The sequence below is a fragment of the Seriola aureovittata genome, chromosome 3, assembly GCF_021018895.1.
Source record: "Seriola aureovittata isolate HTS-2021-v1 ecotype China chromosome 3, ASM2101889v1, whole genome shotgun sequence".
NCBI classification, from domain to species: domain Eukaryota; kingdom Metazoa; phylum Chordata; class Actinopteri; order Carangiformes; family Carangidae; genus Seriola; species Seriola aureovittata.
The window spans coordinates 21,152,619-21,274,540 of record NC_079366.1 but is presented as its reverse complement, the minus strand read 5'-3'; the positions used below and the strand labels follow the sequence as shown (position 1 = coordinate 21,274,540).

The window sequence follows — 121,922 nt, the reverse complement described above, 5'->3', positions numbered from 1 at the left end:
CAGCAAAATGTAACGAATGTTCATGCAGAAAAAAGATGAAGTAACAATGATGTTATGCAATGCATCTGCAGTCTGGACAATGTCTAACAGTGCCAAAAAATTGTTTGCACCCTGCAGCTTCAGCAGGTTTTGTTGAACTACAAATCATTTAGAAAAGGACGCGATTTTGTCAGTGATATGTGCAGATGCACATGTGCCTGCAGACGTGTATCCTTCGCACTGGTTTTCATTTTATAACTCAGCTCCAAAGAAAAAACATGATTCAAAACAGAATCCAGTATCATCCCCTAGACACACGTTTATATATATATCTAAAAAAAAAATGGGTCAAGAACAAACTTTCAATCTCAATCATTATAACACTACACCACAACCTGAAAACTTCCTCTACTAAAGAATATCATGTGACACGATCAAAAGCTTGAACTTGTTTCTCTCAACTTCTGTTTTCATAGATAATAATTAACTTTCAGTCTCAATTTACTGTATAAAGCACCTTTCAACCCGTTTTGCCCAATAACTCAATGATTAAACATGCAGGAAATGTTTTGACACTGTATTGTTTTATTTAAAAAGTTGGCTGGAACAGAGAGCTTTGTGTATTCTGGACAAATATGCAAAAATTACATTTTTTGTAGCACATTAAAAGGTGCAAAAAAGTCAAGGGCTGCACAAACAGTTGCATAGGATTAAACTCTGTAGGATAAATCAGCTTTAATTAGACAAATACTGACTGAACATGTAGAACAGGTGTGTACATGCAGTACAGAACTAAGCAATAAGAGGAACTGTTCTAAGAAACATCTCAGAAGAGTCCAGAGTTTAAGACCTTTAGAGGAAAGACCCAGAGTCATCACTACATTACTGGGCTGTTTCAGGTTGTTATTGCTAAATGGATGTCAGTGTGACCTGTTAGTCAGGACACATCAAGTCATTTTACTGTCTGAAGTCACTATGACACCACTGTCATGTATGAAATATATAAAAAATATTTATGCAAGACCATTTCACACACTTGCACGACCTAATTAAACATCATTTTGGATTAAGAGGTTTGACTGTAGGAGTAAATACAGTATTAGGGCGCAATGACAGATACAGTTTGTCAGCTGACTATATATCTAATATATTTAATAGCTTATCTGCCCACACTGTTAACTATGCACTTATTGTGTCATCCTGCCACAAATGTCTGCAACTTTGAAACAGCTAATTACAATTACTAATTTAAAAGATTTATATATTTAGTTTTGATGGACGTTTTGGGAAATGCATTTATTTGCCTTCTGCTGGAGAATTAGATTTGAAGAATCACACCCCTGTTACGAAGTAGCCGGTTAGCTTACTGTTAGAAAGTAGCTGGTTAGCTTAGCCTAACAGAAAGACTGGAAACAGGCAGCACGGCTCCGTCCAAAGGAAACCAAATCCACCTGACAGCACCTGTATAGCTCACTGATTAACATGTTATACGTCATTTGTTTAATTCAGAGAAATAACAAGGTATAAAAGTGACATTTCGTCATTTTACCGGGAGAATTTTGTAACTGGCAGTTCAGTTGCCAGGCAACCAACGGACACGTCAGAAGGTTAGAGGTTGGTTTCTGTCACCTGTCAGATTCTGTTCCGTTTCCTGTCGTTGTGCTAAGTTAAATCTGCCCTCATGCTGCATTCATGTCTTATCATTTAAACTGCAGAAAAGTGGGAAAACCGTTCACATCACGGGCGACAGCCCCCACTCAGTGAGAAGAACTACAAACATGACAAACTGCTTGCAAGAATGGTAGTTAAAATAAAATCCAATATTGACGTTAATATAAACAATTCAGCTAATTTAATCGAAGCAATGCACTGTTGGTATGTAGTTTCACTTGGTAATGAACTACGACAAATACGCGGCTAACCACCGTGGAAGACCACATGAAAAGCTCCTGAGTCGGACCACCCCCGGATGCAGCATTGGGACAGATGGTGGGCGTGGCATTAATCTTCACCCATCTAACTCTCCACCACAAAGCTAATAAGCACATCTCCCAAAATGTCCAAACTTTTCAATGACATTCAGGTTTTTGCTTTCACTCAACAACATGCACACAGACAACATCCACTGAAAATAAACTTTAAAAAGTCAGCGTTTCTCATGTCCATATAGTAGGTTTCGTTGTAGAAGGCAACACTGTTGAATGCAAGTTCAAGACAAAGTCAGCTGCTCCGTGATCACAGCTAAAAAGGAACAAGGGATTGCAAATAATATTCACCATGTTTCATCCTGCACCCCTCTGCCTGCAAGACTCTCTTCATTTTGTCCCTTTTTTTTTTTTTTTTTTTAAATCAGGCAGAAAGGACATGCTGGTGTCCAGATTTAAAAGGATCAGCTTGTTAAGCACTCCTCCCAAAGTCAGGGCTAAATATTATATTCAAAGTGCTATTTACACACATATATACACATATTTAATTTTATTTTGTCAAAAAAATAACCACTCTATTTAATAAATTAAAAGAAACAAAAAGCAGATATACTATATTGTCTCAAGGTAATAACATAATTCTTTAAAGCTGAAAAATAGAATTTAACGTGTAGAATATAAAATACACAGCTTTGCAAAAAAAAAAAAAAAAGACAAAAATGAAACAATGCAAACCGTTTCTCAACCTTCTCTGGCCTTTAGGTCTTCACATTTTTATGATCCACAGCTGTTGTATGAATTTCAATATGGCGTACATCAGTGTTTTTTTAAGACTATGATAAATTTTAAGCAAATGGTCCTGAAAGGTTGAGAAACTTTGCCCAGAGCAAAAAAAAAAAAAGAAGAAAAAGATAATACTTTGCATTTACGTACAGTAGATAGACCTTTCAGATTCAAGATGCTTGTAAGCACATGTAAAGAGAGTGACCTTCCTGTGTCACAGAGTCCCCCCTTACACTGTTTTGAGATCGCCATCTGTGACGTGTATTGCTGTTAAAGTGCGTTAAAACTGCCGCAGATCTCCTCCCCCTCCTCAGACCAGGCTGAAGCCCTCGTACTGCTCCACGGCCTGAGTAAGGCGGCGGCGCAGGATCTCTTTGGTCTGGTAGCGGGGCATGTCCAGCAGGTTGTAGCAGGTGTGAGCCACAGGCAGGTAGTGCTCCTCGGCCGTGGTGGACTGGATGATGATGCGCAGGCTCTCCATGCCGTGGATGGGGATGCGGTCGCTGCCGGTCAGGAACACTGCAGACAGCCGACACAGAGGATAGAGTTAAAACCAACTACTAAAGCACAGTGAATATGTTTCTAAACTCCATCCCTCTAAATTTCCACTGAGCTCTGAAATTATGAACAGTCACTGCTGCTCAAAAACAGTAGATACAACCTGAACATGATCAACATTCATGAAGTCTGATCTCAAAACTTACGGCATGTACAAACGTTTTAACGACTCTGTGGACTTTGGCCTAATAACAGCAGATCTCATTGAAATGATTTCGTTCGTCCATTCCTTCATGGAAACTATGAAGTGAAAATGTAGGAATGCTGCTGGTTCAGAGGGACTGGTTTGGTAAATCTTTCCTGGATCACCCCCCCTTTCCTCCTGCAGCAGCTGTCTTGTATTCTTCCCTCAGACCTGACACATTTACTGCATCTTGCAAAAGTGAATTATGCTTTTTTACACTTTTCACCTTGACTGACTCCACAGTCGCAGCGATGCATTTAACAAAGCTCCTGAAACATGTTCAGGTTTTAGTCAACGCACGACATGTGCAGATTTACACTGCTGCCTTTACAGCATATTCTCATGCAAGAACAACCTGCACATTATTACAGTATTTATAAGATGTCTGGGGCTGAGAGCGTGAAAATTAAACTGTCGAGCAGTTCAAGCAGCGAGGCAATTAAATGCTTACATAAGAACTGCTTCTTCTTTTCCAGAGGGAACTCGTGGAAAACCTCCCAGAACAATCGGACTGTTGGATGAGTGGCAGTGTATTCCCCTTTGTAAACGGCATTCTGCAAAAAAAAACAACAAAAACACAAAGACAGATGTGGTGATTAAAAGCGTTTCCCTGTTCATGATCAGTAAACCATTTCCACTCGGGCAGTAACATTCACACATTCATCAGTGAAACAAAGACATGCATGTATCTGTTTGTTTTCTCCACCGAATGCATAAAAAAAGTTCAGACAGATTCCTTGAGTTTGCCTTTCTGTGACATGTTACACAACAATCCATCTTTGCTTTTCCCACTGATGTTGCAATCTGCTCCACAGAGAACTCTGAACACTAGAGCTAATATCAACATTAAAATATGTGAAGACAAGTACCAACAACCCTGTTCAAATCCTGAGCTACAAAATAAGCAAACTGTCAGTATCATTCATTGAAACTGTGGTTCCTGACTGTTATGTTGGACGTGTCATTTTAGGGTGCTTCTTCAACATCTGGCAAGGAACAGCAGGTTTGGTTGTTATGGTCTCACATTATCCTTCTCAGTGTATATTTTCTGATCCTTCATTATTCCCATCATATTCTTGCTCATGAAATGTTGTACAGTCGTTCATGATCCCAAGATGATGAACCTTACTGACTTTGGTGACCCTCTAACTTTTCCTCTGGCATTACCAACAGGTCAAAGTTTTCACTCACTCAGTGAAATCACAACACATCAGCCTTGTGGACTTGCTCCAAAAATACATGGGTGCCGAGCGATGTGTTCTACTGACTTTGGTCATCATCAAATTTTTCCTCTGGCACCATAAGGTTGACATTTTTAGTTGTTTTTTTTATATTTTGACAACTTTTTGATGGTTTGGTGACATTTGATTCATACATTCACTTCACATCTGGTGTCATCATCACATCTGCATTTTAGTTTGTCCAATGCTTTGGTTTCTAACCAAATAAATGCAAAACTGATTCACTCCCATCAGCCTCACAAACATTATAACCACTAACATTAGCATTTAGCTCAAAGCACCACTGTGTGAGCGGTGTGTTGAGTCATGTGGTTTATGTTCACCGCTGTGTTGTAATGTTATCTATTCCCCCTTTCTCTGTTGTGCTGTGACTAACTTTCCAGAGACTGATGAAGTAAAAGTCAAATTTCCAGCTGTGTCCAATGAAATGTGATCATCATCAGCACCTCCACAACTATCAATTTGCAGACACTTGCGTCACTGGGAAATGAGGATTCATACTCACAGTTGTTTCAATCCAGCTATGGGATTTACATGTGTTCACAAAATTGAAAAAAATGCATGTCTGACCAAGAGCAGGAAATGGTTAGTCTGCTGAATGTGTCCAGAAAATCAGAGACACAACATATGCAGATTTATAAACCTGACCTTCTCCATCTCCTCCCAGTTGTAGTTGTTGTTGCCGACGACCATGGCCATCAGCTCAGACGGCTGGAACAGCGACAGGATCTCCCCTCCACACACCTTCAGGAAACCAGCGGAGAAGGCAGAGTACTGCTCGCTCACTGAGTCTGAGAACACGTACCGTAGGTAGGCCTCCACAAACTCCTTCCTGAAACACACAAACACAACAGAGTCAAGTAAACATTCTGATCATTAATTTGTTCTGCGCGGCAGCTGCATCCTTGCAAATCAGTTTATAAGGAAAGAATTTATTCAGACTTCAAGGTGTGACTGTAAGCACTCACTTCCTCCCTCATTGTGTCTATATTTATATGTGTGTGTGTGTGTGTGTGTGTGTGTGTGTGTGCGTGCTATGACTAACTTGATATCAACTGTGGTTTAGAACTATTAAATGTTTTTTTTTTTTATCAACAACCTCTTTGTTCAGCCTGACCTGACTTTGTTAACATCTCTGTGAGTCTCACTGCAGAAGTCGCTTAGGTAGATTAAATTAAATCGATAATCTCTACAGCCCTGCCAGATCCACCTGTGAGCCCCTTATTACAGACACATGCAGTGCACGTGAACATCGTTTAAACCTACAGAGGTTTATTTCAAATTCTAATAAAGATCACAACGTTTTGAAAGATATCTTTAAAATATGTCAAGTTGATCTAATGAGACATGTACACAAAATAATGAAAAATATTTCCATTTGACATAGAGGTGCAGTCATTAAAAATAGGGTTTTCAGTTTGAATATTTGACTTGGTATAAGCATGATATACAGTATTTCACTGAGTTTAAAGATGCAAACTGAGCTGCAGGGAACAGAAAACATCAAACTTGCTCTTTAGCCTTTGATACCAGACCAGCATAAAATACAAGTGCTGCCCTTAACCACCCCATTAAGCTCACAAATGCAGTACACAGTACACAGTACACAGTGCACAGTGCACAGTACAGTATAGATCACACTCAAAGAGTCCACAAAGCCCTGCAAACACCAATGCTCAGTCTGACACAGAAAAAGGCAAAAGCAGGAACCTTCAGTCTAAATCAACATCTCTCTCATGTTATGATGTTTTGTGCCACAGGGACAGAGAGCTCTCTATTATTTCTGTTATTACACTTTTATATCTGGGTGCTGAGGGGATTTTGCAGGAACAACATGGGTCACTGCCGCTCTCACCATCTGTTCAGCGCCAGCAGCCAGACATGTTGACACCGCCCGCCCCACAACTCCTCCACACAATACTGTAATCAATGCCACTGGGACAAGGACGAGCTTCAGAAACAGGGTGGGGACGATGGAGAAACACAGAATGACGCTTCGAATACCAAAATCTTTTTAACACAAAACATGACCTTCAGCTGGAACAATGGGACACAAGCTGCCAGCTGTGTGAGCACATGATAATCTCAGTGTTGAAAAAAATAAATAAAAAATCTCACAGTCATCCGTTTATCTTCCAGAGAGAACAGAGTGTAAAGCATTAGAATTATTCCTGCAGCGAGATCATTTCAAATGGGACATCAAGCGATGGAAGAGTTGATTAATTTATTTCTGCAAAAATCCAATTTTTTGAAATGTTGGCTTAAATCATGTTTGATCTGTGGGGCTGCCTCACCTGTTGTTTTTGTCCACACTGATGCTCTCTCCTCCGGGAATCAGCTCCTTGACTTCCGTCATCCCGTAGTTCTCCCTGGTGATCTGAGATTTAAACACAGAGCAGAGGCTCAGATCAAAGTTTTCTAGGTTTTGATGTGGCAGGAGTGAAGAGTATAGGTTGTAATTCAACAGTTTTCAGTTAAATATTACTCTGGGGACATTATAGATTTTTCTTTCTTTCTTAACAATTTCGGTTCCCTTTGCCATAGACCTCTGCTTTTGTCCAAACTATCAATGAGTCACACTTCCTTCATCACAATACACATGGTCATTGTAGTTTATTTATGGTTGTATGGATTCTACCAAAACTCAGTGTTATTAGCTTTAACAGGATCATTACCTAAGAAAAAATGGAGCCGTCTATAACATTCGGTCACGTTCTGGGCACATGAGCACTCCTCTAATACTCCCCTCTGTTGCTGCACACACTCAGCAATCAGCTCGTTACCTTAAAGAATTAATACAATAAACATTTTTCTTATTCAATTATTAAAAATATCTTGTTTTTTCAACATTTATATGATTAATTAATTGGACCATTAAATGGACTGAACCAATAGAAATATATTCATAAGCCCAATAGTGATGTGCTTTGGTATTTCTTGTTATAAGATCAAAACAAATACAATACTTTTTACTCCTGTTTGAGCAATACTTGCTGAAAACTAAAGTGGCAAGCAGTTCCAGGAAATGATTTCACCTTTTTCAAAAAGGAGACCAAACGTTTGTGACCAGTTTTTAAACATTTACATCTTCTAAACTAGTGGGTTTGAGGCTTAGAGCCACAGACAGAAAAGTATTAAAGTATTAAAAGTCAGAAAGTATTAAGAGACAAACTTACACATTGTTGGGTTTGGTCTTTTCATGGGATTTGTTGAGAATAAGAAAAATATAGAATAACACCAACCTTATCCTTTAAAGCAGCTTAAATCAGGGTAACAGATGAAAAGTTCAACTCACGGCAAAGTTGAGAAGAAATGTCTCCTCCACATCACCTCCTTCATAGTCTAGAAGTTGTTGTAGACTCCTGCAGAGAATAAATGAAAGGAATTAATGTTGAGAAAGACCCAGCACTAATATAACTAATATAATTAACACATGGTCATGAAAGTGACAGTGTAGTAATACCGTAGGGGTAATGTCACAGTTTTATTCTACCCTGTCAGATAGAGGGTTATTTCATTCATCAGCCATCCCAGTTTTAAATCTCTTTAAAATGAAATCCAGGGATCAAATATAAAGGGAACACCAAAACCGTCTATTAGATTTGAGGTTTAGTGTAACACATTCACTAATAATAGGAAATGACTCAGAGGGAGTGTTGTGTTAGTTTTCCTGCAAAGACCACGTTGGATATTTACCAAAATAGCACATAACACATACAAATCACAGGAAACATTGAAAGAGGACAAGTTGGCTGGCAAAGGAAATGCTAATTAGTCAAAGAGGATGAAGTATTATTGTCTAAAAACTGGAGCCCATCGACTGGGCTGAGGTCATTGTGCAGTATTTGAAAATACCGAAGACAACACAAATGAAGTAAACCTCAGACAAGCCTGCGCATTTTACACCAGTGTGCTGAATTTAGTCTATTGCACTCTGCTCTGACCTTTAAGGCAGTCAAAATAAAAGTGTAGCATCTATAATGTTTTTCCAGATGATGTCCTCTGAGGTCGTGTTGTCTCTAATAGCAACACAATACTTGTAGCTTCCAAAGGAATAATATAAAAATCAATAGTCAGCTGGAGACAATTAGGCACTGAGGAAACGCTGACCCTTCCTGCTGCTAATTCAATAAAGAGACATTTCCCAGTGACAGGCAATCTCACTGATACTTAAAAAAACACTGGTTATGTAAGTGAGTGACACGCTGTTGCACAATGATGTGTTTGAGCACAACAGGATTTATGACTCTTGCTTTACCATTGAACATGAGCAAAATGAACTGTTTGCAGCAGGTGCAATGCCTATAAAAAAAAAATCCAAGAGCAGGAAATGGAGCAAATTGTCATGATCTGTGTCTGGTTGTGTTTAGTTTTCTGTCTTGTGTCTATGTTGTCTCGTCACTTCCTGTTTTATTTTGACATTTGACTCTCCTTTCGTTTCAGGTAACTTGCCCTTCCTCCTGGTGTCTCCCGTTGGTCTGATTGTCTTCCCCGCCCTGATTGTTTCCACCTGTTCTCCATTACCTTGTGTATATCTGTCTGCGTTTCCCTTTGTTCTGTGCCAGTTCGTCTTGTTCTGTATCCGTGAACCTCCCGGCCCCACGCTCCATGTCATTGTTCCTTGTTACTTTGTTTAGTTTTTCCCTCATAAGAGCCATTTGTTCCTCTCAGAGTGATTTTATTTTTGTCTCCTCTAGTTTGTTACTTTCATACTTTGTGCTTAGTCACGTTATTATTGTTACTTAATTGTTTCCTCATAAGAGTGATTTTCTTTTGTACTTTGTTAATAAATATCATGACATCATGCATTTGGGTCCTGTCCAAGTTCGAGTCTGACACAAATTGTGCCTTGCAGTGACCTCTGACACCACAGTTACCTGGCCTCGGTGGGGGAGAGCTCCTTGAAGTCCTCCAGCATTGGTGATACGTCAAGCAGCTTCTTGTAGAGAGCCAGGGGGAAGTGGAGGTCCACCACTGTGGAGTTGTAGATGGCCAGACCGCAGATGATCCCAATAAGATGAAACCAGTTCTGCTCTACAAAGCACTGCAGACACACAAAAAAGGTAAACCATTATTAATATTATTATTACTGCCTTTCTTGCAGAGTTACAGCTTTACTCATCTAACATCTAACAAAACAAGTGGTGTGGCTGAACATAACCGATGACATCTCAAACTTAAAAACGTTAGAGAAGATTCAATAGTCACCATTTATTATTCATAAATGAGAAAAGGTAAATTCACATGATTTTTTTTTTTTTGAATTCCAGACTCTCCAACAAAAGGCTGGAGCTTGGTGACTGAAACATTTTAATAAAACATTTAATCCAAAGTTCGTAGTGCAGCCTTAAAAACTGTGTGGTGAAAAATTCAATTCAACTTGCCCCCGGTTAGAGCTGTTAGGATTTCATTATTAGTACACTGAAATGTACACACGCACATTTTAAATTTGAATGTCTATGTCTAAGATATTTTATTGTTCTAGGAAAACTCTGAGTAAATTAAATTAAGTTAACTAAATAATTAAAGGGTTTTAAAAAAAAAAAAAAAAAAAAAAAAAAGCTATTTGACCTTGCATAGACAGACTTACAGGTCACTGAACAGGTTGCTGACTGTGATTTCACTTAAGTAATTCAAATGGTTCTCAAAGTTCAAAGACACATTCCCTCATAGTGGTAAGTGTTTTGTAAACCAAAATGTCCCCACTGACACACAGTGACAGTATGTGTGATGCCAGAAACAGCGGCTCTTCCTGGAAAATACAGCTGCAGGTTGAATAAAAGCCAAAGCAAACATTCTGAAAAGCCATTATAAGCTTACTGCTATCAAGCATTTAAAAAAGCGTCCAACCAAACACCCAAACAAAAGGTCATCTGAATCACTGACATACTGTCTCAGATCTTTCCAGTAACAGATGGCAAAGCTGTCATGTGAAAAACTTTCCGGGTGCCTTATCTCTAACTCTGGATTCATGCCGCTGACAAACTCCAACGAACTGCCACTGCTTCTCAGCCAAAGCAAGTGTAGGAGGAGTTCAACATACATCAACAGACATACTTAACCTTGAACATATTGAAAACAAGTAAAGTTTAAGTACCTGAGAACTGTAAGTGTAACTGTTGAGTAAATGGTACTGGTAATAACTAAGTTCAGGAAGTGAGTAAAAGCACTTTGAAGGTTTTTTTTTACTTCATTAAATGTTTAGTTTTGCACAGTAACTTACTTTGTCTGAGAACCACAGCAGGTTGGATTCTTTGTAATGAGTGAACATCCCATAAACAGGATCCATCAGCTCCTTTAACAGCAGCAGGAAGAACTCTTTAGTTACTCCACCTGCGTCTACGGCCTCCTCTCCATCAAAGATCACCTGGAGGGAGGAAGAAGACGAGAAGATCACAGAAGGTGCAGAGGTTTGCGGGGAAAAGAAAGATTTTCCTTTTACCAAAATTACAAAAGCTTACCTTGAGTGGTTTCTTGAGGTCCACGTCAGAGTACATGGTGAGCTCACGCAAAGTGTCACTTACTAAATGGTTCCTGCGCACGTGGAGAACCAGGTAAGGATTCCTGGCAAGGTGGGGTTCCAGTGTGAGCAGCATGAAGACATTGTGTAGGTTTGCACCGCTTACTGCCATCTTGGTAACAGTCACAGACAGAAGTGGGAGAGAAACACAAATACATAATAGTTCAGAGAGCCTTGTGGTTGAATGCCTCCACCAAACAGCCAAGTGTCAGGAAATATGGTCGGAATCTCCCCTTCCTGAGTTACAGCATTGAATAATGGCCAGAAGTATTGTTGCAGAACGTGATGATGTCACAGCACAGTTGACCTTTGACCATTTGGTCAAAATGTCATCATTTTATCATAGTAGACATTTTTTTAAAATTGTGTCATACTTAGTGTATGAATTTAAGAGTTATGGCCAAAACGTGTTTTGTAAGGTCACAGTGACCTTGACCTTTGACCTTTGACAACCAAAATCTACTCGGTTCATGTTTGAGTCCTAGTGAACATTTATGATAAATTTGAAGAAATTCCCTCAAGGCGTTATCGAGCTATCGCTATCCTATTCACGAGAATGGGACGGACAAACAACCGTAAAACATCCTGCGGCCAAATCCAGGCTGTTGCTGGTGCAGCAGCATAAAAACACATCAACTGAGAACAATTCAATACAAATTCATTCAGATCCATTTCATTAAACCCAAATCATTACTGTATGAAACCACAAACACAACTGCTTTAATATTAGCAGCAGGTACCTGCATTTGCAGTTCAGCATCTGTTTGCAGCATGGTTGTCTTGGCTTGGGCGTTCAGTATGAACGGGTAGGCACATAGGTTCACTGAGGGAAAGTCACTCTGCAGGGAAAATAAGACGTGGCTGAAAATATTCTTATTACAACAACATTAAAAAGGAACAAATGAATCTAATAGGCAACTTTGGATGTTCATGGCCAATCTTAAATTTCAGTACCTGTGAAGGAGATGATCCCATTTTCTAGAAAACAAAACAAGAGAGCAAGTAATGTCAGAACAGCACTGTAAAAATAAAAATTTACTCAAATGTCCGAGGAGTTATAGAGGCTTGTCTGTGAACTTAGACACTCATTGGATAGTAGAGACACACCCACAAGCAGTTATGAAAAGAATTCCTCACTTTCTCTGCAGAAACTGTGAGTGACATGAGTTAAGAGCAGTACAGCTGTATCCCATAGGAAGTGCTGTGGGCTTGTGTGTGTGCAGAATCAGCAGATGTCAAGTAACAAGGAAGTGTCACATCAGAGATTTTCAGTACTCACAATTTCAGCTTTACTCAAAAACCATTTGAGGTAGTCTTCCTGGATGTCCACCAGGCTGGTGATGTCAGGGATATAAAAGCGGTTGTACTCCACATGGTGGGCCTTTAAGTTTACCTGGGAACATGAGACAAATGCCTCCCTCAACTCCAGGAAATGTCACAGTGCACAGTAGACCACAGATTACCTCAGCAGCTACCACGAACCATTTGACCAGGACAAACACATTTCCTCTTCAGAGACTGTACTGAAGGAGGAACAGTATGGCTTGTTTACAGGAGCGGTAGGTGAGCTTTGTGGATACCTTATGAAGTTTTTCCAGCAGCCTTAGCGTGGCAAGAAAATAGTTCTCGTAGAACACCGGTACGAGCAGCGTCTTTCCTCCCGTTAGCATAAACACGACGATGCTCTTGTACATGTCAACCATTCTGGTGAACACACTGTCGTCCACAAAACACCACCAGTTGTCTGCAGGGTTAGAGAAGAGGGTTCAATTAAATTACTGAGCAAGTACCTCAACCAAAAAAATAGGATAATATTTTAAGTAACCACTAGTTATACTGTAGTAAGGCAAGTTTCATCATTGATCTGTTAGTATTTTGAAACGCTTAAAATAACAATGCTGTATTTCTGTCTGTGACAAACCAAAATTCAGGCCCAGTTGAACCAGGTGTGCAGAGGCAACAAACAGGGACTGAACTTCTCTAACTCAGGCTCTCTTTTTTCATTCCTCACACAACTACTTCTGTCACTTTTCATCTGCATCAACAAGTGCAACACAATGAAGATTTCAGGAGTGATGTTATCAAAAATTTGCATGATATATTGTGGCGTCCAATATATCAACTCAAATTTCTTTGAACCTCTGAATATCTCAGCAATTGAGAAGGTGTTTGCCAGACACCTAAAGAAACTCTGTTCTGGAGCAACTTGAAAAGTATTTATTTAAACATTTTTTGCAAGGTTAAACAGTGGCGTTTAAATAAATAATAAAGAGGAGAGTTTCTTGGTGTGTGGCAAACCCTTTCTTTATTTTTGTTTCTTCTCATTCTGACAGCCCTTCACCAGCAACCGGCTGAACTTTACCTCTGTGAAGAAGACTTCTGATTTTCCTCTAAAATCCATCATCAGCCAGGCTCTACTGTTTGGTGAAGTTACATGCATTTCTGTAAATATTTTCTTGTTCGATGGTGTATTTTAAATATTCCTTGGGATAACAAGCTAAGCACAGGTAACATGGTTATGGATGAGGATGCTGACGCACTGTATAACTTAAGAGTTATGTTGTTTGACATCACATAGTGTAGCGTTGTGTTACATGACATGATGTTCTGTGTTACCAGGGCTACCAGAGGCGATTTCAAGTGGCTTGATGGGTGTTAAAACACTTCTAGTGTGTGCATGCACATATGATACCCAATACTTTGCTGGGGTTGGCGTCTAGCCGGAGGATGGCCATAGCCAGGGGGATAGTGAGGCGGATGTAGTTTCGGGAATCCTGCAGGGCCGGATACTCGGAAAGGATGAGATAGATCCTCATGGCCTCGACATCGGGAGGAGAGTGCGGCAGTTGAGGGATCAACAGACTCTCAAAACTCTTGGTGGCCTAAAGAGAGGGTTGGACACATATTTCTTCTTTTAATTATAGCTCAAGAACACTGAATGACAATTGGGGTTATACAACTATGGTATGTTTGAAAGTTACAAGTAAACCAGAGAAATTTATGGGATATTTTCCAATTCCAAAACATCTTGGATCCACTAGGCAGCAGGAGTAAAATATCACTAAATTTTGGGAGAGGCTTTTAGTGGTTTGGAATGTGGCCCTGGTCTACAAACAGATTATGATTCATGTTGGGCTGAGACACACAAATCCCAAACCTGACATTACTGAGCTAATGTTAGAGGTTTTGACTCAGTCTTGAGTTTTGTGCCATTGGTCTGTGGCAGAACTTGATGTTCTTTCAGAGAAAGCACAATATTCACATATGAGATTAAACCATAAGCTACATAGCCAATGCTGTGTAACATCCCAGTGTTCAACATTTAACTGCTTCATTAAGGAGACAAAAACCCAGACAGCAAGCTTATTTGAGTTTCAATATAAAATCTGAGTCATGAGTCATGTTTTTTTAGGTATATGGACATTTTGGTTTAGAGGATCAAATCAAAAAACACTTTCTATGGTATTCATGAAAACAAATACAGTAGCTCCAAAAACAAATGAATTTGTGAGTTGGTGGTTTAGGTACAAATTAAAGAGGTTCTGAATTGGAGTAAGTGATACATTTCTCCTAAGTAACATCTGTGCTGAATGATATGCAAAAAAAATGATATTGCGATTATTTTGACAGATGTTGCAATTGCATTACGAGCCATGATTTTAGTTGGAATGGTCTTTTTTGCGTTTTCATTTTCACAAAAAAAAAAGATATAAAAATGACAATATCATTTTTGCTCAGGTCTGTACCAAACAAACACGTTCGGTTACATCTGGAGACTATGATTTGTAGGCTGGGGCATATCTGTAGCACCACTATGCATTTATATTAAAGTGATGAATGTGTGTTTTACTACTCTTGTTGATGACCTTGGAATACAGGAAACTGGGTTTTCAAGATAAAAGACAAAATTAAACTGTTATTATCGTGCACACGTGTTTTTAAACACACTATTAGCCAGTACCTGCTCCAGAAGTCCAGAGAAAGCCGGTTTGCTGAGTATCTCAAATAGCAGTCTGACAGAATTGAGATTGATGCCTGGGATCTTTGGGTTGGTTTTGAAGTGGGTATCATCACTGAGAGAGCAAACAAACATATGATCACCTGCACCATCTATGGTATCTCAGTGATCAGAAACAGGATAAAAATAGGTCAGAGCTCAGATTCAAGGACTTTGTAGTAAATCCTCGATATTGCTTTGGATTAAATGCCAGTCTATTCCAACCTGTCATGTGGCAGGTCACAATGGTAGATATGCTTATACTCAACACAACATGAGCAATAGTTAGATGTACACACAGCCTCAAGGTATTTAAGTCAATCCCTAAGCAGATCTCCCGCTCTGCCAAGTGAGCACTAACAGACACACACACACAGCATCAGCTCCACAAAACCAACAAAACCCTGAGCGTGAAGGACAGCTACTATTTACAGTGTAAGCCTTTACATTCTTACAGCACAGGTTATATTTAGTCATTACACAAATACATCTGATCTGATCTTGTGGCGACTGTTTGCCAAACAAAAAACACTGATGCAGATAGTACAGTCTACGTGATACATCCCCATGAACTGTGAGTTTGAGCAATGACCCCTTCATTTTGAGAAGTCTGAGAGCTTAAAGAGCCATATGAGCAACAAGCCCAAATGTTACACTAATACAATGAAAATGACGACACTTACTGTGCATGTTTGTGCTATAAAGAACTGCAGACTTAGACTCATGTTTATGGATCCACACCAAAGGATCGGTTTGATGAGGTTTATAATAATCTCTCTTCACAACTGATTTTGTTACTTTTATTAGACTGTGACTATGAACAGAGTTCAATTCATAAAGGAATATTTAATCCTTCAATTTATTTGAAAAATGACTGACAGAAACAGATTATTAATATGAAGTCTAATCAAATGCAAAGCATAAATTATGATGGATTAGTATAGATTAAACTAGCAGTATATGAAGTAGTTCAAATTAGCCCCACCTTCACTACCTGCACCATTAAAGTGATGCATACATTAATCTATGCAATGTATGCATGTTGATACATTAATGTATGCAGGTTTAATCTAAAGTAATGCATCATAATATTATTAATTATAATATTATATAATTATAATATATATTTGTTGATTATACTTTGTATTAATAATCTGAATCTGTAGTAACTAAAGGTTTAAAATACAATAGCTACAATATTTGCCTATGAAATGTAGTTGAGAAGAATAAGGTAAATAAATAGAATTACTCAGGTAAAGACAAGTACCTCAAATATGTACTTCAGTGCAGTACTGAAGTAAATCTACTTGGTTACTTTCCAGGGATACCTGGTTAATAGTTTATAACTCCTAATTATTGGTGAGTTTCAGTTGTTTCTGCAGAGAGCACAGCATGAAGTCGTTCTTGTTGTTTCCAGAGGCCTGTTTTCCACCCTGATGTCTACGACACGATAAGTATCTGCTGATGAGTTTTTACTACAGAGCCATCACACCTACACCTAGACTGATGGTCAGAGAAATTTGGAGTAACTGAACACACAGCAGCGTTCCCAGCCCTGAGGATCAGCATGTTTTGTTGGATAAGATGACATACCATGAGTGCGAGTATGTGACAAGCAAAGTAAGTGGACCCTGTGAGTTCCCTGGTGAATCAGTTCCCAGGAGTCTTGCTTACATATGGGTCTGTGCATTCAGCCATGTGATTTTTCTCATTTACATAATATGTATTTATTTTCTATTTAATTTGGTTGTACGTGTCTAAATGGCAAGCCAGTCAATGTATGACGAAACTGCAATGTTAATGAAACTAATAAAATTCCTAAGGATCGATTTAGAGCACATTTTTTTGATTCTGAAGTGTAATGAGATTTTTTCCTCCCTTGCACTAGTTTGATTTTGTGTGTAGTGACCTGCTGTGTGCCAAAGTGCTAGAACAAGTTTGGTTTTGCAATCCAGCGGCACACTCTAATTTTGATGTCAAGCATGTTTGTACTGTCTGTCACCTGCCTGGACCAAGTCCAAAGACCCTATATGTGCTATGCTATTTTTGGCAGAGCACACAGTGGAGGTACAGACCAGGTGCACGTAGACATCTGCACAATTAGGCAAACCTTTTTATGTATGCTTTGCAATTGTCTATTTCAGTTTGATAATACATTCTGCAACCAATACACACAGAAAAACTGCAGTATCTAACAGCAACACTCATTCTGATCAACATTGGTCATCCACATCAGACAGTATTTCAACTGCAGTCCTAAACTTAAACCTTGCGTAATCACCATGGGGCCATTTATTGAATTCTTAGTTGCAGTGCATTTTTATGTGCTTTGTCCTTTGACCATTTGATGCTGTAATTTGCTCAGTCTTTTGTTTTCTTAATCTCATTTTAAACCTTTGCATAAATACATGTAAAACATGCTGTGATGTGAGACAAAGCCTGGCATCACTTCCTGTGTAAATGACCTTACCTTTGGTCCAAGAAGCTGGCATTCCAACAAGCCGTAGAAGAGAGTTGAACTATAATGTCGCTGAGAAAAACCATAGAGCACAATAAGTGTTAACTGATCAATAACTACAGACACAGTTATTCATTTATTTATTTTAACAAAATGAATTTGTGCTTGTGAAAATGTAGCCAAGTAAAAAAGAATCTACAGGAAAAACATAATATAATAATAAAGAACAAGAGAATACATCTCAAATAATATTTTTTTATTCATGACTTACTTTGTGACACTAGAATCTGTGCTGTACATCAGTTTTAACCTCCATGAATTTAACCTTTCATAAGTGATTGGGGAGAGGCTTTTACTGATATTAATCACTCTGAAGTCTTCTTGGGGGGCTGAGCTCTGCACAGAGGAAGATAAACAGAGACAACATTAACAACACAGGAAGATTGTTTGCAATGGCACTTCCGCTGTGTGTGGCATAGCTCGGTACAGAAACTGTCTGGGTTGTGTCTCTTTCCTCCATGATAAGATAAATAGGCCACGCCTGAGGTCTAAATATTTGAGAGTGTGTGTTATGTCGTTATCTGTGAAGATTCCTGGCAATTTGCTCAATATTTGTAGCAGACATTTGCACCATGTACAGCTCCCATACAAGAACTGATAAAAGCTTTGACATTAATGCCTCCCTGTGGCGAAACACAGAAACTGTTTTATTGCTGAAGTTGAAATGGATATATTTTTGGGTGTGAACTTTTAGAAAGAATTTTTAAAGTGTTTTGCTGGTGTATTAATCACGTTTTTTGGGTTGAAATTGAATTTGATTCAGGAAAGTGTTGAAGGTTTAGTGAAGGGAAACAGTGCTGATGGTAAGGTTAGAGGACAGGGAACAAATACATTCAATGGAGGATCCTGAAATTTAACGACAGAAATACAATTGTATGCGTATGTATCTCAACTTCAAAACAAACCCCTTATTCTACTGAAGGGAGTGATAAAAAACAGCAGGACTAACAGGACAACTCCTGGTCATAAAATGGACATATGATAAAAACAAATATAACATATTAAAAACTAAAACAGAAGCTGAAGAACAGGGAATATAAAATCACATACCTGTTCATTAGAGTACAATAAGAAACTATGGTCTCCTCCACAGATGATTTTGGTCACAATGTACTGTGTTGATTCTAATGAAGAAAGGAAATATGGGACATGTTAGCTTGCCAGCATTTAATAACACTGAACCAAACCATATGTGAACCAAAAACATATCATATCACCATCTTTAGAAAATATTATATTTATTATAAATATGATTTTGTATTTTGTAGTTTTTATAGTCATCTTCCAGGCTGAACACTTTCACATCACAAGCTGAATTCTGATCATTTCAATACGACACACTGCTGTGGATATAATATTAGGGCTGTTTCATTTGTACAGTAGCTATCCTTCTGGCTTTTATCACAGGTTATTTTGTCAACAGTCTGCCCGTCCTTCTTTGTAAACCACCCATATCAGAACTACCACAGCCACAGTGGCCAGCCTTGAGAGCCCAGCTGACCACTAACATCACAATTCACTACTGTCTGAGTGAATCTTAGAGAAACTATTTCACTGTGTTGTTATTAATCAATTATGCCAATTTATGGATTTCTGAATACTGAGCTCTCTGAATGTGAAGTTTAAAGAATGATCAGCATATAGAGTCACTATGAAATGTTCACCTTGTAAGCTAGTCTTCCAAAATATCCATCTAATAAATAATAATCAACAACAAACACATATCATGTCTTTGTTTTCCACTGTCAAAAGCCGATAGCTTTTACCTCTTAGAAAACATGGACAATGTCTAACCACATGGAAAAACTCGTCATCATTGTCTATAGACTAAGCACGAGCGCCTCTGCTTACCTGGTCTATGGAAATGTCCAGTTAGCAAACTGGTCTTAACAGGAAATGGGCTTCTAGCATCCCCGAGTATTCCTGTGCCGAGCTGGCCATGGCTGTTGCAACCAAACGCATAAACCAAACCAGAGGAAGGCACAAACGCCAGTGTGTGGTGCCTGACAATAGGAACATTTTAGGAACAAGACTTAAGATGCAAAGGAGACACAACAGGCCTTGATAAAAAAAATAAAAAGTTTATAAGCTGCACATGTGCAAATCAACCTGCAATAAATGATAACTGTGATTTTTTAAAATTATTTAAATACTTTTTATTATTATAATATTTGCATTTTCTTTATCTGCTCACAAATAAATAAATGTTATAATGTTGCGCTTTTGTTGATACTGTATCAGGACATTGTTGAGAACTCTACAACTGATGCTTTAGTTTGTGGATGTGTTTCATTATTTTACTATATTTCATTTTTTAATTCATATTTTTGGGAGGCATGTTATGCCTGTATTAGATTGTGGTAGATGACAGGAAATGAGGGAAAGGTCCTTGGGTGGATTCAAACTGGGCTCATTGCAGTTTATGTTTTGCATCTTAACCCTTTGTGCCAAAGGGACATTGTAATTTACTGAATTTTGCTGAGGTGTGTTTCTAATATTTGTTCCCCCTCAGGTAGTAAAATGGATTTGTATCAATGCAGTCCAGTACAACACCAGCACAATGCAACATCATCACTTACTAGAGTTTCAGAGGTTACCATAGGTTACTCTCTGAAACAGTTAGAAGTTACTGCTGAGTTACTGTATGAAGTTGCATCAGATTGTAGAGGTGTACCAAATGAACCAAAATAAATAAATAATTAAACTGTGTAGGTTTAGAAGAGACAGTACCTGCCACAGGTGATCTGGGACACCTCAGTGCCCATGAGCTCCAGCACTCGTCTGGGTAAAAGTTCATTATTGGTGGAGCCGTGACCCAGCTGACCCCACGAGCCATCTCCAAACGTAAACAAACCACCATCCTACCAGACAGACAGACAATAGAGTATTAATTTTTTTAGTTACTGACTAAGATAGAAATTCTTAGCATACAGTTACAGTTTGTAAATCTACGATATTGTTTTTTTTTCTCAAAGAACACATTTAAAGCCACCGTGTCAGGTGGTGGATTAAGATTAGTTCGGGTTAGACAGTCTGGCTGCAATAAGATTTAGATTTTATCTGTGTAGTAAAGGTCATCATGGTTGATTAATTTACACACATCAAGTACTGAGTCACTATACAGAAAGAATCCTCTAATGACTGGTCGCTGATCAAACAGCAACTACGGTAATTAACAGCAACTATTTAATAAACATATTAATATGTGTTCAGAATATGTGGAGCTCTTACGTGAAATGCACTGGTAAGGGTTTATCAATATTCGTACCTTTGTGAGTGCTGCTGTATGTTCATCTCCACAGCTGATGTAAACAACTTTTTGAGATCTCAAAAATTTGATGTGGCATGGGACAGCACGATCTGAGGATGAGAACACAAACAAGCAAGCAAGGTCAAACTGTTCTACATTTCTACTAGTTTGACATATTTTAAGACATTGGGAAATTCTGCATTTGAATCTTGCATCATAGTGGCAATCAAACAGTATCTTTACTCTTCAATGGGTAATTTTTTAAATTGTGCAAGTCATAAAATAAAAACGAAAACCAAAGAGAGTTTGCATGAAGTGATTCTATACTATTTTCTTCTCAAAAATGGCCACTTATAACTATTTGTAACCACTTTAAAATATTATAACCCACTTCCTGTTTCTATTAAAGCAGGTTAAACATTCAGTCCTGTAATTTAGAAACCTTATTAACTTGTGCAGCTTCTTTCTGTCCAGCTCATTCTTACCTTGTTTATCATTGAGACCCAGTTGTCCCGCTCTGTTTTTGCCCCAGCCAAATACAGCTCCGGACAAGGAGAGAGCAAAGCTGTGGTCTCCCCCAGCGGTTATCTGTGCCAAAGGAATTCCTGCCAGAGACTTCAGGGGATGAGGGAACAGCTTGCTGGGCTCTCCTTTTCCCAGGCCCAGCTGACCGCTGGTGTTCTGGCCCCACGTGAACAACTGGCCATCTGAGAGGCAAAGGACATAGAGTTGTTATTGTTATTACTATACATAACACCAATAATTGCCACAAAGTACAAGCAAATATACAACATTTGTTTGGTAATGTGATGCCGTCTGGATTTGTGAACCTCCACTTTTCCCTTAGTTATAGACAAAAACAGACACACAGCCCTCTAATCTAATCTCTAACCTAAACATAAACATTACCAACTTTTTCCCCAAACTTTAACTAGCTCAAGGGTTATACCAAAAAAAATAAACTTTATTCACTCAAGCTGTTCTTTTCATCAGATAATACGATAAAATGACTAAAATTACATATTATTAGTCTAGAATTGACTGAAATGTTCAATATAATCTGATGACAAAACAAACCTAAAATGTTTTCATTGACTAAAACTCAACTAAACTAAAATAGACTAGACTACACTAAGATAAAACTAAAGGCCCAGACTTTTGGTCAACTAAATTTTGACTTAAAAAAAAACTAAATATGATAAAAACTAACAAGGATGTTTGACACAGGACTAAGAGTAAAACTAAATGAAAAAATAGCTGAGAAAATGAACCCTAGGTGTCTGGATACAAGATTCTAGATCTGAACAGTGTTAGTACATTATGAAGAGATTGTGTCTTTCACACCTCTAGAAAGTGCGATGCAGTGCTGATTTCCACACATTACTTGGGAGATGCGATGGTCACACAATCTTTTGACCAACCTACGCAAAAGAGGAAAAGCAATTGTTTATCCAGACAAAAATGCATGTTATAAAAAACATGATAAAATTACACTTTTTCTGAAGTAAAAAAAAAAAAACACCTGACTTGGCTACTCATTGCTCACTCTACAGAATTGTTAGTAATCACAAACACAACCCATGTTTTCCTCGTTTTATCGGTTGTCAAGGAGGATCATTAAATTTTATCATGGAGACAAAGCTCAAATTCAGATATTGTGCATGAGTTTGGTGCTTAATTTCTTTTTAATTATAATCGGTTGGTGATAGTTTTTGTCTAACTTTATATTAGACTAGTGTCAGAGAAAACTTGAAACAGGCCAAAATCTAGACTCCACAGACATTTGACTTGGCACAGTAGGAAAAGCAGATATTAATAATAACATTAATCATGGCTTTGTTCCTGACAGTGTGACAGTGACAGCATGTGCAAGACCAGGACCCTGAAACTGAAGCAGCTAAATGGAATTCAGTCGTCATTACTTTTATTATTTACACCTGAGCTTTTCCTGTGAAATGTCAAAATGTCTTGCATCTTAAAAGTCATTAATATTATCCTTATAATTTCAGTTGTAATTTCCATGGAAATATATTTATTCATTGTTGTTTGGGATGCATGGACCCTTACACATTTAACTTTTTTTCAGTTTTGTTTGCTACTCCTGTTTATGTACAATGCTCCTGCCCCCACCTTTTCAAAAGTCCTTTTTGTTGCAATGATTTTCTCCTGTATAAAGATAAAAGCTTCAGTTCTCCTATGGGGCACTTCACAGTCACCTTGGGATTCGAACAGCCACCTCTGCAGTCCCCAGGCCGAGCTGACCCCCTTCACCAGCTCCCCAGGCAAAAACCTGACCCTGCTCATTCACTGCCATAGAATGGGCCCGACCACTTGACACCACCGTTATCTTCTGAGTGTCCAGAGCTCCTACTAGCTCTGTGGAAAGGGAGGAAATATTAGCAGACTTTAGCAGAAGCAATTCAAGGAAAATAATAGATCGAAATATGTACAACTTCAATTTGGGAGGGCAGGTATTCGCCTTTCACTAGGAGCGACTTGACCAGTTTGCTTGACTGATGTTTCATTTTCAAGCTATGTTTTCATTTAGCAAGCAATACTCTCTGACCATAAATTATCATTCTAACTAATCTTCATTCATCCAAACTCAACCATCTTTTGATTTTGATTATCACTTTATTGTTCCAGTTAGCTGCCTCTCCTCTAAATGGTATTTCATTATGTTCCAGGCTCAGCTGAAGCATAATGCATTCCTTATGCCCTCATGGACCCAACCCCTACAAGACATTTAACACTGATACTCTATCTCACCAACAATTTTTTAGACAGAACCAGACTTAGATACTTGAAATTACCTCAAGATAAAACAGGTAACAACAAAATAACTAGATTCAGATGCTAGTAACTACTATACTAATACTATATGTATCCCTGTGTGTGTGTGTGTGTGTGTGTGTGTGTGTGTGTGTGTGTGTGTGTGGTGTGTGTGTGTGTGTGTGTGTGTAAATAAAACTGTCAGTCATCCATGTGTACTAGTTTTTTATGTGGTTTCCTGCTATGGAGCAGGTATAACAACGATGATTAACTGGGTTGAACATGCTACAATTACAGTATAAAAATAAAATAGAGGCCTACTGACCAAAGTAGTATACAAAGTAACACAACACAAACTTCCACCCACATGATACCAACACAGACCTACCACTGTCTGCAAACATTTCACAAGCTATGCAAGTGTTTCAAATCTCCTAGAAATGGCTATATTGTTAGTTGTGCAATCTGATGTTCGCAAAACAAAAGACTACTTTGGACAAAAACATTTTTTCCACCAATTTAAATTTACAATATGGAAATACATTTTCTGTCAGTTTTCTGTCAAATTCATTTCCTGTTGCAAATGAAGGCTAAATAAAATGCATATGTTGTGGAGTAAAGCTTGATATTGCCAAATTTCTACTTAGTATCTTTGCCTACATTCTGTAGTTGTTCAGTTATCCAGGTCATGTGATATCCAGCAGCTGTCTCCCAACAGCAACCGGACTTACTCAGGCCTGTAAAGGACATTTCACTGCACATTTGTGAAGCATCTTACACAAACACGGGGTAATCTAGAGTTTCAGCCAGTATGTTGGAACCACGTCATCATGAAGGTGTAACTATAAGCAAGTCTAATTGCAACTGCTACATAATAGCTATTTTAGTTTATTATCTCTTTTCAATCACTTAGAAAGATTGATATTTTGAATAAAAAAGGTTAAGAAATGAAGCCATAATTATACAAACACCCTTTAAAAACGAATCATGTCACATTCACCCACATTCTCACACATCTTTGGTAACTTTCCACCCACACCTACTGAAAGCAATGCGGCAGGTTGGTGCAACTTAATCTGTCATAATTAACGAAGAGTCAGTTAATCTGCTGAAAGCTTACCTGGGGAAGTCCCTGGTTTGTCATGGCCCAGCTGTCCACAACAGTTAGCGCCACATGTGTACACGCTACCATCCTGCAGCAAGAACATTGAGTGTTGCCCTCCACAGGCGACTTCTTTCAGTCCCCTGCCACTGAACACAAGACAGTTCCTTGGCTCAAACATGGGGTTCCTATCCATACCAATACCCAACTGTCCATCCTTTGCATTCCCCCAACACAGCATGTTGGTGAGGGGAGAGGGGATGAGCACCAATCTGGGGGAGGCAGAGAGAGTGATGGCCAGATGGAGGAAGACAATGATGTTCAGGCTTGAGAGCAGCCCCGCTTTCTCCTCTTGTAAATTCCAACCCTGGAAATAATAAAAAACAAAGTGATGTCATTTTTCTTTATTGGGAACACGTGCAGATCACTGTGCTCCATGTATGAACCCTGATGATGTTTTTAAGAATGAAGTAAAGATGGATTTAGAGGTAGGTGTGGCTGAGTGTGAGAATGATGTAAGTGCTATGACAGAAGAACAGGCAGTGTGTTTAAATAACCCTGTCAGTGTAATCCCAGTTTAAGCAGCTTCGAGTAGTCCCGCCTTAATGTCAATCCAATACATGCATGTTATAAACAGAGTTAACCATGGGTAATAAACAGAGACTCCACTGAGTATAACATTACCTGCACCCAACTGACAGTTTACTAGGTACACTGAACTAAAACTAATGCAGTCTGATACAACAATCCTGCAATAAATCCTACCTTCGTGAAGGTTATAATGAGATGAAACATGTAGTTGATTATTCCATTGGTCAATTGACAGAAAACCAGTGAATATTTTGATGATCAATTAAATGTTGCAATCATTTATCAAGCAAAAAATGCCACATATTCACTGGTTCCAAATTCTCTGATATTAGGATTTGATGTTTATCTTTGTCAATTATAATAACAAACTGATTATCTTTGGGTTTTAGACTGTAAGTCAGATAACACAATCATCTGAATACATATCCTTTGGCCCTGGGAAATTGTGATGCACATTTTCACCATTTCTTATATTTTATGGACCAAACAATTAGACAATTAAATGTGTTAATTACTTGGCACACAGAAGACATGTTAGTAATTTGATAAAAACACAAATAAGCAAAAAAAATAAACAAAAATAGTAAAGGTCTTAAAACCAGATTTTGATACAGAGTCCCTCTATAAAAAAGAGGATGGAGGAGTTTGTTGATATTGTACTTCAAGTGGTGCAAATTTTTGACAAATTTGGGATTAATGGGGCCTCTAGGCAGTTGCCCACTTTGTTTGGTCCAGTGATTGGGTGGGTTTCCCAAATGGATATAAGAGCTACTTTGAAAGACGGGATTTTACACAATCTGGTAACCCAAAAGTTGTTATTATTATTTTTTTATCTGATATATTAAGCATTAGAAAATAATTTATTACAGCAAACAGTGTCTTATCAGAAAGTGGTAGCAACATTGCAATCATAATTAGTAGATGAGTAGATGAGCTTATGTGTCAAGTGTAAATGGTCCTGATTCATCATCTGTAGCGACATGTATTTAACATTACCTTAACCTGCTGTTCGGGACAAAGTGAAGAGGAGTGGCCTGAGTCTCCGTTATATGGTTAGACCGGATAAACCCTGCCAAAACTAAACATTTCCACTGACATTATCTGGTTAAACGGTTTAGCAACGGAACCACAACATACGGCTGGACGACCCTCATAAGCCATAACAGTTAATAGTTAGCTAACTAAGCTTAGCAAGCTATAGCAACGCTGACTGTCACTCTTAAAACTAAAAAATAGAAATCCGCTTCTTAACCGATGTCTAGATTGTAAGTAAAACGGTATTGTAATATATCTGGTATGTTCACAATTTTTAAAAAAAACACAGCAAACAGGGGGTGTTTACCTGGATAGGTACATCCTGAAATTGGGCGTCTGGTTTCGGTTCAGCTCAGAAAACAAACGCGGAAGTGCCACCACTGCCTACGTCACTGAACGTTACAGGCAGGAGGGGTGTGATTGGTCCGTTTTTGTTCCAGTCTGTCCTTGTTGACAGGTCCATGTGAGGGTCTTACACATAGGGACCCCAGCACCCTAGGGGGCCCAAAAGCTCCAGATTCACTTCATATCCTTTGGATCTACATAATTTGAGATATCAAAAAATTGATTTCATTAGAAGTACAATATGGCCCCAGGGATACTGTTTGGGATATCTTACCACCCCTCCTGGCAGGGGCAGAGCACTATTTACTGTATCAAGCCATTTGTACATAATTTGGGAAAAACATGATAGTTGCCCAGGAAAGAAATCATCCAGAGCCTTCATCATATTTTGAATCTAATTGATCTCTGTCTCCATCATTCTGAAACACAACATGACAAATTGTGACAATGACTAATTTTCACTACTGCCACATAAATAGAAGCAAAAATGATTAGATTTTATTTGATTACTATTACTATTACTATTTTGAATTTACATGTCATAGGTGGGGAATGAATTAGGCATAAACAGGCCTAGCTTGCTGGCTGGGCACATGACCCACTGGGGGCAATTTCTGCATTAGCATTAGCATTAGTTAGCAGCTAGCTTGCTGGCATTGTACATTGATGAATGAATTAAACGATTTCAACATAAGACTGCAAAACAATAAAATGTAAAAAAAAAAAAAAAAGTTTCTAAATGCACTGTATGTCTAACTTATTGATCTGTCAAACAGACATCTCTTAACAGGTGCTTCCCACCTGGGAGTTTCTCTAGGATGAAGTTTAATGTATATTACACTTGTAGTCATGCATAATAACTCGTTTTGACAGGAAAATTGTAAAATGTCATTAAATGTACATTTACGGTGATGTCTTTTTGTATAGTGCATGTTTGCAAGATGATTTTCATTTATTCTTAATGAGTAAACATCTTTTCTGAAATATGACACTGAGTGTAACGTCTAAACATTAACAATGTTATTATTGATTATCTATGCTAATATTTATCTTTATTTATTTATGCTATCTCTGACTGGATATTTACTATAACGTTGTATATGGAGACGTACTGGTTATCATTCCCTTTACGCTACTAACCAAAACAAAAATTAGTTACAGCAAATTAGTGAATAAATAAGATAGAAAAAAAAAAAACACAACTATTTTTCATGGCGGAGTCTCATTTTGTTAGCTGTTCCAGTTACTGTAAAGGACTAATGAAAATATCTGCCAACTTGCTACTTCCATCATCTGAGTATTTTCATCACTCCTGGCTACAGGCTACGTCAACATCCAATGCTTCTATGATTGGCTGCGGGAGCCAAAGTAGCCGATTTATGATTAGTGCTACCAACTGTCATTGATCGCTTCGTCGACCAATCATCTGCATGGTACATGGGGCGTCAAGGAGGCGTATACGTTTCAAGCACGCCGATTGGTGCGATCACATCACAGGCCTTGTTTGATAACACTGAGGAATCAACACACTGAGACGCTACTAAGGCTGCTGTTTTCATTCAGCTATTAGCGATTGATTTTCAAGAAACCAGCAGAGGATTAAAGCGTACTAATACACATAAAAGATCTAAGGTATGGTTTTTAAGTTACACGTCATTGTAAGGTAAAAGGAACGATCTCGGGGATATTGGAGAAATCGTGAATTTCTAGCCAGTGGTAGCCACCTAGCTCGCTATTTAGCTAACGACTGTTATCGTTACGTAGCTAGCTAGTTAATGCTAACGCAGCCGGAACGAAAAGCCATTAACGCTAGCTTAACGTTGTTTTTTCATAACTGAAATAACTATATGTTATTTAGGATATCTGAAGTACTTCAATTGAAACGCGGGTACGAAGCATATGTATGTTACCGAGAAACTGTGTCGTTGTTAGCGTAAGCAGCTATCTTAGTGACCGTCGAGAGTTGCATCATTCGGGGAACCTAAATTTTGATCTTGACATGAAAAGTGCATCTTGATGTAAACTTACTGCTATATGTAATGAATATATGTAGTGACTAAGATGAACGTCAAATCCTAATTTTAGAGAGGTTGGAACCAGTGAATACATGGCATTTTTTGCTTGATAAGGAATATTTAATTGATTATCAAAACCTTTACTGACTCATTTTATATACATATATATATATATATATGTGTGTGTGTGTGTATGTACATAACAGTTTCTACTGTACTACAGACTTATCATAAAGTACTGTGTATTAATTTCTTGACCTCTCCAATACCTTCATGACTTAATCACTGCTCTATACACCTTTTGTAATAAAGTAAAGGCATAACATCATATTAACCCGTGTTCGTCTGCTTTGAGAAGACAAGAATCCAACGCATTTGTGTAATGATTAGTTTGAAGACACCTTTAGCCAAATAACACAAAGTCGATGGCAGCAGCTGCAACATTTTAGACATTATGGTACTGTAGGTCCATCCTGGGGAAGAAAAAAAAGTTTTGTTCATTAAAATGTAACTTAACAGTTTTTCTTCTGTGTAGGGACACCCCGCTTCCTGTGCATCCAGGCCTTCTTCAGTGTTTGTGCTGTCAGGGTGATGTCAGCAGCCTGTTTCACGCGCCTGGCAAGGTGCAGTGGTCCTTATGTGGGTCGCAGTGGTCTTTTTCAGATGGCCCTAGCCCCACTCCCATTGCAGCAGGACAGCCACCTCCAGTTCACAGTCTTTCGGAGACAAATTTACAGCCCTTCAGAACAGCGACACAGCAACACACGCTTTGATGCAGACAGCAGTGGCCAGCCCACCACTTGGGATTCATTTGGCATTTGGGACAATCGTATTGATGAGCCCATCCTGCTGCCCCCCAGCATTCGCTACGGCAAGCCCATTCCCAAAGTCAGCTTATCGAAGGTGGGCTGTGCCTCACTCATTGGTCAACGCAAGGAGAACGAAGATCGCTTCCAGGTCTCCCAAATGACTGACAACATCCTCTATTTTGCTGTTTTTGATGGACATGGCGGACTAGAAGCAGCTGACTTCTGTGAAAAAAATATGGAGAAATTCATCAAGTAAGGAAGTCATTGAATATGCTATGATCACATATCTTTACCAGTATTACAGGAAATCAGTTGACTGATTAACAATTTGAATCTGATCTGTTACGACAAAGAAGTCTATATTGTAGTTGATACACTGATCAGTATCGTCATTTGGTTGTTGTTTCAGGAACCTTGTGGCAGAGGAGTCCAATCTGGAATTAGTTTTAATGAAGGCCTTCCTTGAAGTAGACAAAGCTCTTGCAAAGCACTTGCACTTCTTACCAAATGGTAGGTTCTTTCATGTTACATGTACATAGACATACTGTGTATGTATATACTGTATATACACACTTGAACACATATGTAATGACACTTTTTTCTTCTCTCTTCAAAACCTTATTCACTTATCCTACTTAGGCTTTGAAGCCTTGGATTTCCCAACTGACATAACCTGAGCACTTTTGGTTAGAGGTCTGTCATTTAACCCAAAGTTACTTAGTAACTGATGAACAATAAACCAGCTACAAGTAGAGCAAACACTACTGCTTGACTGCTTCCAGTACTGCATCTTTACATACAGAAAGGCGACAAATTAAAGGAAATACCTGAATACATGTGTGAATAAACACAACAGATGAGGATTTTAACATAGAGGGCACGAGGGGTCACTGATAGGGTTTTAATGAGTAAGAAAATTATCTTAATCACGTTCTATGGTCTTTATAGTCACCAGATCTCAACCCAGTTAATCATCTGTGGGGATTTTGGTGTGTTAAACAACACTCTCCACCACCATCAGAAACCCTAAATTAAGGAATGGCCTTTGATAGAATGGTGTCTACATCTTTCAGTCGAGGCTGAGAGACATGTGGAGTCTATACCAACAAGGCTAGTGGTGACCAAACATCTTACAAAGACGATTAATGTTGTTTTTTCCTTTAATTGTCACCCATCTGTTGATATTTTATCAATCTGCAAATTATATTGTTTAGCATGGGCATTGAAAATGATATTGAGGTAATATGAGTATCGCTGGAACAAATGAATGCAAAACAATATCTTAGTAAATCATGTGGTCTACATTTTTCCCTAGTCATATCAACTTTTCTCAAACAGAATTATGTCTGATTAAGGTAATCTGTTGATATAAAAGCTAGTATACCTGTAATGTGGCCATACATCGGCCACGCTGTGTGAAATGTCCCAATATGCCTGTGTGTGTGTGTGCATGTTATCTACGGCAGCTGCTGACCCAGCTAAGAGCTGGAGGCCCTTGGCACCAATGTGGATGACGAGAGGCTAGATATTGAAGGAGAGTCCAGCGGGTCCTAAATCCTGGACTACTGGAAGGTTCCCTATCTTTCTCTCACTCCTCTCTCTCTCTCTCTCTCTCTCTCTCTCTCACTCTCTCTCTCTCTTCCTCTCTTCCTTTTCTTCTCTCACCAAGTGTATGCAAAGCTTCGTGTGAGACAGTGCTTCAGTTTGACAAGTTGTATGATATGTATGTTGTCAGTGACAGATTTAGTCCATGAGATGCAGCATGTTTAATATGCAAATTAGGCAACAAAAAAAAAATGCGTATCTTTAAGTCTCCAGTAAGTTATCTCACTTATTTCTTTGGAGAGAGAGAGAGGTGTAATTCAGATGTCAGCAGATAAATCCACTTAATTACATTTGATTCTGTTCTATCAAATTTATCACCTCTTAAGGAACTAAAATTTAGTGTTTATGTATAGACTTGCACTTAGTGGCCACTGATGCAATCCAATACAACTGCTCTGTCATCTAGTTTACTTCTATGATGACTATAATGTTGAGTTCTTGTTGACACTGTCAGAGAGGTGTTGACTCAATAGCTGTATATGGTTTTTCCATTGACTTCAGTTAGTAATGTGTTGTACTGGATGGCATTATAGTATATGTACATAGGGAGGATGAAAAATAGAAACGCCTCTCAGTGTAATGTAATCCAGTACAACACCACATTTAAGCATGACCTCAGTAATAAACATATCAATTATTCATACATGTCCAACAATGTCAATGAAAACTCAAAATGATAGAATTTGTGGCAGAGCTGTTTTGTTTCAATTGCAATAGATTGTACAAGTGTACTTAATGAAGTGGTCATTGAGTGTATGTCCACCGCTCAAACAGTCTTTGCCAGTCATAAAAGTGGCAGGTAGCATATTGCTGAGTTCAATGTTGTAATAACGTCTTACTGTTTGCCTGCATTAATAAGAATTGTTACAAATTACCATTACCAAGCATCAAAAAAATCACAGTTGATATCGCTTTCCCTTATGGCAGATTAGTGATGAATTTTTCAAATTTTGTAACTCTAGATAAATACATGCAAAACATAGAAGAAAAGCAAAATATGCTTTTCAATAGATATCAGGATAGTAGTGTACTTTTTTAGATGAGTTCTTGTCTTGCTTTTTGAAAATCAATCCCAATACTGGACACTGAGAAGTGTTGTGTCAGTTGTTTACATTTACTATTTTAGATCTTTAGGCTTAAACTAACTCTGCTGTAACATTTGCTCTGGACCTCAACTCTGTGCTGAAACAGTTCGACCTGCATGTGTGACTGCCTCCTCTATTGTTTACTGTGTAATCTCTAGTTTGCTGTAAGTCTACTATATGACTTCCCACCCATGTCTTCATGTGTTAGTGTGTGGATGTGAGAGTGTGAGATACACCATGTGATTGCTGTGAACAATGTGAACAGTGACTTTCTGTGTGGACCTTTATGGCTCCTTCCACCTCTGATGTTTCCTTTTATGTCTCTGTAGTACCCGGGATGAATGCAGGAACCACCGCCACTGTGGCCCTGCTGAGGGACAGCTTTGAGTTGGTGGTGGGCAGTGTGGGAGACAGCCGAGCCATGCTGTGCCGCAAGGGCAAGGCCCTTAAACTCACTGTCGACCACACTCCTGAGAGGAAAGACGAGAAAGAGAGGTACATAGATGTTGTCGGTTAAGACAAAGGAGACTTACAGCTTCAAAACACATTTAAAAGTTGTTACAAGCGCTGATGGTGGTTTATTGGCAATAATTACTCTAAGACGATATTGTTACTTCTGTTAACTGTATTTTTTATTATCGTAGTCAGTGCTTGTGTTCCTCTCTCCCTCTCCACTGGCATCAAGGATTAAGAAGAGTGGGGGTTTTATTACCTGGAACAGTTTGGGACAGCCAAATGTCAACGGCAGGTTGGCGATGACACGCAGCATTGGAGACTTTGACCTGAAGAACATGGGGGTCATTGCTGAGCCTGAGACCAAGAGAATATCGGTAGGTTTACAAAAAGAAATTTGGAGTTTGTCCCAGCTTCAGGCAAATATTTCGCAATTGTCTACTGGGTGTTTAAATGTTAATACTGGATGTACAAAAGCACAATGACAACACAGACTTGTAATGTATTTAGCAAACACTCTGGCCTTCGTCCTCTAGTTTTCGGATATGAGCCAGTACATATTTTTTTTACCTTTTTAATTGTGATGCTTACAATGCTCACCTGTATCTGTTGCCATTTCTGTGCATGTTTGACATCCATTTTAATCCATTTTAATGTGATCAAGTGAATAGTTTTAAATGAAAATTGCACACCTGGATACAGGCACATTTTCACACCTACCTCAATCTGTAAATATGTCCACAAAGACATTGTATAATTATGTTTGTTTTTGTTTTTTTTCTTACAACCATTTGTATCGACCCAATTTTACTTTTAAACTGTTGTCTACTTTCTTAAAATGTTCTCTTTTAAACTACTGTAATGGTACTTTGGGAAAAACTGTTTTCAAATGTAGGTAAATATTACCTCCCTTTCTCCCTTCAGTTGCACCATGTCCATGACGCGTTCCTGGCGCTGACCACAGATGGCATTAACTTCATTATGAATAGCCAGGAAATCTGCAATGTCATCAACCAGTGCCACGACCCCAAAGAGGCAGCTCAGAGAATATCTGACCAGGTACTTGGCTTTTAATTCGTCTATAGTGTAAGTCTCCACTATACACAAAGTAGGAGAGGATTGTAATTTTAGTGGCTGTGGATTTATTGTTGTTTATTGTTTATAGAGGGGATTTTTTTTTATTCATAATTTTCAAAGTGCAGTATTCTGGTCCATGTTATGGTTTAGGTATGAAAAATACCTAAACCATAACCATTCAACAGAAGTAGCCTTTCTTTTTGATGCAAGCTCCTTATTTTGTCTTGGCTGGTCAGAGTTCTTCTCCTGTTCTGAATTACCAGGTTATTCTTTTTTCCTGTGTCCAGTACAGTCCCGCAGACATAGTCCTGCGACATAAACACCAAATCTGGGGCTCAAAATAATCCTCAGCAAATGTACCATTTACTAATGTTTGAGTGGTGTTTTACTAAACTCTACATGACCAAGATTTGGGAATCATTTAGTCTTAGTTTATTTGTGACCTGTTTTTAAAGATTCACTTTTTCGGTAGGAAGCAATGAACTTGTGGCCGAGTGTCAAAGACTCGGTAGGGAAGACAAACTGCTGACGGAGCATTTCTGATTTTTGTCCTTTCATGGGGATTTGTTGGCAAAGATTTTTTTTTAAATTTTACCTTTGATGGATGGATAGGATGTTGTGTGAACATGTGAATACTGTATGTATTGCAAGGCGTAAAACTATTCGCTACACCTGCCAAAACCTGGGTGGTTCCAGTGTATCATCACTTGGATGTAAGCCATCATAAATGTAGAAAAACATCTACGTGGACATCTATGCATTATGGCCCTGAAGCATTAGGTTAGGTTGTTGTTGTCATCATAAGTCTAAGACAAGATGGTTATGTTATGTTGTTATGGTTTTCTTCTCTCTTAGGCTCTTCAGTATGGCTCAGAAGACAACAGCACAATTATTGTGGTGCCCTTTGGTGCTTGGGGAAAGCACAAGAGTTCGGACACAAGTTTCTCCTTCAGCAGAAGTTTTGTGTCCAGTGGTCGCTGGGCGTAGTCAGCAGGATGTCAGATGAAACTGTGTGGTCTGTGGACCTATTTAATGTGTGCAATACAATCGGTGCCCTTGAGGAAACTTTATAAAGAGTGTGATTTGCCCAAACAATAATACCTAAGGCTTACAACATGTTATTTATAGCAGCACCATACTGTCCTCTGAGAAGTAAGAGGTGGGGAATTCATGAAGTGCACTAAATTGAAAACATCCTCTTTATACAAGGTTTTATCTACTAGCAAGCCAATGACCCTATAGGTGCTAAATGTTGAGAAATGTTTGAATGGCAGACAGGAATTCATGATCACAAGTCGTCACTTAGCAGATATGTTAGCTGCTCTATATTAGCTAAGATTTTAAGACTAATATTCCTGACTGTCTGCCATTCAGATACATTTTTATCTATTTAGCTGTTCATAATGCCCAAGTTTGCACATTATTTTCAAGGTTAACTTTAGTTGCATTTTGACAACATTGCATTTGGATTTTAACAATTGTTTTAAGTCTTCAGTCTTTACTTCTGGATCATTTCTCAGTGTTAACAGTGGGACTACATGTGCAGAAGAGAGTCGGGAAATACACTAATTGAACTGCATTCATTTTTTTTTTAAGTCAATTGGAATTCATTGAACCCTTGTATGAGAATACAAAATGTACTTAAATGTACATACATGTAAAAGCTCACAACTTCTGAAGCAACTGGAATATAATAAGTCTGAATAGGACTTAATGACTATCAATTTTGGAGCTTCCTTTCTGTCTCTTGGGTCAAAGCATCTACATTAAACTGTACAGAAATATTCACAGTTTAAGCTTTGAAAATGCTTAAACTATTGCTCTTCTCAATGTATCTCCATTTCTAAGGACTTCCCCACAAACAAGGTTCTACACTCATTGTTTTCTTTGGACTTGTAATACTCATTTAAGCATCATTGAAAAACATTGATGCCCATTTGCACAATTGTGATGTTTTTGGAGAAATGAACAAAAACCCTGAATGTTCACTAATGTGGTGCACTAGTGGGCTGTGTGAATGGAGTTGTTGTTGCTATTTGTAGAAATAGCATTTCAGTGGCTGAAGCTGACATTCATGAAAATAAGATATTCATGTTTCTTGCAATGTAAACATTGCTCAGGCTTGTATAAGTGTTATTATCTGTACTGATTTGAAACAGGTCATGTTGGGGCACTATGAGGTGTTCAGGGTACCGAAATGTACAGTTTATGTTTTGTAAATAATTCTATTTATGTATACCTGGAAAACTGATAGTTCTCTGTTACATTTACTTAATATCTTGGCTAAATTTCTCATATCAGAATATCTGAAATGCACATGCTGCTTGTATTGTGTAAGGATACATTACTTTTAATTGTACCTCAGTTGCAATCTGTAATTCAACATTTTTACCACTTAAAAATGTCACTCATAAAGAGCAAAGCACACTTAATGCAACACTAAAGAACTGTTCAGCTAAGAGCCATGTATGACAATGTGAATGTTTGCTTAAATGCCCTCCATGACTAAAACAATCAAACCCTGTAGGGTATAAGAGTAATTAAGCTGTATAAGTTGTCCTGGCTGATCTAAGGTGAGTATGTTCACTTCCAGTGCAAGGCAGACTTAAACCATTAGATTGACTACAGTTTTTGTTCACTGTTTTGTTTTGTGGTTGTTAAAGCTAGACAAACGCAACCACCGTTATCGACATACTTGTTCTAACTATGAGAATTGCAAATGTGTAGCTATCAGTTTTTCTTCAAACACCATTTATAAATGTTTTGTAAATACTCCCCCCCCCCTCATTCACATACTGAATTATTATAAGGACTTTGTCTTTATGCTTAACACGTCCTCTTTACAAGCCTCCTTTGTCTGTTGAAGTTATCTTTCAGTGTGTTCAATATCTATTTACTGTATTTTGTTTCACTGCCTTTCAAATATAATCAATGTAGTCGTGGACCTGTATCCGGGACCTAAATGTGAGTTTCAAAAACACTGTTAGTACTGTATTTTTGATCTAAATGGCTTGTGACACTTCAATTAAAAACTACACACCAAAAAATGTTCATACATTGTACTATTTTTTGTTGTTGTTTGTTTGTTTGTTTTTGTGTTTGTGAAACCAATGCAGAAATGACGCAAAACAATCACAACTAGCCCTGTTTTCTTTAAAGGAGTGTATTTCTTCATGTTGCATCCATAAACATAGATGTCTATGGTCTCATCCCTCCAATCGCCATGTATCTGAAAAGCCCAACCTTTTGCGTTGCTAGACAACATTTATTGCAGAAAAAGGGAATGGCTACTTTTCTTAACTGTGAACTTTTTTTGTCACTTTTCACTAGGAAAATAAGTTAGCAAAATTTCTAAAACTCATATAATATTCCATTACAGCTGTTGTACTACAATGTAATCCAGACAAAAAAAAAAAATCATGATAAATGAATTTCCACTGTGATAAATTGTGCAACTGTTGCAAGTTTCACCTGCTAATACTGTAGCTCTTCATACTGAACAGAAATGAACTGAAGACGATGATGTTGTGTGAGAAGACAGAAATAGACGGCCTCGATTGAAATCCGTCATGTCTACTTGAGTGGTAAATAAAGGATTAAACCCACGTGGAGTTTGGTGGGACCCCAGTTCAGTGTGAGGCACCGGTCCCTGCAGTCAGCAGCTGATGTCAGTCGGCCTGCCCAGTCTCTGCACTCCGTCAGTCTGCAGCGGCAGCAGGACTCTGTACCAGCAGCCTTCCCACACTCTCACAGCTCGGTAAGTCTCTAACAAAACCTTTTATCACTTTGCAACAACTTGTTAGTGATAATTGTGACAATGCGTGAATTATATTTTAATTTTTGCCCTGCAACGGATCATGAGCATGTGTGCGCAGTCGGCTACTTGTCTGCCTAATTAAAAATGGTGCCCCTGCTTTACCGAAAATTGTAACGCCGTTTCTTATTGCTTTGAATCCTCCACGACCTAAATTAACTACTGTGACAATAGTGCTCTAGCCAGAATAAAAAAAAGTTAGACAGGAAGATAAGAGCTTGGTCTGTTTTGGTAAGTAGGCCACCCATTATGTTTAAAAACGCACATTTGAAGCAAAGAAAGGAGCCACCTTGAAACACAGTTGATGGTGAGTGTGTTGGTGATAATCTTTAAATTTAGGTTTTCGAATACGATTTTTTTTTTCAGTGATGGTTACTCCAGCAAATACAAGAGAATATGACAATGGCTCTGAGGCCCTAGAATTTGAAATGTACTGGTAAAACAAAATTTGAAATTACACATGTTAACAAGTTGCTAAAATTTCTACATCCTCTGAAATGTCAAAGACAAAACCTCAGTGTCATGTAAGTTGCATGAAAATTGTTACTCAACAAGGAGAAGAAATATATAAAACAGCATCATCCTATTGTCGATCAGTGATCTAGGTATTTTTATTTATTGTAGTTATTTATTTATGCATGTTTTCATTTATGAAGTCATAAGTGATCTAGGTTTTCTATTTCAAAGTGTATTTAAACTTATAACCTCAAAACACAGTGAGTTCCTCACAGAAATATACTTTCATCGCTTTTTAGTTCTTTTTATCAAAGCCCAGTTCGCCCACTTTGTCTTGTTATCTAGTCACACTGTTTGTGTTAAACACCAGTATAACGCTGTTGGTAGTATATGGAGATGGCTGGCAGGTTTTTCTTTACTGGTTTGTCCTTTTTTAGTACATTGACGAAATTAAAGCTGTTGGCACAAAAATATGACATTTCCTCAGAGGATGAAACTAATTTTTCTGATGTAGATGATAATAATATTTGAATATGGTTATTTAATTATTATTTGCATAAGGTAAATTGCCGACTTATACATCTGGAATTTTTTAACAATAATGTTTAAATTGACATTTAAGAGACTCAAACCTGTTGCTGCATTATTTTCCTAATGAAGTTTAAGCCATTACCAGCTGTGCATAGCCCTGGTGTGGTTCACTCCCCCATCACATGTTGTAGATGAAGGGTTTCCCCCTGGAATTTTTCTTAGCTGAAGTCGTACTGTAATCCACCCAGATCCCTATGAATCACAGCTTTCAGTCAATTTAAACCATAGCCACACACGAGGTGGGAAGTAACTTTTACCAGGCACTGTACCACATACAGTTTTGAGGTACTTGTACTTTACTTCGATAAATCCATTTCATGCTTCTGTATTTCAGAGGGAAATATTGTACTGTGTACTCCACTACATTTGTCTAACAGTTGTACTTTCTAGTTACTTTTCAGACGAAGATTAAAAAAAAAACAAATGACAAGCTTATAAAAACCTTGTTATGTTTCATGTTTGTGAGTTGTTAGCTCATAGACATATGCGCTCAGTTTTACCAAGAAGAAACATTTACCCTCCGAAGAATGGTTTCATTTAAATAACAGTTTGAGTCCCACAGAGGTCACAGTCTACAATATTTCACATAAGAAAAACAAAGATTAGGGAAAAGTAAAAAAAAAAAAAAAAAAATCATCTCCAAATACTCATCTGACAACTTCCCATTTATCTTCAGAGCCTTTGTAGGTCTTAAGTCTCAGGTGTGTTAAAACTAGCTCCACCTCAAACGGCCACAACAATAAACTGTTACTTATACATTGATGCATCAGTATTAACAGTCTAATGATGTTGTATACCTGTATAATAATAGCAAGATCACTTCTGGATGATATTTATTCTAAATAACAAATACTTTATTAACTATATTTATTTGACAATAATTCTGTACTTTTTCTTAGCAGGACTAACATAGTATTTTTGTATTGTTGTTTTATTACTTTATTACTACACATAGAAATAGCACCTCTGCTTGTTTTTCCTGTAAGTTTGATGTTTAATTTTATAAGAGTGTATTAATATTCAGGGATTTAAATGGATGTAGTCTTCACTCTGTCATTTGACAGGGTGATTGCCGCAGAGGATAATGGAGAGAGCCAATCACATCAACATTGCAATGATCGAAGATATCGGCACCAACGGGATGGCCAGGTCAAAGGTCATCACAGCCACGGACCAGAACAAGCAGCCCTGCGGATCCACTGTGAGCTTCCACAACATCCAGTACAAAGTGCAGCTGAAGAGTGGCTTCTTCTGCAAAAGGAAAACCAGTCCCAAGGAGATACTGGTGGACCTCAAGTCAGTTGTAAAACTTGTACACCCTCTGCATCTGTTTGTTTGTCTTCCTTTTGTGTCTTTTTCAGTTGTATCTTCCTCCTTATGCAGTCCTTCATTACTCTTACTCTCAATTATTGTTTTCTCTATTCATTTACTCAAAACATTCAGTAGAAAATCTATTAAATTGTTAAAGATAATGATATTTCAGATTTTTGCTAATTTATTTGAACCTTTCTCAGACGGCAAGAGAAAATATTTTATGAATGTGGACATTTTTGATTCTCTTAATTTGAGGTGACAATGTTACAGTGAAAAAGTGGTTCTTCATGTCAATTCAATATGACTCACTGTATCTTTATCTAAAGCAGGACAATAGTGAATAGACTCTTACATTAGTTTCTTTCTGATGGTATTAAACACAGCTGACATTTCCCATGGAAGAATGAATCATTTCACACAAGTTTTTGGGCCTTTTCCCACCTCAGTGTTAATTATATGATATTAAGCATGGTTTCCTGCATATAATCTCTCTGATGCACTAAAGAGCAGTCTGCCAGGGAAACGAATTAAACACCGTCACGTGATCCACTGCCAGGCTTTTATTCAGTCTTTTAATTCCATTTTATATCGCCGACTCTTCCTGGTGCTTTTGTGTAACTGTTCTGAAGTCAAAGGATTTGCTCTTGAATTCTTTTCAATGGTTTTACAGAGTTTTTTTTTGTCTGCAGCTTTAAACAAATGTTCATTATATCTGTAACAACTGCAAAAATCCTTTTGCAAACATCACTCTATTTAGGAGGAGGGAGGAAAATGAATTTAGAAAAAAGTGCTATGAGGAAAATGATCATCACATAATCAAGAACCGTATTAATCCACTTTGTTTCACTCTCTTCATTTTTGTATTGTAAAACTGATACCAGTGAAAATCTTAGACTATACACCTTAGAAATGAATGCAGACCATTTGAATATGCCCCAGTATTTGCCTTAAAATTCATTTATCAATGTTAAACTGGTTATATACAGTTATGTGTTATTGTCTTGCAGTGGTATAATGAGACCTGGCCTGAACGCTATTCTTGGACCTACTGGAAGTGGAAAATCTTCGTGAGTATTGCACCGATATCCAATAAAAAAAAAAAAAAAATCAAAATAGTCTGTATTTACTGTAGATATGTTAAACGTTGTCTTGTTTTGTTTTTTCAAAGATTCTTGGATATTCTGGCTGCGAGGAAGGATCCTTCAGGACTCTCAGGAGAAGTACTCATTGATGGAGCACCACAGCCTCCAAACTTCAAATGCCTCTCTGGTTATGTGGTTCAGGTGCATTTGAATTATTTTCAGTTACTTAAACTTGCATCAACTGATTTTTCAGCCACTTGGGGGGGTAGTGTAAAAAAGCTGTAAACACAACACTGACATGTTATCATCTGAACTTGTGAGCAAACAGTGGCATAATTACACATCCAGCAGACATGGAGCAACATTAGCTTTCACTTCGAGTTTTGTTTGCGCCCACCTGACAAATTTAAGTCGGATATTAGCTCTATGGTTTTGTTTCCACCTGCTCCTGAGGAAAATATCTGTCTCCTTAGCTGCTAAATGCTCCACTATTTTCACCAGCTAGTCTCTAACTTTGTCTGCTGTTTGGTAGTAGTAACTAAAAACTATTAGATCAATAGTTCTCTGCTTTACAGGTCTGCGGAAATGTAAATTTTCAGAAAAACACAGGAGAGCAGGACAATAGAAATCTGCCAAAGAAATGATCTTCAATGTGTCTGACGTTTGACCTCGAGCTCTTGTCTCCCTCCTAGGAAGATGTGGTCATGGGCACCCTGACTGTGAGGGAGAATCTGCGTTTTTCTGCAGCTCTGCGGCTCCCCAGCTCTGTGCCTCAGAGTGAGAAGGAGGCTCGAGTCAATCACCTAATCAAAGAACTGGGTCTCACAAAAGTGGCTGACTCCAAGGTCCAACATGCCTCAATTAGTCATCTAACCCCGTACCTAGTGGTCTGAGTCAAGCTTCAAGACAGTAAGAGAGAGTCAGGACAGACTGACTGATCCCTTTTGTGTTGTTCTTATATTGGTGTTTTCCTTAGGTCGGCACACAGATGACCCGGGGAATCTCAGGAGGAGAGAGGAAGAGGACAAACATCGGGATGGAGCTGATTATTGATCCCTCAGTTCTCTTCCTGGATGAACCAACCACAGGGCTGGATGCTAGCACTGCCAACTCTGTCTTACTGTTGCTGAAAAGGTAATGAAAAACTTAGGAGAAGTTTGTCAGTTGTTTGTTATTTCTTTGATTTCAACACGGATTGTATTCAGATTCTTCAACTACATCCATGCCACAAAGCTACATAGACCACATTAAACACACAGGATGCCACCTAAATAAGAGTCTAACCCACAGAACAGCAGCCATCTGATTGGCCTCACTCCATATTTCACTCCTGCTAACTAGAGCCCAACCAATATTGGATTGGATCCTCCTTTGTACCACGCCAAGTCACAGCTGTGCATCCTGTACTTTTTATGTTAATGGAAGGGTCTAGATGTGTCTGTACAACACTAAGAATTATTATTATCGTCATCATTATCATTATCATTATTATTATTATTGTAATTAGCTCTGAAACTCAAAATGGTCATTTTTGACTCCATTTGATTCAACAAATTCCTGTCGAATTAGAATGCAGCTTTATTGTATTTACTGGCAATATATTTACATCTCACTTTTACTGTATGTGTTTTCAGAATGGCCAGTCATGGAAGAACCATAATCATGTCTATCCACCAACCTCGCTACTCAATCTACAGACTGTTTGACACGCTAACCTTGCTGGTTAGTGGCAAAATGGTGTACCATGGACCAGCGCCAAATGCTTTGGACTACTTTGCTAACATTGGTGACTGCTCTGTTGAAACTGATTATTACCACATCTTTAAACTCTTCCTTATGTTTTTAATGTTAAGTTTAATTAGGGAATATACAGTATATAGATGATTGTGCAAATATATATTCTTATATGGGTAAATAGCAGACAAAAAAAAGCTATGTTGCTATCTTATATACAGTCTATAGCCACTATCTATACAACACTGGGCATTTATCGATATTTAACATGGATCTTTGTGATGTGTGCTTCAGGCTATCCCTGTGAGCCCCACAACAACCCAGCTGACTTCTTCCTGGATGTTATTAATGGAGACTTCACTGGCACAACCATCACCAAAGTGCACGGCTCTGAAGGTAACGCCATCGTTAAACAAAGCCATCATTACTATAATCAAGATTTAATATCTTCTGCCTTCACAATAAGATGAATTTGTAAACTTGTTAATTTTTGGCACAAATAATGTGTGCTTTAACTTGCAAATCTTACTTGATGATTTTGCAAGCAAAAACAGATAATTTAGTTTTTATCAAGTATTCCCAAGGGATATTATTCTATGCAGACAAGGGTTTAGAAACAATTAACAAATTAGTCAATTGGCAATGATGATTTTATTTTATTATCATTTATTATGTTATTTTAACGTTTTCTGCAAGTGAAAGAGCATGTAACACATTTCACATGTGCTTCATCAGGCTCTCTTGTCAGAAAACAATTTTCTTCCATTTGAGGTTCAAAAGTCCACAACTTAAATTCTTCAATCCAATGCTTAATGTGATTATCAGCATCTGTTGTAGTATTGAGTATTTCCCTTATTAACATCATTCTCCTCCTGATTGCATGGCTAGATTTGGACTTTGAGGAGCTCAGCAGCTCTAGGCAGAGCATCGAGGAGCGGCTGATAGAGGAGTACAGGAACTGCAGCTATTCCGGCGACACACGAGCCGAGCTGGACCGCATCGTCCAGGATAAGGAGTGTATCTCACGTCCAAAATCCCGCACCATCACCTACAACAGCTCCTTCTTCCACCAGCTACGTTGGGTGCTACAAAGAACCTTCCAGAACCTCATGTTAAACCCACAAACATCTGTTGCCCAGGTAAACATCCCCATTACTCACTTAAAACACAGAACTCATCATAAACTTCAAACCACCTGCACAGTGTCCAGCCACAGAGGACAAAGCCCTTTTTTAAGTCTTCTGCTCCAAGTCAAGTCTCAGATCTTCGAGACTTAAGCAGAAAAAGTAAAACTAAAGCAGAAACTAGCACGTCAATAAAGTTAATTAGGTTTAATTATTTTCACGGCTGCAGGAATGAATATAGTCCATGTGCTTGATATGAAGGCAGGAAAGTATTAAAGTAAATACACTAACAGCTGAATCAAGCACCTGATTAGCTTAGTTTAGCATAAGTGAAACATTGGGAAACAGCTAACCTGGCTGTGCCAAAATTTAAAAAAAAACCTACCTGCTTAGCTTGTCTCTTGAAGCCTTTTCTGTTCAGGGTCTTGGCTAAGTTTGGTTTTGGCCCTTCTTCTATTAGTTAGGTCAATATTCTTTATTAAAAAAACGGGGTTAACATATCTTGGAATAATGATAGATACTCATCTTAAAAATTTGTTAACACTTAATTAGCCTGCGTCACCTTGATTGAAAGAATCAGTTGAATCAGTTGTGTTAATATTAATGTGTTACCCAAGTTACAATATCTTCTCCAATCACTAGCCATTCCAGTACCTTAGAGTTTCTTCAAAACTCTTAATGAACATATTAGAGCATTTGTGCTAAGATAACCGGCTGCTGGCTGTAGCTTCAAAAAGTACGCACAGCACTGTATTTTTCAATATTTATTAAGTCTCAGCTTTTGCCTTTTTGTCTCAAGACAGACGCATACAAGTTGGGTCCCAAGTCCTCATTTTCACAATATCTCAAGTCTCCATTTAAACATGATGTTGTACCGCTATCACCTTCACTTTGTTCAAACACTCTAAAGAGTGAAACTTGCAGTAAATAACCAATATCCTCATGAACAGGATGCATAGAGGGGTCACCACTTAATGCTCTCATTAGTCACCCCATGGCGGCAAAATGCTGTCAGAAGTCTCCTCACTTTAAGAATTATTAACAGATAATTGGCCCTAAATAAGTCAAAATAATCCTTCAAGGGGGACTCTAGGTGGCGTGGGCGCCATAATCGGCTTTGGTGACTGTTGTGACCCCACTCTTGCCTCTTTGGGCCAGGATCTTAACTGATATCATATCTGGCCAAAGCCCCTTGGCCCTGCTCCAGGACTCATCACATGATGGCGTCATGACCTATCCATTCACTGCCCCGCTTTCACATGAGGGGCTGAGGGGAATGAGGTGAAAAAGGCTCAACCTTATTAGCTTATCCCTTCACCCTGGGAACCGCTTAGTCCTGTCATAATCTGTAAATTGTTGGGATTAAAACTTGTGTTGCTTTCACTTCTCTCACTTTTTTTCTGTCATCTTGCCCCCACCAGCAGGTCTGGTTGTTGTCTCGGATAGGTCTGTCTGGAGGAGGAGCAGGGTGTCCACTTGACCCCTGATCCCTAAAAACACTGGCTCCTCTGTCAGTGAGAATATTGCTTAAGTTTGATTTTCATTCTTCAAAAAGAGCTCATACCAGTCCACATTCAGCAGAATTGAATGACTCAATGACTGCACTGATGGCTCAGTTAATCCCGTCACACTCACCAACATTTGCCCTTTTCTTCCAAATAGCCTCAGAGGTAAATGTTTCAAAAACACGAAACCTTTGATCAAGTGAGTTTCTTCATAATCTAAGTCTCAGAGCAGTTGTCTGGCATTTATTTCTGACACAACTTCACCTTTTTGCAGTCGAGCAGAGAAAGCAGACTTACTGTCAAAACTACATTTACCTGTTGTGAGATGACACAGAAGGTCACATTTTTATACTTATTCAGATGTTCTTTATGAAGTGTTGCATGATCACCCTTATGAAGACCACGAACTGTGTCACAATAAAGTTCATTTCAATGAGTGTTGTATGAAGGTCTTAATGGAGATGGAAAGCAATTGGTCAGACCATACATTTGTTCTTACATTGCCCTGTTAAATTTATGACTCCATTGAGTGTTAATATATATTTTACAAACAGGGCCGTATAAATTTTCATCATAGCTTTCTTTTGTCTAAATGTCTTATTTTTTGTCTGTGCAGCTGGGAGTCAACATTTTTCTCGCCCTCATCGTAGGAGCCATTTTCTTCAGAGTCAAAGATGATCAGAGTGGTATCCAAAACAGGTGAGACCCATCCTAATATTTTATACACATTACATTACATCATTATCAACATTAAAACTGCATTTCTGAGTAAATGGTAATGTTGTGTTTTTCTTGGGTGTGTTTTTGTTGTCCCTGTGTCAGTTGAAAAGCATATTATAGTAAGAAGTTGTTTTTTTTTTTTTTTTGTATTTTACTGTTTTGTCCTGTCTGGTGCTTAAAGTAGCTCTGTGCGATTCACTCACATGTATGCCTGTTGTAAACTGAGAATAATGTGGATTTTGTTTGTATTATAAAAACATTACACCAACACCGCAACTTTCTGTTTGTGGCAATATTTTAAAAAAAAAACTGCTTTAGGCCTTTACAGTATCTAGAAGGTATTAACTCTTAGAAAACATAAAAGCTATTGATCATTGATGTGGATTAATAGATTATTATGTGGCCATACAGGATGGGCACATTGATTAATATGACACGTTTCTTAATTAATGCCCAGGTTTTCAAGTCCTCGACAACTTTTGATAGAAAAGTGTGAAAAGTGGAGCAATTCCTGCATAGTTAATCCTCTTACCATATTTTATATTGGGCACAACCTGGTACTCACAAGCCCAATGAAGCACAATAGAAACCTCAATGGTCTCTCTCTCTTTTCTTTCTGTGCATGGTTCAGTGGAATAGAAGGACCTAATGTCATTAAATTCATGGTCAATGCATAGGCAGTGTGGCAGACACCAGTGTACGCGGCTTAAACGTCTCAAGTTATTCACCCCTCCCTCCATTTCATTGGGTGTCAGCTATTAGGGCCACAGTGGAGTCAGTTAACTTTGAAGTCTGTTTTGTTACACATGGACCATAACACATGTAGTACCATAATCTGCACAGCGACTGAGTTTATCGCTGCTCCCTCTCCCTTCATGATCACCTCTTTGTATTTGACGCTGCCTCAGAATATAAAGCGAGGACAAGCGTAGTGATTTCATTGATGTAGCACATTTCCTTACAACTAAACTCAATGTGCTTTACTGTTCCACATGTTAAAATGCAACCAGGACAACAAGAACGGACGTGTACAGGAGAAAGCAATTACATATGAGAAAGTGCAAACAGCAGTAAGAGAAAAGAGAAAGGAAACAAATACAGGAAATAACCCACACTTCAAAAGACATTAAACAAAAGCCACAATTGCCCCCAGAGACACAGTCCACCGCCAGTTTGATCCCCAGCTCCTCTTCGTCACTAACCCTTACTTGAAGAAGTCCGGGTCCTGGGTTTAATCCACTGGCTAGTCTTGGACTGTCTGTGTGGAGTTTCCTCTGGGTGCTTCGACATGCAGGCTATGTGCATTGGTGACTTTGGTAACACTTTATAGTACAATAGTTGTATGAATCAGGTAGCAACAAACAACTTCCTGGTTCCTATTGGTCCCCAAATGTAGGTACAGTGGAAGAAAACAAGACTACGTACAACTAGAGAATAATATCTGGCCATTTTAGAGGAAATGCACTTTCACTATATTTTTAAATACAGGCTACCTATGAGGTACAAGCCAGTTTTATTTACTTAGCTTAATATCACAAATCAGAAATTGGGGGGCTGTCCCTGTTGCTCACCTGGTAGAGTGCGTACCACCAAGCTTAGTCCTAACCACAGCGGGCTGTGTTCAAGTCTGACCCTTTACCCTTTGCTGCGTGGCGTCCCCTCTCTCTCTCTCCCTGTGGTTCCTGTCTTTCTCTCATTGTAGCTACCGGATTAATAGCAACAAATGCCCATAAATAACAACAAAAAAACAAATCACAAATTAGCCTTAGGGGGATTTACAATCTCCGCTCTGTTCTTAGACCTTTGAATAAAATCAGGAAAAACTCACCACATACCACTCCAGGTAGCATATCTATGTTTTTCAAAACTGGAATAATTAAGGCTTTATCCATTTTTCCGAACCAGGATATGATGCTTACATGCACAACACACACCCAGGATAATTCAAATACCTGATACCAGTGCTTATGTAAAGGCACTTTGTTCCCATTTGTTGTGATTTGCTCTGTATTCCCTCAGAGGACTGGTCTTGTTTTTGAGATGAGTGTCCTCTCTTTCTGTAACTATTGTATTTGTAACTGAACTGACTGTACATGTGGGTTATGGGATAAAGATAAAATATAAAATTGTGTTGAGCCCTCGAGAGACTTACTGACCAGATTTCGTTTTGTTGTTTCTTACAGGATGGGCGCCCTCTTCTTCATCACCACCAACCAGTGTTTCAGCACTGTGTCTGCAGCTGAGCTCTTCATCATTGAGAGGAAACTGTTTGTGTATGTAATCTGTCATTCATGTCATTTTCCTTCATTCAACCAGGTGAAGTCTCACAGAGATAAAGAGAAGAGAGGCCTTGTTACAACAATAAATACAAACAATATAAACAGACTAAGACAATTGTCAAATGCTTCAGCAGAGGATATATGCACTCAGAGAGTAAACAAAATATCTATAAAGATGTAAAGGACTCATCAAGCTAACAATGACATCCACGTGCACAGCTGTGCAGAGTTATGTGTCACGGTCAGTATTTGATTTCTCCTTGTACTCTGTTTTGACAGGCATGAGTACATCAGTGGCTACTACAGAGTGTCTGTCTACTTCCTCTCAAAGATCCTGTCTGATGTCGCTCTGCGCACCATCACCTCTGTTATCTTCAGCTGCATTGTCTATTTCATGATCGGTAAGACTGACAGGTCTATCATTGATTTGTGGAATGCTTCAGCTTTAAGTCTTGAGTATTAGATTAAATACTAATTCTAAACTCAGATGTCAGCTCAGTATTTATTGTTTGATAATCGTGTGTGTGTGTGTGTGTGTGTGTGTGTGTGTGTGTGTGTGTGTGTGTGTGTGTGTGTGTGTGTGTGTGTGTGTGTGTGTGTGTGTGTGTGTGTGTGTGTGTGTGTGTGTGTGTGTGTGTGTGTGTGTGTGTGTGTGTGTATCAGGGCTCAAATCCACAGTAGCAGCTTTCTTCATCTTCACGCTGACAGTGACTCTGGTGGCCTACACAGCCACAGCCATGACCATGGCCATCTCAGCTGACCAGAGCGTCGTGGCTCTGGCCAACATCTTCATGACCATCACCTTTGTCTTCATGATGGTGAGAGACGCAGCAGCACAGAATAACAAAAGATATGCATATGATTTGCTCCAACTCTTCATTGAGGCCACATGATGTTTACATCATATAGTGAAAGATTTTTTTCATCAAATTGAATCATTCTAGATGATTTGTGGATCATTTCACTTTTTTCCAGAATTCAAGCTTGGTATATTTGGATTTTTTTAATTTGGATCTCCACTAGAATGAAAATAAAATTCTGTGGATTTGAACAGTTTTTGTAATGAGTAACCCACCAGTTTGAATTATCCATGCACTGTAATGATCTGCACTTATAAAATCTGAGACTCTCAGACTTTTGGACCCCACTGTATGTCCAAACACAATACCTCTTCAAAAACCATAAGAACACATAAAAATATGGTTTAACATTTTAGCAGCAACATTATGCAGATGCATGTGACACATGAAAAAGGGTAATCTAAAATAATTTTTCTGATGAAGGTGTCAAAACATCACACAGGTGTGACTAATAATGTTAATGAGCTGTGCCAGTGAACTATAAATAATGTTGTTAGAAACATCTGTGCTTGTCCTGCAGTGACATATCAACATGTCTGCTGTGAAAAAAGTCCCGTAACTTGAGTTTGTGTTGTGTTTTCAGATTTTCTCAGGTCTCCTGGTGAACCTACCCAGCATCACAGATTGGCTGGCTTGGCTGAAGTACTTCAGTATTCCTCGCTATGGTCTCGCAGTAAGTCAAAATTTAAGAAAGGAATTTCAGTAAAAACTAGTAATAAGAACTACTGTATACAGTTTATTGACAGCTCCAGAGAAAGGTACTTGCAGCTTTGATGATTCTTCATTATGTCGTCACCAGGTAAACTCAGCATGTGGCCAAGAGGGTCATTTAAAAGATACAAAGTTTGAAATCACACACCAGAGCCTGATCAATAATGGATTGTTGTGGCCAATATCGATATCGAGAGAGCATGAAAGTTTATTCTTCATTATAGTATAGAATAGTAGTTTTGTCAAACTAATGTTAATTACTTTATATGTCTGTCGTTAATTAATGTTATACTTTTTTATAATTTGTTTTTTAAAATGTATTTACTTATTTTTAACCAAGAAATGTACTAAGTGAGACATTTTACAATTCAAAAATAAATCTGCCAGATGGTGGAAAATCTGTTTGTAAATTACCTCAGACATTTATTTTGTCATTTATTTATTTATATACACCAAAACTAAAGCAAGTATATCTGCCATAATATCAGTCAATAGATTGGTCCAACTGCTCTATCAGACTCATATTAATATGTTATTACTAAATCAAGTCATTGTGAGGGTACTGTCTTTTAACTGAGATGAATATTAAGTCACTGTCACTTCATGCAGGGGCTCTGGTCCAGGGGCTGTCCTACCCCTCAGGCCCCTGTGCCAGTGTCCAGTAGTCCTGTTCGATAATCTACAGTATCCATGACTAAATGATGCAGCTTTGTGAGGGAATTCTCTCTTGTCCGCCTAATGAGCGACTGACTCAGGGTGAAAGGTCAGTGTGAGGCGCTAGGTCACTGTGCCACAGCTACTGCATTTAATCTTACAGGTGTTGAGACGCTCAGGCGGCTCCTCCAGACGCAGCTGTGGTTTTCTGCTGATACCACTGGTGCCAGGGCTGATAACTGATAACTCTACTAACTGGAGTAATATCTCTAGCAGATATTTACTTTGTTCTGCTCTGCATTCATTGACTGTGCTGTCTGTGTCCAGGCCTTGAAGATCAACGAGTTTGTGGGTTTGAAGTTCTGTGAGGAGGTTGTGAACAGAAACGCCAACATGTCGGTATTAATGACCAACTGCAGTGTGAGCGCAGCTGTGACGTGAGTAGACTTCATACAGTATATTCTCTGGCTGTGTGTTACTTAAGTTAATTAAGACATTTCCAATCTAGCTGCCTCACGTTAAAAGTTAACATTTTTACAATCACCAGTATAATTCCAGTTGACTTTACAAACAATAAATACATCTTAAACAATGATAGGCCATGTGTAAGTGGGACATTCCCTGTTTCAGATGTACAGGAGAGCAGTACCTGGACTACCTGGGAATAGAGTACACCCCCTGGGGACTGTGGGAGAACCACGTGGCTTTGACTGTCATGTCCGTCATATTCCTCATCATCGCCTACCTGAAACTCCGCAACATCAAGAAGTTCACTTAAATGTTTAATTCTGAATTCTTCTTTTTTTCTTTTTTTTTTTTGTCTTTGTGGAAGCCGGTCAGTAGATGTTCACAAAAATATCATTGATGGATAAGTTTGACATTTTGGGAGTAACATTTGCTTTTTGCATAGAGTTAGATGGTATAACACTCTCCTGTCTGCGCATTAATGTACTAGGATTAGCTTAGCTCACTAATTAAAATGTCACATCTTGTTTAACTAATACACAAACAGAAATGTAAAAATGACCAAAACAGAAAAAAAAATGGCTACTAAGTTACTATACTATACTTTTATGGCAGTTGTACAGGTTTGAGGCTGTGATTGGACGGCTAGGTGTCAGTCATATCAGGCAACACTGGAAGTCACCGTGTCTGACTGTCGTTCACCAAGAAATACTTCCAGCAGGTTCCCACCGTGTAGCTAGCTAAATGCTAAATGCTGCTAAATGTTCCACTGTCTTCACCAGCTTGTCGTTATTGTGTTTGGTGCTGAGCAGGTCAGGTACAGTTAGTTTCAGAGTTTTTCCACTGAAAACAAAACAACAAGTATTTGAATTTGATCCGTTATTAATATAAAAACTTTGATTAGAGAGTTTGTTAGTTTCCCTAATTACTATTTGTAGTTCTCAGTAGTTCTCTGCGTTTTGTGGAAATACATATTTTCAGAAATGTAACTTGATCTAGTTTAGAATAGCTTTAATGCGCATATATGGGATAACCGATCTTTTCATCTAACTCTCTGCAAGAAAGAGAGTTATCGAATTTCTGAAAATGTCAAACTATTTCTTAAAGTGTGCCTATGGTTTGCACTTATATACTTGGATATTCAGTATAGTTAAAATACATACCTGAATGTAAACATTATTTTTTATCATGAAAACCTTGTGTTCACTTTTCAGCAACTAATTGGACATTATTTTTCACTTTTTTTGGAGTGTAGAGAATTTTCTAAAGTTGAAGACATGAAAAGCACTAAAACAGGGTATAGGTTTATAGAATTTCAAAGATTTTTCATTATTTATGATTATTTACATTTGTTGTATTATTCTTAAATCAGAATATGCCTTTTTTCAGTATTTGTGTCACTAAGTAGTGTAGATTTATTTTGCTTTTGCACAATTTCCAAATCACACAGAATTTAATCCATCTTGATTTCCCCTTAAACGTCATTATTTGTAATTGTAGATATTGTAGAATTATATCAGGTAGATATTAAGTGTGTGTTAACTTTTTCTATTGTTCCAAAGCAAACTTCTATACACACATTTGTATATTCTGATACCAATATAAACATTTCATGTAATCTTCGTCTTCTTTTTCAGTGCAGTCGTGAAATTCAACAACCATGTAATTTGGTAGCATCACAATGTTAATTGGACTTCAGATCAGATGATTCCAATTAATTTCAAATGTAACCTCAAGTAATTTAGTCAATGACAAACACAAATGTGTTAATTGTTTACAGCCAATCATACAATTCAGCTTACATGGGTTGAAGAATATTGTTTACAATAATACATAAATGATGAATAAATATTTTCTTGGATTTAAAAAAGCTTTTCTTTGATAGAAATCAACAGCTAATTTTATACTAAAATGAAATGCAATAACAGTATGTGTATTTGCTCACAAATTAGTATAAGATCTTTCTAGGGTTCTTTCCAGGAAACTTTCAAGAAAATTATTAGGAAATGACAGTCCCATAAAATAAACTGTGATTGAATACTTAAATTGTTCACTGGTGTAAATTCATACCCAAAATAAAAAACACTGTTGCATTACTGAGCTTGGAAGCTTAGGCCCTAAAATTAACTTTGTTTTTAAAAAATAGAATAACATTTTGTTTTATTTTAATAACACTTTATTTGGCATAAAATTTAAAATAAAACAAAAAACAAAAGAGAATAAGAAATAAGACTGTAAAAAAAAAAAAGGCACAGGGAAAAAATTATAAATGCATGGGTTTCCCATGAACACTAGATGCACTCCAAATCGAAGTTTGTTTTAAGTTACAATATGTATCATAACATGATAATAAGCTGTTTAATTAGAAGCTTAATTGATGTACAGAAGAAAAAGTAAATGTGGCAGAGTGTGCCCCACTTATACCTACTGTGTGTTAAAATGATGAAAAAATAATCAGCAAAATTAACATTCAAAGAAATGCCTTTTTGGTATTTGTTGAAATGCTAAAATGTGTTGATACAGAGATTAGAAGCAGGTGAGCATATTTTTCATGTAATACTAAAATCATACTCTGTGTATACTGAGTGCAACTGAGAACTTTTGCAGCTGGTGTATTACATCCAATACTGTGTATAATACTGTGATTTGATACGCACTGTAAATCCTTCATTATTCTTCAGTCTCTTTCACACATTTTTTTTTATTTCCTTTCATCATCCTGTTAAAGTAATACTAGATAATAGCTTGAGACAGAGAAAATAATACTTTTAGATGTCTCTCAGGAGAGTCTCACTCACTTTCAGTGCATTAAAATATCTGAGGTGAGGTAAGTTTGACTTTGTCACCTGCTTTGTAATATGTCAAGGAATTTGAACAGTTTCCATAATTATTTTGTTCTGCAAAAAACTGTCCCACATCTGAAGTTATTTGTACCGCTGAAGGGAAATTTCCAATAGAGTTTCTTGCTAAAGTGGAATATTCTTCAGCGAGCCAACACTTCACACGTGGCCGCTCCCATTTGTGCTTGTATCGAGGCCGTCGGTGGACAGAGAAGAGGACGGTCGAGGGCGAGGGCCCACAGGAGTGGCCGGCTGTGGGTGGCTGACCTGAGAGACCATATCATCGGACTCACAGAGCTCCAGTTCCTCCCTCACCAGCCTCTCCGTCTGCTCATCCTGACAGACAGAAACAGGTTTACTTATACACAATGTTTACATGCACACATCTGACAATGTGCCATAGGTTCATGTAGATCTGTGGTTTATTTATTTTAATTGTATTAGTGATACTGATTCTGTGCGTGTGTCTGTGTATCAGAGGGCCAACGGTGCACTGAGAGGCTACATTGTATGAGATTCAGTTTTAGTCCGATTTAATTTTGAACAGAAAGTTAAGCCCACTTGAGGCAAATTTGTGATTTTTCTTTCTACTTCTACTCTCTTTGTCTTAATTTTACTTTCTTCGAATAGTTTTTTACATACAGGCAAATATGTTCATGTGCAAACGGTAAATGTAAATACATAAGTGTAAATGTACACATATATACATACAGTGTGTGACTGTAACTGTATGTGTATGCATATATATGGGTATGATTAGGAATATACAGTTAGTTTTTCCTTCATTCTTCTAGTTGTAAAAACATATATGAAGATTATTTCTTTATTTGCAGTTGTATTTCTGTTATTGGTTTCTACCAACTCTTGAGAAAAATACATGTTTTTCTAGGCGCTAAATGCTCCACTGTGTTCACCAGCTACTCTAACTTTACTAAACTCTTTTTTGGTGCTATGAGCGTGGTGAGAGCGCAACCTCTTTCAACCCTGTGAGCCATTTAAAAAAAAAAAAAAAAAAAGTATAACTGCTTTAAGTGCATGTCAACGCACTGATTGTGTATCCACTGTGTCTCACCTCTATGGCGTCCAGCAGCCTGCCCACCACATCTCTCCTTTTAAGTTTAACTCTCTCCATGGTTTCCAGCTTCACAATCACAGCGTCTATCTTGGACACTATGCTGCCGATAGAGTGCTCCATCCGGTCCACACGTCTCACAAGCCTGAGAAACAGAAAGCCATCAGATCTCTTATTACAGTATATTACATGTCAAATGTGTCATTCTACTACAGTCATAATCATTCACATGGCTATTTAAAACACTTTGTTACACACTATTTATTATTAGAAAAATATGTAAGTAAACATTTAATAAATTGTTTATAACACATATACATAATGTAAATGTAGGCTGGTGTAAAAATAAATAAATAAAATAGTAAAACACAGTTGTACTAATATAAAATATGTCTTCACAGGAGAAGTTATATTTGTTAACATATACTGTACTTTAATAAAAGCTTTAAAATGTCCTTAAACCTGCATTATAGTATGCGGTAAACAATTTTTTAAATATTAATGTTGCTTATAAATACTGAATAGAAGGAATTAAAGTGTTTCCAAATCTGACATGACTAACGCATTTTAATGCGTGTTGGACAGTTTGTCAGACAAACAAGCAATTTGAGGACACCACCTTGAGCTATGCAAAAATGTGATGGGAATTTTTCCACAACCTCCAAGAATTGACATCAACTTAATTTAGATCAAAGGGAAGGTATTAGTTAGTTGTTCAGTTTCCTGTAATTTACATTATAACAAAAACTTAAGCTGCCTACACTTGAAACTCCTCATAGGAGACACCACCCGAGCTGCTGCCACGGCGACGAGAGCTGTGGCCGCTGTCCTCGTCATCGTCCTCCTCCGAGTCGTCCTGGGTCCGAGGGAAGCTCCGCCCACTGCTGGGTCTAGTCAGCGAATTGCGTTCCAGATCCAAGTCCTCCTAGCATATCAGCAGAAACACACTGAGCATCTGCAGGTGCTGTGGCTGTGTATGCTACCACAGGATGTTCTGTGTTTTTCCATGCGTTTTCTGATCATTATTCAGTCACTAAAACCAAAGGGACAAACTGCTGACATCATCACTCACTCTCTCTTTCTCCAGATCATCTCTCATCTGCTGGTGTTCATGCTCTGTCAGCTCCTGGTCACCGTCGTGATCATACTTAGCAAAGATGGCCTGAATCTCTGCATCTGTGTGGCCCTTTCTGAGCAAAGAAAGAACCCAAACACACTCAGGACAGGTAGCATCAAACAACAACAACCCAAGCATTGCACTGATAGCATAATATTTAAGAGCTTTTAGAGTGTTTTGAGGTCTTGGTCACCCTTTAAGATCCTGACGGAGTTCATCAAAATTCAGTTTGCCCCCAGCCTGACGCAAACTGTCGGAGATGTCGTCTACCATCGTCTTCTTTAGTCTCAACTTCATCAAAGCTTTGTTACAACCCTAAGAGACGGGAGTCAGAGGAATACTTAAAATGACATTTGTATTTACCTAAACAGGTTAGCTGGCATAATCTTGGCTCATGTGCTTAAGATGTTCTTAAATCTGATTCCCCAAACTCTGTAAGACATGTGGTCTTATGTCGTCACTATCTCTCAGCAAAAAAATGAGTGAGGATGTCCACTGGGATGCCTAATGCAGCCAATACCCTATTTCTGCCAACTCTTCTAGATCCTGTGTTCCAGCTGTGGTTCAGGAAGGAATTAGGATGTGCGAGGGATCGTTTTCAAGACGAAAATTGCATCTCATTTTTAAAAAAAAGTGTGTCACAGTGTGAGATTCAACACTACCATTTAGAGGCTGGGATTCTCTCCAGCGAGGCCTTATATCTTGGTTTTACAGTTGAATTACTCTATAACTCTCTAAGTCACCCTCACTTTGAAAGACTGAAACTGAAATTGGAGCCCAACTATGGCAATGAGACGTTTGCAGAATCAATTTAAGGTCCATATGTAATAGACGTGTTTTTTTTCAGGTAATATACTTCCGCCAAAGTAAACTAAGATGTACCCAGTATCAGAGACCATATATGGAATAAATCAAGGTTCAGGGAAAACATCTTACCACACACCACAAACTTCCTGGGGAAACACTGACATTTTCTAATTAGTAGATACAAACTTGCAATATTAGAAATTGCACTTTCAGGTGTGCTACTTAGGGTATCACAGAGACCTTAATGTTTCATTGACCTGACAGCTAGTGTTGATTTATGATAAAATAAATAAAGGATAAATGTAGTTCAATACCTTCTTAATGAGGTCAGTCATCTCCATCTCAGACCTCTGCTGGGACATGTCAGCCTTCACCTCAGAGTATGTGTCATTGATGATGGCCAGGAACATGTTCTACATAGAAAGAAAAAGAAAATGTATCCACATGTTAGTCAGGAGCATATTTTAGCAACACAAACAAACTTAAGACTTCAACACAACAGGTGATTCTGCTGCTCACCATGAGAATGAAGAAAATAAAGAAGACAAAGGTGGTGAAGTAGATAGGTCCAAGCACTGGGTTCGCGTCCTCGATCTGGGAGAACTCAAAGTCTCCCAGGATGATTCGGAACTGGGTAAAACTACACAAACAGTAAAACATTTCAAGATTTTTAAACATTTGAAAACAAAAACTGTAAATTTTTTTTACACAAATATTTTTACATTTGTTGGCTTTACTAATATTCTAATTTTCTTACATGCTGGCTTGGAAAGTGCTGAAATCGTTGACTTGGGTTCCAAACACCAAGTACGCCAGCTGAGCATACGCCAGGAAGATGATGAAGAACATGATGGCAAAACCCACAAGGTCCTTGGCACAGCGCGACATAGTGCTAGACAGCTGACTCATGGTCTTATTGATGTTGATAAACTTAAAAAGCTGAGAGGATATGAAAAATGACTATTAGTATCAGTCTACAGTCACTGGGTTCTCATGTTTCCACAGTGGGAGTATTGGAGTGACTATATACCGAAGGGAAAAGATTTCTACCTTGACCCAGGAGAAAAAGACGATGACAGCAGCCACATTGTTGAACTGGACCTGCAGGTTGCCCAACGGCTCAAAGCTGGGGTGAGCAGTGTGATTCTCCAACAGGCCTTTGAGAAGATTGCTAACCATGGCTGTTCTGGTTATGTTCATGATGATAGCAACGACACTCAACTGAAAAAAGAGCAAGCAACAAAGTCAGTGAATGATCATAAAAATTACCATTTTAATTACTTTAATAATTGCACATACAACCTTGATACCCACCACCAAAATGAGAACATCCAGACAGTTCCACAGGTTCCTGAAGTAATGCAGGCGGTGGATGCGGATCTCTAGCACCTCCTCCACTACGTAGTACAGAATGAATAGGCAGAATGCCACCTCACACACACCCACAAAGTAGTCCCAGCTGGACACATATCGCATCAGGCGCACTGTTTGGAACTGCCAGGAGGTCACCACGCCACCAGTAGCAGGGAACTCTGCTAACAACCTGCCACATGCATCAGAATATGTTAACAATCTGTATTCATACAATGGTAGTTACAAGCTGGCACTGTCGTAATGTGGAAACAAATCAGAGTACTATATCTAAATAAGGAATTTGGTCATAATGAGCAAGGAAGAAATATTCATTTTTCCCTTTTTTTTAATGATTTTTTACCTTTAGTTTATGTTTGTTTTCTATTTCATGCCATGTAATAATTTTCTCAAGTCAATAAATCTGAAATCTAAAAATAATCAGGAGTTACAGATGTAATTACATTGTAATTCCACTTTCCCCAGTTGAATATTTATTTTTTAGGGTTTTTTCCTCATCCAAATCGAAGGTCTATGGAAAGAGGGTTTCATATGCTGTATAGACTGTAAAGCAAATTTGTGACCTGTGATATTCGGTTATATAAATAACAATGAAAGTTGACTTGACTTGTTTTGACATAAATTGATGACTGATGATTCTAACCTAGCAATGCAGAAGAGGTTGATGTTTCCATTATAGACGGAAAAGTCCAAAAAGACCGCTCTGGTGCCCCTGTCCAGCCACAGGTGGTCTTTGAGAAACTGTAGTTGGATTGCTGACTCTTGTTTCGTACGTGACAGATCTTGGTAGTATCCTCCACCTCCATATTTAGATACCTGACCTGAATAACTGCTGCCATTCATCTCACTCTCTGTTGTATAGACCCACCTGAGAGACACCAAGAAGAAGAAATTAGGATGTAGACATTCGTTTGAAACTGATACTACAACAGTTGTTTTGTAACTTCACTGAGAAGTAAGAAAATGCGCTCTGTTTGCGCTGGTCATTTATCAGTTTGCACTGATTTCTAAATCTAAAACTATCTAATTAAAAAGTTTTATACATTTTTTTTATTTAAATCGAATTAAATGCATGAACATACGCAGTTCCATTCTTGAGGCCAAAGGAGGTAGTGTCCTCGTTGGTTGGGGTGTACATGTTGTAGCAGTCCTGAACCTCATCTCTCAGATCTTCATGAATGGAGCAGGTCTCATTGCGCACTTTGAGCTGTCGAAGGCGTGGCACACCAAGGAGGAGGTTCTCGTAGTAGATGAGACTCTGATTCTCTGGCAGGCTCTTGTTGTTGTACCATACTTCCCAGTACATGCCATTAAGGAAAGGCCCCTCTGTGAACTATAAGTTTAGGACAGTCAGGGTTTTGGCTTTTTTTGACTTAAATTAGCTCTTTGTTTGGCACTTACAAAACCACCTAAGATATTGTGGATATCTTAGTTTCTAGTAAATCACATTTTTTGATGATTTCTTATGTAATACAATGATCCTGCTATAATCTTGCTATGGATGTGTTTAGGAGCTATAGATACTAAACTTTTATATTTTTCTCAGTGCAATATTTCTACTATTTTGACTTGCTGGTTGTCTGCATTGTTTTATCTTCAGTTTTCTTGATGGCTGTGGAGCTTCCTGTGTATTTGAACCTTTGTGAACTGCATTTCCTGAAACATTTAGTGTGGCATAGACCAAAAACAGGACACAGCTGAAGCAGTCTGGTTCTCTGTGAAGGTAAGAAAAATCAACCTACAATGCACCTCCTACACTCACATTATTAAGTGACTGTTGTCGGATTTAGTCAACTTAAGACTTCCAGTTTTAATGCTGAGTTAAGAAAGAGAACAAATAACAATATTTCCCAAAACAGCAAACTATTCCTTTAAATATAAGCTGTGCATTTGACCTTCAGAGCCACAAACAAGACCACACTAAATGAAAATTACAGCTAAATAAAACTACATTTTAGTTATTCTAACAAAAGAGATTAGTGTTTCATTTTACCTTCCAGAAATCCTCCATTGTTGAGAGGTGCCTAAAAGTGGAAGGGTCTCCAGAAGACAGTGGTGTGTCCAGGAAAAGCTGAGACATGACTTTGGTATAGTAGTACATATTGGCACTCACCATCCCATAAGTCACTGCAAAGAACATGACCATTAAAATGTGTAATTTAATATTCATATTAACACCAGCTACAATAACAACAGTCACATACAGATAAAAACAGGAGAATTAACACTGTGTGGAAGCTTTCTGTGTACAATAATGTTCTGTTTTCATCCAATGAGATTAAATTCAATTTCAGTAGTCTCACCTATGCATTAGTACTCCCTGTAGCATACAGTATTCATCAGGGAGTAGCTCTGGAAACTACTTTTAATAGTCAAGCTCTGCCTGGCAGAATATGTCTTAATCCAGTCTGCCAGGAAATCATTTCCTGATCCACCCTAAACCACAGTTTGGCATTTTTCATTGCAGAAGAGAAATGAGAGTAGAGAAACTTTACCATTAGTTTTATCTTCACAAACATTTTAATGAGTTTTGCCAATTCAAAATACGGCCCTCAAATTTGTGCTGTTGGAATTTAAGCCCCCGGACAAGTATAAGAGATGAGACGTTCAGCTGCCAAAACCATTAAGCATGCACTGAGAGTTTGGAAAATAACTTTTCAGCAAAAGGAAAGGTGCCCAGGCGTATTTGGTGCCACATATTAAAGAGCTTTCTATGAGTCACCGGTATCACTTGTCAGTTCAGTTCAGTCCAGGACTGATTTCCTGGGCACACGCAATTTCTTTATGGAAATGTAATGATGTACCCATTGTGGACATCTTCTCTATCTAAAGCTTGTTATTACCACAGATCCTAACAGAGAATGATTTGGCCACATGTTTTGATGGAAAATTAAGAGTAAGGGACGTCCCATATGTTTATAAATAAATAAGATGGAGCATCATCTGGATTTGTAGTACTGTCTGAAGGAAGAAGAAGTCTACAGCATGTTTCCAGCTTTGAGTGGCCCTTGTATTATATTTGTGTTTTGCACTGTGAAGCACATTAGCACATCAATATTAGACTCAAAAATCATACTTATAGCATATCCAAAACATGCTTTAAATTAAAATGTAGTATGGAATTGGAAGACAGCTGATGTTTGGTGCTTGGTGCAGTGGAGATAACATGTTCAGATAGGAGACAGTTGTCATTAACACGAAGGTGTGGTGGGCAGTAGCAGGGTCTTGTAGCACATATACTAGCACTTATCTTCCATGTGAATTACTGTTGCAAATGACCTGAACATTCACTTCAGTTTAGATGGAAGAAAAGAATTGGCAGAAACCTGATTCCACAACGGTGAAGCTGACAGCTACTTAAATACAAATGAATGATTTTCAAACTTTATGCACAAATCTTGTGTCATCCTGCTGCTGACTATTTACTTACAGATACAAATAGTGATGAGGAATGCGATATATGTGAGCATCTCCCGCAGTATGTTCCTGAGATATCTTTCTCGACTGCTGTCACTGTCCTCCATCAACTCTGTGCCCCACAGAACTGCAAAGGAAACAACAATTCAAGGGGACATCAGCATATGTACAGTGTATTGGGAAAGTTAATTACACAAAAACTTATACTAAATAAAACAGTAAAATATGTTCAGCTTTATATTGTGGATTATGGAGCTTGAAAGGAGTGCAATGGAAACACTGGAGATTCCCAAATATGTCAATATTAGAAGTATCAGAGACCTTAGCTTATTCTGATCTTACTTAAGCAACTTAAAAGTATATTCAAAAAATATTATTTTTAATGAGTCACATAAGTAAATACAAACAAGGTGGCTCACTGTGCAGGTGATCAACTTTACAGCCTGGCAAACCTAAATTTCATTTTATTTAGACATGATCACGACTGTTACGGATCTGTAGAGAATTAATCAACTTTTAAATGTAAGACTTCAACGTGACAATAAAATTACATTTATTAAACATAAAGAGATTGACTAACTTCTGATTTTGTGGAGTATCTGCTTCATACAGCTGGGGTGCTCATGCCTTTCCTGCTGCTGGGCATCCACAGTAGGGGTCGGGTACAGTCCTCCTCGGGGGATGTGGGTGCCGCTGCCCCCGCCGTTGTAGCTGCCCAGACCGCTGCTGCAGCTGCTGCTGGAGGCCGTGGACACCGACCTCCTTCCTGGACTCGCTGGGGGCCAGTCGGCTTCCATAATCTCATCCTCTGGCTCAAAACCCGGGTTATCTCTGCTCCATGCTTGTCTCGATGGAGGGGACGGAGTGCCTATGACTCCTCCGAGACCCAGGTCTTGATGCTGGATGTTCTCCATCTCTATCCCCTCGCTGGAGTCGAGTCTATGCGGCAACCTGCCAGTCTGGCTCTGCGGTAGCTGCTGAGGTCTTACTCGGGATGAACTCATGGTCCAGTTAGGTATTATTTTTATCTGGTGTGGGGCATCTGGAAAGTTCAATGTTTTCCAAAAATCTGTGGTAACTGTTTATAACGACTGAAGCCTTTCAAGCATTTTCGCTTTGGAGACACTCAACCGTTAAACGCCTATAAACCAAAAACAGACAGATTAGAAAAGTTAGCCAAGTAACTAACTAAACAACCTACATACATAAAACGTTATACGGTATGTAAAAGTCACAATAGATATATTTAATTAACGCTATCCTGGTCTTTAAAACCAACGTTAGTAGTTAGTTTCACCCTCACCAAACCGTCAAAAAACATTCCTTAAGATAACATCAAGCTTGTAATGCGTCTCGATAAACGATTTCCGTTGCTGTTATACGATGCCTTTAAAGCGGTTAAAGTTGTTAAACGTTATAGTATTTACATGGAATTAACGACCGCGTCAAAAAGTTAAGTGTTAAGTGGAAGAAGAAAGATACTTTTCTCGTCCCAAGCCAGCCATCTTGTTCCTGCACTGTTCCCCCAAAAACTCTCACTCTCAGTTGTTCGGGACTCAGATTACATTAGAAGTCATGGCGTCGCAGTAAAATATGTTAAAAAAAAAAAAAAAAAACCTCAGACGAAAACATTTTTCTTCATAGAAATATCAATTGTATCGTTTTTATTAAACGTTTTCAAAAATTTACGGTTTGAATTTACATCTTGTAAATGCTAGACTGGTTTGGGATTGTTTTTGCTGATTTGTAAACATCAGAACTCAATTCCCCAAAGTATTAGTTTGTCTTTAAAAGCTTTTATCAAAAGCCTTTTAACCCCTTGTGATGACTAATATGCATTTGTTTAGAAATATTTAAAACAGTATTTAAATGAATACATACGTTAGTTACATAATCTCTGGATGTTTCGGTCAGTGGTTGCTATGACAACAAGACACTTTGCAACAACAAGGCTGTTGAAAGTGTTTCACACATGGACAGGTAAAAGGCCCCATACCGCCTTCATATGACCCCCCAAACTGAAAAAATATGTTTTTATAGTCCTTTTGTATCTGTGATTTTCTTTTTCCGTCACTTTTTTGTCATTTAGCATTTCTTTGTAGACCTTTTTCCATTTCTTTATTGTCATTTTGTGTGTCTGTGCAGTTAGTTTGTGTCTTCTTGTGGTTATTTTTTATATCTTTGTAGTCATTCTAGGTCTCTTTGTGGTTGTTTTGTGTTTCTTTATGGTAATTTTGTCCTTCATTAAGGTCATCTTGTGTCTTTTAAATTCGATCTATGACTATGATTTTTTTTTTTTTCTGTCATGATTTTCAAATTGAAGTTTTTTTTTTGTTTGTTTGTTTTTTCAAATCTAATTAGATATTGTTAAAATATTTTTCTCTGAGCAAACTGATGGTGCATAAATTGTCTGCTTCACTGAAGTGAAAGACATGGGCCCTTGTTTGACCACTTGGTGGTGCTCAGAATCCAGATTTATTAAAGCCAATACACCTATTACAATGACAAGACAATTAGAACCTGAAGGATGAATCAAACTTGTTAAATTTGTGTAAACGTGTATCAAAGCACAATTATTGTTTGACACAACATTTAATGCATAGTTAACGAGTCAATGATGCACATGTTTTGCTGCATAACTGTTTTTTTTTTATATTGCAGAAATCTGCCAGCTGAATATGCTTTACTACATGACACTACAGTCCTAACGGTTTGGATGCATGGTAATTTGTTTTGGTGGTAACAGTGATTATTGCAACACTGAAACATAAAAGCAATTCCCACATATAGGTTAAATGGACATTTTGAGGGCCAGTTTTATGAAGAAGAGCTATATTTCACTTTATGACTGATTAATTCCTTACATTTGTCAGTCTAGAACAAGTCTATGCAGCTGACCTGAAGGAGGTGTAACACAAAGATCTAATGACCATTCATTCGTGACTTAGTTTAATAAATTTGTCAGAGCTTGTCATACTTTTGCTTCTGGCCATTAACACTTTATGGCTATTAATTGATTATCATGTTGAAATGTTATGACAGTTTTTGACACTGAATACTCAAAACCGCATTTGTGACATTTATTTTGATATCCATGTCCTGTATTCTTGATTTACAAGATGGGAAAAACAGAGTTGTCATCACAAAATGATTTGCGTTATACTAAAATTTCTTTTGGCCACTACAAACAGTGGGAATGATTACAGCATTCAAAACATCAGTGGTCATACAGGCATCTGACTATTGTTTTAAGACAAAAGAGTGGCCAAAATCAAAGCATCGAGGTTATTATTGTATGCATTAGAAAGCTCCTCCAGAACCAGAGACAACAATATACAAAAACAGAATAAAGTAAAAATAGAATAGAGTCTAAAGCTAGACTATACTATGTGTTACTATACACTGTACAATGATAATAATATGTCATAATACACTGTACATTAGTGCAAGTCAGGTGGGAAGTCTAAAATGCTGTGTTATAAGATGCAGGATTAGATAAGAACTAGCTGCCACTAGAGTAGTGCCACATTCCTTATATGTAAGTGCCCTGTTTTATGAATATCTCATTCAACATGCAGATGTTTGCAAAATGTATGGAAACTAAAATTACACAATCAATATATAAAAACTGTATTTGTAGCATGAAATATTTCTAAGTTATAGGTGAGCGAAAAAGGCTCAGGTGAATAATACTGAGTACTATGTCAATGTGATTGTATCATTGTTGTGTCTTTTTTATATTTATATAAGCCTATAAAAAAATATTCAGGAATATAGTGGAATCAACTAATCTAGTTAACTTAATGCAAATAAATGTTTTATTCATTTCAAGTTAATTGGAAAGTTAATAATTCCTAGTTTGTTTGTTTGATTGTTTTTCAGACCACAAAATGTATAAACATGAGTTGTAACTTGAGATCTTTTGACTTGAAATAATTAGTTCAATGAATCAATGTATAGCTGAGAGCTTTGTCGGCCACATCTCCGGCCTCTATTGCTGCTATATTATTGTTTAACATTTAATTTACATAACCTTTAATGATACAAAACTAGCATATTAGCAGGCTTCCCAGCATGTGTTGAGTCCTGAAACTCTCCAGAGGCTCTTCTTTTTTGTTTATTTTGTTTTTTGTGAAAACAGATGTGATAGAAACTTGTTGTGTCTTTTATACATGTAGAGATAAGTGATTGTTGTTTCTTTTCATAATTATGAAAACAGCTATATATAGTCTCTCCAGTGTGTCAAAAGAGTGCCAACCCCAGGTCTTTGGTGTGCCCAGAGAACCTCCAGTGGAAAGCACCCAAGACCAGGAGGCATCCTGATCAGATGTCCGAACCACCTCAACTGGCTCCTTTTCGACATGAAGGAGCAGTTGCTCTACTCCAAGCTCCCTCTGGATTCTGAACTCTTTCAATCACCACAGTGCCTGCTTATACTCTCACTCTTGATCAAGACCTCAAGATACATATAGCTTCACTTGAGGTAAAAACTCCCTCCCAGTCCAAAGGCAGCAATCCACCATTTGCAGCTGCAGGTTCTTCAGGTTCAGATTTAATGAAGAACCAAAATGTCAATAAGACATTTTAAAAAGGATGTTTACTCTCAAAGAGCTACCAAATGAGTTAAATAAATTGTTGGATTTAAATCATTTAAACAAGACAAACGTTTCCTCAACAGACCATTTTAATTAAGGTGAAATAATGAGTTCAAACAACTACCCCAGCTGTTCAATAAATTAACAAACCAAAGTAAGACAAGTTTTTTTTTTTTAACTTAATCTAAAAATTTAGGGCAGTCTCATTTTACAGTGTAGTAAAAAGTCTTGGGGCGGGTATGTTGCCGACGTCATAATTTATGTTGCCCAGTGTAAACAGTCCATTGGCTGAGTGCTTGTGATGGGGGTTCCCTGCCCCAGATTGCAGGGGTAAAACAATAAATCTACCCTATCACTTTAAATCTTCAATCTCTGGTACAGCAGAGATCATTAACTGTCAGGGAGTGGAACGGGGGAAATATTACAACATTTCACCTGGGATACTCTGTATTTCAGAGCAGTTTACAGCCGGTTATTTATTACAAATAATTCTGTCTACATAGATAGGTCTTTCATAAGGTAAGTTAGCCATCCTCCAAGCAAAGTCAGCTATGAGACGGCTGACAACTAAGCTAACCGTACCAGCTAATGTTAGCTGCATTGTCTACTCAAAACCACGACTGCACGATAGACAGCCAGTGACCTGTCAAAGTTGCCAGCTAGGTGTGTCGCTACTGTGCAAATAGTACACATTAGATATGTAGTTAAAATGTGTGAGAATCAATCAAATGTGTCAGATCTTCCTTCTTTTGTTTTCTTTTAGCTAGCATAGCATTGAACTTGTTTCATTGATAATGGGTCGACAGTCAGTGTAAGTTGTGGGTGATTTTATTTTAAAGTTTAAGTGTGCTAAATATTGCTTACGTTTTTTAACAGTAATGATACAACCCATTATAAATAAGGAGTTGATGTTGTCAAATGTGAAGGCTCTCTAACATTTTATGGACATAACTTTATTGATGCACTACAATGGCTATCAAATGCCTTATCGTCAGGTCGGCTTGATGGTTTTCCTCGCTTGCAACAAGCATGCGAGTTGTTTGTCTGAAAGAATTCTAACATCATGTCAGCTGTCCTTTTATCTGCGTTTACCGACAACGCCAACACGTTTGCATGAAATGTATCGCTCCCGCTTGGTGTAAAACTGACCGCCGGCTGAAGGAAAAACGACGACGCCACAAGTTAGCTACAGCTAATGTTAGCGAGCTAACTAGCAATGTGCGAAGAGGCCGGTAGATTAGCATTAATATCCCCCCAGTTGTTTTTACAGTCTGGATAACGTTGACCTGACTGACAGTATAGGTACACAGTGCTCCTGAAATCTGTATAACAGGTTATTATGATGCAAATTATGAATCTGTCATCTCATTTCGCTAATGAACATGCGAAAAATGTGAGAAGTGGCAAATTGTTGTTAGCATCGACATGAAAGGCCTCATAAAGTAGGCCACTTATCTACAAAGCCATGCTCATATGTGTGTATCAGATCTATGTCATGTATAGTTTCACAAGTAGGGTTTTAATTGTAGTAAAGTTCGTTTTCCACGATCCCCCGTTAGAACCGCTGCATCAGTCGCTTCCCTTTTTTTTTTTTTCTTTTTTTTTTTTTTTTTTTTTCTACAACCGGGTTCCCTCTTTGTCTCATTGGATGGACGTGATGGCGCAGTTGGATGTGAGCTAGTGTGTTAGCCAGCGAGCTAAACAGTCAGCTGTCTTGCCTCTGCCATAGGACTGATGTGGGTCAGATGAACCATGGGCCCAATGAGACAAAGAAAGTGAAACGTTCTGTCACAAGGAAACTCCTCAATTCACCATTTATACTTGGTGGCACATCTATATTATTTACATGAGGCACAATAAACGAGTACCAATAGGGCTTCCCTTCAATCAATCAATTCTAATCAATTCTGTAGTGGTGTAACTGAATATAAGCTTAATTTTCAAAGTCATTGTTTCATTTCCTCAGATGCCACTTTATTAGGTACCTCAAGTGAAAACTAATGCAGTTGAATATAACAGCCTTTCAACAAACCAAAGCATTGTGAAAGTCAAATTGTTCAAATGACTGCTTTAGACAGGTGTGGCTTAACCGGTATTTTAATTTTTGATACTCCAGGTAGTTTGTGGTGATGTAGTCATATTGAAATATTAGACATGCCTTTCACGATAATGCAGTGTAATTCACCAGCACCACAAACTGATGTACATAAAGTTTAATCAACATTTCTCCTAAAACATTTTTAACAAACTAAACATAAAACCTTGTTGATGGCAGGATTTATTGAATTATTTTACTCAAATGTACCAAATAAACTGCCAGTTGATTGTGTGTTCATACATGTGTTAACTTGTATTTTCTAGACATCTTTACAGCTAAATCATGGTTTGTCTTGTGTTTCAGCACTTAATATTGTTTACCAAAGAAATGGTGATGGAGAAGCCAAGTCCCCTGCTTGTAGGGCGGGAGTTTGTGAGGCAGTATTACACACTCTTAAACAAGGCACCAGATTTCTTGCACAGGTAATTTCTTATTCCTGATGTTGTAGACAATAAATCTGTTGTGTTGGTAATGCTCTATAACTGTCATATTTTTGTGCCTTTAGGTTTTATGGGAGGAACTCTTCCTATGTTCATGGAGGACTTGACCCAAGTGGGAAGCTGGCAGAAGCAGTGTACGGGCAAGCGGTACGTGCTATGGGCCAATAATGAAGATTCACTTTAAAAACGCATTTTAACAATTTCTGGTACCAGGTCAGCCATATAAATATTACATTTACATAACTGAATACATCATAGCATAAAAAAATAATTGGCAGCATTTTAGGAAGGACTCAAAGTTTGAGGAAACAATAGTTACAACATATAAATCTTCCTACTGTTTTTCTAGCAGTCTTATTTCCATATTACTTCTGTTGATACCATATTATTTGTGTCGATTGGCTTTGACCAAAATGATGATTCAATGTTGTTTATAAACCTTGAAGAAAATAGGGATCAGATTTATGCTAAGACAAAGAGATTTTATATTAGTTATAAGCGAATTTATAGTATTGATTGTAACATGGCAACAAAAGTACAAGTGTCCTTTTTAAAAACAAAGGTCCAAGCTGTTTTTGGTTCGGAATCAAACGATCCAGTCTGAGACCTGAACCATAGTTGTCATAATTCATTAATTGCAAATTCTGAGAAAAACATACTTGGCTCCGAACAGGAAAAACCTTTTTTAAGATGATGTTTTTATGGGTATTGACGAATTTGTCCTATTCTATTCATATTTTTACATACACATATGTGTTTATATAAAATTCATTTGGCTATCCACTTGTATCTGCTCTCTCAGGAAATCCACAAGAAGGTCATGTCCCTGCAGTTTAGTGAATGCCACACAAAGATCAGGCATGTTGATGCCCACGCCACACTGAGCGATGGGGTGGTGGTGCAAGTCCTGGGAGAACTGTCAAACAATGGTCAGCCCATGAGGAAGTTCATGCAAACCTTTGTGCTTGCTCCGGAGGTGAGTACTTCTCCCTTTCTGTGCCATAAACAGGTGGAGTTATGACAACAGTACTCATAATTACCTGAGAATGATTGCTAAACTATAAACTGTGGGTAAGTAATTTGAACATTTTTATTTAGAGCAGATAATGGGAGTTGTTGTTGCTTTAATGAAATTACTCTGGAAAAAAGAGGACAATATGTATTTGTTCCACTGCCAAAAAATACATTTCAAAATTGTCCAGATTTAATATGTTGATGACTTTGTGTTTTTTTGTTTTGTTTTGTGTTTTTTTTCATATTTTTGGACATCCTTGAACACTAATTGTTTTGTTTTTTTCTTTTCGCATGATACATTTGTTTTCCTTAGGGTTCAGTGGCAAACAAGTTCTATGTCCACAATGACATCTTCCGTTACGAGGACGAGGTTTTTGGAGACTCTGAAGCTGAGCTTGATGAGGGTACGATGTTGACAAATACCAGATGGAAACCATGGTTTTTACTTGGGGTTTTCAGTTCATATATTCATGGTTTAAAGGGGGAGTGTTCATGCATGTAACGTCTCAATTTGTTGATTTGTTTTCTTTCACTTAGAATCAGAGGAAGAGGTTGAAGAGGAGCCAGAGGAGAGGCAGCCCTCCCCTGAGCCACTTCAGGAAAGCCCCAACAGCACCACCTATTACGAGCCTCACCCTGTCACGTATGTCAAAACATAGTCATAACCTTGATGTATTGAAATGTGTTTCCCTTTTTGCTTTGTAAATCTAGTATGACAGATTTTGCCCTTGACACTTAGTTTATCTGTGGAAATGACAATATGCTTATTTGTGCTCTGCAGCAATGGAGTAGAGGAGCCCATGGAGGAGCCAGCTCCAGAACCAGAGCCCGAGCCCGAACCAGACCCCAAAGTAGAAGAGATCAAGCCTGAAGTAGACGAGAAGGTTCTGGAAGAGATGGAGGAGAAAGCACCTTCACCGGTTCCTGTGGAGTCCCCACCAAACACCCAGGAGCCTCCCAAGGTAAGACAAATGTGTTTTTATGTGGCTTACTTTTCTTTTACCTAAGTAAGATTACCAGTGGTGATTCTAATCTGAGTTCACTGACTCTTTGCACCTATAAACTGAACTACATGTATGACTCTCCTTAAATGTCTGTATTATGTAAAAAGGTTTTTAGTTGTACAGTCTTGAATAAAATCAACACAAGTAAATTCAAAGGTTTATGTAAAAATTAGAAGCTGTGCCTGGCATGGACTTTGAGCATCGTGATCAAGGTTCATTCCCACACATGAACACTTAATTCTATTCCATATTAATTAAGATTTTGAAGAAAATAATAATTAATGCATTTCAGTCTTGAGTTTTTTAGATTGTCATCATTTTGTGATGCACAGACCTAATGGCTCTGCTCAATGATACACCCACTGATAATGTAGAATAGTGGTAAATTGGATACTGTTGCAATCCTAACGATGCATTACTGCATCCCTCACAGACTTTCTCCTGGGCCTTGGTGACCAGTAAAAACCTGCCTCCTAGCGGCACAGTCACCTCCTCTGGAATCTCCCCCCATGTTGTAAAAGCGCCAAGCTCACAGGTAACCACCTACCGCTGCACATGAAATTTGTGTTTAAATTTAATTATAAAATGAACAAAAATCTGCCACTAACCCTAACCATTACAAATGAGTCACTATGCCAGAGTCTAGCACAATGTTTTCAACTGTTTCTCTCAAACATGCATTGCATTTGAAATGAGATGGTGGTTAACATCAGGAGTAGATTGTGAAAAGTGAGTGATGAACACCTCTGTGCAGTGTTTGGGGCATTTGCTCTTTTCTGAAAGACCAACAGCCTTTAAATAGGGGAAATACAGTCTCCACATGTAACAGATAGAGTTGACTTTTCTGAAAACATGTTGTGGTGCCAAAAAGCCGATGTCTCTACAAGTACATATGTTTCCTTTCATCAAGTGTATCTCATGAGCAGATTGACTGTAGAGCAGTTGAGACTGACTGGCAATATAGGCATGCTTCACTATTGTAGAACATACAGACGGCCTCAAATTTTAGTAAAAAAAGAGAGAGAATCGAGCAACAATTAGCTCAAATTGATGGCTGAAGCCTAAGAATGGTGAAGCAGGGCATGAGCAGGCCCCATCCTATAGCTGTGGTATATTGGTCCATATTTAGAGGAAAATATAATGTTTCGGAGTTCCCTTTTTATATGTAATGATGTTCACTTTTTGAAACTTTTGGAAAGAGCTGAAGTTTTATGATTTGATAATAAAATAAAATTGCTTCCAAAAAGACCAAAGTAAATCAAAGGGTAAAAAGAAGTTATCTGTTTTAACTGCCCTAAGAAATGAGCAGTGTACAAAGTGTTGGACACTGCCACAGATAATTGACTCAGATGGGCTACCTTTATCTGATCCTCTGGAGTACCATGATCTGTGATAATGAAAGGGATGTGTTGTTCATTTCGTGTTTTATTGATTTATTTTTTGACAACCCTCCCCCACACAGCCCAGAGTTGAAGCCAAGCCGGAGACACAGACAGCACCTCTTCGGCCCAGAGACCAGCGCACGCGTGACAGACCGGCCTTCACTCCGCGGGGTCCCAGACCTGGTAATGCCAACACTGTTTCCACCAATATAGGATTTATCAGTTGGTATGTTTCTTCTGAGCTTTTACTTTGGTTCATTCTTACTGTCTGCATGTCTATGTCACTATTAGATGGTGTTGCATCTTCTGAGTCACAAACGGGGAAACCTCACTTGAGTTTTGTTAACAAAGGTAATTATAACTGTTTAAATCTGAATCACTTTATAGTCTGGTGTCATAATAACTTTAATCAGTTATTGCATAATATTCAGTCATTGTCTTCTTGTAAGTGGCAAATGCCAAGAATTTTACTTACTTATGAAAATTTACTTGGATGTTGATGCAGACGACTCATGTCAGCTGAGCTGATGTGTTTTTCTGCCTGTTGCAGGTGGCAGGGGAGATGCCGAATCTGGTGACATGGACAGCAGGCGGATTGTCCGGTACCCTGACAGCCACCAGCTTTTTGTTGGCAACCTCCCACATGACATTGACGAGAGCGAGCTCAAAGAGTTCTTCATGAGTATGTTTCCCCAAAAAGCAACACTTTGTGGATATGTTTTCCATTTTGTGTAAAAAGAACAAAAAACATCCAAAGCTGTGTTTTGATGTTGAATGAAAGTTTAGTTACACAATATCTTCTTTTCTTGTCACAGCATATGGGAATGTGGTGGAGCTGCGGATCAACACCAAGGGCGTTGGTGGGAAACTGCCCAACTTTGGCTTTGTGGTCTTCGATGACTCTGATCCGGTGCAAAGAATCTTGGGTGCCAAGGTAGAAGGGGCATGTATTAACATTTCATTACCCACTTTCATTCATTTGGTGGTGGTTTGGTGACACACGTTTCTACAGTTAATTTGACAGTTTGAGTTGATTTGATTTCACTTCCCTGCTCAGTTTGAATTAGCCCCTACTAGATGTGAAATGCCTAAAGACATTGTCTTTTTATAATATAGAATGTTTACTGTTGTCATGTCAATAGCAAATAAAGCATGTAAACAGAAAGTAAAGCATGTAAACGGAGTACCTAAGGCCGTATTCAGACCAACAATAATGATACTTCTTGTTATGTCCTACAATATTGTATATTCTACCTGGAACATTGCCTTGTACTTATTTGATCGCCCATCATAGTCACTTCACACTTGGATCAACTGTAATTGAACAACCCATATTTTTTTTGTTTTTTCCTCAAAAATCATCCGTGATGGGAACAAGGCTGCATTAATCTCATGACACTATAGAGATCTATAGAAATCCTATCTATCAATATCCAGTAAGTAAATGCCCCATAAAAACCTGATGTTTGATATGTGAATGACTGAACATAAGCAGGGGTTCAGACTGAAAACAGAGCTGTGTTAAAACAATGCAAGAGCTGCGTTGGTGGGGGCATGTTTCTTTGTCAATGAGACATGAAATACAAGCTGGGAAGACCAGTTTGAGTAATAGATGTGTGAATTTGAAGATTCATGAGGCATAAAACTGCACAGTAGTGAATAATTCTCAGATTTGACAACTTTGTAAAATTGCCACAGTGGCAATTTTGTGTTTTGTCACAACAACCGTGAGGAAGCTGTTGGCTCATTGGGGGTACTATTCAAATTAATGAGGCGGCTGTGTTTGTTCACGCAGTTTGTAGTCCGTCTGAACACGGCCTTCCTGTATGATGTTTCGGCAAAAGTTTAATCTTTTTTTGACGGAGCTGTCAACACCAGACTCACTTCATTATAATGAAAGAGGTTGTGTTTTCACACAGGGCTACTGTCGGTCTGAATGCAGTCTTGGAGGTTAAATTGTTTCACTGGCAGGGACACAGAACTGGTCAGGTCAGACCAGTGGGACACAGAGCAGTACTTATGAAGGTTCCAGTACAGTTGAACAAACCTGTGTGTGCAAACCAGTGAATGATATGGGTTGTGAAATTGGCAGGGAAATATTCAGATCTTGTTTCTCCTGTAGTGACGTCGCTTTTCTCCTTGCAGCCCATCATGTTTCGAGGCGAGGTGCGTCTGAATGTGGAGGAGAAGAAGACGAGGGCGGTGCGTGAACGAGAGACCCGTGGTGGAGGAGACGAACGTCGGGACATGAGGCGCAACGACCGGGGCCCTGGAGGTTCACGAGGCATCGTGGGAAGTGGAATGATGCGTGAGCGTGACGGGAGAGGACCCCCACCTCGAGGCGGCATGGCCCCCAAACCTGGCATGGGCTCTGGAAGAGGCTCTGGTGGGCAAGGAGAGGGTCGCTTCACAACCCAGCGCCGCTGAGGAGGGCACCACCTGCAGTGTGGAAGTAGTACCGTGTTCTTCATCTTCAACCGTTCTCGTTAACGAAAAGAAATCTTCATGTATAAACGTATATATTTGTTTTTTGTTTATTTTTTTATTTTTGTTCCCTCTTTGCTTTGGAATGTGACACAGCCTGTCAACCATTTGTTTGTGAAATAGACAAAACAAAATGCGCAAACAAAAAATTTCGCTTATTAGTTGTGAGCTGAGCATCCTTTTCGGGTATCTCAAGAATTCACAAACTTTAATTTGTAAATTCGTGGAAAAAGGCAAACCAACCAGGAGTAATCTGCCACATTAGGAGGGACTGATGAGACTTTTAACTACGATAATACAGCCCATCATTTGGAAAAGAGATTATATGCCTTGACTTAACTGGGGCGCTGCTTCACGAAATCCCTCTATTGCACATTTTATATGGTAGTTTTCTGCCCGTTACTGTTGGAAAAGAGTGAGATGCAAAATTTGTGCAGTTCCAGGGGAAAAGCTTGCCTTTTACTTTTTTCCTTTTGAGAGACCACTGCTTCAAAATTGCATAATGCACTCATCAATATGCACTAATGGGTACTTTTGTCGTGTTACATTGACATCCATGCTCGGAACGCAGCTGGAGAGACCTCTTTTGTCTCAAAGCGATACGACTTACCGGGGCAGGCCTCGCTCACAGCACGTCTGCTGTGACCAATGAACTTTTCACACTTTTGACCCAAAACTACGCTTCAATTACTGCTGGATGGACAAGATGACAAGCAAATCTGCATTATATTTTTCCTCGTTTATAAGTCAAATAAAAAATAAAAAAAAACAGCTCAAATCCTGGACTTTCACCAAATGAGTGGGGACAGAGGATAAACAAGAAACAAAGTTGAACAATAGAAGAGTGGTGGTAATGATGGCGGCTCGCTCTGTTTTTCTTTGGATTCCAAGTTTGTTTTTCTTCATGTTTTTCCCTGCCAGCTAGACCGTGAAACTGGGATGGACGACACCTCCCTCCCACTTCCCTCCCTTCCTGTCTTAAGTACGGAGTAACAGAATAAATGTACAGCAAAGATCATAGTTTACTGTATGTTTTGTTTTGTGTATATTTTTTCATTTCTCTTTCGACTTGATAAAAGCATGATGGTGCCTTCTATTTCACCTTTTCCAGTCTTACTAAAGCGTAAAGCGGTTCGGGGCTTGCCGCCTCCTAATATATACGGAGCTGCTCATTTTGAACTATTGTCTACTGGGAGCAGATAAAAAAAAAAAAAAAAAAACTTGCAGTATTCACAAGATTTAAGTTTTTTCAGGTGCATATTTCATTTTTCCATACTGTTTTACTACCTAAGATGATCTGCTGTGAGTTTTGTACATTTGTTTTGTATTGTGTCTGTTCTGGGTTTTGTAGAGACAATAGGTGCCTCGAGTTCTGTTCGATGTTAAATGGTTAAAGAGGTGCATCTGAAGAACTACTCCCCAAAAAGGTACATTAAAAAGTTGGTGACAGTGAAATGCTTGGTCCTTGGTTTAACGAGTCATAGCTCCACACAACCATGATTGCAGTGAACTGACCTTGGCATTTTGGAAAGAGTAAATGTGATTCAGACAATGCTGATCCTTACTTTCAGTCTGACCATAGTTTTTGCAACTCATGGCAGCACTCGGGTTAATTCCTGGACTCACAAGTTGTCAGACTGTTCTTTTCTCAGCAACAATTTTGTAATGATCTGTGTAGGTGGGCTGGCCGCAGCTCCAGCCTACACACAAGCAAATAATTATGCTCACTTTTCTAGCCATTTATGCATTTGTATTTTCATATGCTGATTATTCATTGTGCTTATTTTTATTCATTTATTTTTCCATTCAAGGCAAGTCTAATCTGATGCCTTACTAGTCGGCTTCTTCTTGTCCACTAGCATATTTTGTTTTTACCACTCGGTAGGGAGGGAAGACCTTTGGTTTCAGCTGGAAAGGAAAACATGACATGTGAGATGTTATCTTTTGTTTTTGTTATTATCTTGCACTGAAATGGGAAGTGAAATTTGATGTAGCATTTTCTCGACAAACATACTAATGAGGTCTTCCTTGTCTGGTGGTATTGCACTATTTCCAACGTTTCTGGGACAATCTGAACACAACCTCTCTCCAAATTCCTCACCTGGAAACGAGAAAAGAACCAACAAAAAAAAAAAAACAAGATTTGATGTACAGACCCGGCATATTTAATGTAGTTTTTGGCTGCTCTCCTTTGTAGTTTGGGATTGAATATTTTCAGATGTGAGAATAGTTTTCAATAGAAAGACTCTTGATTTGTTATCATCAGCCTTTGACACAATATTAGAGAAAAATTCCAGCCCTTCGAGTGTTTTTAAACAGATAGTTCTCATGGGTGCATCCACCCCAAATGTTTATTTACAAGATGACTGCTTAACATGTGCACTTAGCTGCAATCATACTTTCTGCAGCAATGGTCAATGAAGAAAGTGGTGAAGAAGAGCCATCATGCTTTCAGACCAATCTTGTGCTTTTACATCATAGTGGTGGTAAAAATGTTTGAGCATATTAAAATTTACGGTTGGATAGTTCTTCTTTTTCACTGAAACCCACCCTTTTCCAAACGTAAAAGGATCCTCAAAAGCAGAAGCAAGAGGAGGAAAAAAAGCTGTAAATTTATTTTCCTGTGGTTGAAAATGCAGTAGAGTGGATCCTCATTGTGAATCATTCCAGTCCTTTTTTTGAATGGAAATAGAAGTACCTTCTTGGCTTTAGCAGGTGTGGTAAACAGTTGGCTGCCATCTTAATTTTACTGTGTTTACCCTTTACTTGTTGCTAGTTCAAAACTGTTGCAGGTGGAGAGTCTCTTTTTGTTTTTGTTTTTTTTGTTTTGTTTTTTTTAGTTTGTTTTTTTTTTAGTTTTGTTTTTTTTCCTTTCCATTTTGAATGTGTTGGACTTAACATACAATAAACTACTGATATCAGCACCACTAATATGTTTGTCCTGTTTACAGGTTACTCCATAAGAAATCTTGTTGCATGTTCAAGCTTTCCAAAACACTAGTAGAACATTAGCTTTGCCCCAGGCTTGTGGCATAAAGGAGATCCTCCCGACTGTGGTGTCTGTCTCACTGCAAAAGACTGAAGATTTGGCCACTAAAGCTGTTTATGCAGGCTGAGAAAATGTATTTGTTTTTGTCCAAATATTATGCACATGAGACAAGTTTTGGTTTTAGCCTGATTTTTATTTTGTAGGAGTTTACACCTTTTGTTTGCATAACAAAAGTTTTAAAAACACCCTTAAGCTGAAAATTAGGGTCTCTGTGCATCTTGAGAAATCTTCCAAGTCTTCCAACCCATTTCATTCAGGTGCCTCAAAAAAGACCATAGAAGGTATAAGTCTTGAACTCCATTTACAAAAGTCTTGGAATATTTTTTCCTGTCTTGTAGAAATGAGCTATATTTGCATATTTTGGTTGTCGGTTGTCAGGAGACGTTACACATCTTTAAACTGCAGACTGAAACTCACAGACACATAATGGACAAGTATCAATTTTTGGAAATACTCAAAAACGTCAAGTAAATATTTTTAATTGGTTAATCTATCAATTAGTTTCTGACGCTTCATAATGTGTCTATGTCCAGGTCACATTAAATGATCAGGGATGTGTTGACAAAATGTGATGTAAAAGTCACATACTTGATAAATAACTGTAGGCCTTTATGTTCCTACTGGTTGTCTCTCATCCTTTGACTGCTATGACTGAAATAAGTATTGAGTTGCCTTTTCTGTGACACTAAAAAGTCTTAAGAAGTTTTGAACACTGCAGAACCCTGAAGCCTTAGTATAATTAATAGACAGGTACATGTTTACAATATGCGTCAGTGGATGTTTAAAGGAGTGAATCACTCCTGTTAAATGGCACCTCCAGCATCTCTTCAGTCTCTGTCACTGTCCTCTTCAGATGATGTTTCTCTTGATGTAACATCAGACCTTTGAGCCAGGAGGGGGCATCTTTGATTTCCTGTTGCACTGATGCTGCTTTGATGAAACTTTGATGAAAAAGATCCAAGAATCATTTAGGAGCTTGGAGAAAAACCAGCTGCTGCAAAAGGTAAGTGTGGAGGATGAGGGGTTTAAACTTTAAATACACTATTTTCACAGGGTTTTTTATATCTTGCAGTGTTTGAAGCAGCATTTAGACCTTCGTGTTTGCAAATAAAAAGGTGATACTTCATTTTAATAGAGACACAGGTGTGAAACAGTTATTGTAAAGCTTAGTTAGTTGTCTTGTGTTTTTAAACAGGTGTTGATCACCAGAGTAATTTCCTTGAAAGAATTGCTCAGACAATTTGAATAAAACTTACAGATAGTGTGCAATTCCAATTGAACAGCCAAAATAATATATAAAATTACACGGTCTATAAATCGTTTGTATCTTATTACATAGGTAAGAAGTAATTACATTTAGTCAAGTACTGTATTTAATTTTAGCATTCTTGTTCTTAACTTGAGTGTTTCAGAGGGAAATATACTTTTTACCATACAATGTTACAGGTTAAACTGTCAAACAGCATGGCTGGAATGACCCACCAGGGGGCCTTCACTGATTCACTGTTCCTTCCACTTTATGTGCACTTAGTTACTCAGCAACCTTCATGTGTTCATCTTGTGCATTGCTCACAGAAGACTACACATGGCAGCTTCAATATATTTTGCTTAGAAACCTACTATTCGTCCCCAGGTATGCGCAGTGTCAAGTTCATCCCTGGTGTTGTGATTACACACTAACTTTTTGAAAAGTGTTCTATGTAAGCAGATGTCAACTGAATTAATAAAGGTCTTAACACTATACATAGGACCTCAATATTAGTGTTGCAATATTATGTAAAAATCAGTCAGTTGACCGATTTGCACTTAGTTAAATGGTAACAAACCAACAGTTCAGGAATCACAGGCTCTAGGGCCCCAAGGCTGCTGACCCCTTTTTGTCTGGTTGGTAATCCAGTTTTGGCAAACACCAGATACAACACAGTAAAAATTACCCCAACCACCTATAACATTAAAATACTTTTTATATGTTTATGCATCTGTAAGATTCCAGTAATATAATATATAATAACAAAACACTAACGGAAGCCACTCTGTTATACAATGAACACTTTAACTTTTGATGATTCAGTATATTTTGCTATGGATGGATTACAGAGTTCCCTGTAATCCCAGTCGGCCTGGGCCAGAGCTTTTATATGAAGTGACTGTTAACACTGATTGTTGGAATATCAGTCAAATGAGTACAAATAGATACAACACAACCACAAAGAGGCACAAACTCACTACAAAAAAATGCAAAATGACAAAGACAGACTAAGAGACACAAAACAACCATAAACATATTTCAGTCTGGGTGTCTTGCTGTGTGTGTCTGTCTGAATTTTTTTATATTATATTTCTATATTTCTGATGCAGAACGTGTTATTGCATGGTTATATTAACACTTTCATTTAAGTAAATGGTCTGAATAGTTCCTTCACTACTGCTCTTGTATTATCTTTTACAAAATGATGAGCTGAATTAATTGTTCTCTTTTATTCTATGTATTTTGTGCCTTTCACACAGTGTAATGAATTAGTTTTCTTCTTGCCCTTTAAATGATGCCTTCACTGACTGCTGATCAGCCACGTATCGCCACGTTTGCGCGCAGGCGCAGTGCATCCACAGTTGTGTTCCGGGGTCGGTCAGTCAGTGTACACAGTGTCAAAAAAATCATCATTGTGTACATTTTTCTTCTCTTTTTTTACATATTTATCAAACGGAGCGCGGAGAGTGGGGTCTGAGGGTTTCTTTAGAAGGAGAGACGCTTTGAATACGGCACAGAGAGGACGTCTGTAAAGATGAACTTCTTCAGAGGAGTGATCGGCGGGCAGGCAGCCGGGCCGCAGCCGTCCGGAGCGGAGACGGTAGGAGACCAGCCCGGCTAGCTGCGGCTAGCTGCAGTTAGCTTCGATTTCACCACCGTGTATGCGACACACTGAGGCTCACCAAGAAAAAAATGTGTTTTGTACTGAAGGTTTATTAGTGTTTTCTTCCAAAAAAACACATAGATTGATTAAGACACCGGGCCATGCCTTAATAAGTGACAACAGTGAGCTAGTCAGAAGGCTAATTAGCTAACGTAGCAGATCTGTCATTCAGCAGCTGTGGGTCTGTCCATGACTTATCTACTGTATTTCTGCACGTAGCAGTGATGAGTGGAAAAATTAATGAAAGAAAACAGACAGTAAGGATTGTTTTGAGTGTCAACCTGCAATCGTTCACTCAACATTTGACTACAATACTTTAAACAATGAAGAATTCAAATATGCTCATATCGACCATGAGGGATAATAATAGGAAAGGAAATATATAGAAAATAGGCCTTCGTTTTTGATAGTATACAGTCTACATGCCATGTATGGTTGCAGCTAATGATTGTTTTCAGTAACGATTATTCTTCAATTTTAGTCAAACTGTGTCAGAAAATAGTGAAAATTCTCATCACCATGTCCATCACCATAGATATGTCCAATTTACAGCGTTATTAAATTAATACAAGCTGAGAATCCTCACAAGGTATAATCCTATCCTACTAAAACAATCAACATCTTCTACATGTGATGTATTTGTTTGCAGGACACATAATCAGATCTTTGTCTTTAGACATTCCTGTTTTGGCTGTTTAGAGATGTAGCTTGTCATTCCTGCAGAATTCCTGTGTGTTAAATTTTCATGTCATTGCTCTCTCAAAAAAGACATATGCATATATACATATAAATGAGGCAGAGTTGTGAACAAAAAAGTAATGATGATATCTGTATTGACAGATCCAGAAGCTGTGTGACAGGGTGGCCTCCTCAACGCTCCTAGAAGACCGCAGAGATGCTGTCCGGGCACTTAAGTCCCTCTCTAAGGTAAAGCATCAGAAGACAGTTGATGGAAAGAGGTGCAGTAGGAATACACTCACTTGCTAGTTTATTAGGTACACAAAGTGAAAACCCATACAGTCTAATTCAACAGTCCTGCAATAAATCCTTTATTCATGGAAGTCATAATGTTCGGCTTTTGATGAAACTGTTATAGAGAGGTGTTGATTCAACTTCATGATCATTTTGGAGTTTGTAGTGTCACTGGCTAGTGTTGGGTTTTACTGAGGGGTGTTTCTAATAACACCTGTCTTTATAAAAACCAGTTTGAATAAAAACTGAATATTAGAATTCAAATTATTATTATTATTATTTCAAAGGTGGTGATTTGTTGCTGGGTTACTGTATTTGATTGCATTACACGATTGCATGTTTTATCTAGGTGGACATAATAAACCATAAGCTGTGAATGTCTGATGGAGTTTGTTGGTAGAGAGCAGCTGCCTGCAAAGGAGAAATCTGCAGTGGAGTTTAATCCCTGTTGCCCTGCACTGTATTGTTATGTAAATTAATGGAGACATTTGTTTCCAATGTTTCCTCCGCTGTCACGTTGTTTTTTATGTAACATCAACAACCAATAATAGGGGTCATAGATAAAGGTCTCGTTTGTCAGACTCTGCTGATTAAAATGAACTAATCATTGGCACAGGCATTGACCAAGTCACCTCTCAGTTCTGTTCACTTTCAGTTTTGTCACTGACTGCCCCATCAACCATGAGTAATGAGTTTATCAGGCATGAATAAGGGACTTAGGAGGCACAGGGTTGCACATTAACAAGCAAGGATGTCAGCGCTGGTCAGGAACACAGAGATAGATGCGCAGACTTCCTGTATGTTACAAGAAAAACACTATAAAGTTCACCATTGTTATTTTTCTTTGTCTGCACAAAATGCTTTTGTCGATGATCTTATGAGTATTATTAAAAATGCATCTATTGGATTGTAAAGCAGTGAATGGTTTATATTTATGATATGCTGCAGTGTCATTAACTGTCCAGATCTCTCAGGCCATCCAGGACATGTCTGCTAGCTGTCCCCAGGTCAAATCTGAACATGGAAAAGCAGAATTCAGTTTTCATGCAACATGTAAACCTAAAGAAAACAACAATGGATCTTTAAAGTTAAAACTTAAAGGTTCTCTGATGCAATGATTTATTTCATCCATTTCCTGCACAGCACTGTAGCTGCCCCGTAGCTTTTGTTCGCCTCTGTTTTATCAGTTTTAGCTTATTTTTATGTTTTATTTTATTTTACCCTCATATTGTCATATTTATATGCGTGTGTTAATATTGCCTTGTTTTTCTTTTCTTTTGCTTTTAATTGCCTTGTTATTGACAGGTACTATAAAATTAAACTTTGTTTTGCCTTTTATCTGTTGTAGAAATATCGCATGGAAGTTGGCACACAGGCGATGGACCACTTGATTAACATATTGCAAACTGACAGGTATGTTCATGTAATGTTTGTGTTCGATCTGGTATCTGTCATGTTGAGAGCTTTGTGCCTGTTATTATAAAGTAATGTGTAGTAGGTGTTTTTTGTTGGACTCCAGATCTATTGACAATGAAACCTATGTTTCAGGTCTGACTCTGAAATCCTCGGCTATGCTTTGGACACACTGTATAACATCATCTGCAATGATGAGGAGGAAGAGCAAGGTATTAAACCCTCCCACAATTATCATAAATTACAAAATTCACCTTAAATTGAATGAATTATGTGTCTCCTGTAAATACTCTTGAATGACTGAGCCGTTGTTTTGTTTGCATGTGTAAAATGAGTTCAGTTCATGCGTGAGTTTGCACACCCCTTTTCTATACACTGATAATGAGTGCTTCATGTAAAGGTTCTCGTCTCTCTTTTCTCTTCCATGTTTTAACCCTACAGATGAATCAGAAGGTAAAACTCTTTGTCTGTGCATGATGCCACCCCCCCCCCTAACAGCCAGCAAGCAGCACTCACAAATCATAGGTTCTTCTTGGTTGGGATGTGGAAAAGGAGCACATTATTCTTTTTTATACTTCCTGCAGTATCCAGATTGAAAAAAATCTGGCTGTGTTTTGGTTGTTATTATTGGCATGTCTTCATGAGATTCAAGGCAGGTCATTTTCTACACTTCTTCAGAGTGGTTGAATGAGTGCTAGCTTTCGGGTGAGCTTTAAACTTCCTCTTCCCCCCCTGCCCTCACAGACGCAGTAACCCCTCTCCCTGTCTCAGGGAAGCATAAGAATGTTTCCGTGCCTGGTCAGTACTGAAACTAAGCCAAATGTGCAGTAGTTAGAGTACTACTAGAAAACTAACGTAACTAAAATCAGCAATAAAATGACTGGAAGATGTTTTGGTGGTAACAAGAATGCTTCACTAATGCCATCACATGCTCCAGCTTCTGTCTCTTAATAAGTCTTTTCTTTTTGTTCCTTAGTTTTCCTCACATTTTAATACCTGATTGTTTTTGCACTGCTGTGATGAAATTTTACACTTTAATTATTGAGTTGTTTTTTTTGTGTGTGTCTTCAGTATGTAGCAGTTTACCCAAATGACAAAAAACATATTTCCTCATCTTCCTCTGAATGTATCTAACAATGCAGAGAGTTTGTTTCATTTCCACAAGGGTTGTGATCAGTGGATTATTTACAGTAACAGAAACGTTGTTGATAACACCAGATGTTTCTGTTGGTTTAAGAAAATCTACATGAACGGATATTTTTTGGCTACATTATAAAATTTTTTAAGTGAACATGTTAGCAAAAAGTTGCTTATTTGCATATCCAACACACACACGGACGAAAACAGCTGCCTGCTGTAACTAGAAATAAAACCGATGAGAGTGATCCAAAACAGTGAGCTAAAAGACGCTAAAGAGTTTTGTAGAGCTGAGGAAAACTTTAGAGTCAGGGGATGTTTCTCTGTGGGTTCATCCCTTTCACATTACACACAGTCATCTGATCCATTGCTAATGTAAACATGTTGCAGCCTTAAATGTAATTTTCCAAAAATTTCTGTTCATCTTCATTATTCTGGGGTGGAAGTATAAATCTTACACTCAATGTGGACAGGATTAACATCACCATTTTACCATAGAAGCTGAATTTTACATTGAGCTGGTAAATGAAGGAGAGAAAATCTTCCAGCTGAGAAAACTGAGAGATCCATTTTAAAATACATGGACGTGGCTCCTGTAGGGATTTTAATTACAGGAGGACCAGCGAGTTCACTGAAAAAGTAATTTCAGCTGTAGCTATTACAGGGGAGAGGGTGAAAAATGACCCACATATGCGTCCCAGATAAGATTAAAGTCACTGACCAGCTCAGGTAGTTTTAAATTCACCCCACGAGGAGAATAAATCCCGTCCAAATGGGGCCTTAGAGATGGATTATATCAAAACATGGGTCAATAAATCTGAAACTATCTGCATGGCTTGATGACACTAGAGGTGAATGAGAAAACATGTTGTTTTGTAGTTTGTTGTAACAAACGCTTAGAGAGGAAATACCCTTGTGTTACTAAAGCTCTCAGTTCATCCCACATTAAATGTTTATTCCTCTGTGTCCTCCCGTCATCTGTGTGTCACCCCTTTTTTTCCCCCAGTAGGCGTGTTCACAAGTGTCACCCTGAGCATGTGCGCATTTATTGGACAGATTCACATATTTGTTGTAGCTTCATTGTTTAACAGCAGAAAACCAACATTGATTTCACACCATCTTGCAAGATTGTGAGAAGTTTCAGATCCAATATTGACTGCTGTCTAACTCAGGCTGATTGCTATGAACAAACCCCCTGGTCCCCCTCAGTAGAGAGACGTCTCCTGCTGTATTTCTGATTTCAGCTGTTGATCCCCCCTTTTCGCAGATGAGAACGCCCAGAAGCAGGCAGATGACCTGGGTGCCCTGTTTACAGACAAGTTCATCCAGGACCCTGAGCACGTGACCCTTCTGCTCACTCTGTTGGAGGTACTGAATTGTGTCTACTCCCGTGGCAAGACATCTGTGTTATCACATTTGTCCAAGCAGCTACCCATCAATGTATTCATGTGTTGTTGTGATTTTAGGAGTTTGACTTCCATGTGCGTTGGCCTGGGGTGAAGCTGTTGACTGCTCTGCTCAAGAACCAGGGTGTCCAGCTCCAGGGCGTCATTCTGGTCAGCCCCATGGGTGAGTTTATCCGCTCTGTACCTGCACCTTCAGTTTTTATAATCACATCTCTGCATGTCTTTTCTTGAGCCTCTTATTTTTCCTTTCATAGGTGTTTCCAGATTGATGGACCTATTGGCAGACTCTAGAGAAGTAATCCGCAATGATGTGAGTTCTTTTTTTCTTCTGTTTAAGCTTCCACTTTGTACTAAACCACATATGAAAGCCTGTTGTGGTCTTTACATCATGACAGTTAAATATCAGTGTAATACCACAACAACCAAACTTCCAGGAGATGCATGACAACCCGTGTTCCACCTTCCCACAGGGCTTGCTGTTGCTTCAGCAGTTGACTAAAGGAAATGCTGCCATTCAGAAAATAGTGGCCTTTGAGAACGCATTTGAGCGTCTCCTAGATATCATCACAGAAGAGGGCAGCAGCGACGGAGGTAAAAATTGTTGTAGATAAACCTATGTTCTTGGAAGTAGAATAAAATGGTTAGATTGTTGTTGATGTTGCTGCGATTTATATCCTGACCTGAACGGTCCTCCTCCCTGTGTGCAGGTATTGTGGTGGAGGACTGTTTGCTGCTGCTGCTCAACCTGCTAAAGAACAACAGCTCCAACCAGAACTTCTTCAAGGAGGGCTCCTACATCCAGAGAATGAAGCCCTGGTTCGAGGTCGGTGACGACAACTCTGGCTGGTCTGCGCAAAAAGTCACCAACCTCCACCTCATGCTGCAGGTAACCCGGGACCGTCATTTCGAACTGTTGCTCAAATCTCCAGATTATCAGTGCATCACGCTGATCAGTTTTCTGTTCCTAATCCCAGCTGGTGCGAGTCATGGTGTCTCCAGTGAACTCTCCTGGAGCTACATCCAGCTGTCAAAAGTCCATGTACCAGTGTGGCCTGCTGCAGCAGTTGTGCACCATCCTCATGGCCACTGGTGTGCCTGCTGACATCCTCACTGAGGTGATCATAATAATAATAATAATGATAAACCCAATACAGAGAACAGTTGCTCACTCAGGCCTGGCTACATTAAATAAAACTGTGTTCAAGCTTGTGATCTGGCCACTGTCTTTCAGACCATCAACACTGTATCAGAGGTTATCAGGGGCTCACAGGTCAACCAGGACTACTTTGCTTCTGTCAATGCTCCTTCAAACCCACCAAGGTAAGACAACAACCAGAGAGCCAGGATATTAAATCTCCCATACCCATCTGAATGGAAATCGAGCTAATGACCCCACTTCCTCTCTTCCTCATCTCTCCATAGACCGGCCATCGTGGTCCTGCTCATGTCCATGGTGAATGAGAGACAACCATTTGTGCTTCGCTGTGCTGTCCTCTACTGTTTCCAGTGTTTCCTCTACAAAAACCAGAAAGGCCAGGGGGAGATAGTGGCGACGCTGCTGCCCTCCACCATCGATGGTCAGTTACGCCGAGTTTAGAGTTTCATAAGTGGCCTTCAGTTGTTGTGCTATAGTTTTCTCGGGTTTGTAAACAGTTTGCACATCTCAGAATCAATCGTACCAATAGCAATCAACATTTTACTTGTGATAAAAATACTGCTTCTGCTCTGAGGGAAAAACCTGAGTAATCTTGAAGCCTCTTATTCCCGCCTTGAGCAATTAGAAGTTTGCGCTGAGGAATGAAAGGCGCCGCTGTTTCTAACTGTAAAACAAAATTAATGTAGGTTTATAGTTTTCCCAAGTAATTGTTTTATGGATTCAGCAAAACACTCACAGACTCTACAGGATGAAAATCTAGGATAGAAAATAGCATCACTGTATGAAGAGCATTTAACACACAAGTGGAGTGTTTTTTTTCTTTTTAAATAACGTGACCAATTAGACTCAAGTGAAAAGGCTTTCCTAATTAATCTGTATTGATTACCCAGAACACATCCTCATCTATATTTAGACCAGTGATATTATGTGAGACATTTATAAGACTTACAAATCCAGCGACTTGTTGCCATGTTTATTGGTGAAGAAGTATACTGTGCCTGTATATGGTATTTGAACATTTTTTGCAATCGCAGGTTGAAGGACCCAAACTATCTCAGTTTAGCTCTACTTACTTGTCAGTGAAGCGTAATTTGCAAAAAAAAAAAAAAATGTTTGCTGCCAAATTGGTGCAGTTTTTACTTTCTCCAAAGGTTTACAGAGTCAGGCCTGGAGCTGAATGGGACTCGATATTTCTGAACAGTCTAATCTTTGTAAAAGGTTTTGCATATTATCATAATCATAAGTGGACTGTTTTGTTTATTCTGCCTGATACCTTCAACTTTATGAACTCGCTCACTTTTTTTCCGCAGCCAACTCCATCTCAGCGGGCCAGCTGCTGTGCGGAGGCCTGTTCTCTGCAGACTCTCTGTCCAACTGGTGTGCGGCTGTGGCCTTGGCGCACGCCCTGCAGGACAACCTCACCCAGAAGGAGCAGCTGCTGAGGGTTCAACTCGCCACCAGCCTGGGCAAACCCCCCGTCTCTCTGCTGCAGCAGTGCACCAACATCCTCTCCCAGGTAGGACAGTGAAAAATGATGCTGCTTGAATGAAGCGGCTGCTGATAGGTTATGCGTGTGTGGGTAGCATAGGTTTGTGTAAAAACATACTCAAGTGTCAACAACAGTGAACAGAACAGTGTCACATTATTGTGGTTTTGCAGGGAGATAAGATCATCCGGCGGGTGAGTAAAGTGTGTGTGTACTTTGTCTGCGTGTGTGTTTTTTTTGGGCGGCACCTGTCCTGAATATTTTGGCTTGGCATCTGTAGTAGGGGTCTTGATGGCCCACGTGTTGGGGGGTCTTACTTCCCTTTAACTCTTTACTACCCCTCCTTCTTCCTCATAAGGGTGGCACACAGGTGCACTCCTCCACACAGATTTGGAAGCCCTAGTTGCTCTCAATGTTCACTGGTGGAGTGTGGGGAAGTTCACAAGTGGACACCCAAGAGAGGTTCAGAAAAAAGGAACACAGCAGTATCTCGGTCGATATCATCCTAACGCCTGCTTTGAGCTGTGACGTCGGACCGCTTGTCGTGCTGCAAAGCGTTTTCTGTCTGTTCAGGAAGTTTTGTGCTGCAGCGGCTTTTGGGCCTTTTCCTGTCCAAGTTCTTATTTACATGTACCTGCTTACAAATGTGGTTAAACTTTATACTTAGGAGAGGGTGAATCAGTTTTCACTGTGGGTTCATAGGGTTCTGAAATAGGTTTTTAATGTTCAGTGTTGAAATGAAGGCTGACATTATTCAGCCATGCTTAACCAACCCTCCTGGTTCTCCTGGCAGTTTCTCAGTTTAAATTAATGCATCCCTTGGAGTTGCCATTCTTCTGTTTTCCTCCCATTGTAGATTTCTGCAATGTGATGAATGGCAGGCTGCTAAATTGCATGAACTTAAAGTATGTGCACTTTCCTGGTTAAACTCCTGGTTATTGGTTGACAAACTCCTTGCTTTTAGCTATCTTGGTCTCAGGTGAGTGGAAAACTGTGCCCCTCTCCCTGGTACACGTTACTTTACTAAATAAATCCAGAAGAAGGAACGGGGGGGGGCCAGCATCCGGTGTAAGTGTAGGGGTCTGGCGTAATGCCTACTGACAAAGCAGGCGAGTGAGATCTTGATGAATGCACCACTGATGATGAAACTGGGCTCTTGGATCGTGGAATGCCACTTTCTGCTGGTTAAGCGGTCTGAGTAAGTAAGTAGCTTTATGCTCCTTCCAAACTGTTTTTTGGAGGATCAGTTAACGTCGGAAACCTCCCTCCCCCCACACCTCTCCGACATCAGATAAGGGGATCAGTGTCTAATCATTTCTGTAACTTTCTGAAACTAACAATCTGGCATTCACTTCACTCCGTGATTGGCCAGGTGTGTGGTGGTAAGAGAGGCTCTCCCTTTCAGGAGCTGCCGAGGATGAGGGGCACCGAGTGAGTTAGGGGGATACTTAAGATGAGTTCAAGGTGAATTAGAGGGTCCACTCTGTGACTCTGTTTTGCGGGGGAGTGTTGCCTGTGTCTCAGCAGTGATGAGCAGTTTGGGGAATCAGGCCTACTGGGTCTGATCGTAGGTTCTGTAATGACACGACTGATGCTTTGCGTTTTAATTACCAGACATGGACTATAATCAGTGAATGAGACAGTGGATAAGTTCACCTGGTACCTGAACACCATAGGCTAAAAATCAATAATGAATTTCATTGTTGAGTAATCGGATGAAGAAAAGAAGGACGCTGTCAACCTCATAGTAAACTGGATTAAATGATGGGGGAAGCTGTTGGACAGACCTGGTAAACCCAAATGTGCAATGAAGTTTAACTCCGAATATCTGACAATGGCAGCAGGGAAGAAATAAGAAGTCTTGTTGAAGAAGGAAGAAGAGACACCTGAATCAGCAGATGGGTGCAGGAAAGGCAGAGGGACTGCAGCTTCTGCAGTTATACAAACAAAAACGTCTGTGTCAGAGGAGTTTGTGGGAGACAGTGGAGAGTAACGTTTGCTGCCCTCGGTGAGCCTCGGTCTCTCTTCTGTATGTCTCGCCACCGTGGCGCATTATGTCGTCATGCTGGCGTCTGTGACTCTGTTACTATACAGACACAATAACTCAAGAACGATACATAGTAGAAAAGTTCATACTTTCATCACAGGTATTCCATGTGGAGTAGATGATTGGATTAGATTTTGCACCTTGCTGCATATATTCGCATATGAATTAGGGCTTTATAATTTATAATGGTATGTTGTGTCACGTTTTACCTTTATCACAAAATTGCAGCTCCTGTGATTTCCATATTACACTTGGCCATAATGCAATTTTGATAATTAATTATATTTCGATTAATTGTTCAGCCCTGATATAAATGAGGGAACACTGAATTCCCAGAAATTGCTCGAACTCCTTAACACTTTAAGTTGACACGTTCAGATGATACCAGATATGTGGCATAAAAGTGTAAAAAATCTTTGATAATAATGAGCCACTTGGAGCAATTAGGAAGAAACTGATTGGCACTGATGAAAACTCAAAAACAAAACATAATAGAGACTTCATCACAGGTACCTCATATGGAGTGGATCATTTAGACTTGCTTTGCTGCCTACATTTGCATATCAATGAGGTAAAACTGATTTTTGTTCTTGATGACAAACTACTTGCGCTGTGAGCATATGTGTTCTTCTTTCCATGGAAATCACGGCAGGACACAAGCCAAGTGACTCTTGTTAGAAAATGGTGAGCTTTAATTATTGGGTATTCAGATGAGTCAACAGGGTGTTATTTACTAGTGAGGGTAAGATGGAGCGAGAGAATGATCCGTGAACTGGCGTGGCATTTTCACTGATCTGCTGCAGTGTGGAAGGAGCTGAACCTGAAGGCAGAGCTCTTGATTTGCCAGTAAATCTTCATTCCAGCTCTCACTTTGTGGTCACTAACTCGGGGTTTAATGATTTGTAACAAAGAGACTGTAGATGCAAGCAGCAACAATTGGTTTTGCACACCGGTTTCTGAACAGGTTGCCTTCTGGACACTGGACCGTGAAGGTATTCCACACACGTCCAACCGGTAGGTGACCAGTCGGACCAGTGCAATACATTTGTATTGCCCCCACCTCAACACCTGCCTGTGATACCTTCCTGTTTGAGGGTTGACAAGACTGTGGTTAAGGTTAAAATAATGTGTGAATGTTGTGTCTAAATGGCTTTCTCTTAAAACCCACTGGAATGGTGGTTTTCAGTTTGAAAGGAGGGACAATTCTTCTGCGGTTTTAACCACAGTCGCTCACACAGACACAGAGAAGGGACCTGTGTTTGTTCGATTAATACTTGTGGTCATTTTCCTTTCTTTTTGTTTTCTTCTTCATTTTTGCATTACGTCAAATTTGGAGACAAAATCTGAAAAGGTGATTTCGTAAGTTTTTGCTGTATGGAATGCTGATAAGTTTTTACCCACACTGTCATTGCTCAGAGCGCCATCTTTTGTTTCACTACAGGAAAGAGGTCTGCGCTTCTTAAAGCATGTTGTGCATTAAGTGTTAATGCACCAGCTTATAACAGCTACAGTGTAGAGTGTACAGATTCTGCTCATCTCTGCACTGTGTTTAAATCTCTACTGATTTTTCAATTTACATTCCAGCTTCATGAAAATCATCCTTTCTTTTTTTTACTGTTGATTGAGATTAATTTTTCAAAACTGGCAAAAGTTTCCTATAAATATCCATTGGAACTCAACTTTTCTAAAGAGGAAGAACATCCAGGTTGAGGTCTGTTGTAGATCTTAAACCTCCTACATGCTTCTCAAAGCTGTTTTCATGGAAATGCATGATCACCTTTATATCACTTTTTACATTTTTTAAATTTTTATTACAGTTCCTTTTTCATTATCAAAAAACACATTTAATGGCTTTTGCTTTGCATGTGCTTAAAGCTGGAAACAATAGCATTTCAATTGCAGTTTCAGAATGTTTTGATCATCAATTATTTGCAGAATGAAAATTAGAAACCACAAAATACTAGAAAATTGTGAACTTGAGGAATACCTGATGGTTGAATGTAAAGTGTTTTTTTAGGCTTGAAAGACGTTGATTTCCTGTGACAGAACTGCATGCTCTGGGGAACGAAACCTTGTTTGAATATACTGAATGTATTAATTCTAAATGTGTGCTAGTCTTTTGTTTGTGTTATTAACTACTAATGATTGATGTGATTGAGGTGCTTCAGATTAACGTGGAGTGATTTACTTTGTCAGTATTTTTTGTTGAGTTGCACTTTTTTTTTTTTCCTTTTACCTGCAACAAGTCTGGATGGGAAGAAAACTTGGCCCATCAGAAATGTTGCATAAATATTGTTCTAACAAAATCAACTTTTGTTGCCATTTTATCTGCGCTTTTCTTTTTGCTGTTTGAATTTTAAACATTGGCATTCATTTTGTTGGATTTCTTTATGGTTGCACACTCAGCAAATGCCAATTATAAGTTGCTCTTTAAAGAAATTACAAAAATTATTGCTTAATTGATCTTCCAATCTGGACTTAATCTAAAAGTTTACGACAAGAATTAAAATTCTAATAAATCATAATATTGGGTGCCATTCTGATACTGGTTATGAACATGTGCTATGATGTACATAAACTCCCACATGTAACATCTGGTTCTTTATCATCTAAACTCGAGATGTTTTAATATCTCTATAATGACATATTTGGTCTTCATAGGATTCTCATCAGCAGGTGTTTTTTTCTCTCATTTCAGATGCATATGTTGACCTGTTGTTGATGTTTTGCTCTACAGGGCAGTAAAGTACAGACGAGGGTGGGCCTCCTCATGCTGCTGTGCACGTGGATCAGCAACTGTCCGATTGCTGTCACACACTTTCTACACAATCAGGAAAATGTTCCCTTTGTATCCTTGAGGCAGCTCACAAGCCACCTGTCGGCGCCATTACAAGCTTTAGAAATTCTGATACCAACTTACACACTTGAAACCAGACCCCTTAGGATCCCATCCCTAATCCCTAACGTACAGTAACTGCAAGTGTTGAATGAATCCTTGACTTGGTGCCTCCTGTAGCTGACGGCTCAGATCTCAGAGAACCTGGGAGAGGATGAAAGGCTGGTTCAGGGCCTGTGTGCGCTGCTTCTCGGCATCTGCATCTATTACAACGACAACTCACTGGAGAACTACACCAAGTAAGCGTCTTTGACCCAGTTCACACACTTTGATTTGCTACACAGAGGGTGAATGTGTAGTGTTTCAGACTTTGCATATGCACACTTATTTATATATGAACACAAGAAAACAGAATATTATAATAAATCAAATCAGTTCTTGTTGTCTGATGAGTTTACAAACCTAGTGTCCATGCTGTTAATTAATCAGATTTCTCCCCTATCCACAGACATATTGGAGCAGCATTGGTATATTTTAAGTGTATTTTAGTTCATATGTGCAGCTGTGGCTCAGGTGGTAAAGCGAATTGTCAATTAATCGTGGATGAGAGATTCACATATTTGATATATGATGTATTTAGTAAAGTGAAAGTGTGATTCTTTTAGTGGGAAAGTCATTCGTGATCACTTGCTGTTGTTATGCTTTACAGTTTGTAAGAGTTGGATCAGTACAGTTTTCCTTTCCTTGCTTTACTTTGCTGATGCAGGGATACATCCGCTGCCATTTGCACTGGTGCTTTTTTAAAGGCGAAGGCTGGTCACACTAAATATTGATTTGAATTAGATTTTTCTGCTCACTGCACTTTGTATAAAGTTAATTGATTAATTAAAGCATCCTCACCAAAACCTTTGCACAGTACTACATGTCAATCAAACGATGGTGTGCCGTTCAGATGACAGTGCTACCTGACTTGTTTTTGATCACTGATTTGAAAACCGACTGAGACTCTGTAGAGGAAAAGCACAGTTTCATCTTGTGATGTGTGTTTGAATCAAACAAACATCCTGCTGAGGAAACTGACTCATTCAGTGTGTCACTAGTCATGTTGTTTCAAGAGATTTGTATTTCAGTCAGTTTTAATTGAATTCTATGGTGCCGACAGACGGCTACAAGTAGTGACCTTTCATCTCACTTCAGTGTCTACTTTGTTACTACAGGAATGTTTTTCCAGGCCTGAGCCCTTTTTGTGCAATTAGTGTGCACCTACAGTTTGTTTACAGTTATAAATGTGTATATGGTGAGAAGTAATCAGGTGTGTCTTGCAGAAATGTTAACCAGGGGGTTCTTCCTGATGAAGATGAAGCGAACTGAGCTTCTGTTTTCATCTACCATTTGTGACTTTAAAGACTTCCCCTGTCCCCTCTGTCCTCCTCAGAGAGAAACTAAAGCAGCTGATCGAGAAGCGCATCGGAAAGGAAAACTTTGTAGAGAAACTCGGCTTCATCACCAAGCATGAGCTGTACTCGCGGGCGGCCCAGAAGCCGCAGCCTGTCTTCCCGTCTCCAGAGCAAATGCTGTTCGACCATGAGTTCACCAAGCTGGTCAAAGAACTAGAGGGTCAGTCAGAGACATTTTTTTTATTTATTATTTTAGTCTGCCAGTGATGATACCTTTCTTATTACAGTTGTCAGTTTTCATGAGGTTTTAAGAATAATCTTTACCCCTCTACTCTACCCAGGTGTCATCACGAAAGCAGTTCACAAATCCAGCGAGGAGGAGAAGAAGGAAGAGGAGGTGAAGAAGACATTAGAGCAACATGACAACATTGTAACTCAGTACAAAGAGCTGATCAGAGAACAGGTGAACAGACTCATCCACACTTACACACTTATACATAGGCAAAGAGCTAAGTAGTAGAAGTGCCATTTTGAGTTCTACATGTGGTTTGTTTTTAATTTGTGTGCATTTGATGTTATTTGTATTCGATGTGCTGTCCTGTTGACTGTGCTGCTTTAACTGTGTGATCTTCAGGATTCTCAGATCCAGGAACTCAAAGAGCAGGTAGCATCCATGACTTCTCAGAACGAACAGAAGCAAGCTACGATCACTCAGCAGCTGTCCCAGATCCAGCAGCACAAAGACCAGTACAACATCCTGAAGCTAAAATTAGGTGGGTTCACCTCACAGCTGCTTGTTGTGTCCTCTAGAAAGAATAGGAGTTGAAGAAGAAGTTGTACGTTTCTGTTTTTTGTTTTTTTTTAAAACATGAACCAGTGTAAGTCATGAATGGAGAGGATTACTTTGATAGTCATGTATGGGTTTGATTTAGCAAATGTTATGTGTAGTAAATGTGCTAAAGGACACCTATATATATTAACAGCCTGGCCCTTGTTTTTATTAGTTAGTTACATTTTACTGCCTCATCCCTGAGATATGGAGCGACAGTGATATGCAGCGATATCCCTAGATAGCAGATACAGTTTTACAACAGAGCACATGAGGCAACCCCCCCCACACACACACACACACACACACACACACACACACACACACACACACACACACACACACACACACACACGATCCGAGAGGTTTTAAAGGAACAGCTCAGTATTTTGGGAAATAAGCTTATTCGCTTTCTTTTACAATCAGAAACAGTTTGTGGTTTTAGAGAAGTTTCTTGTTCCAACTATCTCTTGGCAAACAGTTACAGCGAGTTACTCTCTTTAAAACCTCAGATTGTCATGTTTTACATTGTTCTTTGTTTACAGATTAAACAAACAGAATACCACATTTTAATTTGTGAGATTACAGGTACTGGCCGCGTGTTTTTTTTTTTTTTTTTTTTTTTTTTTTACTCCAGAGGAAGCCTGCTTCCATCCAAAAAAGCGATTAAGCACATGTCCTAAAATATCCCTTTAAACAAGCCAACAGTCCAACTATATTATGTAAACCACTTATTGGGAAAATGAAAATAAAAGTGAATGCACCAGAAATGTCCATCAGGCTGGTTGAGCTTATGCGGTTTTCTTGTTTCTCTGTAGTAACTCTGAGTGTAGCGGAGTCCACCATGACATATCTGAGAGATTTATGGTCATGTATTTAGACTTACACAACCTGTAGCTGCTTTTGCACTATGCACATGTAAACATACCTTATGATGATCAGTAGAGATGTAACATCAACATTCAACTCACAGTTCAGTTTTGAGTCTTCACATTTGAATTGTGTGTGTGTGTGTGTGTGTGTGTGTGTGTCTGTGTGTGTCTGTGTGTGTGTGTGTGTGTTTGTCTGTGTTTGTCTGTGTGTGTCTGTGTGTGTCTGTGTGTGTGTGTGTGTCCACCTTCAGGTAAGGAGAACCAGAGTCAGTCTAACAGCCAGGGAGACGTCTCTCAGGTGAACGGGCTGCAGACAGAAGAGCTGATTCAGCTCAAAGAGGAGGTGGAGGAGCTGCGCAAGCAACACACACTCCTGCAAACACAACTCGATGACAAAGACGCACTCATCAACACCCTGGTTAGTAACTGTCTACGTGTGCGTGTATTTGTGTAAGCTTCAGGTGGTGATGGAAAACACACTCCTCCAGACCCCGCTCGGTGACACCCTTGGGAGTGTTTCGCAAACAGCACCAGTGGTCACTGTTCAACCACCTGAGTGTGATTGAGTGGTAGACAAACTGTCCTCCATGTCAACCCCTGTTCCCAGAACAACTGTTGACATTACTACACAATTTATGTTTAGTTTGTCTGGTCTAATCAGAGCCATACACAGAACATAAACAGCAGATAGACTTTGAATAATACATGACATATAACGGACATTACATTACAGCAGTAGATGTCAACTACAGTTTTCAAGCAAACAACTTATGACAGACAATTACAACAGAATTTCCAACCGTACTAGAGCTTCTTAGAAACACTTCCCAGGGGAGCACAATTTTATTTTTTGTCACATATTTTTTTTCTGAATTAAAGCTGTAATTAATTTGTTAGTTCATTGACAGAAAATTAATCAGCATCTTTTTGGTAATTGGTTAATTGTTTTAAGTTAGTTTTTAAGCAAAAACTCTGTTGGTCAGACAAGACAAGATGTTTTAAGATGCTGCCTTTGCCTCTGGGAAACTGATGGACATTTTTCACAATTTCCTGACATGAATATAAACAAAACAATTCAACAAGAAAATAATCAGCAGATTAATCATCAATGAAACTAGCTGTTGTTCTGAATGTTATATTACAATTAGAACTGGATGTAGAGTTTTACCCCATCACAGTAAAAATGGCTGGTGATTTATGATTTCACTGTGTGTGTGTCTGCAGAGGTCAGAGGCGGCGCAGACAGCAGAGGGTTCAGCAGGAGGATCAGAAAACACAGAACTACTCAAGGTGGGCTTCATCATCACTGTACACTTTTCCCCAGTTTGAGTGAAACATACAGTAGCAGTCCAAAGTTTTGACACGCTGTGTGTCCACACTTTTGACTGGTACTGTATGTTCTGTTTCTGATACTAACACTTGAAAAGTTAAAGAGAATGAATTTTACCTGTGTCTCCTGTGTATAACGATGAGTTTGGCATTATTCTGTATTCACCTTCCTGTCAACAAAACCCATGAAAAGACCAAAGCCAACGTGTGTTAGTCTGTCTCAGGACTGTCTGAATACCTTCTGAACGTCTTGGCTACTGTATGTCCTCCTGACTGCCGTAAACAATAACATTTTTTTCTTTTTTTGGTGAACTCTGCAGAAACCCTGAGACAGTGTTTATGATACTGACTCAAAATAAACTGCAGTGCCCACGTTCATGGTAAAGAAGGAACATTTCATCCAGTGTGACAGTTGAGAGATCATTAACCATCAGCCATTAACAATGGAGCTCTGTGGCCCAGATGAATCAGATACACAGACAGTACTTGTTAGTAAGATCAGATCACAGTTGGTTTTGGTCTTTGGCAGTACAGAAAATGTTCACTATATTCCAGCCTTATTCATAAAACTTCAATTTTACATTTTTACTTTTTTTTTTGTGTTAAATTTGTTGCAGGAGCTGGAGGCTTTGAGGAGTCAGGTTCAGTCCCAGTCAACAGAAATCAACCAGCTTCAGACAGAGAGGGAAGAACTGCTCAGAAGAGCTGAGGCCGGGGTAAATATCGTGCAAATATTACAGTTTGTGCCAAAAAATATCACATTATTCTTAACAGATAGTAAATGAATGAACCTTTCGTCTGGTTTCTCTCAGTCCTCAGACGTAGTCCACAGCAGTGACGGCTCATTAGACACAGCCAAGATGGCAGAACTTGAGAGCAGACTTGCAGCACAGATGACCGAAACAGAGAGACTCAAGGTGTGTGGAATATCTGTGCAACGATATGTCTGTGCTCTGTCAAACGTTACACTTTACCTCCAGTTTTTATATAACAACAATCTCAGCTTTTTTCGTGGATTCTATCATATGTGTTTAGGGAAGACAGATTAAAAAAAAAAAAAACCTCATTCGCTATCCTTCTTCTTCACTGATTCAGGAGGAGACAAAGAGCTTGTCGGGGAGCCGGGCTGACCTGGAGCAGCAGCTGGCTTCAGCCACCAGCACGGTGGCCATCCTGCAGACGGAGAAAGCAAAGCTGCAGACGGAGGTTCAAGAGTCCAAGAAGGAGCAGGACGACCTGCTGATGCTGCTGGCAGACCAGGATCAGAAAATCCATAGCCTCAAACAGAAACTCAAAGACCTGGGAGAGACGGTAGACAAACGATCAGTATTACATTTTTCTAAACTCATCAGGACATAGAGGAGTTTGAACTTGGACTGCCATGTTATCATCATCGTTCAGTGTGCCGGGAAACGGTGGTGATGTGAGTTAGTGAAAAATAGGTCGACTGATTAACTGTAAAACACAGGAGTAAAATAATATAAAGTAACGTTTCACTTCAAATAACCTGAAGTTTTTTATAACACTATTGCCACATCAGCTGGGGATACCTTTGTTAAATGTAGGTCTTTTTTCTTAAAGGGGATTAATAAGCGATTGTTGTGCCGATTACTTTATGATTTAATGTTTGGGAGATAAAATCCCATAGCCTGTGCTTGTCAAAAAACAGACAGACAGACTTTTGTCACAATTAAAATACAAAAATTTTAATATGAAGTAACCACATGATAAAATGCAGTACAATTGTCTTAACAAATCAAATGATAGCTAGTGCTGTAGATTTTAAATACACAGTTTCTATTGACAAAAACGAACAAAAATCGAAAACAAAATCAAACTTTAATGCCAAATTAACACTGATTGAATGATGTTTCTCATCGTTTAGCTTCTGATTAAAATATTAATATTGTGTTGCTGTGAGCGCACAGTTGTTACTGCAGGTGTCTTAGACTCAGATCCTCTCTCGTTTGGACGATGACATCTGGACGAGGACGCTGTTCAGAGAGATTTTCGTCAGAAAATCAAGCTGAAACTGTAAAACTTAGGGGGACAAAAGAAGATTTTGAAAAGAAAAGTGGAAATTACACCCTTGCAGTCATTCATATCTGACTGTCAAAAACACCAGTGTATATTGGTGGAAACAGTTAAATGCTGGGTGTCTTTGTAGATTTCAATAATCTTAATGTCTCAGCTCGACCAGTGAACTGTGGTGGTAGTTGTTGGAAGTAGAGATATCATGACCAGTGAGTTTTACCATGGAGGAATAACTACTTGGCCGTGTTTTGTCTGTTTGCTTTAGTTAGACTGTGACCCTTTCCTTACAGGTGGAAGATGAAGACGACCTCGACGCCAGGGAACAAACGGATGATGATGAAGAGGAGGAGGAGGAGGAGGAAGATGAGGACTAAAGAAAAACACTGACAGAAAAAAAGGGAGAGATGGGAATTTGTCTGCCAGCAGGCAAGAAAAGACTTTACAGAAACACACGAGAGAAACTCAAGAGTAGGACTAATATACTGAAGGAGTTTCTTTATCCAGCTGCCATGCTATCTTCTATTTTCTTTACCCCTGGTCATCACATGCATTTGTTGAGGATAAAGTGCTTCTGTCCAAGATTCCAGCTTTCAGTGACGGCTAAAACCTTTGAACATGTCAGTGCATTCATCTCTGCTACTTTTCCCATCAGTTTGTGATGGATTTTACCAGTCTTGTGGTTATTGTAACGTATTGTCATATAGTTTCTAATCACGCTAGGTTAATTTTAACGCACAAGAGTTACCCGGAACATTTACGGAGGAGGATTTCAAATGTAGCAAAAAATGCAACTATGGACAGATTTAATGTAATTCTCATTTTCTCATAAACGTGCGGGTGAGCTCTATCGGGCGGCTTTTTTCCCATCCTGCACTCCTGCTCTCACCAGACGTACAATGCATTAGGATCACCCGCAACATGTCACTGTGCTGCACCCTGAAATTTCACACCCCAATCAGTTCGAGTTCAGTGTTACAGTATTCGTTCTGTTTTGACGACACAACCTAACTGCTCTACAATATGCTGCAAAACACTGAGAGAAAAGATGTAAAGACAAAAAAGGTATTTTTGCAACTTTTTGTCCAGTACTGGCATCCAGCTTCTGTATGATATTGTGTAACTTATCAATTTATGAGCCACATTGAAATGAATAAAGAATCTATCGGTCTGTATGCCTGTATGGAGACATAATTGTAGATAAATTAAATTTTACTAAATCCACAATGAGACTTTTGTATTTATATTTGCAGGATTCTTTTTTGTCTGAATATTTGGCCTGATCACTTTTAAAAGTCCAGTATCATATCAACACAAATATGACGCCTATGTTTCAGTATGTTTCTGGCATTGTTATGTCCTGGATACTTTAGGATTAAATCATTCATTTAACAGGGTTTGGCTTTAATTAGATAAATAAAAAAATAAAAACATTTTCAAGTTAAAGCAAGATGTTTTCCAGGATATTGTGGTGTCACAGAACTCGGATCAGCTTTTCAAGAGTTGGTATATTTTTGCGCTTCATTGGTCATTAGTTAGTTTCTAACTGAACTGTTTCTGAAAGGCACAAAGCTTCTGGTTCCATTTTTCAGAAAAAAGCTCCTCTGAGAAAACTTGTTTTGTTTGTGCACATGTGGAGGCTGCAGGAACAAACCCCGCTACACCCCAGGGAGAATTTTGAAGCCAAACAACTTGTCTGAGCAGCTCAAGTATTCGACTGCTGAGCCTCCAGGTGACGAGGAGACTGATAACACAGTTCACTCTTGGTTTTGGTAAACCACGCCTAAAAGATTTCTGGTGTAGAGAAACATGTTGCGTGCCATGTTTCCACAAGGTTTTACACACTGTACAAAAAAACATGGAGATCTAAAGCTCATTCATGAAGAGAGCTGTTGAACTAACCTTTAGCACAGGAGTGGCATGTTTTATGATTATGTTTTTTTTTATGTTTTTGTTTTTCTAAACTTGTTAAAATCTTATCATTACGTCATCTCTTCAATACACCTGTGAAAGCATTGTTTTGCAGCTTTATCCATCTTCTGGACATATGTAGAGACGTATGACCAATCGTCATCCACCTCTAAGAGGAAAATAATTTCTTGAGGAGCTGAGAAATGGAGAGTAAGGTGGAAGGAAATGTGACACCGTCCTGGAATGGGGGTGTGAACCGCTCTGTGACTGGAAGACAACACTGAAACACCACTTTGTACCATACATTTGGAAAACAAGAAAAACAAAATGTGGATTTAGCCTCACCTGCCCTGTTTCCTCACATGGCTCAAGTCGTTCACAGAGATTGTCAGGATAAAATGATTGTAAGAGTGTACAGTTTGTGACCTCTCTGATCAGGGTGGCTTTTAAAAAATATTGTAATGGCTGAGTTTCAACACTGGGGGGCAACAAACTCTCAAATAAAGATGAGCACTGACCATAACATGAAATGACATATTGTATGTTCTTAAAAAGGAAACTTGGGTTATTACTGTGGGAAAGGTACCTAAAAATTTAATTTGGCCATTTCTGTCACTGTTTTTTGTTCCAGTAGTAAGTATTTACCCACAAGGCACTCTGTTTAGGATCTACTTTTTGTCACCTGAGAGCTCAGAATTTTCCTACTATATATGATATTGAGAATTACATTTTTTTCTATTCAACCAGGACAGCCTGAACCAGATATCAGAAAGCACATGAACCGTCTACACACACACACACACACACACACACACACACACACACAACCAACCATATGGAATCTATGCAAATACTATGATATGTATCTTACAGTGAGTCACAGCAACACTTCAGATCTGACTGACTAACTGATCTGTGAGCCTCTACTGACGCTTCTTCCTCCCTTTATTCTGCGCTGCATGTGTGTGTTCAACCTGTCGCCTTTAAGGTCCCATGAAATACAGTTCTCACAGGAGGCGACACATGACAGCTTCATTATCATTTGCCTACAGAGACAAAGAAACCGCCCTGTGTGTCAGTAAGGTTGAACACAAATTTATTTAGGAATATGCACCAAATAAAAAGTCTAAAAAAAAAACTACATTTTGACACATGACCCGTCTACCAGACTGAGTCACAGGACTATAATAAGGCACCCATTTTATAAGGCTCTTCATGTGTCTGATGTGTCTCAGAAAAGCAAATTCACAAACTAATTAACAGTCACACTAATTGTTTTGGTTTGGTTTCATTCTGTCCTAAATGCTAAATATCTACACACACACACACACACACACACACACACAAATATATGCAGTCAACCACAATGATATACCATAAAGTATATACCATTTAAAGTTATCTTATTATATATATTATAGTATATTATTTAACAGATGCAGCATTAACCTGTAAACAGCAGTTTAATGCTGCAAGTTAAGGTGGTTTAATCTTTAACAATGAATCATATTTTATGTGTATAATCCATAATCAAAGTAACTGGTAAGTACAGATGTGGGATAAGATGTAGTACAAAGTACATGAAAAATACTTCAAAATTGTACTGAAGAACAGTTGAGTAAATATATTTAGTTTCTTTAAACCAGTGATTTGATGGTTTTGTCCTGTTTATAATCCACCTTTGTGTACATTGTACTTTTTTTTATTTCTCCCATATTTTGACATTGTGGCGTGTCTTTAGAGACTCCACTTGCACTGTGTGTTATTTTTATCTGCCTTTAATGACACACTATGCTTTGAATCAACCTGGATTGCCTCGCCCCTCCCTGCTCCTCCTCCCTCATCGCATCCTGTGCTCGCATCTCTCCTCATCCTCCTTTTCCTCCTCCTCCTCCTATTTTCCTTTTTGTCCCAGTAGCTGTGGTGTGTACAGGAAGGGTATGCTCTGTCTGTGAGTCTTTATTTTTTGTTTTTGTGTGTGTGTGGGTGTATATGTGTGTGTGTGGGGGGGAGACTCTCAAGGTCAGGCCGGGCATCATGACTTGTAAATAACCACCATGCTTCAACAACCACCGGTGTTCTAACACGACTCGTCCCCGCTCTGGAAAGTCCTCCACCGGCTCCTCCACCGCCGCCGCTGCACTGTTCCACTGAGTCCTCTCCAGGGGAAACCACCACCACCTGCCGACGCGTCTCGCACCATATGACCGTCTCAAAGGTGGGTTCACCTCAGTCTAAACTCCTGCAGACATGACAAACGACCGCCGACGTTGTCGTTTTGTCATTTTGCAGACGTGTTTTCCAGCGCGCTGCGCGATAAACGGATTGTCCCGGTGAGAGTTTTATTTTGGGCTGTTCACTCCGCAGCGTGGCTCTGAGCTGCAGCTCAGCCATGCGGCTCCACAGCCTCCTCTCACCGGGCACGAAGACAGAACTCGGGTCCGGGTTTCCAGTGTGTGAGAAGGTGTTTTACTGTAAGATGCATATTTTTGATTTCATGCCACACAGCCAGGATGGTTTTTAACTTTGCAGTCGCGCGCCCCCCCCTTTCTGAAAAGAGCCTTATCATCTGAAACAGAGGTACACAGCTGTTTCTACTGAAGCTGATCAAAATCTCGTTTCTAGATGATCGTTTCTCCATTTACATGACTTCAAATGAAAGTTGTCAATGTAAAATAAAACTAGGGCTGCAGCTAATGATAATCCAATTAATTGTTGTGGCTATAAAATGTCATAAAATTGGTGAAATGTGTCCATTATACAGTTCCCAGTTTATTAGGTACTTCTACAAACGAATACAACAGCCCTGCAATAAATCACACCTTCATGAAGGATATAATATGCAGTTGTTGCTGAAATTGATTCGAGAGGTGTTGATTCAGTTTTATGATCATTGTGGGGCATGTCGTTTGTGGTGTTGTTGAACTTTATTGCATAATACAGAGAGGGGTTCATGTGTACCTAATAAACTGGCAGCTGCAATGTAAATTCCCAGATCCTGTGGTTTTAATCTTCAAATAAATGAAAAACAATTCAAAAGCTAAATATATTCAGTTTTACGTCCTAAACGACAAAGAAAAGCAGCAAATCCTCACATTTTAGAGGCTGGAACCAGAAAATGTTTTGTGTTTTTGCTTGGAAAAATGACGAAAACGATTAGATAATCATGGATAGAGTTGCTGATTAGTTTTCTGTCGATTGTCAAATAGATTTCTGAACGAATTGTTTCAGCTTTAAATAAAACAAGCCTATTCTCTATTTTGTTTGGAGGACTGCTGAAGCTTTCCAACATCTGACTCTGGAAACCACTGAATCAGATTATTTTCACAGGGAGTTCACAAAATCTGTGAAAGATTGATGTGGATTGTTGATTGCAGCACCAACTACTGCTGGAACTACAAAATATTTATATGTATTGCTGAGAAAAACCAGTTGATCAAGTGATTGGGAAATCTCAAACGTGACAATTTTCTGCTTTTTCTTTGCTGTACATGTTAGTAAGCTGAATATTTTGCGGTTTTGGACTGTTGGTCAGACGAAACATTTAGTTTGGATATGTTGACTAGCCCTGGGGGAACATGGAAAGAGCATGAATTACACAAAGTTCATATGTTGTGCTGAAATGATTAGTTGATTAGTTCATTTGTTGAGTGAAAGAAAACGAAATCCAATAAATTCTGATAACTGATTCATCGTTTAGGTCATTTATCAAGCTATAATTCCAACAATTAGCTCGTTCAAGCTTTTGAGATTTCCAATTCTTTACATTATTGTAAATAGAATATCTTTGGGTTTTGGATGACTTGTTGGACAAAATAAGATCGCATTGCACTCTGGGAACCTGCGATGGGAACTTTTCTGCAGCTTTTCTGCATCCCACAGATGAACGTGAAATTACAAAAATAATATCAGAGATGAAAATATTAGTTAGTCGCAGCCCAAATTCATATGTCCTGTAAGCAACAGTTTATATCCAGAATACACATACAGTTAATGTTATATTCCTGTCTACAAAACACTAATTATGTAAAATTAGTTATAAGTGACATCTATTATTTTTGCTCTGTGGGTGGCTGTATTCTGTTCAGCCACCAGTTCACCAGAGGGTTTGGATCTATTGTTTTTACTTACTTTTGTCTGGCTGGTCATAAACAAACTTAAGACAAAAGAAAAAGCAGTTTAAGAGCTCTGTGTTTAATGACCCGAGTCTAATGCTCACCACATGTGGAGCAGTGGAAGAAATTTAGGACTTTGTGCCAATTGGCTCTTCTAGTGTGGCATGGCACATCACTTCCACAGGGGCACGTCCAGGGCATGCACTTTGTTGCACTCTTGTACAGTTTAACATTGGGCATTGTTTATAGACTTTTAAGTGGTATCATATTGCGAAGACACGACTTATGGTTTCACAAAAGTTTGTTGTCCACAGAATGATTGATTGATTGATTCAAACCTAATTGTGATTATAAACAAACCAAATGAGCTTCTGAACTTGAGGCCCAGCTTTAGGTGAATACAGATGGTAACCAGCAAAATAAGGAATAATTTGAATTGACTTTTATTTGGTTAATTCTATTAGGTATTAGCACAATGAGAGCATGTATAAAGATTTCTTTTTTTAATTTACAGTATGTCCTTCATAAGTTCTAACAACAGAAACCATGATTTTTTTTTCAGTTCAAAGGTCATGTAGCTATATAGATTTAACATTTTACTAACTTACTTAAATGTTACTCAATTCTTTGCTGTCCGTGAGGTGAGAAGATCAATACCACACTCATATCTGTGTGTAAATTGTGGAGCTGGAGGCAGGAAACCAATCAGCTTAGCATAGCATGAAGACTTGAAACAAACAGCTCGCCTGCTTCTCTCTCTCTCCAAAGTAAAAACATAGACCTACGAGCACCTCTAAAGTTCACCAAAGAACATGTTCTATCTTCTTTCCTTAGTTTGTACGGAAACAAAAATGTAAAAAACAAGAAATTGTGCTTTTACAGGGAGTTGCGAGCAGCTTGGCTTTAGTCTTTTTTTCACACTTATGTTTGTGTAACAACTTAGAACTTGTTTATTAGTGAGCATTAACTTTATAAGAATAAGTCTGTTGCTAATGATCTGCATGCTTCGATACACTCTTGAATTGCCAGACTGTACAAGTCAGTGATGTGCTGAGTTGAAGAACAAGTGTGGCAGTTATAAGTCATACTGGTGTCGGTGGTGTGTAGGTGTCATGCCAGCTCTAGATCGGTCTAAGTCGGCCTGTCATGTACTTAATGGGCAAACTTCTGCCAATATGAGCATTGGCCTAATGAGTTTGCAACACGTCTTCACTTGTGGGAAACAGAAAAACTCCCGACCAAAAATACACTTCACCCTTGTAGTTGGCTTTTGACGAGGGAGAAATAAAACACCCTGATGGTGTCAGAAAGTTTTTAATGAGGACTTTGTGGTATTTGAAGACACTGTACTCTCTCCTGTTTAATTCTATGTTGTGTCCCTCTGGAAATCTGCTGTGCACTTTCATGTTGGGCCATGAAGTGCTAACCTGTATCTCTGGCATGTTATCACACAGACTGTTAACACATACCTGAGATTCTCCCACTCTGTCCAAACTGTGACTTGTGCAGTTTGCTATGTGGAGGCTCAGATCTTCAGATTCTCAGAAGCAGACTCTGTTGTTTTTGTCTCCTGAACTCTTTCCTGTGAAAAAGGCAGATAAGTTATTGTCTATTTATGTTGTACTGTATTGCACTGTCACCCATGTCAAAACGGTAACTAGAGCTCAATTTAGCTTTCCAACATCATACGCAGACTCGCCGCTCGTAACAGGTATCAAAGTCCTTCCTGCTGTAATAACCGCTGTGAATTGCAGGCGTGCTTTTGAGCAAATACGTCCTTGAACCTGAAGACCTGATTGGCAGAAATCCCCTCCAGGCAATATGTATCCGTCATGCTGCTGTTGTGCAATAAAGTGATCGCCCAATAACCTGTATTCTAGACAAACATTATGACTTCATAAACTCAGAAGCAAGTGAAGTATATTTCATCCCATGGAATCACAAAATGAGCAAGATATATGATACTAGAGCTGGAAAAAAATGATTAATAAATAAATTCATAGACAGAAAATTAATTTGCAACAATTTTGACAACTGATTCATCAAAACACGGAAATGCCAAACTGCACTGGCAAATGTACTATAATTTTATAGGTTCTCAACATGGAACCATTAGCTGCCTTTTGTAGTCTTTGGTACTCCAAATGTCATTGGAGATTTGGATATTGCTTGATCTTCATGGAAAGATGCGTTTGAGGGGTTGAAACTTTAGTTAACATCGACGTGATGTTCTTGAAGAGCTCAGTAAAAATGGAAATTCAATAATTTGCATTTCCTTGATAAATGGATGTACCCCACCTGCTGATGAAGATCATGTGAAATAATAATAGAAATCTCCAGAACAGCTACAAAGCGGGCCTTGAGGTGAGATTGAATATCAAGGTGAAGAACTTTGAAACTGTTGGTCAGACCAAACGAGACATTTAAAGACATCACCTTACCATTTTATAGACCAAATGATAAATAGAGAAAATAATCAAGGATGAAGATAATTATTAGTTGCAGCCCTGTATGGTCTTGATGTATTTTCACTTAAAATGCAAATGATTCAAAGGCTTTAGCTGATAAGAAAAAGCACAACTGCTCCTGATGCACAGATTGCGTACATGCAGCTCTCCTCTGCTGCGTTTGGTCTGAGAATGTGTCGTGTTTTTGGCGTTTTTGTGGCTCATCAGCTGTTAATCCACACAGAGGTGAAGAAACCAATTAAAAGGTGATAAGTCATTATGTGACCAGGTCAGACTGTTGAGGCCTGTCTGTGTAGGTTGGAGAATCTCTGCCTGTTCTCACAGAATAATAGATACACGACTCACACTTTGATCCAGACTGAAATACTCTAAACATCTATTGGATGGATTGCCATAAAATTTGGCCGACATGTTCATGGTCTCCAGATGATGAATGCTAATGACATGAGTGATTGCTGACTTTTCCTCTCACGCCGCCACTAGGTTGACGTTTGTTGATTTGTAGTGTAATATCTCCACCACAGATGGTAGGTTTGCTGTGACATTTGCTTCATGTATTCAAGGTCTCCAGAGGATGAACTGTAAGAACTTTGGTGATTAGCTTTTTCTGTAGTGCCATCGTCGGGTCAAAATTTGTCCAATGCTTCATGGAAAAATACCTGCAAAACTAATGATATTCCCATCAGCCTCAGCTGTACTTTGTGCCCACTGGGAATTAGCCAATGTTAGTGTGCTAATATTGCCAAACTAAAATATAGTAGTTAACATGTTAAACATTAGTCCTGCTAAACATCTGCATGCTAGCATTGTGACCGTGACAATGGTTCAAAGTACCACTGTGCGTAAGTACATCTTCATAGAGCTACAAGCGTCATACAAGGTCGTCAGGGATACAGGGATACCATCTTCAAATTGCTTTTGTCCAACTAGCAGCCCAAACTCAGCAGACACGAAATTTCCAACAATACAAAACAGAGAAAAACAAAAATCCTCACATTTGAGCTGCTGGAAGAAACAAATCGATTAACTGACAAACTGTTGCAGCGAGATAAATGTGTGCAGTCGTGTCCTCTAGCAGCAACTGAAACTCTGTGTGTATCATGTATTCCTGTTTGCCCTTTTGCTGGATTATATCACTGATTTAGTAACAGGTTAGAAACAGCCTGAAGGAGAATGAGATCATCTCACATGTCCTCTGTAGCTTTATAGGCCAGACATTGTGGCTTGAGGTGGTGGTAGTGGAGAACCTGATGTTGCAACTAAATGATGCCTCATACATGACTATACCTCCAGAACAAAGCCCCCGGGGGCCTTAAGTCTCTGACTCCACCACCACTCCCACTGCGGTTCACTCTTCACTGAACCTAATGAAGTCCTGCCTCCCTGCCCAGCAGGACCAAGGTGACTTCATGGTGTTTGTGTCCTCTCACATTTAATCCCACTGTTCTCACACGGTCACTGAAACTACTGATACTGACTTATAGTGTTTCTTTCAACAATCTTAGAGAGCTAAAAGACAATATTATCTATAAGCCCATGGCGTAATGCCTCTTTTATGTTATGATTTTACTTTAAATATGCCACATCATAAGATAAAGTAAAATGTCATGTGTTCACTGTGTTTTTTTAAATTATTGTTGAGTTAAAAGGGTATTTATTGAATGGATTTGAGGGTAAGACTGTCACAATACTGAAGCCTTACTAGTCAACACCAGCAGTTCCTCTAATGCAAATGAAGCGAAACCACTAAAGGGTGTACTAAAGACCTTTTGTATTGGACAGATTTCAGCTATTTTCTAGCACCAATCAAGACCAGATGTTTTGATCTAGTCTTAAATGGCCTGTAAAGTATGCCCTGGATTTCGTTTTTTAGGAGAACAATAACTTTAGATGTTCAGACCAAATTGGCTTTGATTAAGTCAACAAGATTGTTTTCTCCAACCAACAATTCAAAACCAAAAAATGTTCAGCTCATAATGATATGACACTGAGAAAAACGGCAGTTTTAAATAAATACATAATATGAATACATTTCTTAATGTAACTGAGAAGGAAAATCTTTGATGTCATTCATTGATTATATATCTTAAAGGAGGGTATTTATGCTTTAGGGCTGCAACTAATATCTATTTTCCTTATTGATTAATCTAACCATTACTTTCTGAAGTAATCAATTAATCCATAACATGTCAGAAAATAGTAAAAATGTCCATCACAATGTCCCGTAAAGCCCAAGCTCTAATCTTTAAGCTGCTTGTTTTCGTCCCACAGACATGGGAATATATAGTATTTCATTTTACAAGGATTTAAAACGGAGAAAAGAAGCAAATCTTCACATTTGAGAAGCTTTTATCTGTTATCAATATAGTTGCTAATTCATTTTCTGTTGGTTGCATTCCTCATTCTCAGATACATGTTGGATCTGCAGTTAAGTTTGTGCTCTGTAAACATGTGAGGAGTGATTGACGTGATAATTATCCTCACAACTTGTAAGTGGATTTGTCATTTGTCACTTCGTGTTGCAGTCAGACCTAATTACAGTGACATGTTTTATGATTTTTTTTTTTTTTTTTTTCAATATTTGTCATTTGATGCTTGTTATACTCAGGCCCAGCTACCAAACTGATTCAGACCTGTTATATTTAAGTGCACAGGCTTTAGGAAACAATCTGCTGGTGGATGTTAAGGATGATTGCTGTACTCGTCCTGACAATGGTTTAGAAATCCTAAAATGCTCTTATGTAACCGGAGAGCCTGCACGTGACCGCAGAACCTCTCACTGTTATTGTCACACACAGAGCGCCTAAAGACCACCAGCTTCCCCCAACAAACCAGCTTCTGCTGTTTCTTGTCACTGCAGGGCAGGGTCTTGTACACAGCGAAGCAGAATGACTTTTTAAACAATAGCTTAAAAAGAGCTGTTTGTGTTTCCAGTCTGTGCTTCCTCTCTTCACTGTTACATCACCGTCACTCAGATCAGTCGTGGCAGGTTGTCCTGCACGTTTCTGACATGACAGCTGTCCGACTGTTTGAGGATTATCTGGTGCTGCTCCCACGTGGGGCACACAGGGAGAGGATTACTTCAAAAAAAAAAAACTGAGAGTCTGTGGATCCGTGCAGTGTCGAGCTCACAGTGGTGCAGTTTCAGGCTGCAGGGAGTTAACACAGTGAAGGCCACAGGAAAGAGGAAAGTTCAGTGCTCCATTAGGGCAGCTGTCTACAAATGTGACACTGCTGATTAGCTCTTAATGTCCTGTAGCCCCAGTTTCTGCCTCTCAGTCATGTATTTACATTACATGACTCACAGACCCAAGGGTTCGTTTCCTGAAAAAATAAATATTTTCATCATCATTTTTAAGAATTTATGAAGATGTTCTCAGAATATTCAGAGACTAAGGTCAAATCTTTGTTGTGATGCTGTTTCCTGTCCTGGTAACTGGAAATATACTGTATCTCCTTGCTTGATTTAATTTTGGTTCACATTTTACAAATCAAGTCATCATATGTCATGTCAGGCTACCGCCTTTGTTTGAATATAGACATACATATATTTTAATCCAGATAGTAAGAAGAGTCTAAAGTTTTGTTCCTCGACCTTCTGGGTTATTCAAACATGACCATGTATTTAATTTTTTTGATGAATGTGACTCCAGTGTCATGGTACTGCATGAGGGCTAGAGGAAATAAATGGTCTTGTGTTCATCCAGGTCCGTGTCCTCTGTTGACCCCCCCGCCCCGTCACTTTACCAGATGCATGGAGCATAAATATATTTATAATAAACACATATATAATAAATAGGCACAGCTACTTTGCAACCCTTTGTCAAAAGGTTATATATTTTTATGAGCTATGAACATTTGAGTGATTTTTCACCTTCTCACTGTTATTTTCAATAAGTTTTAGGACTAAATAGGCTAAAATATCGTTGTTCTTTTTTCTTCCAGTTTTCCTTTGACGTACTTTATTTAATCATTTCACTAGCTTTTTTTCATTCCTATTTATCTATTTTCTTCGTTTCTAACTTTCATAAAAATAAAATAAAACATAAAACATTTCTACTTAATATTCTTGTTGATACATAGCATTGATTTCTTAAGCTCTGTGGTGGTGGTGGTTATTATATTATGTTGTATTTGTTAATGTGGCAGTATTTGAATCGGCGTGTGCCCCTGTTGTTTCAGGAGGCAGGGGGTCTTAATCGTGAGGCAGATGGGTCAGCAGAGTCTGATTCATTATTAATGAAGAGAGGAAGTAGATGGCCTTCTCCGCTGATGTATGTGTTTGTTCACCGTATCGATCCCGGAGGCCTGAAGTAGCCTTAATGGCCGCGAAGGATGCTGTCAGAGCAAATGTACGCTCGCTCTCTGACCAGGCGAGTGGCAAATATGTACATTTGTTTATTAGACGCAACAAGTATTTTCCTTTCAAATGCTGCTAGATGGATTTACAGGTATGTTGAGCCGAACACTTCAACCTACTAGATCCTTAATCCCGTGCAGAGTATCAAAACGGCTCATGCTAATTTTGCTTAATATACTGTATATTTATTTGTAATATAATTTTAGCCACATTAGCGGCATGGCTTTAGAGATGGCAGTGAGGGTGGGTCACTAGGTCCAGTCTTAAATATCCCAACAACTACTTGATAGATTACCATAACATTTTGTAGAGATATTCATGGTGCACAGAGGATAAATCCTACTAGCTTTGATGATTGCCTCTAGTGCCACCAGGAGGTTGGCATTTTTGATGCAGACAAACATTTATGTGCAACTCAGGGTGAATTTGAATAATACTTACAATCCCCTGATGTTTCATCTAGCGCCATCATCAGGTCAAACTTTTACTTCCAGTTCTTTGGTTTATGTCGAAATATGTGCAAAACTAATGATACTCCCATCAGCCTCAGCTTTGATTTGTGTTTAGTGCTAATTAGCGGAAGTTAGCACCAAAACACACTAAACAAAGATACTGAATACAAGTTGAGTAAAAGTCAGCTATAAATTTAAATAGTCTTTTTAGCCAAAAATGTAATTGGGTCGTGATAGTAAACTTCTAAAGGTATTCTCAACTGAAGTGTACTTTTCCTCGGTGTGAGATGTTGTAGAAAGACACTTTGGCATTAACACATCAGTGAGCTGCAGGTTCTGCGTGGCGACTATCACAACGCGTTAATGCAGTTAGCTAATGGGCGTGATCTGATTAGCAGTGGCCTCCCTCAGCCTGATAACAGGGTGTGCACTGCAGCAGTCTGTGTATTGTTCAGAGAGAGACGCTGAGCCTATATATACAGGCAGGCTAATCCCCATGAGTCACAGAAAGTGAAACTCACCTTGACTACAGTTACTATGGATAGGAAGGATGGATGGCCTTTAGCTGCCGAGGATAAACCCTGCACACTGTATTAATTTAAGTGACAAGGATCCCTGTGACTTCTTTGGTCTGCTCTCAGGGACAAGCTCATTGCCTTTGCTGAATAATTGAACAACCTTCAGCCATTTTGTCATTTATTATGTATACATTTAACAAATAGTAAATTCTGCAATGAAAAAAACATCTCTTTTGCATATTAATTCCTCAGGCAGTGCCTCTTGAACTAATTTTAGAACATCAAACCTCATTTTGTGCTGCTGCATATCTTTCCCTCTTCCTTCTCCTCTTTGATGCTGAATATTTTTAACTGTGTCAGGAGCTTTTTTTCTGCAGAGGCCATTGGCTGTCTGCAGAGTAGCTTCGATTTGTTGTAATTAATACGAGATAACAGAAACCCTCGTGAGGCTACGACCTGAGACACACTCTGCTCTCTCACTGCGATGTGACATGATCCATAATTATAAATACCACATTGGTTGTGAGCAAGAAATTATTTAAATCCCGCAGTTTTTTTAATAATACACATTTTTGTGCTTTTTTTTGTTTATTTTCTGACCAAATACTTAGTGAATGATTTCTGTTCTGTGGAATGAACAGACACAGAAATACTGCATTTTGTTGCAGGCGTACACTGTCAGCAGATTTACTTTATGTACGCTTACATGTACAGATGTATTGTATCACCACATTTCAGTAGAAATACATATGTAAGAAAATGAACTCAGGCAGTGCGGCTGATATTAAATTCCGTTTGATTTTTAATATATGGTACTTTACATATTGGATATCAAGTTTATCTTTTTCCAAACTCATTGTCAATTCCATTTTTTTTTTCTCAAAAATTCTGTTTGTGAACCTTTTGAGTTAAGATTATTTTCCAGTCAAATTTTGCCTTAGACTCCTGAGTTGAATTTGCCAAGTTTGAACTCCCAAGTACAGAAATATAGAGTCTGAACTTGGCATACTCTGTATTTGGAAAAACTATAGTATCAACCAATTCATGCAGCTAAGGTTAGTTAACTAGGTCGCTAGAGCTCACAAAGTCCACCAGTTGTTATTTAGCCAGATAGAAAGGAGAAGCCTTTGTCTGCTGCTGCCTGAAATAATTATTTTAAAAATGATTAGAGAATTACAGAGGGCTTAGAGAATGGTCACATGGTATCTTTTTTTCACAAACCTTGAGGTTTTAAGGCCCTTGATTTTTAACAGTTGTACTGTTAGCTGTTGAACGGAGCTGTAACCCGATACCTACATTTAAAAGTGTAATCCTCGGGCTCGAAATTGCACAGCCCTGTCGCACGGCTGTGATGCAATCAGTCTTCAAATGCAGCCTCTGAGTTGGGACACTAAAAGAAACTACAACTACATACCAATTGCCCTTCTAGGAAACTACAGGACTTAACTCTAGTCTTATCAAAAGATTCCCACAAAGGTATTTTATCTCTACTTTTAGCAAACAAGTCAACAAAATGAAGTTTTAAGTACATGGAGCTGTCTGTCTCTCTGTGATGTGATCATTATGTGCTGTGTGCAATAAAACCTCCATCCAGCATGTCTTGGGTCTGGACCATGTTACTGTAAGTCGATAAAGGAATTGATTTGGTTTCCAGCTCGTCAAACCCAGTCGATGTTTGTTGTTGAACACCTGGATGCCAGACATTTGTGTGTACGTGTGATTGCGTGAAAGATTGCATTCTTTGAGTCTTAAATCAGCATAGTTATAGGAGTGTGAAAACCAAGAGAGGTGCACATGAAGGATTCTCTGTATAGCATTTTAAATTACACGTGAGTGTTGATCTTTAAAGTGAACGAAATGTATTTTTCACGAGTGTTTCTCTGATGTGAATCCAGGGATTATTGGCTGTACAAACCATGATTCGCTGCCAAAGTTGATGTGAGCAGGTAAGTAAGGATGTGATGTCACTGAATGGGAATCGTTTCAAACAGCTGTGTTGATGCAAATATTGGAGTGAATCGGACATGAAAGAACAAGGTGCGCTGCATGGGCATGCTAACATTTCATCTAACTGGGGATGAGCTCACCATCACACAATGTACTTTAGTCGACAATGCGATGAAATGCGGCTCCTTATTTGACAGCAACATTCGTTTTAGAATGACTATTGAACACCTTATCAAATACTTTGTTCTCCTCGTCACTTCCTGTCTGCTGATTGCCATCACCTCTCTGTCTTTGATCTGCTTGAGTGGATCCGACTGTCTGCATTGTCAAAGTGAAAGAATCTTGTTGGCAAGTCGACGCAGTCACACAGTGACTTCAGTGTTTTTGTCTATATCTACGATGCGTTGGCTGGAAAACAAACTTTGGAAAACTGTTTAGGCTAGAGTGAGCAGCGATTTATTACCCAGAGATATCAATGTATTTAGTCACACCTCGGCCTGTTGAGACACAAGAGTAGGTTATGATCTGATCTGAAACTCAATTATTCATACTGTATCTTCACTTTGTGAGTGGTTTGTGACTGTGCCTGTTCTCACAGTTTCTAGTTCTTCTGCCACGTCAGTATCAACATACAGTATATATTAGGATATGGTATTTGACTCTTTGGCATATTTGCTTTATGAGCATCACCTGCTTTTCTTTTCTTCCTTGACAGAAGACTGTCCATCTTATTTTCTTCTTCATATTATCATGTCAGAATAAATCTTGCTGACCTGAATCCTTCCAGTCTTGCCAGCACCTTAGTACTCAATTGTTTTCTGTCCCTGAAAGAATCAGATTTATTCAACTTTATTTGCTGGAGTGTTAATGATCATAAACTGCACGTGAATTGGAAAATGTATAAATGTTTTCTCCGACTGGCCAGTGAGGCGACTTGTAGCATCAGTATCTCTCCCGTGAGTTCGGGCAGGTGTGCCTCCTCATTTGCACAGTAAAACAACAAAACCAGAGCGTAAAGCAACATGCAAATTTATGATAAAGCAGGTCAAGCTTTTTCAGGTTTTTCTCATGCACAGTGCTGCTCAGGACTCACAAATAAGACCAAGTGAGGTAAAAGGGTTTTTATTTCAGGGAAGGTGTTGCCCTAACCAGTCATTTAGACATTTGTTTGCTCTCAGAAGGACTCGTGTAAATTAATCCGTCTTTAATGGAGGTTTCTGTGTACACTGGACTTCAATAGCTCCAAATAACTTATTCAAAAACTGACAGCACCTGTTCAGTTAAGTGTGTACTTGAATGGGACTGCACTGTTTGCTCAGTTAGTGAACACTTGACCATTTAAAATACAAGAAGCCCAAACCTCAAACTGAAACACAGGATTGCACTTGATACTGAAACCAGGTGTTTTACAGTCAAAACACAGTCAGATAATCAGCAATGACAAAGTGAGGGAGGGAAGGTCACAGTGGCTCTGTAGTGTCAAAGGCTTTGGCCTATTTTCTCACAGAAGCTAGCTATTAGTCTGTGGCTGTGTGATCTGTGATTAAAGAGCAAGCCTCTGGTTTGAGCTCTTTGGAAAGAGCCACAGGCTTTTAGGACGCATGCCCTGTCCTTATTGATAATTGCCACAAGTGAGACACACACACACACACACACACACACGCTTGCTCGAAATGCCAAGGTTTAATCCAGAGCCTAGAGCTGAATGAAAGAAAATAAAGAGTGTAACAACAGGTGGAGCCTACAGGTGTCATAAATCAGCACTGTCTGTCTGCTATGATAAGAGGAGTAGATACATGGTGACGCTGGCCAATCACTCCACTGTCTTGTCTGGTTCAGATTGATACTGGCTTGAACTTAAAATTGTAAATCATGGTCATGTCTGTGCCATGTTTGTTCAGACTATACCATTCTCAGAAGTGTAATCAGTCTATTCTATTCTGCAGAGCAGCTGGTTTCAGTTTTTTAAGGGCTGAGTATGAATGGTCATTGTCTACTGATGATAAGGTTTGGGTGGGTGTGTTCTCGCTGATTAAAAATGATCCCAGCAGATTGTCGAGTTAAACTCCTGCCTTTGATGAGCCATGTATGTGTTTACCAGGTTGTGGGTCCTGCCTCTTATCTCAGAGACAGTGTGTGACCATTGGACTTTGTTGCATGTTTCGTGGAAGATGTGTTTGTAGCCAGCTTTGTCACTATTATATACGTGGGTGTGTGTGTGTGTGGGTGTGTGCATCTCCTGTAAGTACTTTTACTACAATTTTGAGCCTTCTTGTTGTGTTTTCCTTTTCCATTTTTCATGCTACATTATAGTTTTTCTCCACTAGTGTACTTTTTACTCCACTATATTTATTTATTTATTTGTCTGCTGTCACTGGTCACTTTGCATATTATGGTTTTACATAGGAAACATTTGATCATCTTATAGAAAATAATGCAGCTATACATAAAAGTACTCAACAGTGTATAAAGTTGGGAACATTTGCTTTACCTCAACACCGCTTCAACATTAAACTGCTGCTTATATATTAATTAATCAGTGGTAATCATTTAATAATATATACACCATTGTAAAAGAGGTCATTCACCATAATAATTATTGTTATGGTGATTATATGTACTTTAAGCCCCTAAAAACCTTTTTTCTTAGATTCAGGAAAACCAAAATCTGAGTGAACCACACCCTCTCAGTCCTGATGAAGCAGATTTGGTTCTTTTGCTTAATAAATCAAAAGTAAAGTTCAAACTTCAACTTTGAATGTTGATATTTTAGTCACAAATATTCAACTTTAAACTATTATTATTATTTAACTATTGTTAAATCTGTTTATTCAGCTTTTATCCGTACACTGTGGTCCAATGAGAGCATTTTACTCTTGCATGGACACTCTGTGTACACGGGACTGTAAAAGCAAAGGCAAAAATCCAACAGTTGTATATTAAACTTACAAGAGTGCATATAAAGCATATTGACAAAGTTAAGGAAGGACATTAAACTAGCATTAAACAAATCCAGAGATTAAACAATATAGGATAAATCCGTCATTAAATAACTCTGAACCCAACCACATGGATAAAAGAAGCCAAGTTAATGTTAAAGACCTACACCTCACTAAGATTTAATCATTGCATTACAGGAATAGTGCTTACAACTGGCGTGCAGGCATGCACGTTTCTGCAATAACAACGATTGATCAGCCCCCTGGCTACACCCCTGTTTGACCATGTGAAGGCCAGCTGTCAGTGGCCAGCTTTTTTCACCCCGTCCTCATATCGACCTGATAGCCTAGCCTAGCCTGGCGCTGATGTGTCATTACGTAATGTTTGAGTTTGACTCGGAGCGATCACCACCATTGTACAGCAGCAGCCATGTGAACGGTTGAATTCATTTTTAGCAGCTGGCTGTTCGCCAAACAATCCAGCCAATCTAATTGTGTGTGCAGGTTGCACCTTTATGCTTTTAAGTTGAAGGTGGTTGGGTTGAGGAGTGTCGGATTGAACTTCACAGAGGACAGATGGTTTGAGAGCGACTGCCAGAGATTATTACATTAAGTAGAAATATTAGTTTGGTGTCTTTATAGTGGAGAACATCTGGCCCACATTCTCGTTTTTTGCAGCTCAAGAATGAATGAATTGATACAAAAAGCTAACACAGCTAATAGTCAGGTATGCAAAGGAAAGTCCCTTTTTTGCTCTGTATGCTCTGTGTATTTCTTGAGCATCTCTCCCTTGGAGAGGTCACAGGGGAGAGACATAGATCAGATATAGCAAAAGTCCCTGAGTGGACTCAGCAGCAGGGATGTTGTGCTTGTCTATTAAACTTTTAAAGGGGCATTTCCCTAATTTCCATTTACTCTTCATGAAGAGTGCTACCCAGCCAGTAGAAACATTTTTATCATGTCTTCTGTGGATCAGGCGAGGAGAGTCTAACAACAAACAAACTAAAGATGCAAATGAGTTGCATTATGGGAAATGTGTGATCCAGTGTTTCTATACTACAAGTCAAAATATCTAAGCCTCTGCTGCTTCGATTGTGATCAGTCCTTCTTGCATGTGTGTGCTTATAATTTATAGAGCTAAAATGATGATGAAATATCTTTAGTAAATGAATCATCTTTGGGTTTTCGATTGAAAATCCAAGATTTTAGCATTTTTGCTGACACAATAAATTAATGATCAGTTGCTGATTGCTTCCGTCAGTCTTCCTAGGAAAACTCTACATTAATTAGCTACAAATTTAGTTAAAAAAAAAAGACACATCTGATGAGCGTCTGCAGTTTTCCTTCCCTCCTCCTTCCCCTCAAAGATGGAGTGAGACATCCTGATTGAGCAAACTGTGGAGGAGTGACGAGAGGGAGCGGCACTCAAGGAAAGAGAGGGAGTGTGATTACCTGCTCTCTCTGCCTCCCTCTCTCTCTCTCTCTCTCTCTCTCTCTCTCTCCTTGTAGTCACCTCCCCTCTCTGGGAGTGTACGCACTCCTGCGTTCTCCCCCTGCTTGTTCACACACGCTCTGGCCTTCATGCTGCGCACACACACACACCCACCGTCTCCTCTGACTGTCTGTCTGTCTGTGTGCACGTCAAAGAAGAAGCTCGGTCAGGACTCTTCTTGGACGGGACATTAAGATTTTGGACAGGTCGCTTGTGTGTGTGTGTGTATGTCTGTGTGTGCTTGTGTGTGTGTACGTGTTAGTGTGCATGTGTTTGTGCGTAGAAGACAAACAGAAGCTCCATGTGCTTGAGATAAAGCAAGAAGAGTGACTTTTTTTTTTTTTTTTTAAGGGATTTTTCATTCTTTCGGTTGCCATTCAGACACAGAGACCTAACTTTTTCTCAAGGACCTGCTGCTCCTCCTCGTGCCAGTGACGACTCACTCGACAGGGTGAGTGCTGCTGAACTCCCAGTTTGCTTCTCTCACACCCCTCGCACTCCCTCTTGCTCAATTGCTCACACTCTTTCTTTTTTCGTTCTTTTCTGAGATGTCTCTCTATTTTCTTTTCTGTCTCTGCAATTTGACAATCTGTTATCGATCTTTTACTCTTTAGTATGTGTGTGTGTGTGTGTGTGTGTGTGAGAGAGAGATAGAAAAAAGGAGAGCTCACTTTTTAGCCCGAGGAATCAAACTCAGGAGTATGTGTGCAGGAGACAGGCTTGAACAAGATGAAACAGAAATCTTCCCTCAAACCAGCCCTTTGCCTGAATCCATGCATATTTGGAAAAACTATTTTTAAAAAACTTTCCCTGCACAGCACAGATTTATTTTAATTATCCTATTACCCCAAACTTGGACACGTAGCCACTCATTCGCCGGCATAAGCGTGGAAGTATTTTCTTTTTTTTTTGCTGACGACAAAAAAAAAAGTCAATATGAAACTGAAGTTGTTCCACAACAGTGAAAATGACATCATCATCCACCGTCCCAGTCAAGTCATCTCTACCCACAGATGGTTATTTATGGTGGCGTCCACCCTTGAAAACACTAGCGTTCACTGAAATATGTGCCTTGTGGTTTGAATGGAAGTCTGTTTGAGGTCTTTTCATTAAGCTTGGTATCCTGTTTCTCACGTCAAAGGATTATGGATCTGTGAGCCGTGGGTTTTGGTCCAAACTGTGGAAGTGTAGTCAGGGCCGGGGTATCGGAGCTCAGCGCTTTTTGAGTGCTGATCGAAATGTGCTTGATTGGCTTCTCAGGCTGGTGTACTTATTCTTTGATAATATTTTGCCTTTTTTAAATCAATTTTTCTAACTTAATCATACTCAGGCAAAATTCTTTATTTAAGACAGATGCATTCAGTAGCCTGGCATATAAAAGAGGGGATAAAACATGTTTATACCGCCCAAGAGAAAGTATTAAGAAATGTAGTTTTTGTTATTTGGTACCAAAACCTGGGTTTCATATTTGTACCAAAACAATACACACCTTACTTTCTGCTTATGTATTGGTTGTCCTGTGTCCATTTACAGTAAGAATCTCTGTGTGTAAGTGCATCCATGACTTGTGTTGTATTGCCTTGCACTTTATCTTTGCATTTTCCTCATAGGCTAATGGACTCACAGCAGAAACTGTCCACTCTCCTCAGTGTGTAAATGATGGAAAACTCCCAAGGGAAACCAATGAGTTAATGGGATACCTGCTCACCCTGTAGCCTTAAAGTGGCAATCTCAAAGCTTTCAGGTTTCCTGGTTGATTTGGGGGCACCTGTAGTTACAGGTGCTAACAGCGAATGTGGTTCAGTACTGCAGGTCAGAGAATTCTGGGGGCAGCAAAACAAGCTGTTGACATTTTATTAAAGAGGTCAGGCAGTAATTGGACTTTTCCCATCAATCTGTGAGCAACCGTATTCTGATTTTATGCTGCCAGGTACTGAGTCACAGTGCTGAGACGTTGGAGGTGTGCAGCCTGTCACCTGCAGCTCTCCATCTAACAACTCACACTGGTTCCATTGCTCCCTGCAATATTTCAAACTGATCCGCTGTCAGAAATT

The 121,922-nt window shown here is 38.8% G+C and overlaps 7 protein-coding genes across 19 annotated transcripts in view; 5 read left to right on the top strand and 2 right to left on the bottom strand.

Moving 5' to 3' along the window:
- Positions 1-544: 544 nt before the first annotated feature.
- On the bottom strand, positions 545-26,829 carry herc3 (HECT and RLD domain containing E3 ubiquitin protein ligase 3). Its single transcript, XM_056372415.1, has 25 exons — positions 26,763-26,829; positions 24,848-25,196; positions 23,172-23,331; positions 22,300-22,376; positions 21,441-21,662; positions 20,974-21,065; positions 20,436-20,566; positions 19,557-19,708; positions 18,756-18,829; positions 17,917-18,041; positions 17,658-17,717; positions 15,152-15,263; positions 13,883-14,072; positions 12,771-12,934; positions 12,470-12,583; positions 12,145-12,168; positions 11,931-12,029; positions 11,132-11,302; positions 10,894-11,037; positions 9,548-9,714; positions 7,966-8,032; positions 6,965-7,047; positions 5,319-5,502; positions 3,881-3,983; positions 545-3,206 (listed from the first exon to the last, which is right to left on the bottom strand). The coding sequence occupies exons 2-25, from the start codon at positions 25,068-25,070 to the stop codon at positions 2,998-3,000; spliced, it is 3,147 nt and encodes a 1,048-aa protein (XP_056228390.1). The 5' UTR covers positions 25,071-25,196; positions 26,763-26,829; the 3' UTR covers positions 545-2,997.
- Positions 26,830-28,296: 1,467 nt separating this feature from the next.
- On the top strand, positions 28,297-36,897 carry ppm1kb (protein phosphatase, Mg2+/Mn2+ dependent 1Kb). The gene is made up of 7 exons (XM_056370015.1): positions 28,297-28,432; positions 29,351-29,876; positions 30,034-30,134; positions 32,644-32,809; positions 33,000-33,144; positions 33,692-33,826; positions 34,700-36,897. Exons 2-7 carry the CDS (start codon positions 29,407-29,409, stop codon positions 34,829-34,831), a joined length of 1,149 nt encoding a protein of 382 aa, XP_056225990.1. The 5' UTR covers positions 28,297-28,432; positions 29,351-29,406; the 3' UTR covers positions 34,832-36,897.
- Positions 36,898-36,993: 96 nt separating this feature from the next.
- On the top strand, positions 36,994-52,196 carry abcg2d (ATP-binding cassette, sub-family G (WHITE), member 2d). 3 transcript variants are annotated; one of them, XM_056370013.1, is made up of 16 exons: positions 36,994-37,601; positions 39,770-40,001; positions 41,027-41,086; positions 41,188-41,302; positions 41,794-41,946; positions 42,078-42,235; positions 42,736-42,887; positions 43,130-43,231; positions 43,724-43,974; positions 46,081-46,163; positions 48,368-48,457; positions 48,743-48,864; positions 49,127-49,281; positions 49,907-49,996; positions 51,016-51,125; positions 51,319-52,196. In XM_056370013.1, the coding sequence occupies exons 2-16, from the start codon at positions 39,790-39,792 to the stop codon at positions 51,464-51,466; spliced, it is 2,001 nt and encodes a 666-aa protein (XP_056225988.1). In that variant the 5' UTR covers positions 36,994-37,601; positions 39,770-39,789; the 3' UTR covers positions 51,467-52,196. The 3 variants fall into 3 exon arrangements, with proteins under 3 accessions (XP_056225988.1, XP_056225989.1, XP_056225986.1); XM_056370014.1 differs by having other exon boundaries at positions 39,748-40,001; XM_056370011.1 differs by lacking the exon at positions 36,994-37,601 and having other exon boundaries at positions 38,249-40,001.
- Positions 52,197-53,329: 1,133 nt separating this feature from the next.
- On the bottom strand, positions 53,330-63,372 carry pkd2 (polycystic kidney disease 2). Of its 4 annotated transcripts, none has more exons than XM_056370001.1 (16): positions 63,081-63,327; positions 62,358-62,918; positions 61,791-61,904; positions 60,354-60,487; positions 59,443-59,693; positions 59,004-59,228; positions 58,304-58,532; positions 58,040-58,210; positions 57,747-57,928; positions 57,509-57,629; positions 57,304-57,402; positions 56,376-56,497; positions 56,138-56,255; positions 55,827-55,987; positions 55,066-55,210; positions 53,330-54,329 (listed from the first exon to the last, which is right to left on the bottom strand). In XM_056370001.1, the coding sequence occupies exons 2-16, from the start codon at positions 62,779-62,781 to the stop codon at positions 54,153-54,155; spliced, it is 2,673 nt and encodes an 890-aa protein (XP_056225976.1). In that variant the 5' UTR covers positions 62,782-62,918; positions 63,081-63,327; the 3' UTR covers positions 53,330-54,152. The 4 variants fall into 4 exon arrangements, with proteins under 4 accessions (XP_056225976.1, XP_056225968.1, XP_056225960.1 ...); XM_056369993.1 differs by having other exon boundaries at positions 53,332-54,329; positions 55,827-55,990; positions 63,260-63,372; XM_056369985.1 differs by having other exon boundaries at positions 53,332-54,329; positions 55,827-55,990; positions 63,205-63,338.
- A 3,354-nt stretch (positions 63,373-66,726) lies between these two features.
- g3bp2a (G3BP stress granule assembly factor 2a) lies at positions 66,727-77,725 on the top strand. Of its 2 annotated transcripts, none has more exons than XM_056371724.1 (13): positions 66,727-66,891; positions 68,774-68,892; positions 68,976-69,057; positions 69,713-69,886; positions 70,238-70,328; positions 70,462-70,567; positions 70,706-70,886; positions 71,362-71,463; positions 72,391-72,493; positions 72,602-72,661; positions 72,861-72,992; positions 73,126-73,253; positions 74,456-77,725. In XM_056371724.1, exons 2-13 carry the CDS (start codon positions 68,798-68,800, stop codon positions 74,735-74,737), a joined length of 1,536 nt encoding a protein of 511 aa, XP_056227699.1. In that variant the 5' UTR covers positions 66,727-66,891; positions 68,774-68,797; the 3' UTR covers positions 74,738-77,725. The 2 variants fall into 2 exon arrangements, with proteins under 2 accessions (XP_056227699.1, XP_056227701.1); XM_056371726.1 differs by having other exon boundaries at positions 66,729-66,891; positions 73,126-73,244.
- Positions 77,726-80,448: 2,723 nt separating this feature from the next.
- uso1 (USO1 vesicle transport factor) lies at positions 80,449-100,893 on the top strand. Of its 5 annotated transcripts, none has more exons than XM_056372104.1 (26): positions 80,449-80,692; positions 81,596-81,682; positions 83,076-83,140; positions 83,276-83,352; positions 83,885-83,938; positions 85,545-85,645; positions 85,744-85,846; positions 85,938-85,993; positions 86,154-86,274; positions 86,391-86,569; positions 86,658-86,798; positions 86,915-87,003; positions 87,106-87,260; positions 88,150-88,355; positions 88,499-88,519; positions 93,110-93,220; positions 93,389-93,507; positions 94,644-94,825; positions 94,947-95,068; positions 95,240-95,378; positions 96,558-96,724; positions 97,531-97,596; positions 98,253-98,351; positions 98,448-98,552; positions 98,731-98,946; positions 99,960-100,893. In XM_056372104.1, the coding sequence occupies exons 1-26, from the start codon at positions 80,627-80,629 to the stop codon at positions 100,041-100,043; spliced, it is 2,931 nt and encodes a 976-aa protein (XP_056228079.1). In that variant the 5' UTR covers positions 80,449-80,626; the 3' UTR covers positions 100,044-100,893. The 5 variants fall into 5 exon arrangements, with proteins under 5 accessions (XP_056228079.1, XP_056228081.1, XP_056228082.1 ...); XM_056372106.1 differs by lacking the exon at positions 83,885-83,938 and adding an exon at positions 83,582-83,593; XM_056372107.1 differs by lacking the exon at positions 83,885-83,938.
- A 2,586-nt stretch (positions 100,894-103,479) lies between these two features.
- coro2aa (coronin 2Aa) overlaps positions 103,480-121,922 on the top strand; it is a 42,769-nt gene continuing 24,326 nt past the window's right edge. The window contains exons 1-2 of one of the 3 annotated variants that reach the window (XM_056372628.1): positions 103,480-103,795; positions 120,220-120,319. Coding sequence is in view for 1 of the 3 variants with exons in the window: in XM_056372625.1 (XP_056228600.1) it covers positions 103,781-103,795 (15 nt within the window). In the remaining 2 variants the exon portion in view is untranslated. Of the gene's footprint in view, positions 103,796-119,959; positions 120,320-121,922 lie in introns of those variants that run through there. The other 2 variants (XM_056372625.1, XM_056372626.1) reach the window with 2 other exon arrangements.

Excerpts from the sequence above, each read along its gene's own strand:
- herc3 (XM_056372415.1), bottom strand. The coding sequence starts at position 25,070 with ATGCTGTGTTGGGGGAATGCAAAGGATGGACAGTTGGGTATTGGTATG. Across the intron at positions 18,042-18,755 it reads TATTGTACTCTAATGAACAG|AGCTCAGCCCCCCAAGAAGA; the intron begins GTATGTGATTTT and ends TCCTCTGTGCAG. Across the intron at positions 9,715-10,893 it reads TGCTGTGGTTCTCAGACAAA|TGCTTTGTAGAGCAGAACTG; the intron begins GTAAGTTACTGT and ends GTGTGTCTGCAG.
- ppm1kb (XM_056370015.1), top strand. The coding sequence starts at position 29,407 with ATGTCAGCAGCCTGTTTCACGCGCCTGGCAAGGTGCAGTGGTCCTTAT. Across the intron at positions 29,877-30,033 it reads AATATGGAGAAATTCATCAA|GAACCTTGTGGCAGAGGAGT; the intron begins GTAAGGAAGTCA and ends TTGTTGTTTCAG. Across the intron at positions 33,145-33,691 it reads CTGAGACCAAGAGAATATCG|TTGCACCATGTCCATGACGC; the intron begins GTAGGTTTACAA and ends TTCTCCCTTCAG.
- abcg2d (XM_056370013.1), top strand. The coding sequence starts at position 39,790 with ATGGAGAGAGCCAATCACATCAACATTGCAATGATCGAAGATATCGGC. Across the intron at positions 40,002-41,026 it reads GAGATACTGGTGGACCTCAA|TGGTATAATGAGACCTGGCC; the intron begins GTCAGTTGTAAA and ends ATTGTCTTGCAG. Across the intron at positions 42,888-43,129 it reads GGACTACTTTGCTAACATTG|GCTATCCCTGTGAGCCCCAC; the intron begins GTGACTGCTCTG and ends TGTGTGCTTCAG.
- pkd2 (XM_056369993.1), bottom strand. The coding sequence starts at position 62,781 with ATGAGTTCATCCCGAGTAAGACCTCAGCAGCTACCGCAGAGCCAGACT. Across the intron at positions 60,488-61,790 it reads CCTCATCACTATTTGTATCT|TGACTTATGGGATGGTGAGT; the intron begins GTAAGTAAATAG and ends TGTTCTTTGCAG. Across the intron at positions 57,630-57,746 it reads AGCACTTTCCAAGCCAGCAT|TTTTACCCAGTTCCGAATCA; the intron begins GTAAGAAAATTA and ends CTGTTTGTGTAG.
- g3bp2a (XM_056371724.1), top strand. The coding sequence starts at position 68,798 with ATGGTGATGGAGAAGCCAAGTCCCCTGCTTGTAGGGCGGGAGTTTGTG. Across the intron at positions 69,058-69,712 it reads AAGCAGTGTACGGGCAAGCG|GAAATCCACAAGAAGGTCAT; the intron begins GTACGTGCTATG and ends CTGCTCTCTCAG. Across the intron at positions 69,887-70,237 it reads CCTTTGTGCTTGCTCCGGAG|GGTTCAGTGGCAAACAAGTT; the intron begins GTGAGTACTTCT and ends TGTTTTCCTTAG.
- uso1 (XM_056372104.1), top strand. The coding sequence starts at position 80,627 with ATGAACTTCTTCAGAGGAGTGATCGGCGGGCAGGCAGCCGGGCCGCAG. Across the intron at positions 85,847-85,937 it reads CATTCTGGTCAGCCCCATGG|GTGTTTCCAGATTGATGGAC; the intron begins GTGAGTTTATCC and ends TTCCTTTCATAG. Across the intron at positions 86,275-86,390 it reads AGAGGGCAGCAGCGACGGAG|GTATTGTGGTGGAGGACTGT; the intron begins GTAAAAATTGTT and ends CCCTGTGTGCAG.